The 135689-nt window shown below is 40.7% G+C and overlaps 1 protein-coding gene across 2 annotated transcripts; it reads left to right on the forward strand.

Moving 5' to 3' along the window:
- The first annotated feature begins 48418 nt into the window (after window positions 1-48418).
- Window positions 48419-119569, forward strand: LOC124286706 (netrin-1-like). Of its 2 annotated transcripts, XM_046723128.1 has the most exons (7): window positions 48419-50060; window positions 88251-88439; window positions 96784-96933; window positions 99083-99157; window positions 102095-102136; window positions 107172-107252; window positions 117193-119569. In XM_046723128.1, the coding sequence occupies exons 1-7, from the start codon at window positions 49028-49030 to the stop codon at window positions 117519-117521; spliced, it is 1899 nt and encodes a 632-aa protein (XP_046579084.1). In that variant the 5' UTR covers window positions 48419-49027; the 3' UTR covers window positions 117522-119569. The 2 variants fall into 2 exon arrangements, with proteins under 2 accessions (XP_046579084.1, XP_046579085.1); XM_046723129.1 differs by lacking the exon at window positions 99083-99157 and having other exon boundaries at window positions 48420-50060.
- The last annotated feature ends 16120 nt before the right edge of the window (window positions 119570-135689 follow it).

Below are 135689 nucleotides of genomic sequence, written 5' to 3' on the forward strand. Positions count from 1 at the left end.
ACCCTACCCCGGAGATTCCCATTGTCATTCCACCCTGAACACGGAGGGTAATGTGGTGATCAGCACAGAGCTCGTTTACTGCTGCTAGACACATGGGCTTTGGGAATTAATGAGCGGAAAACGACCAGAGAAATTCGACCCCTGGGCTTAATCGAATAAGGACTACATTAGTGACTAAGCAATGATTGTGACACCTATCTGAGAACACAGTGTATGTCCCGGAATCAGTGGCTGCTGTACCATCACATGTAATGGGTTGTGAGAGTGTCTGTAAATTAGACTGTGAAAAAGTTGGTATTAGTTTGAATGTTTTAAGATGGGGTTGTGGAACCAACATGTAGGATGTGCATGTGTGCTGAAATAAAGGAATAGTGTTAGTAGTAGCTACTACTGCTGCTGCAACTACCACCATTTGCTGCAACTTCTGCCACTACTACTACTACTGTTACTACAACTGCTGCAACTACAACCACTACTACTACTGCCACTACTACTACTACTACCACTACTGCTACTACTTTTACTACTACTGTTGCAACTACAACCACTACTACTACTGCCACTACTACTACTACTACCACTACTGCTACTACTGTTACTACTACTGCAGCAACTACAACCACTACTACTACTACTACTACTACTGCTGCAACTACTGCTGCTGCAACTACTGCCACCACTACTACTACTGCCACTACTACTACTACTACTGCTGCCACTACTGCTGCTGCAACTACAACCACTACTACTACTGCCACTACTACTACTGTTACTACTACTGCTGCTGCTGCAACTAAAACCAATACTACTACTGCCACTACTACTACTACTGCTGCTGCAACTACCACCATTTGCTGCAACTTCTGCCACTACTACTACTACTGTTACAACTACTACTGCTGCTGCAACTACAACCACTACTACTACTGCCACTACTACTACTGCCACTACTACTACTACTACTACTGCTGCTGCTGCAACTACTGCCACTTCTACTACTGCTGCTGTTGCACCTACTGCACTACTACTACTACTGCTACTGCAACTACTGCCACTACTGCTGCAACTACAACCACTACAACTACTGCTGCTGCTGCAACTACAACCACTACTACTACTACTGCTACTGCAACTACTGCCACTACTGCTGCAACTACAACCACTACTACTGCTGCTGCAACTGCTGCCACTACTACTACTGCTGCTGCTGCTGCAACTGCTGCCACTACTACTACTGCTGCTGCAACTACTGTCACTACTGCTACTGCTGCTGCTGCAACTACTGCCACTACTACTACTGCTGCTGCTGCAACTACTACTACCACTACTACTACTACTGCTGCAACTACTGCCACTACTACTACTACTGCTGCTGCTGCAACTACTGCCACTACTACTACTGCTGCTGCTGCAATTACTACTACCACTACTACTACTGCTGCTGCAACTACTGTCACTACTACTACTGCTGCTGCAACTACTACTACCACTACTACTACTACTACTGCTGCAACTACTGCCACTACTACTACTTCTGCTGCTGCAACTACTGCCACTACTGCAACCACTACTACTACTACTGCTGCTGCAACTACAGTACAACCAGACATTATTGAGAATTTAAAGATTGTAATTTTTTTTTTTTTTTTGCATTCATTACTCAGGTATTAAATGTGAATATTAGCAGAACATAACTCCAGATTCAAAGACAGGTGAACAGTTAGTATTTTGTCAAGTCACCATGGGCTTCAATGCAGGCTTCAATGCGGCGGGGCATACTACTGATCAAAGAAGTTAGAAAGTCGTGGTCCATGCTGTCCCAATATCGGACCACCTCTTCTTTCATTTCAGCAATATTTGTCAGATTTTTCTTATTGACACTTTCCTTCATAAGTCCCCAAACATTTTCTATTGGATTTAGGTCAGGGCTATAGTTTGGCCAATCTAATAATGTCATATTTTGGGTCCGAAATCAGGCCTGTGAATGCTTTGAACGATGTTTGGGTCGTTGTCCTGCTGGAAAATCCATCAATTTCCATAGAACACGTGAGCAGATGTCCCTCGAGAATATCTGTGTACCGCTCACTGTTCATATTCCCTTCAAATACACAGAGAGGCGTTGCCCCTAACACAGATATGCCACCCCACACGTTAATTTCTGATTGTACTTTGGGCGCTGATACAAAGGTTTTTCAGTTTGTTTGGTCCAGAATTTCAGTGTATTAGGAAACAGCCACACAGAACTTTCATCTGAGAAAATCACATTGTCCCAGTTCAAATTTCTATGCTGTAAGCACCAGTTCAACCTTCACTCCTTTTGTTAAGGTTTCATGATCGGTGATGGAATTCCTCGACTTTTCTGCCAACACATTGCATGCAGCTCAGTTCTAATTGTCTCCTTACAGACAGCCACAGTTCCTCTATCAATCACATCCAGCCTTAAGTTTTCTAAACTCCTTCGTTTGTTTTTAGAAACAAGAATACCAAGCCGCCTCCTGTCACCAACAGTCAATTTTCTGGGCCTACCTTCGCCTCCCTGGTGCTCAATGCCATATCCATTTGCAATATTTTTCAAAACACGATAAATAGTGGACAAAGGGATGCCTGTTCTACTTGAAATCACTTTAGCTAATCTGATGTCCTTGTTATAATACTCTAAAATCAACTTCCTCTTCTCTAAATCATCCATAGTGAGGATAACTTAAAATGTCGTCTGCTAGCAAGTAAAGAAAGGGGGATAACTCTGCACAAACTAATGAAAAAGGATTAACGGAGTCGTCTCTCTTGAATGAAACCAAGCACTAGATAGCTGGTCAAGGTTCTTTATACTAGAAATCCAATTAAACATATTCCTAAAATTCTCAATAATTTCTGGTCATACTATACTACTGCTGCTGCTGAAACTTCAACCACTACTACCACTGCTGCTGCAACTACAACCACTACTACTGCTGCTGCAACTACTGCCACTGCTACTACTACTGCTGCTGCAACTACAACCACTACTACTGCTGCTGCTACAACTACAACCACTACTACTACTACTGCTGCTGCAACTACTGCCACTACTACTACTACTACTGCTGCTGTTGCTGCAACTACTGCCACTACTGCTGCTGCTGCAACTACAACCACTACTACTACTGTTGCTGCTGCAACTACAACCACTACTACTGCTGCTGCAACTACAACCACTACTACTGCTGCTGCAACTGCTGCCACTACTACTACTGCTTCTGCAACTACTAACACTACTACTACTACTGCTACTACTACTACTACTACTGCTGCAACTACTGCCACTACCATGCTGCTGCTGCTGCAACTACAACCACTACTACTGACACCACTACTACTACAATTACTGCTGCTGCAACTACTACTACTACTGCTGCAACTACTGCCACTACTACTACAATTACTGCTGCTGCAACTACTACCACTACTACAGCTGCTGCAACTACTACCACCACTACTACTACTGCTGCTGCTACTACTACTTCTGCTGCAACAACTACTACTACTTTAACTACTATTGCTGCTGCAGCTGCCACTACTAAGACTACTGCCACTACTACTGCTGCTGCAACTACTGCCACTACTACTACTACTGCTGCTGCTGCTGCAACTACAACCACTACTACTACTACTGCTGCTGCTGCAACTACAACCACTACTACTGCTGCTGCTGCAACTACAACCACTACTACTACTACTGCTGCTGCAACTACTGCCACTACTACTACTACTACTGCTGCTGTTGCTGCAACTACTGCCACTACTGCTGCTGCTGCAACTACAACCACTACTACTACTGTTGCTGCTGCAACTACAACCACTACTACTGCTGGTGCAACTACAACCACTACTACTGCTGCTGCAACTGCTGCCACTACTACTACTGCTTCTGCAACTACTAACACTACTACTACTACTGCTACTGCAACTACTGCCACTACTACTACTGCTTCTGCAACTACTAACACTACAACTACTGCTGCTGCTGCAACTACTGCCACTACTACTACTACTGCTGCAACTACTGCCACTACCATGCTGCTGCTGCTGCAACTACAACCACTACTACTGACACCACTACTAATACTGCTGCTGCTGCTGCAACTACTACTACTACTGCTGCAACTACTGCCACTACTACTACAATTACTGCTGCTGCAACTACTACCACTACTACAGCTGCTGCAACTACTACCACCACTACTACTACTGCTGCTGCTACTACTACTTCTGCTGCAACAACTACTACTACTTTAACTACTATTGCTGCTGCAGCTGCCACTACTAAGACTACTGCCACTACTACTGCTGCTGCAACTACTGCCACTACTACTACTACTGCTGCTGCTGCTGCAACTACAACCACTACTACTACTGCTGCTGCTACTACCGCCACTTCTACTGCTGCTGCTGCTGCTGTTGCTGCAACTACTACTACAATTGCTGTTGCTGCTACTACAGTACAACCAGAAATTATTGAGAATTTAAAGATTGTAGTTTCTTACTTTTTTTCACTCATTACTCACGTATTAAATGTGAATATTAGCAGAACATAACTCCAGATTCAAAGACAGGTGAACAGTTAGTATTTTGTCAAGTCACCATGGGCAGCAATGCAGGCTTCAATGCGGCGGGGCATACTACTGATCAAAGAAAGTCGAGGTCCATGCTGTCCCAATATCGGACCACCTCTTCTTTCATTTCAGCAATATTTGTCAGATTTTTCTTATTGACACTTTCCTTCATAAGTCCCGAGACATTTTCTATTGGATTTAGGTCAGGGCTATAGCTTGGCCAATCTAATAATGTCATATTTTGGTTCCGAAACCAGGCCTGTGAATGCTTTGAACGATGTTTTGGGTCGTTGTCCTGCTGGAAAATCCAACAATTTCCATAAAACACGTGAGCAGATGTCCCTCGAGAATATCTGTGTACCGCTCACTGTTCATATTCCCTTCAAATACACAGAGGGGCGTTGACCCTTACACAGATATGCCACCCCACACGTTAAATTTCGGACTGTACTTTGGGCGCTGATACAAAGGTTTTTCAGTTTGTTTGGTCCAGAATTTCAGTGTATTAGGAAACAGCCACACAGAACTTTCATCTGAGAAAATCACATTGTCCCAGTTCAAATTTCTATGCTGTAAGCACCAGTTCAACCTTCACTCCTTTTGTTAAGGTTTCATGATCGGTGATGGAATTCCTCGACTTTTCTGCCAACACATTGCATGCAGCTCAGTTCTAATTGTCTCCTTACAGACAGCCACAGTTCCTCTATCAATCACATCCAGCCTTAAGTTTTCTAAACTCCTTCGTTTGTTTTTAGAAACAAGAATACCAAGCCGCCTCCTGTCACCGACAGTCAATTTTCTAGGCCTACCTGTGCCTCCCTGGTGCTCAATGCCATATCCATTTGCAATATTTTTCAAAACACGATAAATAGTGGACAAAGGGATGCCTGTTCTACTTGAAATTACTTTAGCTGATCTGATGTCCTTATTATATTACTCTGAAATCAACTTCCTCTTCTCTAAATCATCCACACTGAGGATCACTGAAAATGTCGTCTGCTAGCAAGTAAACAAAGGGGGATAACTCTGCACAAACTAATGAAAAAAGGATTAACGGAGTCGTCTCTCTTGAATGAAACCAAGCACTCTGGTGAAGGTTCTTTATACTAGAAATCCAATTAAACATATTCCTAAAATTCTCAATAATTTCTGGTCATACTATACTACCACTACTACTACTGCTGCTGCTACTACTACTGCTGCTGCAACAACTACCACTACTTCTACTACTATTGCTGCTGCAGCTGCTACTACTACTACTGCAACTATAACTACTACTTCAACTGCTGCTGTTACGACGACACTTATTAGAAAATATGAAGAGGGGGGACTCAGAATGGTTAATGTACAGGTATTCATAAACTCTTTAAAACTGTCAGTTTTACATAAATATCTTCAAAATAATAGCAGTTCTAGCCCTAGTATCTTTCCATTTAAAGATATATTTCTGCTTGGAGCCAATATTGAAAATTATGTCAGTATTATGAATCCCTATTTGAAAGATGTATTGGCTGCATGGGGAATATTCTATAAAACACATAAAACTGATTTTACAGATATTGATCAAATCTTATCCCAACCCCTTTGGTTCAATCACCAATTCCAAAATAGTAATTTCATTATAAGACATTGGCATCTCAAAGGTATTCACTCTATAAGAGACTTGTGTAATGATCAAGGTATTTTGCCATTTAGTGAACTTAAAAAACTTACAAAATTAAAGACACAATTCTTGACTATTATCAGGTTCTTTCAAATATACCCCAAAAATGGAAAGAAACTATAAGAAAGAATTTATTGATTGTTCATAATCATTATCTTAACACATCACTGATAGATTTACTTTCAGCACCAAAGAGATCCAGATATTTCTATGATAAACTTATAACTACTGAAAACCTACCTTCAACATGTGAAAAATGGCAAAATATCTTTGATATTGCAATTCCATGGCAAGATATTTTTAGAAAATATAGAAGATGTACAAAAGATACTAAATTGATTGACTTCCAGTTTAAATTTATCCACAATATTGTCTACACAAAGAAAGAATTATTGAGAATGAAATTAGTAGATGATGAACTTTGCTCATTTTGTAATTTAATGTCAGAAAATTTGATACATGTTTATTCGGAATGTGAGTGTGTGAAAACGTTCTGGCTGAAACTGAAAGAATATATTGAAGATAAACCATTAGAAAATTTTACCCTGACAAAATATACAGTCTTAATTGGCGGATATAATAACGACCTTATGAATCACATACTTCTTGCCAGTAAAAAATATATCCATATATCAAGTATTAAAAGTTATCACTGGATACATTTGTAAAAATATTGAGTGATATTTTCAAGACAGAAAATTTTATTGCCAGTAAGAATCAAAACATATTACAATTTGACAGAAAATGGTCATCTCTACTGCACACATTCCCATCCTAATGAAGATCCCAATATGTGTAATGCCAACCCATATGAATTTCTGTTCTACGGTGTACAAGTGTTGTTGCATCATGTACTTTGTATACATGTATCTACTGATTTTGAATGAATAAAACAAAAACAAAAAAACTGCTGCTGTTACTGCTATCATTATTACAAATTTGAACGCATCTCCACAGGTTTATGATCACAAGCCATGTTTCACTTTCATCTGTATTATCCATGAGCTGTTACGGATCTAACGAAACAACCTATGACATGGCTCAAATATGTCGATCAGTCGAGGTCGGTTTTTCTTTTATGGATGCATTGTGTGAAGTCGAGTCATCTTCGTCACCATTTAATAGCTTTAATTAGTGATAATTCTGGGAACTGTACAAAATAATTTTATACAATGTCCTGTCACTCCAAAATCTCATATTTTAACACACACAGTATGGCAGTATTCCCCTGTCAGGTCTGTTTTAAACACACACAGTAGTGGCAGTATCCCCTGTCAGGTCTGTTTTAAACACACACAGTAGTGGCAGTATCCCAGTTATGCCCAGTTATGTCAGGTCTGTTTTAAATACACACAGTAGTGGCAGTATCCCAGTTATGTCAGGTCTGTTTTAAACACACACAGTAGTGGCAGTATTCCCTGTCAGGTCTGTTTTAAATACACACAGTAGTGGCAGTATCCCCTGTCAGGTCTGTTTTAAATACACACAGTAGTGGCAGTATCCCCTGTCAGGTCTGTTTTAAATACACACAGTAGTGGCAGTATCCCAGTTATGCCCAGTTATGTCAGGTCTGTTTTAAATACACACAGTAGTGGCAGTATCCCAGTTATGTCAGGTCTGTTTTAAATACACACAGTAGTGGCAGTATCCCAGTTACGTCAGATCTGTTTTAAACACACACAGTAGTGGCAGTATCCCAGTTATGTCAGGTCTGTTTTAAGCACACACAGTAGTGGCAATATTCCCCCTGTCAGGTCTGTTTTAAACACACACAGTAGTGGCAGTATCCCAGTTATGTCAGGTCTGTTTTAAACACACATAGTAGTGGCAGTATTCCCCTGTCAGGTCTGTTTTCAACACACACACTAGTATCAGTTTCCCCCCTGTCAGGTCTGTTTTAAACACACACAGTATGGCAATATTCCCCCTGTCAGGTCTGTTTTAAATACACACAGTAGTGGTAGTATCCCCTGTCAGGTCTGTTTTAAATACACACAGTAGTGGCAGTATCCCAGTTATGTCAGGTCTGTTTTAAACACACACAATAGTGGCAGTATCCCAGTTACGTCAGGACTGTTTTAAACACACATAGTAGTATCAGTCTTTCCCCTGTCAGGTCTGTTTTAAACACACACAGTATGGCAGTATCTCCCTGTCAGGTCTGTTTTAAACACACAGAGTAGTATCAGCATTCCCCCCTGTCAGGTCTGTTTTAAACACACACAGTATGGCAGTATCTCCCTGTCAGGTTTGTTTTAAACACACAGAGTAGTATCAGCATTCCCCCCTGTCAGGTCTGTTTTAAACACACACAGTATGGCAGTATCTCCCTGTCAGGTCTGTTTTAAACACACACTATAGTGGCAGTATTCCTTTGTATTATGTTTGGTTCCAACATGTCAATGTCCTGTCAGGTCTGATTATAGGCAGGTATTAACTAGAACTAGTCCTCCTCACAATCACTCAAACTACGCTAGATCTTACCCACCACATCACCATCCTACTACCAAATATCAGATAATCGGTCTATATCAAATATATCGTACGCATGTCCGGGTTTGTCTTGACGGATAATGTGACGTCTGTGTAGAGAAAATATGTGATTATTTTGTGAGAAGCATAATTCCTTCAACACCCTGCACCGTCCACACTCCACCTATATCCATTACATGTCCCTCTCCACACTCTACTTTAAGGAAGCCTCCACACTCCACCTATATTCCATTACATTTCACTCTCCATACTCTACTTTAAGGAACCGTCCACATTCCACCTATATCCATTACATTTCACTCTCCATACTCTACTTTAAGGAACCGTCCACACTCCACCTATATTCCATTACATTTCACCCTCCATACTCTACTTTAAGGAACCGTCCACATTCCACCTATATCCATTACATTTCCCTCTCCATACTCGATATCCCTGTACCATCCACACTCCACCCAAATCCATTATATTTCACTCTCCATTCTCTACTCCCCACACCCTATATCCCACCCATACTATTGTTTTCTCCTCGGCTTCCGGCAATGTTAGGACCTCACAGAACATAGAAACAAGAACAGATTCATTGACATGTTGGAACCAAACATAATACAAAGATTCACAAAAGTCTGTTTTGTTCAAACATAAATGATGCAACAGCAGTATGTATTTCCACACGCCTGTGTGGCTTGCTTTGCTAGGAGTTACTTTGTTGGTTTTATGTACCGTTCCGTCCTCCGACACAACTGGGCCAGTCTACAAAGCAACAATAGCAACTCGGCCGAACACATCGTCACTATATAATACAACATTGTATACATCTAATTTTAGTCACCTTTGATGTGTAAAGCAATACAAATACCAATATATCCAACAATACCCCTCTTATCTGTCAGTTAATCTCGCACATTCTCGAACATCACGAGATTACACTATCTTCATTGTATGTTTAATCACCAGCTATGTAAAAATGATTATGTATTCGCCTAACCTCGTCAAACCTTACTGTTAGATGTACAGTGCTATTGAAATGTGGAAGTGAGTAGTTGTGAGATGTAGCTGTAGGGGTAGATTGACTCACCAGCTGATGGCCCTAGTCAACATAGCAGCTGTTATATGCACACGAGATGAAAAAGATAAATGTTTCAATTGTCATTCACCAAACTTAAATACGGAGGTACTTGTTAAAGGAAAGCCTTGTGTTGGTTAATAACTTAATTCTCATTACTCTTTTTGGTGTAAATATTTATGTTATATGCACAGGTGGCATGCAATAATTTCCTCATAACATGAGCAATATAACCGTAAAACAGCCTCTAGAGGCTGGCTGATTGGGGCGTCAATCTTGACTTTTACTTCGTCGTTTCTTTCAACAGAATTCTATTCATCAACATCCCTGATCTCCTCCATGGTAATACATCACCTGTTCTTGTCAAACATGTATCATCTTCACCTGAGAGGAAGAACGCTACAGGTAACCTGGGTGAAAGGGGAACTACACCACAACCTGTGTGGCCAGGGCTGGTAGCGGCATCTTCTTCGCGCTTGTTATCAGTTTGTAGCGGGGCGTTTTACATTGTGTCAACGTGAAAAACGGGAATCTTTGAGAGTTTGACAAAACATGGATTATAATGGCCACGTTATTGTGCCTGGTTAGCGATAGTCCGAGAAGAGGCAGGTAAAACCTACTCCTCACCCATACAAATCATATTCTAGAGGGGATTGCATTGAATACTACAGACCACACCTTACTGTCCTCAAGTCGCTGGGCGGGTGACGTCCCGTGTTAAAGGCCGCCTATTTTGAGTATTGTTTGCGAGAGCTTTCACCAGCTGAGGCTTTCAGTGATTTCTCTACCGAGTTCTATGCACCGTTCTGCCGATGTTAGGGTGAACAGGGAGGTATAGAAATGTATTTCCAGGTTGTTCAAAAGTAGCCTTTGGGAGGCAGTGGGGTGTGAAAGCATTGTTGGCCATAGGGTGACTCGCTCGTGTTTGTACGTGAACTCCTTGCTTGTTTCAGAGCAAAAAAACTTCAATTTGAACCCACGATCAAAGGCAGAAAAATCAGAGGTGCAAATTGCCTTTACAAAGCGTTTCGCTGACAGCTGAATCAGAGAACCAAAGAAGGGCTGTGCTTTGGGATGTTGAAAATATCCAGTCAAATGCAAGGGACTTTCAAAAGATATTCATTTTAAAAGGAGCAGAATGCCTATAGACATTTCACGCAAGTTAAACTTTCTCTGAATAAAACGATTGAAGGTTCAACGGAGCAATTAAACGTGGCTTCATTGAAGCCGAGCATACAGTCACGGCGCCACCCATGGCCTCCGTCCTATATGAAAGTATCATACCGGTAGATCTGGGCAACGCTATATAACAGAGCCCACACTTATTACACGTAACAATTTCACATTTGCATCGATTACTCCTCAAGTATCAAAGATATCTGTGAAGGCTGAATGCAAGGCCACATTGTGTAGAGGTGAGATTTATAATAATCAAGATAAAGCTATGAGCTACGGGATAGACCATATACATTCTCTCTCTCCCTGGCACACAGTGTTTAGTGGCTGTATCTCCTTTCTTCATCTCACTGGTTGAGAATAGGAAATACTTTCAAGACTTATACACCAATAAAATGTCTCCCAGGAACAATGTCGTTAGAGAGCAAGCTCTAGAGGAGGGACCTTTAGAGACCCAGCCTGCGAAACAATACCTTCTCGCACCTTATTATTCTTTTCATCTACACTTAGTTTTCGAGGTTGTCGACCACATACAGGTGAGTGCGGGTATCACACAAGGTTGGCGGGTAGTGGTGGTTTACTGCAGTTTCTTGTCATGGGGATATCTGAAGATGCTGCAGCAATATTGTGCTGCGAAGAAAGGAATTGATGAACGATCAAGAGGATACAAAGATCCAAATCCGCACCCTCATTTGTCTTTGAAAGTGAGATGCAATTTTCGATGTATGGTTTGAGACGTTGGTCTTCGTACCACTTTTCACTATAATTGAATTAAAAGAATGTGCGTCCGTTATGTACAGATGTGTCGAATTGACGCAGAAAAATACAATACACCGGTAGACACACAGAGTTATAGCCACTGAACCATATTCTTGACAAGAAGAATAACGTTCCTGCGATCAGAATTAGTCGTACTATACGTACACAACGCTACACTTCAGTTCAGTATCTTAGCGGAACCTCATATTTCCTGTCATGACCCTTGATGTTACCTAATAGGGTTCCCCTGGTTATGTAGATACAGGTGAACCCCCTTGTCAGTCAGGACGCCATATTCTGTATAATTATGTAGATACAAGCATGTTGTAGCACAGTACCAGCACAATTGTAAACACAGTTATGCGTATATTTTTCTCGGGTTACTTGATCCGCAATCAGTGCTAATCTCCAGCTCCGGTACTGACTTCCTTTCTAATGCCTTCAGGGAAACTGGCGCATAATTAGTTTGTAAGTAGGGACATTTTTAACAGTAAAACGTGTGGTGATAATAGCGTTTGAAAGTTTTCAGTGCAATTCATCCCAAAGATAAATGCCTTCCACATCTTCATCTTGTCACATTCCTGATATTCACCTTCGAACAACCGGCTCCTATATACAGGTAATGCTGTCTTGAATGTTGGACATATTACTGAATGACTGTATTACGCGCACTTAAAACATTACAGTCAGCATGTTCCTGTTTTTCAAACTATGATATATACAACATGTACATAACTATTGTCAGTTAGCGCACAGTGTGATGGTGTTAAATACAGATGAAGATGCCCATGTTATCAATCACTGGATTGTCTGGACTAGAGTATTTGCAGTTGGACGCGAGCTTAGTGAATCCGCGCTAAAGAACAAAGCAACGTTAATGTCCAGTTATAATTACTTTAATATCATCTAAGTACCTACCCCTGAGTGACATATTTGCCTATAGTTAACCGTAAAATGACTGACAAGGACGAAAATACATTACCAAAGTATCATATTTTTTATAAAAACTAGAAAAATCCTCAGTCCGCGAAGGAATCAAGTTGTAACTTCAAAAAGAAATTTCATCCTCTTTCTTTTGGATTTTAGGAGTTTAAACAAAGGATAAACATAGGGTGCTCTTTCATTACCACCTGGACTTACAAAGCGACTGTAGCATTAACACCGTCTTATATGTGTTCGAATTACAACATACGTATCCCTTCGAAAGCACAGCACTTGTGAAACGGTCCCCTGTAAAGACGTTTCTGGCCATGCTGTACACAGCACACACAGATGTTCGTTATACAATTAACTAAACAAACGTTCAAGCTCCGTGTTCAAATACTGAAACAGTGTCAAGCACCTCTGACATACCTGTCACATTACATAATTATAGTATTGAACAATAGCTCTCTAACATTGGGCCAAATACTCACCCCTTCTCCTTCTAAACTGTTTACAGAGAAAAGTATATTTTGCCAACTGACCCATTATTTCTAAAGGCCGCGCCTGAAACCGAGCTTCGTCATGGAACTCAGCCGTCATGTTGCCATCTTGTAGAGCGCATCGAGAGAGTATTGTTACCATATCATTAAGTGCCTTACTGGGCAAACAAAGAAGGTAAAGAACAGTCTTCAATTGTTACTGCGGGACACTGTACATATACTTATGGCTTGTTTTCACTTTCAAACAAACATGGTCCTTTTCGGAGCAAGATGTGAATTAGCGTTAAGTAAAGTTTCCTAATTGCTTCTAGAACCATCGAGTCACATCGGGTTCGCTAACGATGTACAAGGACCCAGTCCCTATTCATAAGTCACAAAGACGAGTCAACACGGGGGACATGTAAAATATGCAGGAGGGTTCATTATAGAAGAAGCTGGGGAAGGTTTCTCTATTGTTGAAATACCATCAACACAAGACAAGGTGTTTGAAGACAAAACCAATTTGTGAGGTAGTTGTTTCTACAGGCAATCAAATTCGACTAGAGTCAAATAGCGTTAATCTTTGTTCCAGGTAAACTCGTCCAAATTAAAAGAAAAATACAGACTGGCCACAGTGGTGTTGAGAACTGTAACTTTGTAAACAGAACGTATGCACTTGAAAATTGGTTTCGATTGGTTTTCCAAGGCTAAAAACGGTCTCTGACCCACAGCAGACATAACGTCTCAGACACATACTGTGATACTTGTATCAAATACCAAAATACAATAGCCACTGCTTCTTTGTGTCATGTTCGAGCGAATGTTCAACGTTCAAGAACTGATATGAACACACACTTTAGGATGAGCGTTGTGACGACATAGCGATTGTCCACAGAATACCTTCAATGCATGAACGTTGTTGTCCGTCTTGTAAAGATTATCCAGACATATAGGCCATACGAACTACATTTGTAATGCCGATTTGAATAATTATACATAATGGTGTGGTAATACAGATATCATTGTTGAATTGTATAATTGCTTTTAAAACGTCACACTCAACTACGTTCCAGCAACGTAAAGGTGGCCAGAACACAACCGGATGTGGACCAGACTGACCACTGCAACCATCCACACAGCCCGGACATGATGGCACGTACTCAGCCAAGATGGCCTTTCAAGACGCTTTTTATCTGCGGTCCAAGTTTGGCTCTTTGTTGAAGTAAAGCAGGCTGTGTTGTTTTAAGGCTTACTTATGACGTCATACTGACGCTTGCTGGATTACAACTAGTAAACTCGATTGGGAAATTGGACACTTGAACACATATGTAACCATGTGCGTTCCCAACATATTTGACAACCTGTTCATATAAGTATTACACACCAAGGTTCCACGAAACCGCAAATAACAATACAATACAAAAAGAAGGTAGCATGCTGTTTCTAATAACACTAAGCATGATTGATTATCCGGGAAATGTTCCTGTATACAAACTTTAACCCAGTGCCCAGTGTCTGTCCCAGACACATGCTGTTCCACAGTAAGCCGGTGAAGATATCAGATGTGTTTGTTATTTCAAGTTCATATTTTTAATTTCCACCCACTTTGTAGTTATGTTGGAGACGGAGGAACGTCTGTTCAGATCAGGAGGCTATCGTTAGTTCTACGTCCACCCCACTGAGTGACTTACCATTGAAAACGTCATATATTTCACTCTAGAATAAGTCATCAATTATATCAGGAACAATTCTTGCATGTTTTCACGTAAGCCAAATCTGTCCGTAATGCGTTGATACCCAATCTGTGCGGTATCTTGCAGAGAGAGATCACGAATGCTCAGTCAGACTTATGGTATCGGGGCAATATCTAGCTCAATAGGATAACCGCAGGGAGCTCGGAGTGACTTTTCACCTCCTATCAGTGTATCACTCCGCGGGGCTTCCCCGTGCCCCGTCCTGTCACAGCCAAGACATTATTGAGACAGTCAGTTGATTATGGATCAGACTGAGGTCTTCAATAAACACAGCCAGTGTCGAGATAAGGCTATCATGGACAGGTTATTTGCAGACTTTATTAAACATTGACAATCGGGTTCACCATTGTTGTACACATGTCAATCCTCATTCGTCACTGTTCGTCATTTTCCGTAAACATGCAAAACAATCGGCTGGTCTCGGAATCAATCGTGATAGTACACTGAAGCCTCGGTAGTTCGGAAACTCGCGAAAAATGTCAAGTAATACACAGTTCGAGCATCAATATCTTCAATATCATAAATTGAATTTGAGCTACCTGACCTGAACGTTGTTTGAATGGCACTCTGACAAGAGCGACAACCCAGGGTCGTTCTGCAGACGGACACTGCTGGCGTATTTAACTAAATCCAGGTGCCCCCTTTTTTAACTGCTTCACCAACATATTGTCACAAATCGTGACTAATGTATACGTTTCTAATTCGGGATCTACCTTAAGCGGTAATCATTGACTGAGAGGATTAAGGCTTATGTTTTCAATTCAATACCACCACCATACAGTGACGGACATATTTACTCGAAGTGGTTTTGCATGGTTCTAAATCGAGAATGGCATGTAAATGCTTAAAAAAACAACTCAATGTTTGCATGTTTTTCAGTTTATTTGTTGTTAGAACGTAACATTACCCAAAGCCCTCTTAACATGTGGGCTCGTTGAGTATGATATTGTACACTAAATAGTCTGGGTCTGACTCGATTGTTTACAGACCGCCGCCATATAGCTGGATTATTAGCGTGCGGCGTTAAACAACAAACAAACAAACAAACCTTATCATTTGGTTTCCGGTATCCTTTTCCCAACCAGTTTGATGACATGATTTTACTGTGGAATATATGAAGAGTGTGTTTTTCCATTGACAAGTCGAAGGATTACGTCCTTCTCCATATCTGAAAATATCTATACAAAAAAGCTATACCGCATAAAGTATTCTACATCTGTGAAATGCTGGATCGACAGATCCGTAAGCCACTTAATTTAAACAATAAAACAGAATGGAGCGTCGACGACTCTTATTTGAACTTGGTAGAACTTAAGACCTAAACTGCTAGTTGGCACGAGACTTCTGTGTTGTTAACAGCGACCGTTTACAACATCTGAATCAATCTAATTCTTCAAACACGTACATGTATCTTTTACTCAATATCAAGAAACCAGGTATCATTTTCTACCACGTAGTATTGTGATTTCAACCCTAAAGCTTTTGTGTCACCGATAATTACAAGCTGTTGATAGAATATCTGCTGACCTTGACCTCGTAATTCCAAACATGACCTTTGGCATCTAATGCGAATCCGTTTCGACTCTCGTTTCACAGCGCCACAGGGCGGTACCCGGATGAGCGGAAGTGGGTTATTAGAAAACAGTAATCGGTTATCATGCTGAAATTGGACGTAGGTCTGCGGTAATACAGTGCACAGTGGGTAGCCAAACCACTCCCGTTTATCAGAATGGCACCACCACGTATTGTGTTTGTTTTCAAACATAACATCGACAAACGAGATATTTAAGTTTTGCTTTGTTTCGAACAAAAGAAACAGATTCTAAATGAACTGGGGATGTAACAATAATGTGTCTTACACATATGTGAATCGCCTGTGTCAGAAACTATACTGAGTCAAAAAAGAAACTTCACAAAATGTAATTTGAAAAATAATGAATAATTTTTCTCTGATGATACATCTATGTATCCGAAATGGGATCCCTATCTTTCGACGCTAGAAAAACGTTAGCAAAACCCACTCAAACCCATCCATTCGTCGTGCGATGTTGACACGAAATTTCCTTCAAAACGCTGGAATCAACGTCATGGACTGGCCATCGAGGTTCCCTGACCTTAATCCAACAGAGCACGTTTGGGATGCACTTGGGAGAAGGCTTCGTGGTCTTAGGAACCAACCTCAGAATTTGCAGGAACTTGGCGCTGCCTCGCAAGAGCAATGGCGCAGAATCCCCAACCACGTGTTCACAAGCATCAGGCAGTCGATGAGGAGCCGGTGTTTGGCAGTGGTGAATGCGCGGGGCGGCCATACACGATATTGAACTGAGTAATTTCGCATTTTTATTCTTGTGACTTGACATTCTGTATACCCATGTTTTGGAACGGCGGTGTAGCCTAATGGAACTGATTATGGCACTGTATCGAGTACATCACACAGATCTCAGCAATGAAATAATAACAATTTAACCATCTTACCATCTCTTGTTCTTTTATAGTGCCCTGAAGAAAGAATGTGAAGTTTCTTTTTTGACTCAGTATATATCCTGTAAGTATGTATGTATGTGCGCGCGCGCGTGTGTGTGCTGATGATGTTTGGTGTGTATCGTACAGATAATATTGGATATGCTGTGGTCATACACCTCTGTGATGACACTGTGTTATGTACTGTAACAACACTATTCAATATTTTGAATATCAAGTAAAAGAAGGGGTCTGATGTCCACAAACAATTAAAGACCAGCGTTCTACAAACTTCAACAATAGTCCATCCTCATGCCATCGATTACATATTATGTTTTAGAAAACACGCACTTTCTGTATCTTACTCGGAATCTGTAAATGTGGACTGTTTCAAGAGTCCTGTTTTAGGAACCAAAGTAGTCAATTTGAGTAATTTGAGCGTTCTTTCGTCACGCCGAAAACCCGGGTTTTATTCCATACATGGCTACAATGTGCGGTGTCCATTTCTGATGTTGCTGGAATATTGCTAAAGGCGGCGTAAAACTATGTTCACTCACGCATATACTCACTGGATACCAATAATACATATTTATAAAACAAAATACCAATGAATTCACATTTCGTCCTTATGGTCGCCGATTCTGGGTTCCAAAATTCAAAGCAAATGTGGTTTTATTCCGACCAGCATGTCTTTTAAACAACCCATGTTAACATCTTCAGTATCATTTTAATTTATTGGTGTCTCTTCAAGATATCATACACTTCTGTCCATCAGTTGTTGTTTTGTTTTATTGGTTTCTTGCCTTGTTAACATATTTTACGTATTAATCTTTAAAGGCGTAAGGTTGGATCTCTGATAAATATGGCAGTCATTATAACGCAGTAATGCACATTTATTCATGTTTGTTTTCCGTCAGTTATACATCTATAATGTGCATTCCTGTTGTCGTTGTGAAGCCTGGTTATATTTCATGTTAACCTGTATTTGTGTTTGTTTAAAGATATATTTCACGTATCTGTTTGTATGTCGTAAAATAAACCCAGATCAGTTAATATACAGAGGTTATCACACAAGTGTGCTTTAGGGTGGAAAATATCCTGGGTTAAGGATAAACGCGAAAATACGAAATATAGTTGTCAACGAAATAGGAAAATCAGCAATTGACAAAGCATTGTTCCTATTTTACTATAGCGGCAATCCATCGGAAGCCCGCTAGAGTAAATGCCCTTTATCAAAGGGAAGCTACTCATTCGTAACTACTCGTGTCATTCCGGCAGGCCGGATGGTGTCTCGTACCCCTCTCGTGGTCATGTTTACGACTGGGCACTGTCTAACCGCAAACGGGCATGGAGAAGAAAATAGTCTAGTACCATTACAATGGAAAGATAACTCTGAATGTCCAAACATGGCTCATAGAATATCTTACATCCCGTGGGCAAAACAGTAATACAGTCATTCCCTTTGTAAATGTTTCAGTGTTTAAAGTTTCTGATCCTTTAACTCAAAGTTTAAGTTTAAATTGCGTTTTGCATAGTTTAGCCAAGTGTCAAAGTTCAACGGTGCCGCCATTTTCATGCTTTGAAATGCGATTTACTACGCGCGATTTGATTGGTTTGCCACGATTCTTGGCAATTATGGCGTACGATAGGGGTACGAGTCTTCTCGTAGTAGTTACGAATGCTCTAACCTTAGTATAGCAGACGTCTGCGCGGCCTATCATCAGCTGGTCCTAACCAGCTTCAGAGTCAGATGTAGACGCAGCGACAAAAGGTAAGTATACGGACATTACATATTCTGGCAATATATAAATGTTGTGACTTGTGGTAAGGACCCCGGCCGCAGGGTGTAGAAACACAGATATGGAAGCAGGTTCACAGTGATATAGCTCCAAAGTTGGCTAAACTTGTAAAAGTACAGCAGTAGCTCCATATTCCCGATGGTTAATTCTGTCAAGATTGCCCAATGAAATCACGACGCCATGTTTATTTAAGCACTGAAAGTAGTAACTACCTGACCTGCCATTGGTGCATATTCATTCCTACTGGCTGCCAAACAGTTATCGCCGCGTATCAGTTATCGCCAATACATCAGTATCACACGTGCGCAATTCCAGTCAATTACAAATTCGGTAGTTTTCCCACGATATTTAACAACAATATATGACAGCAAAAAAAATTCTTCATGGTAAGTAACATAGGAGAAAAGTTAAAGATAAATTTATTAAAGTTTTGAACCCTATAATTTGTTTAAACTTAGTCGGGGGGATGTCACACGATCTATATAACGGCAAGTTCAAGTTCACAAGTCATTAATTGTTTCATTCCCTATCAATCTACTGTAAATAAAACACTCAACACAATCAATTATTCGAGGTTAATTAATTATATAAATATATTATTATTTCACGCATGACATGAGAAATTCTGAAATGGCGAAAACTGTTACAGTTATAGTTGTGAGAAAACACCTGTTTGTACTGCCATGAAAACACGATCGGCGGCAGTGAACGGGCTGGACACATCGGTGAATAGCTAATTAAGTATCATAATTAATTCTGTTTCATTAACTCAACGAACGGCGGAGTAATTTCGGAAATACCGCTAAAATATGGCGATAACTGTTCGGCAGCCAGTATATGACCCCAGCAGATACCCGTTTTATCTGTTGACTTTTTCCTGCCGATATTAACCTAGTCATTTTATGATAAAGCTGTCTCATATGTTCATGTATCAACAAACACGTGCACTTTCTTCTTCGCCATACATACAGTTCGTGAAGTGCAATGTTGGTGTCGCTCACCGTGACAATACTGGATTATTGCATAAAGCGGCGTAAAGCTAGTATTATATATTCACGTTCTCTTTCAGTTTGAATAGGACCTGCCATCTATCAACTTTGGGCATTCTTTTCAACTTTTCAAGATATGATTGTACTGTTGTATTGCATAAAATATATAATCAAATATGTAATGCTCTAAGTCATTGGCTTTATGTACCGTGGAAACAAGAACTATCCCTATTAAAAGTTGAATGGTATGTTTTAGAGGGAAAAACACACATAAGATGAATCACAATGTGTTAAGAATTTATATTCGGAAGAATGTTTTTCGGAAGACGTGAAGCACGTTCTGTAAGTGTATATGTCAAATCTTTTTAATTGTATAAATGTAGCGTTTATTAAAAAATATATAGGACCAGGCATGTTCTGAAAGATGCATCTAGTGAAGATACAACCACTTTATACATAAGAAAACTGATTTATAACGAAAAGCGACATAATAATTGGACATGCGGTGAGAAGACTATTAACCCCATGTTTGAAGGTTTTTCTCTCATATGAGAAGCATACCTCTGATTTGGCTCATCATCCAAACATCAAAGAGCGCATCACGCCGAGGACTGAATGGGTGTTCTGCTGCTGTAACAGCACCCGACTCCACCACCCCCCTCACCGGACCACCAACACCGTTACGATCATCACCGACTGAACCGTGGTGGACCCTCTCGCGTGTGGATATTTGTTGACATTATTGTGCCATCATTGCTTCCATTATGCGTTTTATCGATAATTTAGGAGTGTTCTACAGCCAATCACTCCCAGCGTATTGTTACGGTAAATGGCAAATTACAGGGGACACCACCCCCGGGCTATATCCCCCAGTTGCCCAATTGCCCGGGCTTTCAAGGAATGTGGGGACTACCCCTATCGGCGTCAGATCAAGTTTCCGGATGGGGGTGGACAAAAGGATTTGGGGGTTGTTACGATTGTTGGTATCGCCTTCAGATCACCTCCACTGTTTAGGTACTTAAAGTGCCTACACCCCTAATTACAATCTCAACTGTCTGCAAAACACCCCAACCCTCTGTTCGCCAAGATGAACGACGTGGCACAATTTTATTTAACCATGATAAAACTTTTAAATCGATTAATGGCTTCAATATGTGAGGCGCTTTTACAACAGACTGAATGACGTTAGTCTGTCTGCGAGTCCGACCTGAGATAACCCTAATTCAGCATGATTTAAGTATCCTTCAACGTAGGCCCACTGTCGCTATATCCTTACTGTGTGCAACATGATAACAGGCTATTAGCACAACTGTATTTTATATCGTATTGACTTGATTAAAAGGGGGAATGGGAGTATGGAATTTTAGAAGAAAGGTTGTTGTAATTTATCTGTTAATTTCCGGATGTGAGACTGCATCACATGTTGCCTTTGCTGATGTTGAGCTAGCTTCTTGGACAATGCCCATATATCACAGCCTCCGCTGACTGGACGTGGTGAACCTGTACGGCTGTAACTCTTGTTCCTTCGTTTGTTTGTTAACGCAGCACTCACCAGTATTGCAGCATGTGTATAATCGAGTCAGTACCTGACAATCCTGTGATTGATATTTTGAACAACGGTACACGCCGTCGGGACACGTTGTCGACCAGGGGCTCCTTTCACGAAGCAACATTAACTAAGCTTAACCTTAACTCCCATTATTTAACATTGCACTAAGGTTACCTTAGTGACTTACGATCACCTTAGGTCTTTGTGAAAGGAGGCCCAGGACACCGGGCCCCTTGCAACCAGCATTGGATGCTGGCGGCCAATTCTAACCCGGCATACTCACTTGGAGATATGATGCCATACGAATGAGCTATATTGTCTATATTGTCACAGACAGCTATATTGTCTATATTGTCACAGACAGTTATATTGTCTATATTGTCACAGACAGCTATATTGTCTATATTGTCACAGACAGCTATATTGTCTATATTGTCACAGACAGCTATATTGTCTATATTGTCACAGACAGCTATATTGTCTATATTGTCACAGACAGCTATATTGTCTATATTGTCACAGACAGCTATATTTTCTATATTGTCACAGACAGCTATATTGTCCATATTGTCACAGACAGCTATATTGTTTATATTGTCACAGACAGCTATATTGCCCATATTGTCACAGACAGCTATATTGTCCATATTGTCACAGACAGCTATATTGTCAATATTGTCACAGACAGCTATATTGTCTATATTGTCACAGACAGCAGTATTTCAGATTTTGATAGCATGAACAAATATATGCAATTGAGGCATATACACTGTAAAACACATTGATACTTTCTGTATGCACTCTATATCTGTCCTCTCTATATCCACCCTATATCTGTCCTCTCTATATCCACCCTATATCTGTCCTCTCTATATCTACCCTATATCTGTCCTCTATATCCACCCTATATCTGTCCTCTCTGTACCCATACTATATCTGTCCTCTCTATATCCGTCCCATATCTTTCCTCTAGGTATCCACCCTATATCTGTCCTCTCTATATCCACCCTGTGTCTGCCCTCTCTATATCCACCCTATATCTGTCCTCTCTATATCCACCCTATATATATCCTCTCTATATCCACCCCATATCTTTCCTCTATGTATCCACCCTATATCCTGTCCTCTCTAGTCAAGTCAAGTCAATGTCAAAGGTGTTTTATTGTATCAAAGGCCATCAGCCCATATACAAGTTTACATAAATACACTGGTTGAGAATATACTGATTAGTAGATACAGTGGGGAAAAAATATAACATTCATTTAACAATTCGTGGTAAAATGTATTTCGTCTTCTATAGCAGAGTTACATAGTGGATAAATTCTTTGTATTCTTTCAAGTGATATATTCCGTCCATAATTAATCATTAATTTTGACAAGCCAAGTCGGTATTTAATATATATATTTCTTAGGTTACTATTTGTTAAAACTAATAAATATTTTTCTGGCTTTAATAAAGTTTTAAACGTTTTGTAAAGATCATAACGTGAACTGTTTTCTAAGTTGGATTGCCATCCTTGATAGAACATATTTATTGCTACTTTACGAAAATCATTTAGAAATAGATATAGATCGCCAACAGATTGATTAAACCATACAAACCCATATCCATGTGAGAATAATAGTGTCCTTATATGCGATACCCATGTAATCTTACCGATACTATCAAGATGAAAGAGCATGTTATAAGCTATTTTCGGAAGCTGATGTTCTGGCATATGGATGATATTAAATCAATATTTTAAACACTTTATTTGCGAATTAATGTAAAGAGGGTATCTTCCACATTCTCCATGTATCATATTATTTGGAGTTGCTAATCCAACACAAAGAAACTTTTTACATGACAGTAGGTGAATTCTTTCTAAACATTCAAATCTTTGGTAACCCCACACTTCGGATCCATACAATAGAATTGGTTGTATTTGGGTATCAAATAATTTGAAAAATACATTAGGTGTAATAACTCCAAGTTTATGCGAAACCGTCATCATATTAAGTAAAGCTCGTTTCCCTCGCAGTGATAGGTCAGAAACACATTTTTCCATATTTAGTGTTGAATTAAACATTATACCAAGATACTTATAACCATTAACTACATTAATTCCTGGTCCATTTAAGTACCATCTCTCCTTAAAATGTAAAGGGCCTTCATTTCTGAAAACTATAATTTCTGTCTTATCTAAGTTTACAGATAAATTCCATTCCTTAGTGTATTTATCTAATACATTCAACTGATTCTGTAGACCAATAACTGTGTCAGATAGTAAAATAACATCATCGGCAAAAAGGAGCATAAGGATTTCTAGGATGTCAGGATACATCTGTAAACCATGCTTACCGTTACTTGAAATTTCATAATACAATTCGCTAATGATAAACGAAAATAACAGAGGACTCAATATACATCCCTGACGTAAGCCGGACGGGCAATCGATAAAAATCAGTAATACCATAATTACTACGTATACATGACTTGATATTTGAATACATTGATTTTAGTATATTAAACATATTCCCTTGTAGCCCAGCTTTTCTCAAACAACACCATAATTTATAACGATCAACTGTATCAAATGCTTTTGTAAAAACAATAAAACCAACGTATAATTTGTGTTTACTACGTGATGAACTTTTCTGAACTACAGCATATAAAGTAAATATGTGATCTATGGTTGAATAATTTTTCTAAACCCAGCTTGAACTTCCGGCATCTTATCTTTCATATTGGCCCAGTTAGTAAGTCTATTATTTAAAACAGCAATAAGAACTTTCCCAAGGACATTCATTAATGATATCCCCCTATAATTGACAGGGTCTCTCGGATCGCCTTTTTATGTAAAGGGACTATTTCTGAACAAGACCAACTGCTGGGAATATTTGATTATCAAAGAGTTTGTTGAAACATGTATGGAGAAATGGCATTATATCAAATTGGGAACATTTAAGCATCTCTATCAGCACTTGATCAGGTCCGGCAGATTTTCCGTTTTTTAACTTGTTATTGATGATGTAAATTCATGTTCAGTTATATTAGAATTTAGAATGAATGCATCAATATCTATGAACTAAACGGAAAAGATTTCATTTTCATCATCCAAGTGAGGAGAAAAAACATTGTTATTTGCAAAAACATTTTTAAAATGGTAAAGCCATTCTGTTTTCGTTATAAGATTTTCTGTTTGGGTTTGTTTTGTAATGATCTGATCTGTTTCCAAAAGCTAGATTGACTATTTATGCTTCTATGTAATCTTTCTACTGATTTCTTAGATGAAATGGATTTAAATTTTCTGCAACAAAATTTATATCTATATCTGTCTTCTCTATACCCACCCTATATCTGTCCTCTCTATTTCCACCCTATATCTGTCCTCTCTATATCCACCCTATATCTGTCCTCTCTATATCCACCCTGTATCTGTCCTCTCTATATCCACCCTGTATCTGTCCTCTCTATATCCACCCTATATCTGTCCTCTCTATATCCACCCTGTATCTGCCCTTTTTGTATCTTTCTTTCTCTTTGTATCTTTCTTTCTCTTTGTATCCAACCCTCTGACTGTCCTCACTGTACCCCGTCCGTAACGTGATACATATGAACAGACATCAATCGTGTTTTTTATTGCATCCGAGAAAGATACATGTGAATAAATCTCAATATGTGTTTAATTAAAACAAACTCGAAAATCTGTTATCGCCCCAAACAATGGCCCCATCATGTTTTACGTTTCTTTAACCGTCCGAAATATCACGTGCTGTTACATAAACAAAGTTTACCTACATATACAAGCACTTGTTACCCTAGGACGCCCGACTGTGACAGTTCATTGTCACATTTGCGTGCCAGTATACGTTAGTTTCTCGCCAGGGGGCGCTATCGTCAACCTTTTACATAGGTCAGTGCAGGGGGATGGTATTCACTTTGTTTTTGTAATTGGGGTCACGGCCGTTCATGACACTGCTTCGCTCTGTATCTGTGTGTATGTAGCCTGCGGCAGTTACACACAGTCATTGCCCAACTTCAACGCGGTGCCTCTTTAGACCACCAGCCCGACAAGGTGGACTTTTACACCTTCCCAAATCCTCCCAGTCGCCATATCGGCTTCTTGGTACAAATTTACGGTCACAAAATAGCGAACAGTATCCTATAATTACTAGGTGTCTTTAAGGCGCGGGAAGTGCAGGTTTCAAGCCAAGGGATTGCTGACAAACGTGTAGATGAAGATGTCACCCCTACCCCGTTCTCCAAGTCCTCCACAATGCGGGATGTAATTTACCACGAATCTCCCACATACGATATGCCCTGATTTAATAAAAATGGGAAAAGACCGAAACATACAATGCTGTTTACTGGGGAGCGAAATGCGTTGTTACACGCACAGTAGATCACAACGAAACCCGCTAACCATGGCTGTCTTGGTTTACGGTTTATATCGGTCTCAACTAACGCCGAGGGATACCAAGCAGGCGACACTATCTCACCCGTCGACAATAAATAAAGTATTTAATTTACTCCAAGTCGATCAGAACTAAAATCCTCTGTTTGTAGAATAACGTAAAAACCGAGGGTCCAATTTGACATCAAGCTACGTGCAAAGAGAACCCTCTGAGACGCAGGTGTCTCACGTGCTGACCTCTGACCTTGACCTTGTCAACCTCCCAGCAGGGGAGACCACTCTGTCAAGACAAGGGTGCTCGTGTGTGTTGGGTAAAGGGTTCTTGTGTTTACAGATTGCCGCTCGCCTGTCTGACTGTTACGATGCGTTGGGTACAATGTAGCCGCGAAACTCAAGGGAGGTTGAGGAGGAAAGATGCTAGAGATTTCCTCAGGTTTTGTTGTACACTATTTACAAGCACACAATGGCCAGGGTAAAAGGGTTTCAAGTGTTTAATATCTTTCCAACTCAACAGAATGGAGTTATATGCGGTTCCCTTGCTTATGGTGCTTTGGGAGAAGTCGTGCTTGAAATTTAAAGATGTGCAGGTCGGAATCTAGAACATGGTCAAATATCAGTAGTGTGCCTCCATTAAGTTTTGATGCTGAAACTTTTCATCATGCATGAACAGGTCACCCATTACCGAATTGTTCCGAACTGGATTATCTCCCGCGGGTTTGATTTATGGTAATAACGTGTTTTAAAATGAGGGTTGAATCGCCCTCGGTTGATGTTGTCATATGTTTGATATTAGTTGAATTATCGTAAGTTAGCTAAATGAAAATCCCGAAAGTGAACCGTACGGGTGCTTTGTAAGCACTTAAAAATGCTTCATATTCACTTTTAGAAAATAATTCGATTCAAAACGTTTAAAATATCGCATAATACACAATTACTAATGGATATCTTATGATTATTATCTTTCAAAAATCAGTTATCATTTCGTTAAACATTTAAGATATTTCAAACATGGTCGGGGTCACGTGGTTAGAAATTGCTTTGGTATCCCAGTCATTATTGCATCAGCTCAGTTTTACAGAACAGGCCAGCCACAGATTAAGTTTTACAAACAGGTGCAAGAATGAGTGATGGTCGCGACAACGGACATTAGAAAAGACCACTCAGTACTGTGTCAAACATCGTTCTGTTGAAGGGACCTCTAACGTATGTGAAATATTTGGAAAGGCAGGAATTTCTATTTACACGTGCATTTTTAAACTAAGCGCGTGTCCGAAACAAATTAAGCTAATAAGCTTTTTAATTTATGCATTTTATCGACAGTAAGAACTTTGATACGTGATTATTTTCGTCAGCGCATGTCTGGTAGATATTAAAGCGCTGTGTGGCAAAAGAACGTCATCAAACATAATGCGTTGACATTTCAAGAGAGAACCAAGCCGAACTAATGGAAAGGAAGACGCAACAATTATTCTGTTCTTTCCACTTACAGTGTTAGCACTCTCTAGTCATAGGTCATAGTCAACTGTAAGATCATGACACACGAACAGATTTGGATGGTTCGTTGTTTTGTACAAATAGTTTGCTGTGAAATCAGTGTAGAAACAGTTGCTATAGGATTGACTAGCCTTAGTGTTCGTATAGCAGTGTAACAACGCCCCGAACTGGTGCTGTGTTGGAGAAACACTGAGCAACATAAGCTGATCAGAGATTCAGAGAAAACTACACAAATTCAAATACCATGTTCCAATATGTTTAATGCGAAAAATATTTCACGTACTCAGCATAGTATTACAACATGTTCCAAGTTGTGATGATTGCAGCTCCTGTTTCCAGCAGGATGTATATTATGTACTTTTGTACATATAGCCTTACACTGAATACGGCAACAGGTTAAGAGGAATTGGGACTATAATATGACAATACGATGTGCCGTTTGAGACTAACATCCAATTATCGAGGGAAAAACAAAGCGCCTTTGAGCAGCTGAGCAGGATATTGGTGCTATACAAATATTAGCATAATATAGTGATATCTCGTATATAGGGTTAAAGGACTGACCAATTAAAAACCCTATAAATCCCGTAGCGTTATAATACTAATTATTATAATTATCATTATTACTAGCATTGTTCACAGATTAAACAGTTGCTATGGTCCCTACATTAAGAAGAGTATCACTGTGACTATGCATGTGATGAGACTGATGCCGGGGTACGTCTGCCAGATAGCAAACCACCTTGCCCCCTGACCATCTGACGGCCGGCCAGGCCTGGGTGTAGGTAATGTATGCAGCACCATGCTGCTGTGTTTACTTTAAACCTCGGGCTCTAAGCTCACGATCTTGTCTCTGACATTCCCAAAGAAAAGAGACAAATTACTCGGTGATTGTGAAAAGCGACATGTGAATAGATGTGCCCAGATGTGGCACAAGAAGGTGAAAAGATCTCTGATTTACAAAACTGACATAGTTGTCAGTTGTCGCCTTTGAAAACTTCCAACGTCGGAAATTATGTAGGACAAACTGGCTGGGATAAGACTGGCGTTGATATAGTAAAGTATCAGCTTTGTCAGTAAGGACGAGATGTCGTGTGGTATGGATAAATCTACACCAAACTTTAATATAGGTACTACTTAAACAGACAGCTTGGCTTGTATACTTTCTAGGAAGTGAACACTGACCCATTGACCGGCATGACAATGCGTTGTGCCGATTTGGCATATTGAAGTGATATGCCCGTGCGTGTCATAATTTGAAATTTGGGTCTTTTTCTTTCTTTTCCATTTTATTATCTTTAGTGTACGTGTTAGATGATTTCACAAAGAAATCTCAGTTAACTGTAACATTGGTGTATTTGAAAGATGTCAAACTGTTGTCTGGTTTACAATTTAAGATACCAATCTACCCGACCAAATGACAAAAATACGGTTATTCTTATTTAGCTTTCTTTACATCCCAGACACTTTATAAAATAAAACAAACAAACAATTTGTAGGTTTATTTTCTTGGTAATTGGTAAGCAATGTTTCTGTTGGTCGGAGTACCTAAAATTCTACCCTTGCAAGTATGTTAGTCTTCGTGTCCGCCTTGTACAATTTAAGTTATACTTTTGGGGTACAATAGCACCTTAAAATGTCCACATATCCATGCGTTCCCAGAGTATGTAAGGATCCTGGTTCCATTCGCTATCTGGAAATATGAATGACCGGGCTGCCAGACTGCTTAAACCGCAACCATTCCTTGACGCACTAACGCAGCCGGTCCCCCGCTGACTCGGATTCAGAACCCTAAGTGTAGGTAACCTTACAATGTATAACAGTCACATCACATAATTTCGTGCTTTTCCCGTTCCCGTATCAAGGGACTGATGCGACTATTTCAACTTCGATTGCACGTAAACCTCGTTAATCCGTTAATCTCTCTCTCTCTCTCTCTCTCTCTCTCTCTCTCTCTCTCTCTCTCTCTCTCTCTCTCTCTCTCTCTCTCTCTCTCTCTCTCTCTCTCTCTCTCTCTCTCTCTCTCTCTCTCTCTCTCTCTCTCTCTCTCTCTCTCTGTGTGTGTATGTGTGTGTGTGTGTTGTTTGTGATGTAACAACTAAAGAGAAGAGTTGCTCTGCCATGGCTGGTGGGTATTACCGCACCCTGTTGTAGGGATCTCTCATTTGTTTTTAGTCGTGTATTTTCGCGTCCTGATTGCGCTACTACATGACATCGATTCTCAACCATATAATCAAGTGATTGACATCGTCAGCACGGATCGACGCAATCGGGATACGAAGGTATCAACCATGTCAGCGAGCCAGACCACCCTGTCACACCGACGAGGGGGGGATTGCTATCGACCATTTCTAAACGGTATCTTCACGGGACATTCGTTATGCAAAGCCCGGAATTGGGAGAACATTTATGTATAATACGGATTATCATAGATGTCTGCATTTACATAGTGGCATTGTGGTTATTAAAGCTGCTAATTGCTGCTGTAAAGTTAAACTCACTGTTCGTACTATTGGCTAAAATACCGTGTCAGCGATATTTATTAGTTTACCCATAGGTGGAATTCGTTAATGAAAGACACCAGCAACCCCAGATAAACACTGACAGAAACCATGGTCTCCATAACATATCATTACAGGCCCACTATCAGAGCTGGCGGTATTAGGAGGGTGGAAGTCGGATTCCTGTAAAATTATCCAGAACTGTTTAATTGTGTTAACTCGGGGAGACTAAATCCATATATAAGCCGGTACAGTTTGTAGGTGGCATATACCACAGCCAGAATTTATTGTCGTTTTTGGGCGGACAGCTGGTTCACCCCGACACCACGCCATTCCCACTATAGTTTCCAGGACCCTCTCCACGAAGCGATCATTGCGCTAAGACAATCGTTTCTTTCATATTCTATGATTTAGGAAAGTCATGGATTTTGTGGAATAGGCTTCATGCCAGCGAGTTCAGCTGTTTAACACACAGTGACGGAGATAATCAATTACAGCAATACGGGTTTTAGGGGGGTGTGTGAGTGTGTGTGTGTGTGTGTGTGTGTGTGTGTGTGTGTGTGTGTGTGTGTGTGTGTGTGTGTGTGTGTGTGTGTGTGTGTGTGTGTGTGTGTGTTTGTTTGTTTTTCGCGCGCGCGCGTATGTGTTTTTGACCGTTCCAAATTAATATATGAGCGCAACGATAGTCGTTTATCTTGTGCTTCTTGACGCATTTTCGGCATTCATTGCACAACTTTGATTGTTTTCTGGAAGAAAGGCCAGCTTATAGCAATCTAAACACTTTAGACACTACGTTTACACTATGTATGGTTGAGTGCAATTTTAACGCTACACGTTCTCTATGTACACAATGTGGCGTCCGGTTGAGGGCAATCTGTATGAGGCTGGTCATTCCGCTCCAAGCATCTGACCACAATGTCCTGGATTTGAATTAGTCTGGAGTTGTCTGTTGCTTCCAGTCACAGCTCTAGACGAGCAGCATCTCCACCTCCGGGGACACAATAAACTCATCTCTATTCAACAAGCTCCCCTCGAGGGAACACATAATAGGATGTTCTATATGAAACACTTACTTCACAATCAGAATTAGGTGTAATAAAGCAGAATTGCCAAGTCTTTTATTTCCAAAAATAAAGCATATCCTCTGGAGAGATTTGGGGGAGGAGCTGCTTTGATGTATGTTTTTGTCTGGGATTGTGTAATTATTCACAGAAGAATGAATCTCTATGATCTTACTTACATACTAATATTTCATCTGGATGTGTACAGACTACACACTATATAGGCTATGTTGACACATAGAATCCATGTTTCATGCAATGGTTTTCTTTAAATTTGTAATCAAACAGCTTTCTGTTATCAAATTTCAATCACCTTTGGTCTTCGTGGATACAAATATATTGTATTTGAATAAATACGTGTGTAAATAGAAGATGCGTAGAAATAGCTATAAGTATTCCTTACAATCATTTTGAAGTTATATACTACATTAGACATAGTTCCACGTTCACGATTAGGATATACATGATTATTGTATTTGTCATCAGTGGAGGATGGGGTGGATAATTGTGAGTCACCTTACAGCCTCCGATGTGGATTCGACACACAGTTCCCGGGCGTAACAGCAGAGTAGAGAAGAATGAGGACTATTTTTATAAATATACAAGTTCTTTATTCTGTATAGGCAACGTTTGGACATAGACTCTAATGTCGTTGTCAAGCAAACAGAGTAGAGACACAACCGTGGATAAACTGAACAAAATTGTTTTTATTGAAAAGATTGTAAAAAAAAATAGCAAAATTTAAGGCTATAGTAAAATAGGTCGGATTGGGTAGTCTAGAAGGGTCTGGACTAGACAATCCAGTGATCAACAGCATGAGCATCGATCTGCACAATTGGGAACCGATGACATGTGTCAACCAAGTCAGCGAGCCTGACCACCCGGTCCCGTTAGTTGCCTCTTACGACAAGCATGGGTTACTGAAGATCAATATTCTAACCCGGACCTTCACAAATAAACATATTAAACTAAGTGTGAATGTAAAATTCGAAATTGTGAACTTAAAGACAGTAATTATGTTATTTTCACCAAAAAATGAATTGTGAACTGAACTGAAAATGCGTGGTCAACTGAGAAACGTCATAACATCCCGAAACCGAAACGCATATATTATTATTGCAATAACTGCATATTTAGGTGGTTATTGTTCCACATTTCTCGATCAGCGTGCATGTAAATTATTGTACATTTATCCGTTACGATATTTACTTTTTGTTTTCATTCATCTAATGAGGCACTGAACAGACCCACAATAATTTGAATGTAAGATACAAGTTATGGCACTCCAGAGCAGTATACACTCACCCAATCCAATTAGAGTCTACTATCACGGAAAAATATGGCCATTTGGGAAAAGTCCCAAAACCTGGCTTCGTCAAATTCCAAACGATCTACCTTCTATGTCACGTTTAACGCCAAAAGTGCAGTTACATCCCCATGGATACTATCGCCTCTTTTGAAGACTCGGCTTAATGCCTTTGAAAACCTCAGTACAGCTTCTCCATTGTGTAAACAACAAAACCTATGTATTATGGCGCGACATTAGGTCAATTGTAACAACCGAGAAATTGTTGTGGTGTGTTAGGTTGTTTGCAGTTGTTACAGTAGAGTCCTCCGACACGTAGAACGTCATTATGCAATTGTCCCTTCATTCACAATCCCGGCACGAGAAGAAAGCACCTGTCAAGCGAAAACTAGACTCGTCCAGTTGTTGATTCAGACTTTTGTCGACCATATCTTTGACGATGATAATTAAAATCTTCAAGTCGGGGTTGTGTGTGTAATCTTTTAACAAATCTTAAGCGAGTGCGTTCGCACACGTAAAGGGATTAGAAAGGGTACAGTTAAGAATACCCGCTCTCTCTTCTATGCAGCATGTTTGTTACAGGAGTGTCAGCCACTTCTTGAAAGTGTGATAGTCTCACAACAAAGCGCCCTAGCTAACTAGGTATTACGAAGACTCGAGTTGGCAAGACAGGAACGACGTCATCACCGTCATGGTGATTATCTCCCTTTGTATATTGACAAGCGTTACGGGTGGCATGAAACAAGACGTCTGGATACGTTGGGTACCTCGAGTCGCCAATCTATCGCTTCAACAAAGGTCGACAAGAAATAGCAACGAAGCGATCCTACTGAGTAGGAGAAAGACTTGTGTTCCTACCAAGACTGGAGCGGACGAACCTTTTGTTTTGCAGAAAAACGCCCGCGGGACAAATCCTCTTGGGGCAATTGAGTCGCAGTTGAAAGGTTCCATTCCGGTTTGAGAGGCACTGGGATAGTTGTAAGAGGGAAGTCAATTGAAGGAAGGGATAGACCTTTGTTTTATTCTCTGGCTAATCCGTCACAACAGGATGCAGGTGGTCGTGACTCGCTGGACGACATCAAGGGTTGGCAATCTGTTCTGTTCTCTATCGTCGTTTAATACACATCAAGGGTTACTTGAGTGTGAGTGTCTGAGTTTCTTCATCAACACACGTACTTAAGCTTTAGCAAGCTTTAATGATTTATACATTCTATTCAGCTTTAGTCATACATGAAAACATCATTGAAATATTTATTTCTGCTCGTAGGAAGTTAACCCTGTGAGGATCTGGTTTTCAGCATGCTTGTCGAAAGCATGCCTGGGTGGTCAGGCTTGCTGACTTGCGTTATGAATGTGATCATATCCTAGTTGCATAGGCCGATACTCATGATGACAATCACTGGATCGTCTGCTCCGGATTCAATTATTCACAGACCGTCAAATAGAGATGTTTGGAGAGTGTGGTTACTGGTGAAAAAGAGAAGAGAAAGGATCACAGAATTGCACAGAACCCAAGGTGTGTATATAGAGGCTACAATTGGATGGGGTCGACGAACTGAATGACTATGTCTGCGACCGGACCTTGTCAGCTGAAAGTCTTTGCTCTTCATATCAACCACAGTTTTGTCTGGCTGAGACACCAATAGCTGCAGGCCGCCATGTAAAACCTGGAGACACTAATTGCGACGTACAGGAATATAACAACATTGATTTGTACTGAAATAATGACACTATGCAAATTCTTTTAATGCCACAGTCTGACATGCTTTGTGGTCAAGTTACAGTGTGACCATAAATGTAATCTTGTACCGTCGTGTCTGTGTGGTATCAGTACAGACGCATATGTATTCTACACATGAAGGAATGTGGGGTGGAGGGTGCCGTCACTACAGGCAATAATTACATGCTTGATTGGCATTTTAGAAGATGCTATTTGATGAACATAGAGATTTTTCTGGGTTACATCTTCTTTTTATTCTTGAGTACAACGTTTCAGGGCTTGTTCTGGAACTGTTCAGTTTTACCTGATGATGGGGCCAGAACAAGCCCTGAATAACTCAAGAATAAAAAGAAGATGTAACCCAGAGAAATCTCTATGTACAGGCAATAATGACGGCAATGACATACAGGTGATCATAGCCGGACAGTGTACTGGGCATGTACCAGCAGGAGGCGCTGCCACTTGCCGATGCTGCTTGTGATTCAAGCCTTGTAATGTTTGATGATGTTTACGATAATGTGGACTCCGGAATATAACGAAGAATCTAACACAAGTCAGTGGAATATTTGTTAAGCTATTTGTTCAGAAGAGCGACTGTTAGGTATAGTGTTTTCAAATATCCGCTCGCTAAAAGTAATCATTGTGGCTCGTGAAACGTATCAGGTTCAGCTGTGGCAAATAACCCATATCTGTTTTAGTAACTTGATTCTCAGTGTGTGCGTGTATGTGTGCGCGCGCGTGCGTTTGTAAGGTTGAGGGAGCTAGAGCTTGCATTATTTATTGAAGCGTTTTAAGACAGGGAGTGTACAGCACAGAATAGAACAGACTCGACTTGTAGTTATTCTTTCACTTACTGATGGTTGTACTATTGTGCATTTACACCGGGAAGTGTTTAACTATTAGGAATATGGAGGCGCATTAATGGTTGTTTTATGGTCTACACTGGACATAATGACAAAAACAATGTGGTATGTCTTTTTGAGGCATTCAACCTTGTGTATACCATTTAATGTCAGAGTACTACAATACTGTGGCTAAACGATGTCTACGACGGACAGACGTAAAATGACAATGGTTGATATTGTTGTTTGAGATTTTCAGATAAGTGCATACTACTTAATACCTGACAACTGTAATGCATATTTAAACGCATATGTGACAATCAATGCTCAGGCTGACACGAATAGCGAATGACAATGGGGGACATTGCTGCTTTATCACGACATTGTTGTTGTTCAACAATTAGAGACGATTTACAAGGATATTGAGACGCATCTATGGCTATCCAAGTGTTTAATTGATGGCCCTCCGGCATAGCTGTCACGAACAGTAATACTGCTACACCAGCTAATTGTCATTCCCTAGAGCAATGGTCGAAAACAATCACAGATGAATGATCAACCAAGAAAAAAACTGAAGTGTTTAATCCTTTAAGTTTCCTTGGTAACCAATGAGCTGTGTAATTCGCGTATCCCTATCAGATATCTACGGTGTGTGTGTGTGTGTGTGTGTGTGTGTGTGTGTGTGTGTGTGTGTGTGTGTGTGTAATTCACGAATTCCTATCACACATCGGTGTGTATGTGTATTATTCACGAATTCCTATCACACATCTGTGTGTATGTGTGTAATTCACGTATTCCTATCACACATCTATGTGTGTAATTCACGTTTCCTATCACACATCTGTGTGTATGTGTGCTATTCACGTATTCCTATCACACATCTGTGTGTATGTGTGTAATTCACGAATTCCTATCACACATCTGTGTGTATGTGTTTAATTCACGAATTCCTATCACACATCTCTGTGTGTGTGTGTGTGTAATTCACGTATTCCAATAATACAGCTGTGTGTGTATGTGTGTTCCTCTCTCTGCAATTTCACTTCAATAGAATTCATGGAGAATGACATGTCCTTAGATTATATCAAGCCCAATTGGTACATATATCCTGACGTTATAGCTCCTTTGATGGTGAACCTAAAACGTACCAGGTAAAGCTAGGTGCTGAAACCCACACGCCATACATCATTCCAGTCATTGACCAGAGTCAGATTCACCACCATCACAAAACACTGCCGTTTAGTTTGTCTCGTAACTTCTCTAACAGGAAATCTAAACAACGATCGAAAGGAATTATTTTCAGTTTACTAAAAGCCTCCAGCATTTCTATTAGCCCTGAAAAGGCGGGGTTGTCACCCAGCTGTCATCTAACCAGGTTTACTAGAAAGTGGCTAGGTTTATGGCCAAGTGGTTGGGAAAGTAGTCATCTTCGGGGAAGACCCCGTGAGTTAATTAGTAGCCCGAGACAGTTGCTGATTGAAAAAAGAGGCGCACAATGGGGAGAACGATTGATCGCTTCAAGACTGAAGCTACCCTGTTTAACGAGAATAATTACTTTCTGGGGTTAACGACCATATACACTTGGCGTTCTGTTAGATGGTTATGCTCTTCGGCGTAACTAGCAGATCAGAGAGTAATCTATCATTGAAAGTAGTGTTTAAAGGTTTAGCTGCTGAGTGTCTATCTACATTCACCCAAAGTCTTGACCAACAAGGTCCATTCTTGACCCCGATCGCAGCAGTGATCGTTTATCTCTTTCATATGTAAGTCGTTTGTAGGGCAGATGTGTATGAAAATTAAAGTTAAATTAAATCGTCAGTGGTGATTCAGTTCTAACGGTGCGTGTTTCAGTGTTTATCTAGGTTTGTCTGACGTGACACTATCACATGTATCAAAAGGTTCATTGGTCGGTGATTGGTTGGCTACGCACTTCCAGAACTAATCTTAATAGAATGCGTTCGTACGTTTGTTCTTTCGTTCGTTCGTGAAACTGCCTTTACAATACTTGTATTTTATTGCATAATATTTATAGTTATATAGTGTTATTTTGTATTAGCCATCGTGTATTACTATGTTTGCACAGAATAATTTTTAGATCATGAGTTAATGCCTTAAAATAAAATTATTTCAATTCCTACATATAAAATACTGATGGGTAAATGTGCGAAATAAATATTTAAACAATATCAACGAAACTGTAAAATTAGAAACCAGTATATTTTCGCATCCATTGCAGGCCCCAGTGTACATTTGCTAATGATGTGAGGTCAGATAATGTTGTTGGAACAAAAACACTTAAGTCGTTTATGAGAAATAAGACGTCATGGTTTGGAAATAATTCCTCGAACACAAAGCGAGGAATTGTCTCCTATTACTAACTGACAGGGATCGACCTCTGGAACAGAAAGACATGGTGTTCTTTGAAGTGTTTACTTTTTCCCATTGTCAGTGAAATCGCCAGCTTCCAATGAGGCGAGCAGGAGATTAATATTAGCTCTATTCTTGAATACACGAGCATTCATTCGCAGCCAGGAGATTAGCCTTAGGCGGAAACATCATCTTGTTCGCTGTGTCGTCTGCCTATGTTTCACATTGTCGTCTGCTCGGTCATTCTTTTCCCGATTTCCATGGATTTCGCGGCAAATCGACCACTGAACATCGCGATCACACAGATGGGGGACCTGCAGGCCAAATACTATGATAGACGCTCCAAAGAAGAAAATGTCTTGTGCCTTAATACTAGAACTCTCACAACATCGTTATGGCGATTTGCGATAATGGACAACTGTAGCAAAAATCAATTTAAGAAAGCGATGGTTGGGCTCAATTGGCAGGAGTAAAGAGCTCTTCCAGCTCCAGAAGCCGTCATCCACCTCAGACGCTGCCTTAGGCCACCTCCGATTTGCATTTCTCCAATATAATGTGGTAGAAATGTGTCTGGGGTGCTTGTTACTGCACCCTGAGTGCAAGGGCATCTACTGGAGTACAGGCTCCGGAGGCACGGGATCAAAGAACAGGTTTGTGGCTTGGGGTGCTTCTCTACCCCCGTCACCCTAGTCTCCGTAGCGGGTCCTTTGGCGCGACAGATCAATTGGGGCCGGGGTCACTGTCTCAAATGATGGGCCAAGGTGCTAATTATGGATCAAGTTTCATCAACGATATAGCAATTTCAAGAAATCTAATAGAAACTCCAACGGTATAATTGGGATTTGTAACCTCTTATCGTGTGTAGTTTGAAACAATCTATTAATATCTCTGTAAATAAATTATGGGCTTTTAAGGAAGGATTGCTGTAATTCACCAACCCAACTAATTACATAATATGAAGTCAAGCTAAAGCAAATAAAGTGTGTGATAATACAGCGGTCTACCCAGTTCACTGCCCCTGACCCGACGTCAGATAGCATGGTTGAAATGGATCTGGGGAATATTGTTCTCTTACGTTTTCAGATCGCTTCAGGAAATACTACTTTACATCAATAACCGGTGATACCCGAACAAAAGGAGAAACGGAAATTATTCAGATGCTAAACATCATTTACTTGTACAACGATAACGCCAGAAAATATCCTCGATTAATTTCATCAAATAGATTTCACTGAATGTAAAAGGGAAAATGGCTTTGAAAAGTCAGCGATGACAACAGGTTCTCGTGAAAAGACATTATGCTTGAACCCACAAACTGTAGTTTGTACATTTAGATATTAAATGTCTTGTGACAATTTGTATGTTGATCCTGTAAGGTGATGAAGCTAATTTGTACACCGTCAATGGGTTAAATAATCATCATTAGATGTAATTAATAAATTCGACATCCTTTGATGCATCTCTATTCACCCCTTTGAAGCGGTCGTCTTCAAATATTCTGCAACACATTCACTTTATCAGTTTTCATTAAGATTGCATGAACATCAAAATAATAACCATATCTCACTGCGCTGACTTCCTGTACCCGTCATCTTCCCACTCGTGCAGTTCCGACCAACCGTGTTGGCGAGGTACAAAGTTTATATACTCCTTAGTCAATTCAAACCTGAATTCCTCAGCCGAGGCTGAGTAAATTCATTCCAGGTTCTTGCACTTCGTTCATACTTATGTAGGCTACTGTGATTCTACCTACAGTTTCCATTAACGCCCGCCAGGTGGCAGTGAACGTAAATATTCTCAGGTAGAACATGCCCAATAGGCTTCTTTCCTTCTATCGCTCTCCCCGAACAGAAATGGTCGAGGTTTGATCTGTCAGTAGGAGGCTCAAAGCATCTCATACAGTTTCGGGTGTTAATTATTTTAATTTTCATATCGAGATACCAACAAGAAGATGTGTGCATACAGCAAGATTTAAAATTGTGTTTTAATTAAGATTCGTTTTGGACCAAGTGAACCTGAAAATCTTTTTTCAGAATCACTTCATTGTCAATGTCCTCACAGCAAAGGTCATGCAGTTGATGTTAAGAGGTTGGTCATCCTCCAATAAAGGGATAGATTTTTAAAGCAACAGGTGAAAGGTCGTGGTATATATTATTTTTCTTTGTGTTCTTTATTAGAGTTCTTTTTATATATCATTTGATCAGTTTTTCTCATTTGTTCTGTGTCTGTCGGAATCACACCCGTGCACACAATGGAGTAAGCATCGTTAAGCTATGCTATGGTGTAACTGTATGAATGCAACTGTATGTTCTGAGGAACCCAACATAGAGACTGGACGGTACGGTAGTTCCCGGGTACCACGCACTGAACGTTTGTGCACAATGTGTAATCTAATGGAAGTCGAAGACGAGTTCCACTTCACGCTCGTGTGCCCAAAATATGCTGAACTAAGAACTATCTATTTTAAGAATTATTACACCACTAGACCAACGTACTATAAATGCTTTTTATTAACGCAAACAAAAAATGTTTACGAAATGAAAATGTTAGCAAAATATTGTTTTCAAGCTCTTAAAGCCCGTCAATAATTCCTTTCTGTTTGTGAGTACATCCTCGCCAAGCCTCCTGTACTTAATTTCATAATGTATATGTAAATGGCCTGTGCTAATAAAAGTATCTGTCTGTCTGTATTGCCGTTCCAACTGGCGTTCACACAAACTCACTCACTCTTACCTTGGCCATACACTCTTTTATGTATTCGTTGTACCTTAGGGTACTAGTGATGGCGGAACGACAACATGAAGACAGGCATGCTCACTCTGAACCTAGTCTTTGGATCCCAATGTGCTGCTTCGGATTTTCGTCCGACATGTTAGTTTGAATTTCTCAGAAGACATTGAAATGAAACGAACCTTGTACACCAGAACACAATACATGTGCAGATCAATGAGAAGAAACTGGAATTTCTGGGTAGAACCATCCTATTGGTTACAGTCCTGTCTAGGTGCTGGGTCTCGGTGTGTTCAAGTAGAAGTAGGTTCACCCCACCATCAGTACCAATGATTTGTTATATGTATTTAAGAGATGAGATAGCCGCGTTTATGTGAACAAAACAAAGCATGTTTTACTGTGCCTCACTGACACCCGTATTAGATTATAGGTCCAGCACAGGATAACATCCCCGTTTACACTGGATGAGATAAACGGTTTGTTTGACACAGTAGACTGTATAATTCCCCAACAGCTCAGCTGCTATTAACGATTGTACACACTGCAGTTACATTTGACAGCAATGAACGTAATTTCTATTGTAATATACAAACATGTAACATGGTATGAGGCAGTGTAATTCATTGTAAAACAGTAATAAAGACTTTATTTCATCCTTTCAGGTAAAACACAGAAGAGGGCAGTGGTATGCTTAGACTAACGCTTCGTCTCTCAAAACATATACATTGGAGTTTAACAAATATACCCATTTAAATTGAAAAGGGGCCCGAATCAGATTGGAAAATCAGAACCTGAGAACATCTAGACTTGCCTCAATTTAGGGCATTAGCATTGCAGGGAGGCCTGGTCAGTGGGAAAATGAAAGCGGTTCAGGGACTGTGAGACAGACTGTAGTTTGTTTCTGCGTATTATCGGCAATGAACCACATCTCAAGTCAACCATATCCCTAGTCATTTCAAGATGATGGTTCTTTGAAGTAGGAGATTTTCTCCTTCTATTATTAACTATATTTATGTTTCGTTTCTATAGTTACACCGTTTCCGTATTTTTTCCCGTATTTGTTATGCATAAGAATCGGAATTGGCAGACATTGGCCGGATTGGCAGAGCAAGACAAGAGAGTTGGGCAGAGTTTTACTTAAGTTTTAGGTTTATCAAAGACTATGTGACATTGTTCACGAACAATCAACTAGCTCATTCTCTTCCACTGATTCGCCCACTGAACTGGGACTAACACTTCTGTGTCATACATGTATACAGATGCAGACTGACTTGAAATATCCACAACACTGTACGACCAGAGGGATCAACAGTAGACGTGTTTGTGACGGTGCCTCCGGTGATGCAGGATAAGTTCACTGTTTTACTTTTTACTTGATCTTTTTAATATTTCATGTTGGTTCATAAATTCATGCTGATCTTTGTTTTTTAACGCCATATTCTGAAATGTATCAGTTAAATGTCGGCGGTCTGTAAATAATCGAGTCTGGACCATACGATCTACGCATTTGGGAAACGATGACGTGCATCAATCAAGACTGCGAGCCTGAACACCCGATCCAGTTAGTCGCCTATTACGACAATCATGGGTTGTTGAAGATCATTTCTAACCCGGATCGTACGTTTATGAAAAGGTTTCTCTGGTGTAAATGTCTTCGGGAAATTGGTTCGTAGCTACCATGAACACTGCGTCAAAGATTTGTTTTCTTACTGAACATCCATTTCCTATTGTAAGGAACGAATTTGTATTGTAGACTTTCAACAAACATGTAATATTGTTCACCAGACATATCAAAGTAAAGCAGAGATCAGTATCAGTGTTGGTTTTGCCATAAGGTGGCCATAGTTTTCAAAAATAAATGAAGATCTGATGTAAATATTAATCTTTACCCCAAATGCTCAGTTCTGCCGACACAACTCCAGTCAATGGGGAAAGGCAGTTAGTAAACAGAAAACAGGTCCATTCACGTCTGTATGTGCCAGCATTAAAAGTGATCCTAACGTTCAAGCTACCTCGTCTTGTCCGTTAATACGTGTCAGGGGTTTAATTGTGTTGGAAGTAAGGTATGGCTTCCGAATATTGTTTGTCCAGGACAAAGCTAGCTAACTTCTATAACAGAACAGATACAGGTGTTATCGCTTGAAGATGATTTTATCAAACCACATTATATCAGGAAACGGATACAACCAAATACCGTTTTAGAAGAGGGGAAATGATAGCTGATGCAGGAGCACAGATACATGTACAAAGTTGCTGAACAAAGCACATTACATGTACCTGCTTTGTACAACAGTTACTGCATCAATTGCGATATAAGAGGACAAATATATATGTCATCTTTGAATCTTTTGCCAAAATTTACGACTATGACAACACAATTAAAGACTTTTATTTAAGACAAAACGCATTTATCTTATCTGCTTTAAATACGGTTAAACACGTTGAGTATTGTAAGCAGACCTATGTAGATACTTAAACCAACGTTTATGCGATTCCAAAACATAAGAAATCTGAAAACAAGGTCCGCTGTACGATTCTGACTATATCGTAAAATAGTGATGATCGAAGGTGTTCCACAAACACATGCAAAGGCAAGTCAGCTGTTCACCTGGATAAACATGGGAGCATAAGGTCCATGTATAGATATGGAATTGCATTGGGTATCATTGTTGTCACTGATGCAACAAATTTGGAAATGTCCTCCATGTCACTCACTGTGTTTAGCTTTACGCCGCACTCAGCACTATTCCAGCTATATGGCGGCGGTCTGTAAATAATCGAGTCTGGACTAGACAATCCAGTGATCAACAGCATGACCATCGATCTGCGCAACTGGAAACCGATGACGTGTCAACCAAGCCAGCGATCCTGACCGCACGATCCCGTTAGTCGCCTCTTGCGACAAGCATGGGTTGCTGAAGATCCATCCATGCTAACCCGGACCTTCGCAGGTCTCCTCCATGTGTCTGAGGTGAGGTGAGGTGAAATTGGGTTTAACGTCGAGCTTGAGAATATTTCGCTCATATGACAACGTGCATGCGTGTGTATGTGTATGTGAGGCTGCTTGTACTAGCCCAGACTGAAGCTGGTTTTATAGTGCTAGCCCACTGAGATACCATGCCGCAGTGAAGCATGAATACCCCACTCAGACACATTATACTGACTCCGAGCCGACCAGTCCTTGTTGTACCCATTAATGCCGAGCGCCAGACAGGGACCAACAAGTACCATATTTTAACGTCTTTTGGTATGACGCGGTCGGGGATCGAACCCGCGACCTTCCTCTCTCCGGGCGGACGCTCTAACCACTACACCGCGGAGGCGGTCCCATGTGTCTGAGGCGAAACAGCAGTATCTACTGCATGAGAACATATATAAATCATATAAATCTGGCTACTACAACGCTAGGCCTGCTGTTGCTGCCAAAGCAATGTTCAATGTCTTAAATTTATCTTCATACCCACTCATCTTGGTGAGTGCAGTGTCTGCAATGTGGTAAGGCAATTAAGCAGCATAAAACAACAAGTTAGAAAATACCACATCCAAGTTCCATATATAATGATTCATAACACGCTGCCTGGTGTCTCACATCTCCATCCTAATGAATGTCCGATGCCTATCTCAATAGGGAAGTAAACACAAAGAAACGCAAAAACCTACAGAACATCTATTATCGGCCGTTATATCAGCAATACAACTACATGGCAGTGTCATATAGGCTGGCTGTAAATAACATCCACAATGCACGATTGCATCATTCATAGATGTTTTTGTGTAACAACTCCACTCTGGTGTGTGTGCAAGCCAGCTAGAAAATGGAGATCACCCGGATGTAGACGAACGTGTTTTCAGTACATGTTTTGCTAATAATTCCCACATGTTTGAAGAACAGAATGCATACCGTGTAAGAGGGGCAGATGCTGGTAAATAAAGATTGCCCAAATGTGAGAATTGCTTCTTTCTTTCGTGTAATAGGATGCATGATTTGCAAACATCCATGAGCAGAGGAGCTTCAGAATTGGATCTGAAACACATAACGAGATCTTTAATTACTCTCATAAACAGGTGTAATTCCAAGCTCCGGACAACCCAACCCATAGTTCCTTTCATTGATGTTACCTGGAGAGAAACATGGACACTTGTTCAATATTTTTGACTTTCCAGGATGCGTAAAAGCTAACAACCAGCCTGCCTATTAATATGTAGAAATTCTTTCTGTGGTCTTGGTTTGATGTAAATCTCGAAATGTGTGCTTAGTTTTAATCACAGATATTATCGTTGCATGGTTCGAATTGGAATGATGAGACGAATTAACTTCAAAGCTTGTTTTTCACGTCAGAAACATTACATACCGCATAATGCACTTGCATGTTAATTGTAAACGCCAGTTCACCATTATATCTGAACACTTTAGAAAGTGTACTAAAAGTTCTCTTCTCATGATCATAGCTTTACTTTAAACTGGAAGGTCTTCAAGGTTTAATGTACTTATGAACAGTGAGTGAATGTCTTTGGGTTAGACCATCTACATTACCTTACTTTAATGCCATCAAGGACGGATACGTTGGTTACAAATCTTGGATTACAATCAGACTTCGTACTCACGAACCTGTGGCTAGAACAACTGCACTACGAAACGTGGCGCTTTAAAACATCGATGGTCATGATTTTTGTCACTGGATTGTCTGGTCCAGATTCAGTTTACAGACTGTGGTCATATAGTTGAAATATTGCTGAGTGCGGCGTAAAACAACAAATAAACAAAAGCTGTAAAACCACCAGGGACTTCCACTTGTCCAGGAAACGTCAGCGCACACACGATCCTACCTGCATTTCTCCGTCGTACTGATTAGACACTCTGCTTTGGTGGAGTCATTTAACGAAAACGTATCTTTTGACCATATTTCATTAAAATATATTTTTTATTAGATACGTTTATCTCCCAAGGATTTCTCGGGGTATCATTTACACCGACAGTTTTTATTATACATAAATCTTTGAAATTTTGCGAATATGATGTCTTAGGGTTCAACCCCACTTGTTGGCGACGAGGCTTGAGTTAACACTACAGATGTTGGCTACAGCTTATCTAAAACAGCCAATCCCTTGGTTTTGTTTAATTGAAAATATTGGATGGACTCGTATGTTCTTTTCACCCTAAACACTTAACAGATGGGAAAAACATTCTGTAAAATTATCTCCAAACAACTTAAAACACCACACGCATATCACTGAAATCTTTTTATACGTCCAGACTTGAGTTTACGAATAATCTGAAAGTCATATATCTAATGTGCGTGATTAATTTATCTTTTATGTCACCTAATTAATTCCTCTATGAGAAGTAATGAAGCAGCTCGCCTCAGGCGCGTGTATCATATCAATCTTAATTTGCAAACCTTGTTAAGATTGTAGTCTTAATTTGATAACAGTAATGTCTCGGCAAACGAACAGCAACCATATCCATTTCATCTCTCTATATATAACGTGAAGCACTTAACTATTGGAACATTCGTTCACACATATCCGCCGAATGGTTTATACTTAGTATAAGATTGATCACTTAAGCGTTTCGTCAGGCCACGAAGAGTTCAATTACTCATAAATCATAAATATTTTATACCACAAGATTTCATGTTTACAGCGAATCTTCTGAATGAGGATGCACAGCAGTGATGTTATAGAAATCAACATTATAACATATATAACCATATCGACATTATAACATATATAACCACATCGACATTATAACATATATAACCATGTCGACATTATAACATATATAACCATGCCGACATTATAACATATATAACCATTTCGACATTATAACTTATATACCCATATCAACATTATAACATATATACCCATATCGACATTATAACATATATAACCATATCGACAGTATAACATATATAACCATATCAACATTATAACATATATACCCATATCGACATTATAACATATATAACCATATCGACATTATAACATATATACCCATATCGACATTATAACATATATACCCATATCGACATTATAATATATATAACCATGTCGACATTATAACTTATATAACCATATCGACATTATAACATATATAACCATATCGACATGATAACATATATACCCATGTCGACATTATAACATATACCCATATCGACATTATAACATATATACCCATGTCGACATTATAACATATATAACCATATCGACATTATAACATATATAACCATGTCGACATTATAACATATATAACCATGTCGACATAACCATATCGACATTATTAACATATATAACCATATCGACATTATAACGTATATAACCATATCGACATTATAGCATATATAACCATATCGACATTATAACATATATAACCATGTCGACATTATTAGCATTATTATCATCCTCGATAGTCTCCAGAGTATGCGTTCCCATAAGTCTCCACTAGCAGAGATTTATCGGAACGTATACCCTGGAGATTATCGAGGATGCATTATTATCGGGTTTATACATTATTATTGTACACTCCAAGTGATATTGTTTATCACAAAAAGGCAGCTTTGATACTGATGTTGCTCATATCTAACTAATCTACCACGACACTACACACAGGTAAATCGCATTTATAATGTTCCATTTAACATATACCAGAAAGCACATTTAAATGCGTTTAACCACTTTTTTCAGCGATTTTGTAAATTCTACATAATATATTGGCATTACCAAAGCAAACCATAAATTATGAACCTTGACAGGTTTCAAACACTGCCCGGGTAGTTCACAAAGCACATATAAAAACACCGATACAAACTAGATCCGCATGTAAAACCATACACGGGGGTCCGAACCAGGTTTCAAGTCAGTAAAGCTATAGATCCACACGTCCCATCTGCTACAGATTTACAATACAAACTCTTTAGGCTAAAATCCACCCCTTATTTCAGTCCCCACAGAAGTCAATTCACTTCTACAGTATCGCTCAGCAGTGATAGCCATGCCCGTTCCCCCAACTCAAAGCTTGGAGTGATTTAAAGGCTTTGCTAAACCAGGTGGCAATCTACAAGTCTGTATTGCCGATACTCAATACCCGACCAACACTTCAAGTATTCCTACGCTTTGTCGTCTATTTCTTATCTCACACTCTTATCGGATTGTAAGATAAGTGTAAACATATTTTCACGCTTGTAGGGACCCTGGAGGCGCGATACGGACGCAAGGTGTGGAGTCGCTCTCTGCAGGTGGTAGCTGGACAAATACACCGGCGGGTCTGTCACTTTCAGTGTGTAAGAGTGTTGGAAACACGGCCCCAGCACTAGTATAAACACCTATAGAAATGGGATAGCTTCTTGCACCTGGTAGAGGTGAAATAATAGTGAATAAACGGCTATTAGTTAAACATCTAACAATATGTATGTAGATGCAGCTATCGGGTAGAGACCGGCGTTCTGGGTGATTGGATTTGTATGGGGCAACGGCTTTGCTTCTAGTCAGTCGGGGGAGAAATGTATTTCAGCGATATGCGACAGGAAGAGTGGAAATTGCGATAACATTGAAATTTTATATCCCCGGAGAGGAAAATGTATATGTATCACACGGAGACTTATCCTGTTTTAGAGGTTAGCGTATTTTGTAGAAGCTCCGTTCCGCTCGGCGAGATCTCTCTATAAATACCAGGAGCACGAATGGAAACAGTTTAAGTTTATTCAACCTCTGTTTGTTTTAGTTACGGTCAAAGATATCCCAGCTACTGTAGAGATCTGCGCGTTAAATTTCACAGGTAACCGACTAATTTTTCACCCAGTTGCAAGCTACCTGAAAGTGTAAACACACCTCGATATAGATCTGTAATCACTTTAAACTTGTAGTATTTCGTTGTAGGTGTGGTATAACGTGTGCAATGGGGAGGGGGTCGGGCTGTGTTGGGTCAAGGAAGCTCAAGACGGGGGACTGGGGTCTGGGGGATGGGCGTCGGTGGGGTGGGGGGATGTGTCAATCATGTAGCTATCAACCTTGAGCTGTCGGTTACATTGTAACCTGAGTCAGCATACCAGATACCCCGATCGACAACCGCTATCAAATCTCAATTCGGATTAAAACACACCGTGTGGACCCATCATATTTCTTTCGACATGTTAGTCAATGGCTGGTAAAAGAATGAGGGCCTAGCGGTGAATGGACACTGGTAATTAGACTTGAATGACACACAGCTTGAATAGTAAGGGGCGGAGCCAATGTGTGGCCTAGCTGTAGAGCCAACCCCCTTGTGTCGGCGTGCAGCTACCCAGGACCAAGGTATAGTCAGTGAGTCGTGCCAATCACTGCTCTCTTCCTCGTACATACAGCCACAAATTAATAGAGTATCGGTCCAGGCATTTGGCTACTACGCGCCGAAGCAGCGAACACCTATACGAGTATCTATCACCACGTTAGACCACGGGCGTGAAGGTCCAGCCTCTGAGAATTACGATCGAGAAGTACATAATTAGCAGCAACAGTGTCGCAGCATTTGAGGCCACAACATCGCACAGAGCGCGTGGGGATCACAGTTTAGCAGTCTCACGCGCGTGGTGTCAGATCCTCCGGCGTCTGTGTCGGTAGCATTATTTCACTCTCCCCCGTCGGTGTAGGAAGGGTTGACACGTGCCCCCTCAATGTAGAGCTGTGGGAGAGAATATCACAGAACGTGTTGGGATTGATACAAGTAACTCCCGCCCAATGTGAACCGGGGCATTGCCGTAACAGAGGCACCGCAGGAAGAGTGAACATCTCAGACGAGGATTATAGCAGCTCTGGGATTCCTAACCGGGCCAAAGAGGGGTACGGTGAATGCTCTACACTACTAACTCTCCCGATCGTGGAGCGAGAGTGGGATTTTATTTGTGAAATACAACCCTGGTGTACCAAACACCATGCGTGTGTATATTAGGACTTGTCGTAGCACTTGGCTACTCCGGGTACATTTAGTGTTGGTATTCTGCCTGGGGTACGTGTGTTCCGCTGGTTACATCAAAATGTTTGCGGGTCAACAAACTCCACCTGATCCTTGCTATGATGAAAATGAGAAACCCAAGAGGTGCGTTCCAGACTTTGAGAATGCTGCTTTTAGTAAAGAAGTGGTGGCATCGAGCACCTGTGGTTCTCCGCCGAGCAGGTATTGCAAGTCCACAACGGACAACGATGCGAAGGTTATCAGGAACTGTTTTATCTGTGACGCGAATCACCTCAAGCGCAGACACCCGCCGTCATATCTGACGGACCTCAATAACCCGAACAACCTCACCTGCTGGATGTCAGAGCCGTTTGTCCAGTACCCCCAGAATGTCACGTTAAACTTGTCCTTGCACAAAAAATACGAGCTCACATACATCAGTTTACAGTTCTGCTCTGCTCGGCCGGATTCTATGGCAATCTTTAAGAGTATGGACTATGGTAAAACATGGATACCTTTTCAGTACTACTCCAGCGACTGTAAGAAGATGTACAGCAAAGATGCCGTCGCTGTCGTCACTAAAGCCAACGAGCAGAAAGCTTTGTGCACTGAGGCCTACAGCAACATCGACCCCCTGGGTGGGGCCCGGGTGGGGTTCAGCACTCTGGAGGGACGTCCATCGGCTCTGGATTTCGACAACAGCCCCGTTCTTCAGGACTGGGTAACCGCCACGGATATTATGATTGTGTTTAATAAATTAAATACCTACGGTGATGAAACGAAGGATGACGAGGGGGCCAGGGAGAGTTACTACTACGCTCTGAGCGACTTCGCCGTCGGTGGCCGTTGTAAATGTAACGGTCACGCTTCTCAATGCATTCCAAATCGCGATGGGAGATTGGCCTGTGACTGCAGGCACAACACCGCAGGGTACGACTGTGAGAAGTGTAAGCCATTCCATTATGACCGCCCATGGGCACGGGCCACCCCCGGAGAAACTAATGAGTGTGTTGGTAAGTTCAATATTAATATTTTTGTTTCATTCTAACTTGTTGATATTTATTACAGGCGCAACAACCATTTACTAGAGTCTAAACATAGCTGAGTGGAAGTGTGAAATACGGAGCACATGTAACGTAATGTCCATATTTCTACGAAGGAATCACTTTAATATAACCTTACTAGTTGTTTACATATAGACATCAAAATAACTAAATATATTTATAAAATACAAGCATATATTAAACTAATGAGTAAAAAATACAAATAAAATATTTCTAATCATAGACTTATCTTCAGCCACAAAAGAAGGAAATACGACTATAAACCACAACTAAAGTTAAAGTTCAGTCATCTTATCAAGTGATAATATAAATATATAAATCGACTCTGTGGTTAGTACTTCCATGTCAATAGGCCGTACTTCTGGGAAGGCGGTTTACGATAAACCTCTCAAAAAATCTTCAGAAATGAAATATTTTCGTATTTTGTGATATGAAGCATCTTGCATTCTTCCGATGGTCCTTCATAGGCACCTATCTGTCATATTTTGACGGGAGTTTTTATATTACAGCCATAATGTATGAGAAAAGTGTATAAAATTTGTAATGCGAAAATGTAGAAAGGTTCTCAGATGTGTCTGTGCACAACTTTCCGATAACACCTGTTTTCGGCTTCTCGCGTTTCTCACAGATAAATCTTTCACGGGGCCTGTTTCACGGGAGCGAGTTGTGTCTTCAACATTTTCACCCGTACAACGTGTACATACGTACAGTGTAGAAAAACAGGAAAGCACAAACATGAATTACATAAACTGCGTCTACGTTTTCGAAATTAACCAGTTCTTATCTAGATTTGGATGTTATTGAGTTGTAGGAATACGTATACATTGGGAGCTGGAAGTGGCGTTGTGAAAATAATCTATGTCGACTGGCTCTTTGACAGGATGGCGAACGGCACCTCGTGGTATTGACATCGTTATAGGAGTGTTAATGGGGGTTTTGCAGCACGAAAGTCGTTTATTCAGTTTTGGTGTTGGGTTAGCACTATATCGCATTCTTTCACCATTTGCAGAAATAACTCGAAATGGAAATACCAGGTTGGTATTGTCGAAATCTCCTCCACAACAGCTTAGAAAGAGATTCACGTCATAAACCGTCTGAAACTAGAACATTTGAACTATAAACCTAGTTATAAGGTTTATATATTCCGTAGCATAGGTATTTACTGTCTTGAAAATTCACTAAAACACAAGGTTCCACAAACAATGGCGAATTTGATGGGCGCGATGCACGTGTTGTGTACAGCGAGCGGCAGGCTGCCATGCCCGCATCTGCTTCACCAATAACCGACACATCTGCTCTGGGAACCACATGCACACACAAAGTGTAAATTTTAACAAGCAAACATTTCATATTTTTTGTACCGGAAACAGCAAAGGCCCTTGGAGGCCAGAGGATGACTTGTATTGCGTTAAGGAAACGTGACCCCACCCTCATCCACTTCCCCCACCTTTCCCCCGTACCCACACGCCGTGTAGCCTTGCCCACCGCACCCAGGCTTTCTATAATCTCAGCATTTGATTCGCACAGTATCAAGTATATATTTATCATTACAAAATCTAAGCAATAATACTTGTTTAATTTGTTAGTCCTGTCGGGTGATGTGGAACCATCGAACTCTAAACAAATTAGTGGAAGTGACTGGGGAAGATATTATTTGGTGATTAATTGGAAATCTTAATAAGAAAATAATTTTATTACTGCAATAAACCATAGCGCGGGCATAAACCGAGTAAAGGCATTCCTCCAGAGATACTGATGCCAATATTTCAATACGCCAAACTAATTACACGGATTATGGCACCCATCTTTCTCACATTACCCCCACCCGCAGCTACTTCCCGCACCCCCAGCCCTGACCCCATGTGCAGATCTTACTACTGTGTCGAGGTAGAATCACACGTGCGTGATAAGCTCTCAAGGGACAGAATATCATGTGGTGACGTGAATGTCATTTATTGACCCCGATGCGTTGTGCCCGGGGGTCGGGGGAGTGGCACAGCTGGGGTGGGGATCAGTGCAGGAAGGGGTCGGGATTTTGTACCCAGGGGGTTAGGAAGTTGTGACTTTGGGCTCGATGATATGTAAATTAAAGACAGTTTAAGAATGCGATGTCACAGTGATGGGATTTTAATCTCTGAAACACATGTGAAATTAATTTGACTTCAGCTCAAGAAAACGACGTAAAAGTCGTTCATCATGTAATTATTTTTATAAAAGATTACATTTAATTTGTTTCAACAAATTTTAAATGCTAAATGATGCATTCTTATTTTTTACGTCTTTCCCTTACCCTATTCTTGCTTCAGATTTGACATTAAATTCAATTGACAGTTATGCTAAAAAACAGAATTAAATAAATTTCACAAAGCTTTTTCTGTCAAATACAAATTGGTGTATGTCGAATATTCAGATAATTTGATGCACATCCTATATATTTAAGTAAAAATTAGATGAATGTTTTTGTTGAAAGAAAGGTGCAGAAGTCTAGAGCGAACAATGATGAAAGTTCAAACATCTTCTTGGATGTCGGGGAATCTTGCTTACAGTTACAAAGGTGGTCAGAAACAATGGCGCAAATAAACATATTTAGCTGTCATGAAACGTAGCCCGAGGTTACACACAACGGGGCCAAAAAAGTTTGTAACTAACACCTCTACTTCCACAGTTTAAACACTGTGAACAATTTGTACGAATTTTATCGACATTAGAACATATCATGTCCCATCCACTCGAGAACGCACGAGGTTTATACCAGATTAACCGGATATCGGGCGTAATTTGAGTGTGGGATCATTATAATCCCGCATAAACGTTGTAACTCCGAGAGGCGAGAGTAGATGCCCCTGTCATACAGTGGCGTTATTTTATTAATGGCCATCTTGTATTTCCCCTCAACACTGCTAGGGTATGCACATGCTAGTTTGCTATGCTAGATTATCAGCGGAGGTGTTAAGTTCATGGCTCCAACCTTAGCAATTCGCCATCATTACTCCTATCTGGCGCGAATGTGACAAGGGGTCGTTGCTTGCCGAGTGAACGGACGATAAAACAGCACGGAGGTGAACGTAGCGACTGTGTCTCAAGCTAAAACAAACAGTGCTGTCTGATGGACTAATTTGTTAAACACGGGGCATTAAATAATCACCCGTGACAGCTGGCTAGTTTAGCAATCGCTGAAATGGCGACCTACGTTTCCTCGCGGCGGGATAATCGCCTTGTGGTTGATGCGGTCATTCGGAAGATTCTATCGACTTTCACGGATTTGTTCACTTTGAAAATTATGCGATTCTTCCGCCGGTTTCCCAGCTGTTAAATCACACATTCACAGAAAGCAATCACATTTTACAGATAGCAAAGTTTATTCAGAAACTAGCCATGTGCAGTAATTGATTTTGGAAAATTAAGTCTTTCAATAGACTGCGATTTGTTGATGTTAAGCCAAATGAGAAACGTCTGCATTGTCACAGTATTGAACGCTCTGGATGGACACTGGATTGAGTTGACAAGACGCCCAGATGGGGCGGACAAAACTCTTCACAGAAGATGACGGATGAAAATAAACAGATGATAGACAAAGTAATTGGAGTTCTGTTAAATCACCCTGTTTCCAGCCCCCAAACCCGGGATTATCTTTCATTTAGTTCTACAATTACGTAATAGCCATGCGTGTAATTACAGCGCTACTTGGCGATTACCATATTTGATAATGGGCTGCATTAGGTTCGTCTGATTAATTAATTCACTTCAGTGAAGCGGATTTCATAAAATGACGCAAGTTACTGAAAAATATTTAATATCACGATCAGTGTAAATTTACTTCCATATTGGATAAAAATACTTCTTAATAGAAATTCAAATATTCAAATAAATGCGGCTTATTTCATTTTGTAAAACATGAATGGATCAAGTGATCGCAACGACAAAATTTATATACCAGTAGATATATTTACTACAAACATTCGTATTTATTCACCAAGTAGCCATGATAAAGAAAAATAATACATGTTGTATGTATGTAGTATTAAATTCGATATGTATTGTGTATAAAATGATAAAGAGTAACAAATTATTAGCGAAGGCGCGTACAATTAATTATAAAATCTAATATGAGAGAAAGCACACACGTTTGATGTGGTTTGTTTGGGGAAAACATGAATTATCAGCTGTTCTTGTGAGTGGAAGCATGACAGTATTTATCGGTTATAACATCCTATAGGAAGTTCAGCCGGCATCATCCCATCCAAGACGATAGCACTTATACACTTGTTTATTACATGTCACAAGCGAGTTTTCCACCAATCTAATTTGTTGAAAAAGGTAGGTTTCTGTTACGTCTTGCCGAAGGAGTTTTCTGTTTTAAGCATTCCACGTGAAGCAAGCGTATCATCCGCCAGAGAAATCACTCTTGTTCGTTTAACTTGAGAAGGAAGGTTACAAAAAACAAGCGAGTCCATGTCGTAACAATGTAGGGAGGTAAACCGAGATCTCCGATAGTTGGTGGGTTTCCCCCCATTACCCCAGAACAAATGCGTTTCTGCAGACCTAGAGAGAACCTTGCCACCCCAGCAAGGGTAGGGATTCACCACGTGACCCTCATGCCCCATCCTTCCCGACCCTGCGTATTTGTCTTGTCTAATATCTGAATCATTTAGTCAAAGATGCTGGTCCAATTTAGCAAACACTGTAAGGAGTAAGACACATTCCCCCCGAGTTGCGGTGAAGGTCAATATTCTGGAAAAGAGATGCTGCCGAAATTGTATCAATTTTACCCCCGTCAAAACGACTGAAGTAAATGAAAAATGGATTTTTATAGTCTTTAACACGTCTAACATTTAAATAATTTCTTCGTGCTTCGGTCTGTTCAAAAGGAAGTATTTTCGCTAAGAATGTTTTAAGTATTTTATTCCTTCCAATGAAACGCTTCATAGAGACTGATTTTATCTTCAGGAAATACATATTTAGTGCTTGAATATAACACTAAAGAAAATACTGAGGAACATGTTACAAAATATGTCTCATTCTCCACTACGTCACAAGGATATGACAGGCCCCACCCCAACCCAAACCCAAACCCAAACCGAAACCCCAACCCACACCCCAACCCCAACCCCAACCCCAACCCACACCCCCATGCGACGCGAGGGTCGAGATGTCTCAGTCCATAAATTCCGTGTTTCCACCATCTACTACTTGTAATACCTTTGATGGCTATTTCGGGTATTTCATTTTGTAGGGCGTAGTATAAAATACTTAACTATTCAGTACTACCAGTTCACAGCGTTCGAGGAAGACCCGCCGCAGACTCAGAACACCACGTAGGCTCAAATGTGTCGCTATTCTAATTGTCGTATAATGAGTTCAAATGACTTTAGGAAGTCGGTTTCCTTCCTCAATACGCTGCAATACTCTTTTGATTTCTCGTTTCACACCCAACCTTTATTTCACGTAAAGCCTCGTGTTGTCGGTATTTGTTTAAACCGTAAGTACTCAGAATGTTACTTTGCAATATGGAAGATATAAAACCTACCTGTATAAGTTGCAGCGTTCCAGTTGGAAGTAAGGTTAGGTGTAAGTAAAGGTATGTTTTTATCGGTAAACATATCCACTAAACGACAGCGTACTCTTTAACCTGGGATTAACTATCTGTAAGGATATGTGTTTGCAAGTATATTATACACGAAGATAACATCTTTCCCCCGTATATAACGACAGTAGTTTGTGTCTCGTACTGTGTTGCATTAACATGTGGCTCCGTCACACAGTTTTTGTCACTTCTAAATTTATACATCATCGGGTAAATTCACAATTAAAGACATTTTAGTGGGTTCCCCATAGTTTTGTTTGTACAGAAGGGTTATAGGCGAGCGTGATCCGTGCAAGACAGAATCCAAATACAGTTTTTTAGCTTAGCTCTATCTAAACACCGATGGCTTAGGTAGTACCAGGCTTATGAGCAAAGTTCAGGAAAGATTTTTGTAGTATGGAAGTCAAAGCGGAAACATGAGCGTTCCTTGTTTGTCCGTCCTGTTCGGCCATCACGATACCTTCTCACACAACCACGACAATCCCCGATAATTTGCACCTAGATGTCGGAAACTGCCGAAAATTCTTACGGAAATATCCGATGTGAGCGGATTGGAACCCGAACTCCCGCGACAAATGTCCATACTTGCCGTGTAATTCAATTAATTCCCGTTGCTGAAAAGAACGCTTTAGTCGTTACTGGGACTGGGAAAATGCTTAGATGTTTAAAAGGGTTTTTTAGACACATTCTTTGAATACACTGAGAATTGATTGCACACGTGGTAAAATAGTTTGAATGGTCTCAGAGTAAACCTAATATTTATGTCCTGTTTGTACCTGAAAGGAAGACACTTAGTTCCTCACATACTTAACATTTTCGAAAAGAATTAACTCAAAATAAATACAATGTATATAAATGAAATATATAGACATAAAACGCCACGGCGAAACAAATTCCATGTGCTGGACGTAATATGCAAAATAGCAAATACAAGTATATCAGGCAGGTACAGGAATACACATCAGTGAGGACACCGGGTGTTGGATGCTAGGACAAGACAGTCAAGATGTACCGGTCACAGTAGCCTTGCATTAAAGCAGTGCTGAATGCTGAGCCCATGGATGTATAGTAATTCTATCCTTCAAAGAGGCAAGTCTAGATAAGCGGACAGTACAGTCCAAGGACCCCAGTCTCTTATTTATTATTTTTAAGAAATTATGATTCAAACTATTATTTTTTACCTTAGAGACTTGTGCGATTCTACGTTATCAGTCCCCACATTTCTTTCCCCTCTAAACAACTATTACCTATGAATATCATGCAAAACAGGCTGTCTAATGTCATTCAAAGGAGTTAAGGTGATTCTACTAACTGTTTATTTGTTGATATCTCTTAGAATTATGGCAAATGTTCAGTGATTAATGACATTTCGTGTTCTATGAAACATAAATGTGAATGTGATATTGGTAAGATATGCGTATATCTCTGTTATACGTTTTATTTCGGGCACGACTAGCGCAAGTTTTAAAAGTGCGAGCGAATCCGCTATTTGTGGTAATGCCCACATTGTGTTTGTTTGCGTGTGTTTGGTTTGCAAGTAGGTCGCATTGAACAACTGTACATGAAGGACGTCAACATTTATTCTTCTCTGACTACTACAGAATAAACCTTTGAATCCAACACCCGTACGGGCCTCCATTACTTGCATTATAAAGACTAGGTTCTGTCTATTGGCACTTTATAGCCAACCCTCAAGGGGTGTTGCTGCAGGGAGTCTTTGAGTTTCATCGGGATAATGAGGAAATTAATACTGATATAACATAAGCTCAGGAACACTGCCTGCTACGAATAGGTTCTGACTGGTTTTGTTATTTCACTGCGATGCGGGAATACCGAAAGTAGAATGTACATCTACTCACGTCACAAGTTTAGAATATTTGTATAACTTTTACTAAATCTAATATCTTATTTATTTTAGCTGTTCAGAAATGTCTTTCACTCAAGACCAATGCCTATTACGACGCGTATAATTCAAGATTAGAGATTTATGACGAAAACCCTTGACCCCATAAACAGAAAACAGTATGGAGTAGGACAGCATTGCTTTCAGGTGTTAAAGCAGACAGAATACGCCCCTTGAAAACTATCTTAATAAATCTTGCTCTCTTGATACGTCTGTACCTACAGACATGGGAATGGCTTTAACCCCGTCCTCCACTACACACAGGCTACAGGTTTACACGGAACCAGGCACGGTACAGCTTTGAACTTCACTCGGTAGCTTTAGATTTGGCTGGAACATTCGTTGGGGTAGTGTTTACTCTGGGCACAACCCCGACTCAATCTTAGCTTGTTGTGATAGGGAAGAGTTATATGGCTTTCAGTTCTGTCAAATCAGTATACTGTCGAGGGGGGATCTGGCCGAGTGTTGGCCACATAGCCGTGCTTTATCGCCCTCGTCGTATCGCCTGGATAAATAACCTGTTGACAACAGAGGACGTATCGACATGGCGTTACGAACTGCATGTGCTGGGGGAGGAGAACAACAGGCAAATAGTTGTCTTTCACGGCGACAAAGATAGCGGTACATGTATAACCGTGAAGACTGGACCACGTCATTTAGCTATGTCAGTGATATAACGATAGATAAGCCAAGGCTGACCGTCACACGTTGTATTATCAATATGATCCGAACCCAGATCGTTGGTTCGACGAGCGAACGCTTTAACCACTCAGCTCCGCGACTGACCAGGATGTGGAAGAGCTACGAATATGAGCGTCAAACTACAACTTACCTTTACCAAGGTTGCAAATGTTTTCCCTTTCTCAATATTAATCTATCATCTAATTTCATGAAAATATATCTATTTATATATTTACCCCCATTCTTAGGCAACCTTTTAATGACGGGTGCTACCAGTCGGGTAGGACATGCTTACCCTTTACGCGAACACCTGGTGTCATCACTGATCTTCAGTGATACATTCATATATTACACCAAAGGGAATGCGTCAGTTTTTTTATATATTTATTCATTTATATTTATTTATTTTATATTTATTTATTTATGTGCGTAATTGTTGGTTATCGTGTCATGATTCCAAGGAAAATGTGTACCTAGGTATACCTCTTTGTTAAAATTGAAACGATGGTTGGCAACAAGTCATATTCCGCTTCCAACTGAACACTCTACCGCGAAAATCTGACCCATATGACATGATATCGCTATACTTAGTCGGGGCGCAAAGATGCTCGGTCACAGCCCGGATAATGCATGGATTAACTTTTAGCTTTAAGCGTGTGCTAATCACTGTTGCACCCTGCGGGGGATGTGTTCCACCGCTATATACCTGGCCATTATATCCACAGTACCAATTGATATTCGATTAAGGGTTCAAATGTTGAAATAAAAGGTCACATAAACGTAAAGGATACGAAATTCGGAGATGAATACCCCATAACAAAGGACGAGCGCCATTTGCAATTTTATGTCATCGTATTTAGGTTCGGCCGGGAAGATGCCCCTTTGATGCTTCGCTACGTAAGTGTATCACCGAGATCCGATTCAAGCGATCTCTTCACCGGCCTGGCTGTTCTCCGGGGCTTATAATTAACTGTGGAATCAAGTCTGTTTACTATAAAGAGAAATTATCAACTATGCCATCTAGTTGTACACGGAGCTAAATCAGTAAAGCGTGGAGTTTCGCACCTTGACGCAGGCCGCAGATTGAACGGCTTGTGAGGCTGGGCGATAACATCTCGATCCGCCTTTAAAACTAGTATCACTTTTACATCTCGCTCGCTCGTGAAGATAGCTCTCCAAATATACTGTTACCATTAGCACTAGTTACATATCGACCGTCAGTCGTGTCGGCGGTACACGAAGACTGATTCATCCATGCTTTTTAGGCGAGATAAGAATATACATTATTAACAGAATTGGCACCACATGCCACTAAATGGTCAATTCTAGTGATAAATGTAGAAATGACCAGATTTACGGTAAATTCTCTGCTGTAGGTGCGAGAAGCCGCAGGAGGATGAGAGGGTACGTTTGCTCCGCGTCAGAACATAAATCTGTTAGGCGCTCTTATCGCGGGCTATATCTGTGAGTAACCAGTGGTGCAGAAAAGAGCAGATTACCATAAAATGCTAGGGTTTGTTCATTGACTGGCAAAACAGACTTGCTATGACTCCTGCAAGAAATCAGTTGAGCTCTGTGTGTTGTGGCCTATAATAACATAACCGTCTCGGAGGTGGTAACAGATTCAATTGGTCCAGTGATGTTATCTTCTCACGATTTAAGTGTATCCCCCATAAGTGCCACACATCTTGATATGTCTGAGGCAACACTTCACTTTATGGGTTATTCTGTTATGAATCTTGTTTGTAACTGAAGTATTTCAGCATTCTTTGTGTCTGTGGGTACAGCTTTCTCTCAAAAATTCATTTCTACCTTGCGATGTTAAATGTTAAGTCCCGTTGATACCAACGTGAAAAGGACAACACTCTTTACCCATTACACGTGTACAACACTCAAATGTAGTGTGTCTAGGTTTAGGTAATGACCGGAATGCTGCCGTTAGACTTGTCAGATGTATTACTGACCCCAGCGCTACGTTGATGCACATCATTATGCAACCCTCTTATCACAAGAGAATATTCCATTAGGTTTTGTGTGGAACATGCAGATGGTGATAGCCTCTTGTCACAGCATCCTCCATTCACTCGGCGGTACATGCTGCATCGGCACCGAGAGTGCAACCATCGTCATCATCAACAGCAATAAATATGTTGATATCAATGTTCAGGAACATACATCCGCCGTGCCTGTGTTCCGTGCATGTTCCCGGGTGTTTTATCTTGACAAGACACGTTTCCTCCAAGACTCCCCGTGACACGTGATAGTTCCATATGTTACGTTTACACACTTCTCATGTTTGTTTCCGCGCATTCTTCTGTGATAAAGTGCAGTATGTTCTCCTATACCAACTGATCTCCATAGTGATGACATGCCATGTACATTGGAAGTGTTGATGTTATGAGTTGAGAATGTACTTTATTCTCGGGTCTGGTTTTTTCTGTTGGCGCTTTCCCCTTCTGTTTTGAACGAGTATAAACAATGGAACCTTTCCATTACAGTATCTCGTCGTACTGACAATGGAGGTTCGTGCCACAGAAACATAGAGTGCTGTAGTTTGGTCCTCTGTCTGAGCCACTGCTGGAGCCTTTGCTCGCCGGAATGTGCGACGTACGGAGTTCAGCATTCAGAACAAACATGCCTCAGATTATTCTGTCCGTTTCCCTGCTGCTTTCCTTGCCGTTTCCCCTCGTGTGAGGGTAATCCAGTAGTGTAAACGCTCGCTCGTCACGCTAACATTCCAGGTTCGAATCCGAGCTTGAGTACATTTTGAGAAGCCAAATTCTTCATGTCATAAGAATTAAGCCTGGGTTATAATCTTTGGTTTGCCAGTACAATCATCTGGTGGACCTTCACAATCAAAGATAATGCTCATCAATGATGCTATAAACCAGCAGCAACACATTTTGAATGGTTTGGTATCGTGCCCCATGTCTTGGACGGGTGTTTATTTTCCGACTGATTTTCAAGATTTCGATGTTGTCATCCATCGCTTCCTCTGCCTCTTCCTTCAGATTTATAGCTCATTCCGTTCTACTTTATTTCATTTTGTGCTGATCAATAACATTTCCCAACTTTTTATCACCTGGTTATGTCATATTTTGCCACACATACAAGCCACATATAACTCCAAAAGATTATTGCTTCAGTGTATCAGGAAACACTTTCAGGCGTTTTTCTCTTGTTTCTGCAGCGATATTGCCGTATAGATGTAGATGTTGTCTACTTTATGTGCGTATCTCATCTACTTGCTACTTTAACGATGACAAGTTAGAACACCGTGATGATACGCAGAAAGGAGAGCTTTAAACCCGGAAATGTTCTTTCTCAAGCTTCCAGCCATTGCTAAAGCTGGTGGTGGGTCACAGGGGACAACATTAGAACGCGGAACGCACGTGCGGTGATGGTATCTCTGCGGCGCCCCCGCAACATATACATAACATTGACGCACATCCTGAAGTACAGATAATAAGCAACACAAATATCAGTATTATGCTTATAACGAAGGGCCAGAATCCCCGGGAGGGTGGAGCGGGATTTGGCCCACCTTGTATTTCGGCGATAGATTGGAAGTGTAGGAACCATCAAAGGCAATCCCTGTCTCCAGGTTGAATCAGCCACGAACGTTATCTGGACTGGCACGGCGTCAAACAGGGTAACGTCATTTGTAAAGTTGAATATTGGGAGACAGCCAGCGTTTAATTCAATTGGCGCAATTTTCTTCTGCCGTTTTATATTGTGTTTATTGTATCTGTCTTGTATCTGTCTTGTATGGAGGTCTTGGTGATAAACCTATCTTCTTCCGTGCGTAGTTTTGAGGACAGTGAGTGAGTGAACCATGTTTAGGCTGCAGCCGGCTACGTCCTGGACGTCTGTAGATGACCGGGACTGACCGGTGATTGATAACATAAGTATCTGTCCAAGACAATGATGAGACGCACCCAGCCACTCGTCTCATCCACGTCATCCTGTGTCGGCAAATATTGGGAAATGTGGGTCTATTAAATGGATTCTGAAACACTGCTTTGTAATCGCTGGCCGAATACCTGTTCGACTCCCAACACGAGTACAAAGTGGCGATTGGTCCTGGCAATACCGAGGGTCTTGAATAATGCAAGAATCGCCGTAAAACTGTAGATTACTCTCTGAACTGGAACTCATTTCATGGAGTGGTAACATTGTTTTTGAATAGTACGAGCAGGGTTTAAACTGAATTGCCATGTTTTAGCTGTACGGACAAGAGAAAAACTTTGACCGGGACTCTCAGTTTTGGCAAACAGTGCCAGTTAATGGTCTTTGTGGAGTTCAGCGTAATGCATATGTCTTTGAGATGCCATGCATTTATCACAATTACTGCAGAACACTACTGCAACCATGCCCTACTTACAGCATGTGAATCCCTGTCTTCACAACCTGTTCATGTGTGGTGACATTTTAGTTTAGTCTGTTACAAATGTCTTCAAAAGGGCAAAGGCGTTGTTTGTGCAAAACTGGACAGTTGTAGTTGGGACGATTAACAATCGAATTCAAACCTTCAATGCTGAAGAATAATGATCCTCCGACTATCTGCTGAAACATTCCATAAACGAAAAGGCAAATTAGTAACGAATTTTAACTGAGTCACTGAAAGGTAGTGACGACATCAGGTGTTTGCAAAAAGCAAGACATGTCCTGCAGGAAGTGACGTCATGTTCATTACAAAAAGGCAAGACGTCCTGCAGGAAGTGACGTCATGTTAATTACAGTTCATTCTGCTTGGCTTCATGTTTCATTCATACTTAGGAAAGTTGGTTCATTCATCTTCTGCAAGGGGGTTTCGGTATTTTTTCACTATCACTCAGAACGACCTGGAAAGATAACTTTTATATTTTGCAAACATCACACATCTCTAATTTGACCCTTTAGTCTTCTGTGGCGGAGTTATCTCGATTGGAGTGATATGTTGGGTCACGTGATTCATCGCATTACTGTCTCCATGGGGATCGGAACTATTGCTGCTGCTGAAAAAGGTGCATGTGTTTGTATTTCTAACGCAATGAAAACAAAGGGCAGATAATCAGTGTTTGGTGTGAAATATCTCTCGTTTTCATCTGGATGCAATACATATGTTCCAGAAAAATCTATTTATTTTCGTTCGTTTTTCAAACAAAGATATCTTAAACTAACATTTCGAAAATATATGTTTTCAGAAGCTTATTATTTTGAGTTCACATGAAACGACTGCAAAGTGAAATTATGATAATCTTTAAAGAAATTAACTATATATCTTCCTTTCTCAACTTCATAAGGCATTCGCTCTATGTATAAACGATATTTCACAACTCACAGGGTAATAAATTATAGGTCAGTTAAGAAAATACATGTGTACATATCTATAATGAAATAGATGAGATGGTCGAGACGAAAAGGTTTGTGTAATCACTTCTGCTGGTTGTATATACAAGTGGCATCATAAAGTGTGTGGAGCCACCTAACGGTGTCCGTGTCACCAATGTTCTATAGACTTATAGGACAATGTCCAACTAGTCTTCTGTCGTCCTTCTCATGGCTACTCAGTGGTTACTCAGGGCAGTTCAGTATGTATGCATCCGGTAAATCTTTGTGATACTGTTACAAATGAGGAGGCTACCCATGAAGGTCCGGGTTAGAATTGATCTCCAGCAACCCATGCTTGTCGTAAGAGGCGACTAACGGGATCGGGTGGTCAGGCTCGCTGACTTGGTTGACACATGTCATTGCTTCCCAATTGCGCAAATCGATGTTCATGCTGTTGATCACTGCATTGTCTAGTCCAGACTCGACTATTTACAGACTACCGCCATATAACTGGAATATTGCTGAGTGCGGCGTAAAACTAAACTCACTCATTCACAAATGAGGAGGTAATATGGACGATCAACACCTGAAAATACAATCGGTGCAGTAACAAAGTTAATCATAAATACGTTTTTGTCAAAAGCTGCATTCTCTATTCTTAAATGTTACTCAAAGATGAGAAAAACACTCACAAACATAACATAATTCTCCCTATACATAACAATAACTATACCATGTGAAAACGGTTACTTTAAAGATGAGGTACCCGAAGGTTTCTAAGAAATGATGCTTGTTGACGCATGACACTTGTATCGCACGCATCTTCTCACATTTGTAACATCTTATCGCTACTGGTTAACCCATTGACTGGTTCTCACACATTCTACAAACGCCCGACATGTTGTCAGTTCCGGCAGTAGACCTCATTAAAATCCCCTCCCTTACTTCTTCCATCTCCGAGTGTGTATGGAGGGTCGGGAACACGCCGCCAGGGACATGTTGGCAAGCCGAGCCACCACAACAAGCGCCCAGTGGAATGGCGTGTGCCAACGTTGACATGTATAACGCCGTTATCTGCCTTCCCTGTTTTCCTTTACCTAATATTTCTATTATTCTACCCACACGTTGTTTTCAGACTGTCAAGCACTGTTGTTTTGTGATGTCAAGATGGGTGAGGTCATCGCACCTTCATGTGTGTTGTGTACTGGGTGACATCACCATTATTCACTTCGAGACCTAGGTAATAACACGTTTAAAAAGCTACCCAATTAGCATTGAGGTTTGTGTATGGTTTTGTATTCACATTGAATGAATGCATGGTTTTGTAAAGTACTTTATGCTGCCTTTCCTGTATGTTATAGTGCTGTCTGTCGATGCTTATATGTAAAGGTTATACAGATTATGCTAGTGACAACATGTCTCTAAAGAGGGGAAGAAGAAGACATTTTATGTTAACATTAAGGAACGCTATTTGATTTTATGCAGAGGATTCGGTTTAGCTGAGTATTGTTAAAGGGCGGTTTGGTGCATAATACGACTGTTGATGTCTTCAGCGTCATATGTGACGTCGAGACAGTGTGTTATGTTGGAGTAACAGAAAGGTATTTTTAGGAGGAACAGAAAGGTATTTTACGAGTAACACAAAGGTACTTTTACGAGTAACACAAACGTATTTGTAGGAGTAGGGGGAAAGTTATTTGTTGGAGTAACAGAAAGATATAAGTAGGAGTAACAGAAATATATTTGACACAATATCGTATTTACTATTTCTGATAAAGCAGTTTCTCCTGCCCCCACGCAAAAAGCACGCTGGTGCTGAAGAGGAGGGTTTTACTTTATTCAAGGGAGGAGATGCACGGTTAATGGAAAGTGGTATGAAACGATGTAGTCTTCTGATTTATAGCAGTCAAAACGTGTCCCGAGACACAGAATCATATCCATGGTTGAGCATTTCATTGGTCAATTTATTTCAGTCATTAAATACCTAAAGCAGCTGATCTTGTAGGGCCTGGGGACTGGGGATTATACCATGGATTCAGAGAGTGTTTGTCAAGAAACGAATGTGTCCTGCCAGGCATGTCAACCTCGGCATTTGATCATACACGATTGTGTTGGATCGGAATTCCAACTGCAGTCAGAATCTGATACGGGTTGGCCCAAACCTGCAAGCACATTCATTAATCAGCTACAGCAACGCCAGTTTTTTAATAAAATTCCCATTCTGATTTATGGAACATATTTCGCGAGCAAACACATTCTGTTTGTAAAAAGAGCAAGGCTCGTGTATAAATGACACAGGGCAGAGGTGGTGTTATCCGAGAGGAAGTGAAAAGCCCGGAATTAAGACGGCTCATGTTGCGTTATATTTGTACACGAGATTGGAGAAGGACCAGCGCTTGGTATGAATGCAGGCTGTTCAGTTTAAATTCATCGGAAATGAGGTATTAATCAAAGATCAAGCCTGAAATAGGAGATAGGCTTCCCTGAAGACTTGTTCTCAGTAATCTGTCCCACCCTACACGCTACCTAGACATGGGTCTGACCGCAGGACGTACCTTGGGTCGCACTGGACAAATACTCCAAGTGTGTCGTTTGACACCATGATTGCTTCTTAGGCTTCATTCTGGTTGGATGAAGACGCGACAGACACGTGAACGAGAGAGAGTTATTTATAACAATGTTTATTCAAGAGTCCGATACACGGCCCCAAAAGCTCTCTTTCATTGAAAGGTAAGCTGAGACCAGGATTGACGTCTGATGAACTTGTCCCTGTGTCCCCGACCGAGAGAGCATCTCTGGCGGAGGCTAGCTCCCCATACGAACACTCTACCCTGCGGTGACAGCTGAAATACACGATAGCCCCCAAACATGCTGCGCCAAAAACTGACAACAAACACAAATGATTAAATTCCGGCAATAAACCTGTATCAAATGTTTGCTAGGGACCGTCGGGCACCAATAGAAGCTGTCACGGTCCTGCTGGCAACCCACTGTGTTGCTACACAGTGTTTGAAGAGACCTCAACAAGGCCGACAAGAGGCAGTCTCAAGTTTTACTTATATCTTGACAAATGGATGGTCCATCATTTTATTTATGAAGAGGGATATACAGCGATGTTTCAAGGTGAAGGGGGTCAATTCCCCCGTCTCCACTGTGAGATATTGTCCCGAGTAGATCTGGAGGAGCCTTCTGGGTTCCTTCAGATTCTGGAAGAGAATGTGTCTTTGTCCAAGTGACCGTGTCGCTGCCAGTGTCGCAATAATAGGAGCTGCCAGTTGTACCTTTCAAGGCAAACCAACTGAGAAGTTTCATAAGCGTCGAAAGTCAGCCCTATTGTTTGAAGTCTGGGCATCTACACTGAGATATGAGTATAACATTGTTACAAATTGGTGGCAAAACGGTTATAGAAAGTTATTCACCAGCGGGGAGCGTTGAGAATTTCGCACCTGAATCTCATGCCGAGTCTAGGAGTTGGCCAATTATCCGGGTGGTGACATAGATGAATAGCCAATTCCTCCGAGTATGTCTTCAATTCAGCAAATACAATAGTCATCATGGAGAAGTAAACGCTTAAAGGAGAGTTGTTTATAGGAGCTCAACTAGATTTCTGAGCCTTGCCTTCGTTTGGGTTTGAGGACAAAGAGAAAGATGCCATGCGTATCGTTTATGGAAGGCAGTTCTTGATGACTGCTTTATGACAAACCTTTGAAGACTTTGTGTCTGTATCTGATGTTACTTTGCTGTGTATCAAGCATGTTTACGTATGTCAGTATTTCGCCATGGTGTTTAAACGATTGACAGCGATCTGCCTGCTCTGTAATGTTTCAGAAATCTGCCAGTCATAATGTGCCTCACCAGGTTGAAGCGCGACCCCGAAGCTCTTACCACATGGGCAATTAATTACATTGTTGTCTGACTATCTGTTTCTTGTCAAGCGTTTACGTTTTCTGTTTGTATGTACATTTAGCATATGCCGACCTCTGTTGATGCTGACGCCTTCATGGTATTGATACGCGACATGAGGTGTATCGTCTAGATCACCGTAGTGGGAATAAGGGAAAGGCTTCTTCACAAATCAAAGTAAATGAAAGCAATTACCAATGTACAGTTGATTCTGAACAGATCTTGTCATGGGTGGATGATTGATGATCAACGGCTCTTGCTGAAAATATAGTTTAATCAATAGAATAGGTTCCCGTGTTTGTTAAGGTGAAGAAACGACTGGTCTTTGCCGTTGTTTGTGACGGGTACCGGTGGAATGCCAAGTCATAGTTGTTGCGAACGTGAGTGGTCTTTCAACTAACGTGAACATTGCTTGGCTATAACACACAAAACATTATTTGGCTATAAGCACAAAACATTATTTGGCTATAAGCACAAAACATTATTTGGCTATAAAGCACACAAAACATTATTTGGATATAAGCACACAACATTATTTGGCTATAAGCACAAAACATTATTTGGCTATAAGCACAAAACATTATTTGGCTATAAGCACAAAACATTATTTGGATATAAGCACAAAACATTATTTGGCTATAATACACAACATTATTTGAATATAACACACAAAACATTATTTGGCTATAAGCACAAAACATTATTTGGATATAAGCACAAAACATTATTTGGCTATAATACACAAAACATTATTTGAATATAACACACAAAACATTATTTGGCTATAAGCACAAAACATTATTTGGATATAGCACACAAAACATTATTTGGCTATAATACACAACATTATTTGAATATAACACACAAAACATTATTTGGCTATAAGCACAAAACATTATTTGGATATAGCACACAAAACATTATTTGGCTATAATACACAACATTATTTGAATATAACACACAAAACATTATTTGGCTATAAGCACAAAACATTATTTGGATATAGCACACAAAATATTATTTGGCTATAATACACAACATTATTTGAATATAACACAAAACATTATTTGGCTATAAGCACAAAACATTATTTGGATATAGCACACAAAACATTATTTGGCTATAAACACAACATTATTTGAATATAACACACAAAACATTATTTGGATATAACACACACACAACATTTGGATATAACACAAAACATGTTTTGGATTTAACACAAAACATTACTTGGATATATCACACCAAGCATTTGGACATAAAACATTTTAGATATACCATTCAAAACTTTTGGATAGAACATACAAAACATTTGGATATAACACACAAAACATTATTTGGCTATAAACACAAAACATTATTTGGCTATAATACACAACTTTATTTGAATATAACACACACAGCATTTCGGATATAATAACAAAAAGAACATTATTTGGATATAACACACAAAACATTTGGATATAACACAAAATATTTTTTGGATTTAACACAAAACATTACTTGGATATATCACACCAAGCATTTGGACATAACAAAACATTTTAGATATACCATTCAAAACTTTTGGATAGAACATACAAAACATTTGGATAGAACACAAAATATTGTTTGGATATAACACACAAAACATTACATGGATATAACACACAAAACATTATTTGGCTATAAGCACAAAACATTATTTGGATATAGCACACAAAACATTACATGGATATAACAAAACATAACGTGGCTATAACAACATTATTTGGATAAATGCATGTTAACCAAAAAAGGCATATAATCTAGCAAGCGAAGTGTATTCATTATTTGAGAGTGACATATACTTAAAGGACAAGAGTATATATGCATGTTCATATCTAGGAATGTCATTCCAAATTGGTATGACCCAGATCAGTGGATTATGCAGCCCCACTACACGCAGATATGTACATGCATAGCTCGACACGCAGCATGGGGACGTCGCTGAAGTTAAGAAGTGTGTTTCACAACGGCACACATGTAACCTTAGTGTGAACATATTACCAACATTGATTCAGATTTATTCACTTACATTTCTCGGGCACCCGATACTGGTATCTTTCTTGTCACGGAGAGCGAGACAGAAAACGGCCATGTTTTTCCATGTGCTGCGCGTGCCGGCTGGCACGCGGACTGCATGTAAACTCGTATTGTTCCTGTCGCTGCTAACGATACTCACCAGCAACGATGTTGCCCCAAACCCTGGTCCTCCCAAAATTCAACGGTGCCGAACTGCTCCAGGAAATGAGAGAAATGAGACTTGAGATGAACGAAAAGTTTGACAAACTGACAGAAAGTATGGGGTCAATCCAGCGTGAAATCATAACTATCACTGAGGAGAACACGTCACTGAGGAATGCAGTGCATACACTAACCAACAAAATTGACTCCCTGGAAAACTCTATGAAGAAAAACAATGTTATTTGCTACCACGTCAACGAATCTGCAGGTGAGAAAGCGGAAGAAACTCTCGAAATTGTGAACTCTCTGCTATGTGAAACAATGGACCTACCGGGGGAACTTCCGATAGATAACGCGAAACGCATATACAGTAAATCGTCTGGACCAAGGCCTATCTTAGTCACTTTCAAAGACTTCCAATCCAAAGTTTCAGTGCTAAAAGCATCTGGGAAACTGAAGAGCAGTAAAGTTTCTGTTTCGCAGGATTACACGCAAAGGATACGGGAGATACGCCGGAAACTGAAAGTGTTCATGGATAAAGCCCGTGAGAAAGGACGCTACTCTGCACTCAGGTATGATAAACTTATAGTTGATAATAAATTGTACAAACTGAATGAAACGGAATCTGAACTTGAGCTCGTTAGATCGTTCCCACAGCGGGAGAAAGTACGCAAACTATACCCCGTGTTCGAGAGCCGCAATAGCGGTAGTGGGTTTGCTGAAACTGATATTGATGTTGAATCCACAGGTGCGTTATAACGGGGTGGCCAAGGCACCGATTACGTTGACAATCTGAAGTTGAATTGTGTACTCTGGAATGTCGAAGGACTCAAGAAACATTTAAACAATAGTGATTTTCTAGCTTTCATAAATAAATACGACTGTATATCCTTTGTCGAAACTTGGTGTTTCGATAACAGCCCCAGTTTCCATGGCTATACCCAATACAGTAACACGCGAGAAAAGCCCGCAAATGCCATTCGAAATTCAGGAGGTATCCTTGTGCTAATCAAACATTCCATTGCCAAGCATATATCACACTTACCCGCTGAATCACGCAATGTGCTGTGGTTGAAAGTGAACATTCCCAATAATGATCCATTGCTGTATGGTGTCGTGTACTACTCACCTGAAGGATCTAGCTATCATGCCGATGAGAACTTGTTTGATCTCCTTACCCAAGATATAGATAGATATAGGTCTGAACACCCGAACTGTGATATCATCATTCAAGGAGACTTCAATGCTAGAACAGGGGATGGAAATCACTGTGATTATATTCAACACGACGACATTCGTTACCTTCCTATTGATGAAGATATCAACTATAAAGAAGATACTTACCTTCCACGAACATCCCAGGATCAAATCATCAATAAACGAGGACACGCCCTCCTTGACTTTTGCAAACTATCTGGACTTCGTATATGTAATGGTAGAGTTGGTAATGATATGAACTGTGGACGCTTTACATGCTTTGCAAATAATGGTAGTAGTGTTGTAGATTATGTGTTATGCTTAGAAAAAACATTTTTGTTGTTTGATAATTTTGATGTTATTTACAACGAGGTAGAAAGCACCCATATGCCCTTGGCCTATTCATTGAGACTGTCAAAGCCTCTTGGAGATGTAAACATTGCTCGGGGAGAACTGCAACCACGCTCAAGATATTCATGGAACCATAAGCAACAGGGATTATACTTAGACAATTGGAAACACCAAAGTACAACGCTTCTTCTGGATACCTTCAAACATCATATAAACTGTAATAACACTCATAACGCTTCTTTATGTTTCCAGGAAGTGATTCAACATTGTGCGTACCCGTTTAAGAGGCCGGGTAATGGTATTTCTACCCAGCCTGCTGTCAGTAGGGACAATAACAACAGCTGGTATGACAACGAGTGCCGTGCTGCACGTGCAGCAGCGAGACGATCACTTCGTGAACTACGTAACTCTAACACTGAAATGAACAGACATAAATACCGTGAATCATTTAAGTTATATAAGGAAACGTGTAAGCAGAAGTCAGCGAATGTGTTTAGACACTTTGTACAAACTTTGAATGATGCCTTAACCTCCAAAGACAGTAAACTGTTCTGGTCACATTTTAAGTCCTATAATTTTAAGCGTAATAGTATTTCACCCTCAGGCTGGACTGAACATTTTTATTCTTTATTTCAAGGAACGAACATGGCAGATTGTGAAAAAGAATTTTATGCTTCTGTGTTTGAATTTATCGATTCTATTGATGATGAACTCATGGACAATACAGTTGATAATGACTATCTGGATAAGGACATTGCGTTTGAAGAAATCGTTACAGCTATAAATGATATGCAGCTAGGGAAATCCCCAGGGTTTAGTGGAATACCCCTGGAGTTTTACAAATATGCTCCACCTGAGTGCTATGAAATGCTAAGATTGTTGTTTAATTCAATTTTCCAGACAGGTGTTTACCCTACGGAGTGGACGTTGGGAGTTATACTTCCTATATATAAGAAGGGTGATCCCAATGAGCCGGGTAATTATAGACCAATTACACTCCTTGAGGTGTCAGGAAAGATATTTTCTAAAATTATCTGCAATAGGTTAACACTTTGGGCCACTCAAGAAAATATTTTAGCTCCGGAGCAGGCTGGATTCAGAAAAGGTTTTCAAACTACAGATAATATTTTCATTTTAAACACTGTAATAAACAAATACTTGTCATTGTATAAGGGCAGACTATACTGTGCTTTTATAGATTTAAAATCTGCGTTTGACTCGGTTACACATACTGGTCTTTTTGTACAAATTATGGATTGGTAATATTAAGGGTCGTATTTTCAAATTTATAAGAAATATGTATGCTAATATAAAATCTTGTGTCCTTGTTGGGAATGGTTGTACTGAGTTCTTTGACTGCAACTTTGGAGTCCGGCAAGGTTGTCAGTTGTCCCCCTTTTTGTTTTCGTTTTTTATAAATGACATAGCCGAGTTTTTAGGACAGGACAATCAATGGTCTATTAGTATCGGTATGCTGCAAGTGTTTATGCTTCTGTTCGCAGATGATATAGTGATGATGGATAGTACAGTTATAGGTCTTCAAAAGAGACTAGATAAGTTGTCAAAGAAATTATTGTGACAAGTGGCAGCTATTGGTTAATATAGACAAAAGTAAAGTCATTGTGTTCAGAAAAAGGAAGACTTAAGCTTTATGAAAAATTTTCTTTCAGTGGTCGAACCCTAGACATTGTCCCTACTTATAAATACCTCGGAGTGCATTTCGCAAGTTCTGGGTCGTGGTACGTTGCTCAGAAAACATTAGCTCTCCAAGCCACCAAGGTTATTCAGTGTTTGAAGTCTAAAGTAAATAACTACCGTAACTTACCAATTCATATGCTATGCCACATATTTGATGCCAAAATCATGCCAGTTCTTATCTATGGTTGCGAGGTGTGGGGTTTTCACTCAATACCCGATGTGGAAAGAGTTCATGATCGTTTCTGTAAGGACATGCTATTTTTACATAGATCAGTACCAAATATTGTGGCACGTGGTGAACTAGGACGGCATTCAATTAAAGTCAATTGTTACATAAGGATTGTAAAGTTTTGGGTAAGACTGTTGTATCAAGAAGATAATGTTATTCTAAAGAAAGTATATTCTTACCAGTTGTCTCTAGCAAACAAGGGCTTGAGTTGTTGGGCATTAGAAGTCAAATCATTATTGTTTCACTATGGATTCGGGGAAGTGTGGATAAATCAGGATGTAGGCATTATAAACCATTTTATTTCGTGTTTCAAACAAAGATGTATAGATATCGATAAACAACGTTGGTTCGAAGCCCTCCGTAAGTATAATAAACTAACTCTGTACCGTTCTATAAAACATGACGCAAATTTTGAACTTTACCTCTCGTGTTTACCAGTGAAAGTTTACTGTATTGCCCTTTCATCACTCCGCTGCTCCAGTCATATATTATTAATTGAACAAGGTAGGAAACTAGGTTTAGCTAGGGAAGAAAGGTTATGTCCTTTGTGTGTGGTTAGAAATATTGAATCAGAATATCATTTTTGTTTAGTATGCCCATTTTATGATGGACTGAGACGAGCTATTATTCCTGCCTATTATCATACATTCCCTTCGGAAAACAAATTTAAACAGTTGATAGCAAGTAAAAATGTCCATGTGTTATCATTGCTTGCAAAGTATGTATTCTTAGCGTTCAAACTACGAGCACGTTTCCTGTCATTGCATGAATGATATATATATATGTGTATGTATGTATGTATGTATTTGTATGTATATACATATATGTATGTGTGTGTATGTGTGTATATGTATATGTCGCAGGCGCTTGGTGGTGTAATACACTGTATCTTCTGTATGTATAATGGGCCAGTGGCCCCCCCATACTGTCAATAAACTCTCTCTCGGGCAGGTGTGGTGACATGGAATTTAAAGTATGTATTTTTATTTAGAATCTGACCTAGATTGCAATAAATGGATTTTTAAACATGTTTAATACTTACGGAATATGTGATAACGACAGTGAAATGATAGGTTGGAAGTCTTTTGTACAAATACATAGGTGAATTTGTTATGGTTTGTTAAGAAAGTTGGACTTGTGTCGCGTAGCAAAGCATGTGGTTATCGTTATGGTTCTAGTCGGAACAGAGACATGATTAGTGTTTAAAGGTAACTCTAATGTAATTTGACAGGGACGTACACAGGCATATTTACAGATGTAGGTTACATTTAGTTAGCATCAGAGTGTTGTTGACTTGGAAAGCATTAACCCTTAATAAAAACTGAAAGGTAAGCCCATCTAAACTTAGACCAGAGCTGTATCTTTAGCATCTTTGCGCACTTATAGTTAGAAAGAGGCATTAACTTGATGCTTCAACACAAGGTTAGAATTATGGAATATCTTCTCAGTGAAACATTGTTCCAGGGCAGTCTTTCCACATTATCGTCATGTGTTTAAAACGTTCTACAAAATCTGTATTTCATGTTGTTTAAACAAAACATTGACCTTACGTGAAGGTAAATGCTTAAATTGACAATGACATTTTAATATCAGTGAATAAGTGAATGGGCTGAGTCTTACTTTGGGACACCAGTAATTATGTGCTAATGTGAGGATCCTGGGACTTCCGCGCGACGAGTTCGACTCCCGTTATGGATGCAGTGTGTGGAAACCAGTTGTGGTTCCCCTAAAATTGCAATTGTTTTCAAAGTCCCAAAGACCTTTTTGGTAAGCATCTTATTTGTGTGTTGTCATCCATCAAGATGTCATCGCTGTCTTCTAGGGCACAATATGACGTATAGCGGAACGCGTCACAGTCATGCGTAACAAATACACTTGTTTTCATTCAGAGGAGCCACACCGTTGTGTTTGAATCTGGTCCTGTGTCAGATGAGTTGTTTATGGGATTTGCTTCGTGCTTTGGTTATGTGAAGATTAATACCCCCTTCTGTGCCTACAATTGTAATGACGACCCTGTATGGTGAATGGCGGTTTTCGAAAGAAGTAAAATATGGATTCTGCACGATTTCGATGAGTCCTATTAAGCAACCACATATATGGTTCCAGAATACGAATATAACTATATATTTAACAATGTGACTTATGGCTTGAACTGAACTGGAAATCCATGGAGATTGTTTTGTATGTTTGAGCTGTGTGTTAAGGGAACTTTTACTATTTGAGGCATCTTTACACAGGAGTCACATATTTGTCTGACACTGAAAAAACCATCAGTAGCATTTGAGAGCTTTGTCTCCGAAGAAGAATTCTCATTGTTGTTTGATAACATTCCTAACGACGCGTGGAATATGAGAATGTAACACGCAATATGTACACAAAGGTGTGTTACAGGAACAGATGCCTGTGATATTCCCTCTTGACTTGCATCAGATAAACGCTTGCTTAGCTTAGCGTCGAATGAAACCTCGGAAGCTCTTCAACGAACTGCATTTTTTTATGGAGGTCAATGCCAACATTTCTCTAACAGGTTGAAGACTTTTTCTTTCTTATCTTCAAAAGTAAAAGCATCGGCTAGAAACTGAAAAGAGCTATGCGCTAAATTGATAGGGGAAGACAGTCTGAGAGAGTTTAACAGAAATCAAGGATATCATTTCAGGCAAGTGCGTTTTCCGTTGTTTAGAAAAGATACTCCTTCCATATACATGGTGCTTACCAGTGCAGCCAGGGGGGGGTTGTTTTGACACGTTTCACCCGTGCAGACTGCAAGGTTTATTAACCATTAACACATATGTACAGCTACCAAAGTCAACAAGCAGGTGGAATTTGATTGCTCTTGCAATTTGTTCTTGAAAGGAAACCGTGTTGACGTTGGCGGACGTATACTTAAGTTTCTTTTTCTCACACAAAAACAATAATCTTACTGTAATGATAGTTATTCTGGTTGTGGATGGAAGGAAATCTAGAACAATCAACACTTTGGAATAACCTGGGATCAGTGACAGTTACCGAGGCTGTCGTGTTACTTTCAGATGTATCCTCACCATCTTGTCAGCTCCCCCCAGCTGGCTGTGAGAGCTTCCAGGATATGTAAGCTTACCCGCCTTGCTGTTGTGGCTTGGTTTATATGTCTTCTGACAGCGTTCATCTGACACTGGGGCTGCGTGGGGATTAGTTTTGAACGTGATAATCTGCCTTTCATAGTCTGCTGTGTTTTGAAGAGGTTGAAATATGATGAAGTGATGCATGTTGAATGCCTGGTTTATGAATGTATTATTGATCACTGTATCGTAGCCAGTAACATTCTGATGTATTCAAGGGTGGATGGTGGCTCATAATGTTTGTATACTATGATCATGGTAGTTGTAAAATAAATACAAATACAGTTGATGAAATACAAATACAGTTGGATCTAGGCGAATAGGAACATTTGCGTGAGAAGATTAAAACTCCGACGAAGGAATGAGCCTAATGCAGTGAACTGCACAAAGTGACTGGAGGATATGGTCGTGATATAGCGGGAATTGGCTTAATTATTCGAGAACCTGAAAGTTGTGCCTGGATCAGATAAACCGGTACAAAACAAGACAGGAGCCATTGTAACCATGTGATTTCCGTTGGGCGACTTCCGGCGGAAAGGATGGCCACAACACTGTCGCCCAAAAGAAAGTATACCCATGGAAATGGCAGCAGCAAAAATACCAAATGTTACTATGCTGAATAGAGTGCCCGAAACATAAACGAATCATATACATGGCCATCGAACAGCATTTTGGTCACAATCACACATGGTTGTATACTTTCTTTTGTCCGGCACTTTACCAATCGAATATGTAAAAATTGCTGCTTTAGGTGATATGTTGGACACAGTATATCGAAATCCAGGGTTTTTTTTCCTCGAACAACGGTAATTGCCTTCTTCGTGTAACTTAACATTCTGAAATAGGCAACGTGGAGTTCTCCAGGGTTATTATGATAGAATGAAATGTTAGCTACGATTGTGCGGTCATTGACAACTACCAAAGAGACATGTAAGTCATCACGTTCTCTGCCGGTCCAAGTAAGCATTGTGTACAGCGCCCCGGTTGTTTAAGCGTTGTTGCAGAAGCTGGTGCGATCTATGTGTGATGTATATATCAGACATAGCAAAGCCAACCTGTCTGCTGTCAGAGCCCAGCCAAGTCATCAGGTAGTTGAACGATACTCTCAGTTTGGCAGTGGTTACCACTGTCTGTCGAGTCTCTAGCCAACTCTTATTATCTTTCAAACGTGCCCCGCGTTGCGAAAACAAGCATGTCGTAAACATCTCCGTGTTATTTTATCATTAACGCAACATCGCTAAGGTCCAGTGTAATATGTTAGGTGGTAGAACCATGTATCGACGTCTTGAATATAACCTGCTGGACCACACACCTGAGTAAAGCTGAAGCACTCAGCCACTATACAACCTGCACGTTCCTTCCTACAGACCTGCTTCCGCTACCCTGTGTTTGTGTTTCTCTCTGTAAACATGGGCACCTATCTTGTTACATAGGTAATATTTAGTACCCTAATAAAATGCTTCCAGTCTAAATATATGTTTCTTGAATAAACACATATGCAACAGTTCATTGAAAAGTGGGTTCTTTACGAATGTCGTTTTGAAAATGCAACGTGTTGGTGGAACGACTGGCGTCGCTTTGAAGGGAGTTCTAGTCTAGAATAGCGAGGACTTCAGTCATTAATTCGCGAATATCAACAGGGATGGGAAACACGTTTCTGGTGAATAAATGATAATTGATAGTTTCATAGCTTTTGTACAGGAAACCCAGAGGTCCGATGATCGACGCTCGTAAAGTTTTTGCATGTTTTGATTATGCCAGAGTGTATCATGCAGTACCGTGGGGTGAAACTGTGCGCCTCTCAGTCTTTGATTGCATTGCCACTCTCGGGGCAAGGCCACAAATTACGTACTCAGGGGAGAATATATATCATTTGAATGGTAATCCACGGGGTTCCAGTCCCGCTGAGATCTATTCACTCATTGAAAAGATAGGTTTAATATGACGCCTTGCCGTGACAGACTTTTGAGCTGTGGATGGCGAAAAATGAAACAATAAGTGTACGAGAGTTAACACCGATGTCTCTTTTTATTTGTCCGTCGATGTTACGAGAGGTGATGAAATTAGCCTTTCTAGAGGCATGTAGTGTTCTTTTATCTCTGAAGACAATCGTTTTAGTTCTCTCTAGCTGAAACTGTTAATGTGTTAATACACGTTCAATCCCATTGCCTCTATAAAGGGTCTAGCGTCTTCCACGGACCATGCCATCAATTAGACATCGCTTAGGGTCAGCGCGTGCTTTGAGATGGTAATTAGGAAGAAATACTTGAATTTTACGAGCATTGCTAAAATCTACACGTGTGAGATTTTGTGGTTGTGGTGAGTTAGTCAGCCAAGTTAGAAATGCTGTAAATGCAGTGTCACAACCCGATCGCCCAGACGAGGCCATGAATAGCCATTACAGACAGGGCTGTAACTGAACGTGAAATCAAGGCAATAGCGGAATACTACACGCGGGGTGATGCCGTGAAGCTAGGCTGGTGGCAACATTACAAACAGGATATCTTAGAAGCCTTTGTGAAACGTATTTTTGCCAGTTAGGTTTAACGCCGCCTTGAACATGACTTCAGTTGCATCAAGTCATGTCACATAACTATGTAAGGAAAGCCCGAATTAATCCAGGTCTTTTAGGGCCTTTACTGAAAACAAGTAGCAATGATGGTGGGGACAAACCAAGAGATTATAATGAGGGTTAATCATGGATTCGAACCCACCTTTATCCTGGTCCGCTGTGATACACAGTGTCCATATTACAATATACTGTAGACCTAGACGTCCAGGTTCCCCACATATTACAATATACTGTAGACCTAGACGTCCAGGTTCCCTACATATTACAATATACTGTAGACCTAGACGTTCAGGTTCCCTACATATTACAATATACTGTAGACCTAGAAACTAACACACAACACGTCACAGGTTCCCTCCATATTACAATATACTGTAGACCTAGACGTTCAGGTTCCCCTACCCCAGAAACTAACACACAACACAAGTGATACACAGTGTCCAAATTACAATATACTGTAGACCTAGACGTCCAGGTTCCCTACATATTACAATATACTGTAGACCTAGACATTCAGGTTCCCTCCCTACCCCAGAAACTAACACACAACACAGTGATACACACACTGTGTCCAACTTACAATATACTGTAGACCTAGACGTCCAGGTTCCCTCCTACCCAAGAAACTATCACACAACACTTACACACAGTGTCCATATTACAATATACTGTAGACCTAGACATTCAGGTTCCCTCCTACCCCAGAAACTAACACACAACACTGTGATACACAGTGTCCAAATTACAATATACTGTAGACCTAGACGTCCAGGTTCCCTCCTACCCCAGAAACTAACACACAACACTGTGACACACAGTGTCCATATTACAATATACTGTAGACCTAGACGTTCAGGTTCCCTCCTACCCAGAAACTAACACACAACACAGTGATACACAGTGTCCAAATTACAATATACTGTAGACCTAGACGTCCTGGTTCCCTCCTACCCCAGAAACTAACACACAACACTGTGACACACAGTGTCCATATTACAATATACTGTAGACCTAGACGTTCAGGTTCCCTCCTACCCCAGAAACTAACACACTACACTGTGACACACAGTGTCCATATTACAATATACTGTAGACCTAGACATTCAGGTTCCCTCCTACCCCAGAAACTAACACACAACACTGTGACACACAGTGTCCAAATTACAATATACTGTAGACCTAGACGTTCAGGTGTTGCCTACATAATACAATATACTGTATATACTGACCTAGACGTCCAGGTAACACACAACCCTACATATTACAATATACTGTAGACCTAGACGTTCAGGTTCCCCTACTAACACACAACAAACACAGTAATACACAATATACAATGTACTGTAGACCTAGACGTCCAGGTTCCCTACATATTACAATATACTGTAGACCTAGACATTCAGGTTCCCTCCTACCCAGAAACTAACACACAACACAGTGATACACAGTGTCCAAATTACAATATACTGTAGACCTAGACGTCCAGGTTCCCTCCTACCCCAGAAACTAACACACAACACTGTGACACACAGTGTCCATATTACAATATACTGTAGACCTAGACGTTCAGGTTCCCTCCTACCCCAGAAACTAACACACAACACTGTGATACACAGTGTCCAAATTACAATATACTGTAGACCTAGACGTCCAGGTTCCCTCCTACCCCAGAAACTAACACACAACACTGTGACACACAGTGTCCATATTACAATATACTGTAGACCTAGACGTTCAGGTTCCCTCCTACCCCAGAAACTAACACACAACACTGTGACACACAGTGTCCATATTACAATATACTGTAGACCTAGACGTTCAGGTTCCCTACATATTACAATATACTGTAGACCTAGACGTCCAGGTTCCCTCCTACCCCAGAAACTAACACACAACACTGTGACACACAGTGTCCATATTACAATATACTGTAGACCTAGACGTTCAGGTTCCCTCCTACCCCAGAAACTAACACACAACACTGTGTCCATATTACACACACTGTGTCCATATTACAATATACTGTACAATACTAGACCTAGACGTCCTCAGGTTCCTAGACTAACACACAACACATATTACAATATACTGTAGACCTAGACGTCCAGGTTCCCTCCTACCCCAGAAACTAACACACAACACTGTGACACACAGTGTCCATATTACAATATACTGTAGACCTAGACGTTCAGGTTCCCTCCTACCCCAGAAACTAACACACAACACTGTGACACACAGTGTCCATATTACAATATACTGTAGACCTAGACGTTCAGGTTCCCTCCTACCCCAGAAACTAACACACAACACTGTGGCACACAGTGTCCATATTACAATATACTGTAGACCTAGACGTTCAGGTTCCCTACATATTACAATATACTGTAGACCTAGACGTCCAGGTTCCCTACATATTACAATATACTGTAGACCTAGACATTCAGGTTCCCTCCTACCCCAGAAACTAACACACAACAAAGTGATACACAGTGTCCAAATTACAATATACTGTAGACCTAGACGTCCAGGTTCCCTACATATTACAATATACTGTAGGCCTAGACATTCAGGTTCCCTCCTACCCCAGAAACTAACACACAACACAGTGATACACAGTGTCCAACTTACAATATACTGTAGACCTAGACGTCCAGGTTCCCTCCTACCCAAGAAACTAACACACAACACTGTGACACACAGTGTCCATATTACAATATACTGTAGACCTAGACATTCAGGTTCCCTCCTACCCCAGAAACTAACACACAACACTGTGATACACAGTGTCCAAATTACAATATACTGTAGACCTAGACGTCCAGGTTCCCTCCTACCCCAGAAACTAACACACAACACTGTGACACACAGTGTCCATATTACAATATACTGTAGACCTAGACGTTCAGGTTCCCTCCTACCCAGAAACTAACACACAACACTGTGACACACAGTGTCCATATTACAATATACTGTAGACCTAGACATTCAGGTTCCCTCCTACCCCAGAAACTAACACACAACACAGTGATACACAGTGTCCAAATTACAATATACTGTAGACCTAGACGTTCAGGTTGCCTACATAATACAATATACTGTAGACCTAGACGTCCAGGTTCCCTACATATTACAATATACTGTAGACCTAGACGTTCAGGTTGCCTACATAATACAATATACTGTAGACCTAGACGTCCAGGTTCCCTACATATTACAATATACTGTAGACCTAGACATTCAGGTTCCCTCCTACCCCAGAAACTAACACACAACACAGTGATACACAGTGTCCAAATTACAATATACTGTAGACCTAGACGTCCAGGTTCCCTCCTACCCCAGAAACTAACACACAACACTGTGACACACAGTGTCCATATTACAATATACTGTAGACCTAGACGTTCAGGTTCCCTCCTACCCCAGAAACTAACACACAACACAGTGATACACAGTGTCCAAATTACAATATACTGTAGACCTAGACGTCCAGGTTCCCTCCTACCCCAGAAACTAACACACAACACTGTGACACACAGTGTCCATATTACAATATACTGTAGACCTAGACGTTCAGGTTCCCTCCCTACCCCAGAAACTAACATACTGTAGACCCACTCAGGGCTACATATTACACTGTGTCCATCCAGGTTAATATACTGTAGACCTAGACGTTCAGGTTCCCTACATATTACAATATACTGTAGACCTAGACGTCCAGGTTCCCTACATATTACAATATACTGTAGACCTAGACATTCAGGTTCCCTCCTACCCCAGAAACTAACACACAACACAGTGATACACAGTGTCCAAATTACAATATACTGTAGACCTAGACGTCCAGGTTCCCTACATATTACACAATACTGTGACACACAGTGTCCTAGACATATACACCTAGGTTCCTCCTCCTACCCAGAAACTAACACACAACACTGTGATACACAGTGTCCAAATTACAATATACACTAGACGTCCTACCCAGAAGAACTAACACACAACACTGTGACACACAGTGTCCATAGACCTGTAGACCTAGACATTCCAGGTTCCCTCCTACCCCAGAAACTAACACACAACACTGTGATACACAGTGTCCAAATTACAATATACTGTAGACCTAGACGTCAGGTTCCTCCTACCCCAGAAACTAACACACAACACTGTGACACAGTGTCCAAATTACAATATACTGTAGACCTAGACGTTCAGGTTCCCTCCTGACCCAGAAACTAACACACAACACTGTGACACACAGTGTCCATATTACAAATATACTGTAGACCTAGACGTTCAGGTTCCCTCCTACCCCAGAAACTAACACACATACACCTAGACGTTCAGGTTCCCTCCTACCCCAGAACTAACACACTACACTGTGACACACAGTGTCCATATTACAATATACTGTAGACCTAGACATTCAGGATCCCTACATATTACAATATACTGTAGACCTAGACGTCCAGGTTCCCTACATATTACAATATACTGTAGACCTAGACGTCCAGGTTCCCTACATATTACAATATACTGTAGACCTAGACGTTCAGGTTCCCTCCTACCCCAGAAACTAACACACAACGCAGTGATACACAGTGTCCATATTACAATATACTGGGTGAAGGCAACGGCTGGAATAATCTTATGACAGAGATGTGGAATTTCAAAGTCTGTTAGATATATATTTTCATTTCATTGCTCATTTATGCGAGTGGGACTACACACAATCACGGTAAATGTCGGACTTGGACACACAGCTACTGCTCCCCATTGCTCGATGTTAGATGCTATCATAGCTTTGGAAATCGTGTTAGTCAAATTGTTTTAGTAACGGTCATGCTTACTCTTACTTAATTCTAAATTTCAGTGATCCGTTCATATGATTATTAACGGCATTTGCCTACTAGACCAACTGGAAACTATCTTGGCAGATAATCGAGACACTGCCTCTGAGTGTGTTTATAACTTGAATTGTGATGTTATTAAAGTCTCAGCTAGGGTTGTGGTGACCGAAACTGATGTTCAGTGTCTCAGCATTGAATAAGTAACATAACAACCCATAAAATATCAAAGTTACTGGAAGTATTGTAATGACTTCTAATTTGATTTATGTCCATATGCCCATTTTCCTGTGTGTAGACATGTTAAATTATCAAATACAGAGGAAAGTCTGTAACATTGTAGCATACAATCGTACCGTGACCTTTGTTGGTTAACATATTGAAAACGTCTAAATATAGCCCCGATTTCTTTCCCATCAAATCAGAAGAGATCAATGTAAAGCCTTTGCACCATACCGCTATAAGAAAGTTCAAAGATACACATATCTGTTTCATAAATATCATACATAAGTAAATTGTAAGTAAATGTAGATAGAGACATATGTCATATATATCCGTCACACCCGTGTGTTAAAGGCGGTGTTAAACGCCGTGTACGTCAATATTCAATGTCGTATTGGTGGGCAACAATAGCTTTATGTATGTTTCTGTAAAGGGGTATACCTTTCAAAACACGCCGATGTACATGCCCATATATAAGACAGTGTTCAGTAGACATTATGTAACTTTTTATGAACACTGTAATAAAGTTAAACTGTCGTGTTCAGCTGGCCCTCAGGTCAATGCTAATGCATAAACGCCGGAATGTGACAATGCACGTGCGTAACTCGGATAGAGGAATTCTGGCATCGTCTGCCAAGCATTCCAAAATAATTCAATATGTTTGTATGAATCGTGGTCCCGCCAATGCTTTATAGGTGCTTATTCATATTGGATATGTGTCGGAGTGGCAACTGAATGGTAGTATTACACTCCACCGGTTGACATTTTAAACTCCAAACGTCTGCTTTTCACAGAACGAGAATAAACGGTTGAATATATTTGACACCGTTTGTTAATTCGTCTACCGCAATTCTGGTTCACAAAAGCCGTTTTTGTCCGTTTTCAGACAGAATTATTGCTGCTTATTGCGTGGAAATTATTCGCTCGAATATCGGGAGCCATTTCTCACAAAATGACAATTAAACAATTTGTTAACTGTCTCCTTGATTCAAACCAGTTCTCGTTTCATTGAGCAGTGTTCATAAAGCATTGGGTCCCTTGGTGGCAGTTTACGAGAGAGATTGATGAGAGTTGGGCCGTATGCTTGCTGCAGGTATAGTTGTTATATACACTTCGGTGGCCATTATATTGACACAACAGTTATTTCACTCAGGGAAAATATATAACATTTTCACCCTTCATCCTCTCATTCCAGCTGTCAGTTTTATGGTGTTGCATACTTTATGGAGCTAAATAGAAAAGAAGAAAAGGTAAATCCATATTTTGAATAAAACGTTTGCTATAAACGTATTTACTGATTACGCAGTGCTTGCTTTCTGGGGGCTTTGATTGATATGTTCAATTCATCAAATTTCATCAAAGGCTTGTTAATGCGAGACCAAATTAGCGAACACACTGTATGCGAAGGTAAATTATTAGGCACATTATGATACCATCGACTACATAGGACGTCATCACATGGCCACTAATAGCCTCGAGTCTATGTACTAAACTCAAGTGTTTCAGTGTTACCTGCGTCATTAATAGCTTCAACATAGATCAAATTTAAAGTAACAGCGTTAGATCAGGTGTATATAGTGATACGTTAGTATGGAACTGGGTCTGGTGAATGGAAGGATACAGTAGTGTGTTAGAAGCGTGATATCTCAGTATGGAACTGGGTCTGGTGAATTGAGAACGGCAGGAAGGATACAGCCCTGTTTCAGGAATGATCTGTTAGTTGAAGCGACATGGAATAATTGCTTGTTGTGATGCAGGTTACCAAATTAATATTTGTTAATAAATAACAGCGAAAACATTCACTTCAGTATTCACTGTAATAGGAGCGACGACACCCTTTCCAAATTCATTAGCAAACTAAATGCAGACAAACACACGAAAGGGCAAGTCAATTACTGGCCTAAATAAACCAGGGCACATGATACACGTCAACACAGGGATTTTATCAGTCAACCTTCTCGTCGCTGATGCGTCAGATTTAGACATGCCTAAAAGCCACAGAGTCGATTGTAATATGTAATTCCTTGTATTGTGAAATGTTCAGTTTTTTCAATTCAGTGACAAATATTCAACTAGTTGTGAATCAAATGTTAAGTGATGGCATAATGAGCGCTATGAATAGACAAGATGAATAAAAGCTTGTGGGTAAAATTGCTAATCATCTGATATATATACATGATTGTTCAACCTTAATCGATGTAAATAGTACCTGACAAAAACATGTATTTACCTGGTTAGCCTCATTATTTTCTATCTAAACCTTTGCCAACACGTAAATAACACAATCAAATTATAGATCGTACATACTGTTGAGAAAGTATGCGTGGAATGAATTGCTAAGCATTCACAGTTTTAATTATCATTGCTGATATGCGTAATCCACTTTCAAAACGTAATTTTTAAAATAATTTCTTTACTTCATGATGGATTGCGTTTCTGTACTGAATGGTCCTTTTGTTTATTAATGTAGTGTTTTGTAAAATAACCACAAACTATCACTGTTTACATGTTCTATAAGCTCCACGTGTATTTATCTTCAATCTCCGTTTTTAATATTAACAACATAAAAAGAAATAAATATTACATAATCTTATAAACCATCTCTTTTGAGGATTGCTTTCAAAGTTCAGTCGGTACAGTTGGAAGACACAAAGAGTCAGCGACGTATCTCTGTGAATGTTCCAACTCTGTGATGCCATCAGTTCTAACACTACTTGCCTCCCTTGTTTCAAGTCTAGGCACTATTTGTCATGTATTGATATGATTGTGTATATGTGTATGTTTTTCATGTCTTGTATAGTTCTCACTTTCTGTTCCTTCCATCTTGCTCATTTTCTCTTTCATCCTTCTTGTTCATTTGCTTTTTCAGCTTTCAATAAACTATCCCTGTGCTACTCAAATTAAGTTAGGGACCACCCGTATATGATTGATTATATCATATTGCTAAAATCAACCTATGTATGCCATGACAAAATCTGAAAGAAATGGGTGGTCCTCAACTTTTTTGAATTGTAGACACCATTTGCACAGGAATAGAACATAGCCTACAGCCGAGATACTCGAGCACAACTAGCCTTAACTGTAGTGACAATTCACATATATCTTTCAGGAATACTTTATACTATAATAAAACATTTTGACATGTAACTGATAATGAATAATATTATATATATTTATATATATATATGTATGTGTGTGTGTCTGTCTGTCTCTTGTGTGTGTGTGTGTGTGTGTGTGTGTGTGTGTGTGTGTGTGTGTGTGACCTAGGTTTATGTTGCTTGATATCCCTCTGTGGGTTCCGGTGTTGCAGCAGTCATATTATCCCACAAGGCGGCTAAATGGGTCGGTCGATCCGGGGCACTAACCTGGCTTATTGCGGACGATGCTCATGCCATCAGTCACGGGTTTGTCTGTTCCCGACTCCTGTATGTACGTACCTGTTATAGCTGTAACATTGCTGTATATGGTGCTGAACAAGCAAAATGATACCTTGTGATACAGTGTCAAAGAGGTTTTTCATCTTTGTCTGTGCACTGTGTCACGTCAGTGAACATCTATCACTCACGTAGTAGCGTATGTCACAAATGATAGTATATCTGTGTTCTCAAATGTCCGTTTTTCATTCACAAAATGGATTGTTGTGTAAGCGCGATGGAGCCATTTGCGTAATCACAAGACCGTGTATACCCAGCGGGGTGGAACTATTTTCTTGCAGTATACCTTTTGATGTCACTACATTAAGTTTAACCCTTTTCCTTCGAAGAACATTAACTTGATATTCATCCTCACCCAGATCACGATTCTATGTATCCAAGTAAAAGGCTGTTGCTATCATTTCGATTAAGAGCCTTCATAATACAGCACATCTACATTCATTTCGAAAGTAATTCAAAAACGTCTTGTTTCTTTGCACTATTCTCAAAATAGCATCCTACCCCAAATGACATTGACCTCGTCTGTAGCAGCATGCTAAAAGTATAAAAACATCCCATATGTTAACAGGACGTTTAGATAGGGCATCCTTAGAAATATGTACTTCAGAAATTCGGATATCCTTGAAGATGAAAGTGCAGGTCCGTATAATCTGTAAGAGTTGCAACCTGCGTCTGGCATAAACAGTTAACATGTTCGCCATACATATTTCATTTACAACGTAATAACGTGATGTTCCGAGGGTGGGTAATAATATCTAAAGCGATGTTTTGACAAGCTATTGGTTTAAGGCTCGCGTCCGGACTTAGAGTCAGAAGCATTTGAGAACACAGATCCCATCTCTGTAGATGTCACATCATATTTCTTCATCCCACTCTACATCTCTTTCCGTCTATTTCAGCCTGTAATTGTAACCTCCACGCTAGACAATGTCGCTTCAATATGGAATTATACCAATTATCTGGCTACAAAAGTGGGGGAGTCTGTCTTCGCTGCAGACACAACACTGCTGGTCGAAATTGCAATTACTGCAAAGAGGGTTACTATCGCGATAGAACCAAACCGATGACCCATAGGAAGGCTTGTAAAGGTAGGAGGTGCTTCCTTTTCCCTTCAGTTTTCAGTTGAGTTTATTTTTGGTTTATTTTGTTTTCCAGCCTGCAATTGTAATTTGCATGCACGACGATGTCGCTTCAATAGAGAGCTGTATATGCTGTCTGGGCTTTTGAGTGGTGGGGTATGCCTGGGCTGTAAGCACCACACTGCCGGACGACACTGTCACTATTGTAAACAAGGCTACTACAGGGATAGTTCCCGACACATCACAGACCGTAGGGCCTGCAAAGGTAGGGCTGGCCAGTCTACGACATGGGTGGGTGCATGGGCCAAGGAGTGCACGTTGTTACCGTAGTTGACGTAGATTAGGTAGTTGAAATATTATATGACATTTTGGCCACAGAAGGTCAAGGTCGTGAAGAAATGTAACCATGCACGTATTTCTAGTTAGCACTTTTTATTTCATTGTGTCAGTGGCATGTTTATCGCTGTACAAGTAGTGTATCGTAGCACTTTAAACTCACCAGTTGTAGAAACAAGAGATGTGCATGGAGGTGGAGTGGTTTTATACCATTTTCGTTTTATTTGAATAGAACAACTGTCTTATAACTAGATACGTGACACCAGCAGTAACATAGCCGTATGGATCTCCACGAGGCAAATGTACACGCTGTGTCAACCACATCGTGCAATCCAAGGATGACACTGACGGTGTCACCGCTAGAATCTTACCTCTACATCTACACACATGCACCAAGGGGCACGACACAATGCTTTAGTGTGTAGTTCATGCACAATGCAGTCGTACTTTACGAGTATATCACATAACATAGCCATGACTCCATAAAATAGTTTCAGGAGCACTCACAGATATCCCATAATCCCTCACCCATAATGACGGTCACATACATCACGAACGGAGGTATATATACATAGATACTGCACTATGGTATATAGATATATGCTTACATGGATATAAATCGGGTTTCAGCTTTCTTAATGTCGGTAATGCAAATATAAATCTCAGGAATGTGTTCTCATTGTTAAAGATATGTGGGCTTTAGATAGAGGCAAGCAAGTAGACGTAGCTGTAGTCATTTGCACATACTTATTTTGGGAACCATCTTTACAAAATATTTTTCTCGTGGCTGTTTATCTTAGTATAATGTTTTGTTAAGCACAAAAACTCTCTACGTTTGTGTATCAGTATAGTTGAGATATTTCAATGTGTTCATATGTATACATTAAGTATAAATGGAACGCTGAATCTCATACGATGATATGGTAGAACACCTTAATATTAGAAATGTGTTCCAATTCTTAAGCTATAAAACTTTATGTTATGTTAATGTAAATGTCGAAAAGCTGATGTTTCGAATTATATATGTCATTTAGGATACGGTCGATTATTGTTGCCTTTCATGGCTTGAAATTGCAACGTACACTATTGGAGATGTCTTTACATGAGTGAAAATACACTATGAAACTTCGCTGCACATGAATGGAAGCGCTTGTACATAAGAGCACATTTTAACAAAAGGATGTTAAGTACCTGTACAGTGGAACGTATCATGACATGAACAAACATCAACAGTGTCTGAAAACGGCACTTATTTTCTTGCACATCAAGGGTTATCAAGAACACATGACCCGCTATCGAAAAGCATGCGATACACGTGCACATTGGGAACCTGAAATTTAATACTGAGAGCATAAAAATCAAGGATTAACGGTAAAAGGTGTGCAGGACAACCCCAAGCACAGAGGAATATAAAACTGGGAATCTTTGAAAGGTGTCTCCCGCATAGTGATGGGTAGAGCGTGTATCTCATGGAAAGATCTCTTTCAAGGAAGATGTTATTAAACATGCAAGATCGGATAAATAAGACGGAGCGGTTTTACATGCTCAGGCTAGCGAGCGGTGATAAGGCGGTGTAACCGAACAGAGGCAAGGATCAAGGCTTGTCACGGGTGACAGAACGAGGGTAACCAAACCTTCGTGGATTAAAGCCACTGAATGAACCGTCTAACCCGACGAGGCTGTGTTTGGTCGCAGTGTATACATGCATAAGCATTTATGAAGGAGAAAAATATTTCAGGATTCCGAGTAATTGATCTGAATTATCAACGAATGGGTTCAGAGTTTGTACTATGTTGAACCATTTTCATTCTGAAAATGGTATTTGGGTTGACAGAGAAAGACGTTGAATGTCTGACAAGCACTGAAGTAAGGCACACGTTTATGTGTATGCCTGCTTCGTAAATAGCATTTCCATACGGGATTTTTCCAATTTGTCCCGCACAAAATGTCTGGTTTCTTTTTCATTTAAATCCTGGAATATGAATAGATGTAAGTTTTACGTTTCATGTATTTGAAATGGAAAACGACAAAAACTGGTTTGTTTGTGGGGTGTAATTAAACGTTACATTAATAATAGCATTGTGCCCTAAGTGTACATTGTTATCTGATGTGATGTCATGTGTTTTGAGTATCTAGTAGACTACCCACGGAAAACAATGGATTCCAGAACGAGGTCACACGGATCATGTGACTTTAATTCCCCGTGTTACCTGACCTATAACACAAGGGGCGCTTTGCCGCTGTCATGGCGAACCTATCTCCCAATCAAGTGCTTACAACTTCGAGGGGCAATATCAAATATGAAATACAATAATATTTTCACACATAATGAAAAAAAGGCCAATTCACATAGTAGAAGCCATTTTCAAGACAACACAGTTCTACAAAATCCCCGCTTCACCTGAACATGAATGAATAAGAAAGACAAGAGCTCAAAAATGATCAAAATAGTTTTGAGACCGGCATTCATGCCATCCATGACAGTTTTACCCAACAGCTGTGTGGCTTGTTTCAGTTTACTGCTGTAGTACAGATACGCCACACATATTCTTAAACGACACTTCAGAAGAAACAATAAGACTGGACGTATTAGGTGACCAGCGTAATTCTCCCGACCAAGGGAATTTAGTGGGCTCAGGTCACTCTGCCTTCTACCACACGTGAGAAAGGATTGTCACCCGTATCACTTACCCTCAGTTTATCCACGCCGTTGATCGCCTTTCAATTATGTGGAAGCCTCATCCTGTAAGTTATTCCCCTCGGTTAATTCGAATATAAACAAGACTTATCATGTGATCAGGGGCAATATACAACCGAAGCATTGTGCTATCTAGATCAAACGTGTCTAAAACCAATTAATGTGAGACGTATAGCGGATTTAAGTTGTACGAAATTGGGAATACGTAAAACTGTGACGATTTTAGCTATTCCTTTTTATTAAGGTATTCACGTCTCATGCGTGCAATGTATTTAGGTTCGCAACCTCCATGTAAGAAGCCATAAATAAGAAGGAAGGTGTTTCATCTCCTTGCAGTACACCGTGCTGGAATATAGGTACTCTAACTGAAGCTGAGGGCCTTCCTCTCATCTGCATCTCTTACCTATCATTTACTTGTTTTCCGCATTGTGCCACTGACAAAATGAAAACGTTTACGTTGATACAGAGGTCCGCTAAGGACGCTCCCTATCTAGAGAGTATTTGTCCCAGGTGTCGAGGCATGCACATGTGCAGTTGCAGCTTGGATGCTTGCAAGACATGTGCAGTTTGTGATGTATCACATCAGATTGTTGAGACATCGCCGGGAGACACTAGGTCCCTGCAGACTACTCTGTTTCTGTCGGTTCTCGTACTTTCCAGGTAGTCATAGCCTCCAGCTCTACAGTACTTCTATCCAACGTATCAGATGATACGTCTCTCAAAGCCACCGCCGCTCCGTACTTGACCCCAGCAATTTTGGGGTCTGTGATCTTGTGGTTTAGTTTGTAGTAAGGTGCAAAGTGTTTGTAAATGGCGCCCAAGGTGCTACTCCCTGGGGATTACTGCCTGTCAGACGAACACATATTACATCATTTATTCATGATCACAGTAATATGATGGAAATCCTAGGTTCAAATTTCAGGTAGGCATTCAGTGTGAAAATCAACGTTGTGCAGGCTTTGTTATGGAGTTGTGGCTTATTGCAGCTGATCTAGACATTAACATTTATAGATTAGATCATGTTACTGGAATGGTTCTCGGGAGTGTTCAGTGTTCGAGTGGTGGTGCTACCAGTAGAGCAGGATATGATGACACTTTTCAAGAACACCTGGTGTCACCATTTCATTTAATTTCTGTCACCATTAACATTTTCACTACTTTTCTGCCTTCGAGACTTAATAGAAACTGTTATGGAACATAACCTAGACTTTGAGGTCTTGCCTTTCCTTACTCATTCATGTCCAGGTGAAGCGGACATTTAGTAGATTTGTGTTGTCTTGGAAAATGACTACCACTATCTGTCTCGACTATTGTAATAAAGACCCCACTCAGGTTAGGATACTGGTCTAAGGAATCTGATCGTTCATTAACTGACTGGGCCGTCCTAGTAGTGGGTTCGAGTCCTAGAGTCACCTTGACCTTGGGTTTCATACCAATGGTGTTGGGTTCTAAGAGGTGAAGCTTTTGCTTTATTACTCGTCTGGTTGTTGTAGCTTACATGCCTTTGAAAACAGTACAAACCCAAACTCACATACCTATACTCACACACACACACATACGTACAATCATACTCCCATACAGACGTGCATACAATTAACCATGTTCTTCTACATCCGTACCCCCGTACCCCATACGCTCGTACGCCCGTACCCCCGTACACCCATACATCCGTACCCCGTACACCCATACGCTCGTACACACATACATCCGTACCCCCGTACACCCATACGCTCTTACATAGATTCGTACCCCCGTACACCCATACGCTCCTACACACATACATCCGTATCCCGTACACCCATACGCTCCTACACACATATATCCGTACCCCTGTACACCCATACGCTCGTACACACATACATCCGTACCCCCGTACACCCATACGCTCGTACACACATAGATCCGTACCCCCGTACACCCATACGCTCCTACACACATACATCCGTATCCCGTACACCCATACGCTCCTACACACATACATCCGTACACCCATACGCTCGTACACATACATCCGTACCCCCCGTACACCCATACGCTCCTACACACATACATCCGTACCCCCGTACACCCATACGCTCGTACGCACACATCCATCCCGTTACACACATACATCCGTACCCATACGCTCGTAAACGCATACATCCGTACGTACACCCATACGCTCCTACACACATACATCCGTACCCCATACGCCCGTACACCCATACGCTCGTACACACATACATCCGTACCCCTGTACACCCATACGCTCGTACACACATACATCTGTACCCCCGTACACCCATACGCTCGTACACACATACATCCGTACCCCTGTACACCCATACGCTCCTACATACATACATCCGTACCCCCATACACCCATATGCCCGTACAGACATACATCCGTACACCCATACGACCGTACACACATTCATCCGTAAACCCATACACTCATACACCCGTGCACCCATGCTCTCATACACGAAGTTCAGCAAACATGTTTTTAATATATTTCAATTATTTTTTCTACCGTTTTCCGACAGTGAGTCAGTTTATTTTTTGAACAATACATCAACATTCTTTAAATATTTGATTTGGCTATATTACAGTTCAGGGTAATTGGATTCAGTGTAGAATTTAAAAAAACCAGGGTTCTACAAATATTTTGACACCACGGTAGAACTCTTGTTCCAGATCCAATATCGTGGAATGAAGACAGGAACAGTATATTTTAGACACATGACACATGCTTTTACAGTATGACAAATCGTTAAGTTCAAACCTATTCTTGACTGGACGTTTAACGCTTATCACCTGCCAATGAAGTAAGAGATTTTATAGTATGCTCGTCTCGCACTTGCGACATACATACATCACTTATAAACAAGATACGTTACTGTAAAACACGACACTGAAAAGATGCCAAGTACACGGGACTTTAATAGTTGTCCCATAACCCACTGACTGTACTTGAAAAGAAGGGTCACCCACAACAGAATTTGGCAGCGGTTTTTGGTAAGGAGCAAATAGTCCATTTCATTGACGCTGATACCCCTCAGGTGGTGCTCCTCCAGAGATTCTGTTAACAATAACAGCGACAAAGGGAGCAAATGGCTTGACGGATAGGAAGCAATTTGGGACAAGTAGCGACGTTTTATTACTTCAAGCATTCTCTTCAAATGATCGTCTTTCGACCTCAATGTCACACATCCGTAAATTGAACAGCATTCCCCGAAACGATAACTGTGAAATCAACCAACTAAATCTTCAGACGCAGGACAGGGACCTCTCAAAATGGCAGACTATACTCAGCCTCGTTTTGACATCGATCAACCTAAGTGACCAATCCCGACCCAGCTTCGTCGGGGGTCATGACCCTGATCTACGACATGGACGTGCAATCACGGAATCCATCCATCAAGAGATCCGCTGTCCAGACCACACCGGACCGAAGAAGCATCCCACTATTTCATTACTGAGGTTACATCATTTCGCAGTGTGTCCGCCACTTAAAGAAGCAATCTGCAACATCTCAATTCCACAGAGTAAAGAGTGTACGTACAGTTCAAGGACCAAATGGCTCAGTTCCAAGTTTGAAAAGCTTCTAATGAACATGAGCAATTCAGCACCTCCCTGCACAGTGTCGTAATAGCCGACATGAAGTGGTTCGCGTGGAACCAGAACAACCCAGCACATAGCTACACACCAACATGAACAATTTCCTAAGCAATCAAAACTATCAAACGTTTTTCAAGTAAAACGATAAAGTTTATATTCCCCGCATTGAGAGGGTGTTTCCAGGGTGAGAAGTACGTCAATGAGTGAGATAGGGACTGAGGGTAACCCCTAAGCGTTTCCTCAACACGTAATATTGTAGAATGATGTTGTATCGCCCTTGCTCCCTGGACGCCTAAAGTGAACTGGCAACAGAAGCATTTAAATACACTACACGAGAAACTGTGTAATGATGCCGAAGGAAACTGTTTAAATCCCCGCTACAAGTAGTGATTACTGACATCATTATCGATTCTGAGAAACACACAAAAAGTCGTTTAAAAAGTCATTAAAAATACCATCTTGTATCTCCATTTGTTAAACCTCTCCTTATTGAAATAGACGAAAGATACTTTCATTCTGGTAACCATTTCAGTTTTAGTCATATATGAATGATATTAATATTCTTATCTCTTAATTTTTGCTAATTTAAAAAAAAATTTGTTATATTTGTTTCAATAATGATACTTTCACGATGCATTTGGATTCTTCAACAGTATGAGCAAGTGCATTGTCTATATAAATTCCTTCATATACTCAGGGGGATTAGGTAATGTCCTTCAGGTGAAGGCGAACCAGTGACGTCATCGAGATGTCCTGGGATATATAGCATTAGTCAGGCCAGCTACTATAGTACCCAACAGTGAGGAATATTACACGTGCAGCCGCAACGATGAGGACATTAATTGGCAGATCTGTCCTCATTTATTCGTCTCCTCATTAGTTGCAGAGTGTTCTTGTATACCAGGCGATAAAGCTATACTCCAAACCAATAAACACAAATGGCGGACAGGGGGTTCCTTAGAATAGCCTCTGCTTATCTGCGTCAGGCTAGAGTGTTGACAGACAGCACCATATCTTATACCGAAACAAAATGGTTGGCACCGGGACCGTTGGAGTCTGCGAGTTATGAGAGTCTCGGACCCGCCAGGATGCAACAGGTGTTGCTGGAATAAGGGTGAACGCTGATTGTACAGGTGGATGCCACTTGCGATGGATCTGAATATGAGTCGTGTATGTGCCGCTGAGTCTGTAAATAAACATTGCCCATTGAACAACTATTTTGGATACATCTATCTCTGCTCTGCGGCAACGTTTGTTGTACATTAAGAGAAGAACATGCATGTTGCCAGATGTAATCTTTATCACACACCGTCTACCTGTCCTAACTGGATAACCTTTAGTAAACAAGAACTGCTACGAATGTAAAACATCAAACTTCTGTAAACCGTGATCCATATGATATATCATACTTTTAGACAGGACATGCTTACCCTTTTCACGAACACCGGGTGTCACTGTTGATTATCAGTGCTTCATTCATATAATTTTCACAGCTGTTTCGTCCTTTTCAACAAATGCCGTCTGTTTCTGAGGATAGACAAGATTAGGTATTCTTTTGCACTGACGATAAATACTTGAGAAATAACAGTTAATTAAGGTGTTTAGAACATAGAGAAGCCTTCAGGATATCCACATGCATAATTATGCTCAGTTAACTGATTTATCAGTTTTGATCATATATTTCTGTGTCGAATGAGAAACATTGTTTTTTACTTTCAGCATGCGACTGTCACCCTGTGGGCGCCCTGGGGAAGACGTGTAACCAGACCACAGGTCAATGCCCCTGCAAAGATGGCGTCATTGGGCTTACCTGCAACAGGTGCGCGAAGGGGTACCAGCAGAGCAAGTCTCATATCGCTCCTTGCATCAGTAAGTAGAATTTTCTGTTTCTGCAGGTTTCTTAGTCAACAGAACACACAATATACACATACAAATATCTCTAAATAGTTATAAATTTAGAACAAGTACACATATTATTCTTGTACTAGTCGTCATGTTTGGGGTGGGTGGGTGGTGTTCTTTCAAAAAGCTTTTTTTTTTCCTTTTTTTTTTACTGTGTTGGGAATAGTGTATTTTCGTGTTGAGAAACGAATTTTCAACATAGATGTATATATGTTTATGGTTTCATCTCCCAGTTCTCTGTAAATATTTGATAATGACATATCGATCGTGCACGTGAACATGTTGTGGCTCCACCGTATTGAAACTTGATAGACCGTCGTTTGCAACACTCCATTGAAACGGACAACCATGTACGTGCTGGGCCCTCTCCCGGAGTTATCACAGGTTGACTTCGGCAGTGCAGCGTAGGGGCCTGGAGCCAGAGGTCATGTTGCATTACAATGCGTGGGGGGTAGTCTCTTGTAACCGGGAAACATGAGGAATATTGCTATTTTCATGTGTCAATATATTCAGTGCTGCCACGTTGAGGGGCTTCCCGTACCCATCTTGTCATGATAGATTACTCGTAATAGGAGTTCCTTCCCATATAGGTTTCATTTATGATTTCGAAGACTCGTTGTTTGCCTCCACACAAGTGCCAGAGGACACAAGACAGCCCTGTCCTTTGCTGTGATGGGAGCTGCATGTCGCGGGTTCGAATCCAAGATTTGCCTAAATTATGATCCTGGTTGTTCCGCTTAATACATATGGGATTCCCTTGAGTGGTGAACGTCTACTGCCTTCATTTAACCAACGTGACGCTAACACGCTGTGATATGATTCTGTTGTATGATTATAATTTCATTTGTTAGAAGTACTGTTTCGTTTGTAATGACTATTGGTTGAAGCGTCGTTAAACCCAACTCACTCACTATTACAAGTACCACGTGCTATGTACAAGGACCTAGCCTTACAGGACCACGTGGAAGTCGTCCTGGAGTAGTTGACCATCAAACGTAGACCCCTTTGTAGTTATTTGTCCAATACGTTATGCAGGCAGATTAATGCTGTTTAAACCACGCTACAACCTATGTGAGCGTCCTTTAGAGAGCCACTGTATGTAGATTATAATTCGTGTTGCATTTCCAGGAATAACTCTTAATTACTCATAGTTAATATCTGTAAGCCCCCAAATTGGACTGATTCAACGACTTCTACCTAATAATATATAATCCAACCTAGAGTTCAAACCGTTGTAAAGACCAGAGCCCCGTTCCACAAAGCGATTCTGGATGCACGACTATCGTAAGCCCCTGCTAGTATAGGAGTTAGATCTAAGATCGCTTTGAGGAACGGCCGGTGGTGGTGCCGAGTCTGTTCATGTAACCAGTGTTTACTGTCACATTAGAAAACGTCCTGCTGCAACTGTCAACAACTTATTTTACCGTGTAGTTCAATCATTAACTGGTATGTTGTTCCCTGCGTAGTTCAGTCTCCCCGGTGTGTGTTTTGTAGAGTCCTCCTTCAGTATCTCCACCATGTAAGACGAATGTTCCAGTCACCCCCCCCCCCATTATCATTGGACTATAGATCGGACGAGCTAGATTGCCACTAGATGTACCTACCCATGAATACATTGTTCATATAACAATTACAGAGGGTAACTATTCATTATTGACTGTCTTCATCCACAAGAAACAATATCACATAGATATGTCGGATAGTGATCTGGTTCAACACCGGAGATTGAGAGCGAATAGAGATTTGATTGTTCTTATAACGTCACTGGCCCTTGACGTTCAAACAGGAGTTCAAGTAATCAGTTCGTGTCTGGGATAGTTAGGTTTGGGATTGCTATTGAATTTGTTATCCAAACTCCGTATCAGATCTTCTCCAACTGAAAGAACCCGTGAAAGAGTGCATTAATCAGACTGAAGACCCTGGGACGCTATTGACTGAAGTGATGGCGTTTCATAATTAACAGAGTAGTATAGAATCCCTGAACAGTAACAGAGAATTTGGTTGGAACTTCGCAATGCAACTGATATTTGGAGTCAACAAGTCATATTATTGCAACGTTTGGGACTAGGAGGAGATAATCCAAGTAGATTGTGTTGACCATGGATGTTTGTTTCAGGAATGAAGAGAGTGCCCAATTCTACAATTAGAGAAGACGTTTTCTTTCGCAGTCGAGGCTCGAAAGACAAAGAAAGTAATGCCGCATGTATATCAAGGCATGATCTGAGGAAGAATTAGAAATACATCATTAGTGTTTTAGGTCAATGACTTTGTTATGCAAATTAACCAACTTAAACGGCATGCATGAGAACCCCCCCAACCTCCCCGAGGGGTATTACCGAAGGTGTTCATGTTCTCCCTCTCCGATATGTCGGCAATTCTATTTGGCTTCATTCTCTTCTAAATGCATGGTATTTTAACAAAGGCAAAATGATGGAATACCTATATTTTCCCTTAAGAGATTGACAGAAATAGTTCTATGATCTGTGATGGAAGATGTCAACAGTGGAGATAATATTCACCCAAAGCGTCTGAATCAGTCTAAATATTTGCAAAGCTGATAACGGCTTAAATTCCACCAGTATCATTAGCCCATCATGTCTGTCTCAACACTTACAGTTAATCAGTGGTTTGGCTTTGCGCATTTCGAAAGGCATATTCTTTCTCCATAGTTCTGAAAGTTTGATTTTGTACAGCGATACATACACGTCCCTGACAAAATGGTTCATAGAACAAGCGTAGAGCATCTTGAATTATCCCCCTTGTCTGCCTTGGCCTTACGATATATGTGTTGGCAATGCAAACATATTAGAACAAATGAGACAAACGTTCTTAAAAATGGCAATGCAATATTTATTGAACATTTTACATTTTCTTTGTGTTATGCATTTAATGTGAAATCAAAGGCAAACTATGCGTGATTTGGGGCAACTATTTCGTATATGCCACTCTTTTCCTCACTTTGTAAGCTATCAATGCGGTTTCAGTAAGTCACTAAATATATTTTTCGAAGTCTCTTCCTTTGTACTCAATACCTTTCCACTCTGATTGCTGTCGCCCAGTGGACGTTTCTTGCTGTAATCGGACATGAAAACAGGGCAGATGCCCCTGATACGCGAGGATGACCCAACAATAATGGATTGGTTCTCTACGGTTTCTAAAGTGTGTGTTCATGCCCTTTCACAGCTAACTATAACTATATTTCTGTGCATGGTTTGAGAACGTACGGACATTCTTTTCAATAATTTTAGATTGCATGTTACAAAACAAAAAAGACTGATTTCTTACCTCTGTGCATGTTTAACTGTCTCTAAGAGGGAGGTTAAAGTATCATGTGCCATCACTAACGGATATGACAAAGTGCATGTGAAAACAGAACCTTGGCTTCAAACAAAATACTGATCTCTACTGGTTAGGACAAAACTGTTGCATGTAACATAGATCTAATCATATACAATAAATGTCAACAATAAAATGTCAATTTGACTTCAATGTAAAATTATGCCCACTAATTACATACAAGACACCTGTCAGCCCCACCGCTTGCGAGTTTAGCGAACAATGACAGAAGGCCGCATAAATGCCATGCTAGGAAAGAATTAATTGAAAGTAAAGTCGCGAACACGTTAGGAAAATGGAGGAGTATTTTCTTACACACTGCTATTTCATGAGGTGACAATTGTATTGATACATATTTCTAGCAATAACAAATCTTTGGGATTTAAGCCAACACACGAGGATTGTCCGGGACAATGCATGCCCCTAGGGCAGAAAAGAGACGAAATCTAACGGAGCACTGTTCAAACATTGGCCGACGCTCTACCAGTGGGACTGTTTGGTTATGCCTTCATTATTGTGTACCTGTAGGAAATTGAAAAGCGTTAAGTGAAGCGGGAGGGTGGCAATGGTGTAGGACGTTGATGTGAGTGTTAGATATTGGAAACACTTGGTCCCATCTATACGTTCCTTAGTTACCATATACCTTGGAGGTTTTCGAAGAGAATAATAACACACTCTAGAAGGAATACTCATAAGACCTCATAACCTTACTTTAACCGGCTCATCCGTCATAAAACGTCATAACCTAGGATGTAATAACTGGTTTAACGTCATTGAAGTGCATAGTTTTATTATGCTGTCATTGACACATCGTAATCTCTTGCCTCTGTGTCTTGCCCCATCGTATCCTGGACCTAAGGATGCGCTGTTGATGGTCTGTGGGGTTCTTTCATAGGCGCTACCGATTGAATTAAATCCATCTTTCATCCACTCTGTTACTACTGATATCATTGCTTTACTGTCATATTCCTCAACCCAGCGTTTTGAAGTAGAGATTCGTGGGGTCCGTAAACATTGCCATCAAATAAGATGAAATGACAATGTGGTCTCTTGATGCCCATTCCGTTTGTGGAATGAGGAGATACAATCCCACTTTTCATCTGTGTTTGGCCTGAGATCCAGTTAACTGAGACATAATATGCTCAAGAGGGTGTGATAGGGTTGTAAATAGGACGAAGATGTTAGGAACATTAATGGTTCCCGTAAACATCATGTGTTGTCATTCAGGAGTGGAGCCAGCTTTACAGGCAACGAACCCTTAATAGGTATTTTGAATGTTCTGTGACATAACTTGTATGGATTTCTGGAAACGTTATAATCTCACTTTAGTTTTTTCCTTCTATTATTAATCTATTTGTTTGAAAATATAATTGTTCATTTGATTTTTCTATTTTCATTTAGTTCTTCATTTGTTTATTTAAATAGTGTATTTTTGCGTTGGCGTCTATGGTGTATTCTTGTAACACGTTGGGATACACCTACAACAGCTACATAGTTGACAGCAACGTCGGCGTATACATCTGAACTGAGTAACAATTGATTTATTAATCACATGACTTGTTAACATTTTGCATTGTTTAACAGGACCACGGAAGCCAAGGACAAAATGTCTTTTTTCTTCTGTATAGGGTTAAGATTAAATCAAAGCATCTTCTCCAGATGACTGTTGTAAAACCACTTCTGATTCCTGTACAGCTCAGTATAGCCCTACATAGTACATCACGTATGTGGTGAACGACCTGCCTCAAACATCACCTCCCAAACAACAACAGTTTGTTCTTCTCTGTTTCAGAAATACCCAAGCCGACAACAACATCAAAGCCGAAAAAGACGGGTAGGTTTTCATTCCAGATTTATTTTTAAAGCTCAAGTATCCGTTGGATGAAGTAGAAACTCATACATCAATCTTTTTTGCGTTTGGTTTTTGACTGAATGCTTTTTCTTTTAAGTTTTAACGCTTCTGCGACTAAACTTAGGACGCACCCCGTCGCTTGATCGTTTTTGTGAATATACACCTTCTCCACTTTCTGGCAGGCTAACGATAAAATGTCAGAAATGTTCATCCCAGACAGACAAGAGGAGGTGGATTTGCTGCCATAACACGTAACTAGGATGGTCTTTGAATCGTCGAAATGTTTAAGAGAGACTCGTGCCCTTGATAAAAGTTTGAAAATCTTATAACCACAAGTTAATCTCTAATCAAACCTCTCTAAAATGAACTCGATACACGTGAACAGGAAAGGGTAGGGAGTATCAGAATGAAGCTGAAGCGATGAGTGCCCATAGATTGACAAACAGGTCTTTTGAGGGCCGGGAGCGTTGGATACCCCGTCAAGGAGGCTTGAATGGTGGTGTCCGGCTGGACAAACATTTCCTGCCGGTCACTGTTTCCTTGAACAAAGATAAGGGACAAAGGATTTGTCACGAATGGCGAGAGGTGTCATTACCATCAAGCAACGTCTTCCACATGAGACGCGCTTCCTCGTAAATTCTTCCCAGGTAGCTATTGAACGACCCACAAAGACTGACAAGTACCCGTTACAAGATTGTGAAAACCTTCCCTCTGCTACTCAAAACGCGTTCCTGAATTAGGGTCTCGTTCTTGCCACACTGGAAAATCATTGATTAACACCCGAGCCATTTTGAATTGACAAAATATTGGAGTAATAATGATAAGGATAGGTTTCACAACAAAAATCAATAGTCAGTATCAAACAAGAGCCTTGGGCCTGGCCCTAAACCCAGCTCACCCCACTCTCTTTGGCACAAACCAGATTTGCATCTTTGGTTCGTACTCTACATGAGTTTACCTTATCCAAAGTAATGATCTGAGTGAGTGGGTATGGTTTTACGCCGCTTTTAGCAATATTCCAGCAATATAGCGGCGGGGAACACCGGAAATCGGCTTCGCACATTGCACCCATGTGGATAATCGAACCAGGGTCTTCAGCGTGACCTGCGGACGCTATAACCACTAGGCTACCCCACCGCCCCACTAATGATCTGAAGATGTTATCTCAGACAATTGTACATTATACTTCCTGAAAGAATCCTTATCGTCTCCGTGATACGTTTAGACTTTTTACCTTTCTCGAACCACTAGCACGTTGTGTCTAGCAGAGAACATCTTGCTCTCTTATTCAGTCAGGCTGGACAAAAATTGAAGCCTAAATCGTTCTCTGATATTTATTATATCATGCGATAATATAAATATCGCATGATATAATATAATAAATATATTTATTTGCAAATAGCCCATGTTTAGATTGTTGTAAAGCTATGTGAAATGAGTGAAACCCCGATGACGACCGGTGGTTTATGAACATAACGGTATTGAAGACCTGCACACCTCCGCGTACAGCCGGGCGGGGTTCCAGGGCCAGCAGATGTTGCGTCAATCTCTCCACACTGTCAGACATTCTTTGTTCAATGGGAGTAATTGTCGCTCCTAGGATCTCATTCATGTCCTTTTTCCAGAAGAAATTTCAGCCGAAACTATTTTTTCCCATAGCCATCAGATCCCTGATCTCGCCTTCTTTCAACAGAACTAGGAGAATTACACTTTCTTTGGCTTTACATTCTTTGGCAGTTTTTATCAAATGTCAACTTTTGACTGGCATACAGACCTGTTACGAGGGTTCACGAACCGCGTTTGGATACCCAACCAACAGGATCGCTGATTAGAAGAGTTCCCTTTAGAACTAACAATCTTATATATTATTCAACCTCGTCGAAATGAATCCAATGTTCAATATTTGGTTCCCGTAAAAAGTTATAAGAACATGTTTGTTTTCAAATTAATCGCTTTTTTCAAAAGAACTGAAGTGTCAATATCTTACAACGTCACAGAAGAGGAACAACAGATCCTGGTTTATAATACTATGCAGTTCATCAGAGAACCATCAATGTCAGGTTGGCAATACGTGGTTATTAGATGTAATACTCCTTGTTCTGTAAACAATGCTGCTGGCGACTGGAAACAACACCACCAAACCGCGGTTGTTTATGTCAACCTAGTCAATCCTAGGGTTCGTACTCCGCCGCAAACCGCGGTTGTTTATGTCAACCTAGTCAATCCTAGGGTTCGTACTCCGCCGCAAACCGCGGTTGTTTATGTCAACCTAGTCAATCCTATGGTTCGTACTCCGCCGCAAACCCGCTGTTTTGACTCGATCATCAGAACCTACACACGCATCACATCGTTGAGCTATATTCAGGTGGCCGGCCATTCTGCTTTTCCACTTACTACTTTATAAGTTGTATTGGGGTAAGAATGTCCTTCTGCCGTGTCGCCCACTGATAGGCCCCACCTTCAAGGCTCTACTAAATGTCATGCTCCGATTTCACACATAATAAAACAAGAGATTGACCATATAAGCAATGTACGAGGCGTCGGGGTGTGTGCCAAGTTTATAGTCACTGTACATGTCAAATGGATGACATCGCCCCACATCAATTTTACAGATTGAAATCGTTCATGGCGTTTTGGGGGTGGCTGCACGCGTGAAATGTGATGGTATCGCGATGCTGGGGACTTCTTGTAGGTTCCCAAACCCACCACACTAAATCCGATCGGTACTTTGACGATGCCGGTGGTTTTGAAAGGAAATCCATTTCCGGCGATAGGCGTTAAGGAGATTCCATGCATCGGTTGTCAGACTGGGATGTTCCAGTACTTCAGTCTCCCCACACTGACAGAACACATTTAACTCTGTTCTGATTAATGTAAAGGAGACAACTTGGATTATTTGCCCGTGGTTGAACCCACCCGGCGGGATCTACCGTTGGCAACGTGGAGACGGCGACTATGTTGGCGGGATGTGGTCGTACAGGCCATTTATCAGAGAAGGTGAAGCGGGTTTCTGTACTAGGTGCGAGAAGGCATAGATCGTAGATAACATACGTGCGTGGGTTGCTACAGAGGACGAACATGCATGTGTAGTGGGTATCCCCCTGCATCTGTTACCTGTTCAATAGAATGTTATTCGAAGTTCGGCTTAAGCGAATGAGGCTTGTGTATGTAAATTACCCAGACGTATTAGATAAGTAGGCTATTGAACAATCTTGGAAGGGCATAGAAATTACGTTCCTCGTAAATTCCATACTTAACAGTTCCACCCCTAAATCTGACTTTAACGCTTATGGTAAGTTTAACGTAGAATTACTGAAGACCTAGTGTTAAGAACATCATTAAATTATCTGAACTATACCGTTATTACTAAACACAAACGTTCGACTCTACGAACGGTATGTTCGACTCGCACGCACGCAGCTGGGTAATATCCTTCTACTGGTACGGAACACACGTTAGTTTACAGACAAGTGACGGCCTGACCGCTGAACGTGGGGAGGCATGTCAGGGTACGTCTCACACTCAAACAGTACACACGTCGTCCAAATAACACCATGTGTTAATGCTAAAGATACATTGCCTTACCAGTAATTCAATCACAAATACGATTTCAAATATTTTGAAATTTCAACTTGTGGGTTGTCCCAGTGCGACCACCTCCACCAATGGGATCATGGGGAAAGAACTGTTTCTACACTGTACATGAGCGTAACCCTTGGCTAGTTACAGAAAGGCTAATCCGAGGTGGATTGGGGGTCCGCACGAACGCTGGTTATATCACGTGCGGAGGAGATCAAAAGATCACTCTGGTAGCACCTGGTTCAGACACAGCGCGAGAAATACAATTAACAGGCATGCGCAGTGTACACGGTCGCTGAACAAAAGCCCGTGTACCAGCAAACTATGCGTGTTATGCGCAAAGTTTTTAACGCTCAAGTTCACAGTAGGCAGTGATTTGAAAGTTTTGAAGTTGAATTAACACTTGAGGAATATTTCGCTTTGTCTGTGATCGTATCATGCTCAGAGTGCGATTGCAGCACCGTGAGGGAAGCTACAGTCTTTGTTTAAAACATCCGACAACGTCAATACACAGCCCGTTTGGGTTGACTTAGGTAATGCCTCTGCCTGTAGTCACCCGGGGGCGCACTTGATTCCGTCTTGACGTTACGGCTTCTGTAAACCATTTTCTTTGAATTTTAAATTAGAAGACCGATTTAGGGATAATTATGACGCATTCTAGTTGTTTGCAACCCAAGAGACGTAAACCATATGGTTTGTCTTGCACTCTATGGTACGGAAGCAGATTTAATTCAGTTTGACGTCTTCAGTGTGAGTAGGTTGTAGGGTTTCGTCCGTTGTCCACCCGTTCTACTGTTAGAACCCAAACTTAATCATTAATACTTCATGTTTGATATATCCCTAGCTGCAACGAAATAAACATTTACCTGATACCTTACCTACCCGAAAAAAACATTTACATACATTAACATTAACATATCTTATGAAAATGTATGGTCACCACAGTCACCACAAATGGTAGTCATCAAAGAAAGTCATTATATATTACATAATTCATAAGGAGAAAAGTCAGTTGTATGAATACATCACGAAGAACAACTTCGTCATGCCAATGCTACAATATATATCTCATGTAAATGCTGTAATAATTGAAATGGTAATTAAATCTTGTCTGAATGCTAAGATGAAGCTGTGGTGCCTGTAACATGAACAGAACACACTTTGGTTTCCCTTTTAAACCTCGAAATAACATTGATGCACTTCCCAAATAATATTGTGCGCTTTCGCATTACTATTGTGAATACAATGATCCACAGTGTTAAAATAGCCAAACTCAGGGTGCTAGATAATGTTGTGTCTTTCATATGAAATTACTAATCCTTAATTCTCAATCAGTACCGACCTAAACAACATGGCTTTCATATTTTGTTTGGACTAAGTGTTCCTGAATAAGTATTTTGTATAGGTTTTTAAAGTTTTGTCTTTTATTACATTTCAGTAAAACAGTCGTCCGAATGCCGGAAATGCAAGAAAAGAAGTCGAAGACTCAACATGAAAAAATTCTGCCGTCGGGACTTTGGTGAGTTCGTTTACCTCCCACAGAAGTATAACCCCCTATTGGCGCTGATCACTTTGAAGTGTGTAGGACAATACGCAACCATTTTTGTCACGTGATATGGGAGATAACTCTAACTTGAATTAAATCCTAATTTAAACTGGGAAATCCCCAAATGTGCGGACTTATCTCTGGCTTTTTGTGTATGTGTGTTCAGCTACGACGGGAAATCTGTTTTGACGGAAATCATCCATTCTCACATCCCTGGAATATGATATGTCAAGTGTGATATATCGATAGTTGGATATTTATGTTGCGATTATATCTACGTCCCATATTTGTCCCGTCATCTGGAGCGAACCAGGATCCTTGGTCGCTCATCCCGAACACACAGTTATGGTGTTTGCTCTGGAAATACTGGGGTGGAGTGGAATTTTGTTGGATGGGTTGATTAGGGAGTCTGTGTGGGGTTCTGTTGGGTGGTCGGTAGGGTTGGGGAGTCTTTGGTGGAGATGGTGGGGTTCTGTTGGGTGGTCGGAAGGGTTGGGGAGTCTTTGGTGGAGGTGGTGGGGTTCTGTTGGGTGGTCGGAAGGGTTGGGGAGTCTTGGTGGAGATAGTGGGGTTCTGTTGGGTGGTCGGGGGAGTCTTGGTGGAGATAGTGGGGTTCTGTTGGGTGGTCGGTAGGGTCGGGGAGTCTTGGTGGAGATAGTGGGGTTCTGTTGGGTGGTCGGTAGGGTCGGGGAGTCTTGGTGGAGATAGTGGGGTTCTGTTGGGTGGTCGGTAGGGTTGGGGAGTCTTGGTGGAGATAGTGGGGTTCTGTTGGGTGGTCGGTAGGGTTGGGGAGTCTTGGTGGAGATAGTGGGGTTCTGTTGGGTGGTCGGTAGGGTTGGGGAGTCTTGGTGGAGATAGTGGGGTTCTGTTGGGTGGTCGGTAGGGTCGGGGAGTCTTGGTGGAGATAGTGGGGTTCTGTTAGGTGGTCGGTAGGGTCGGGGAGTCTTGGTGGAGATAGTGGGGTTCTGTTGGGTGGTCGGTAGGGTCGGGGAGTCTTGGTGGAGATAGTGGGGTTCTGTTGGGTGGTCGGTAGGGTCGGGGAGTCTTGGTGGAGGTGGTGGGGTTTTGTTGGGTGGTCGGTAGGGTCGGGGAGTCTTGGTGGAGGTAGTGGGGTTCTGTTGGGTGGTCGGTAGGGTGGAGAGTCTTGGTGGAGGTAGTTGGGTTCTGTTGGGTGGTCGGTAGGGTCGGGGAGTCTTGGTGGAGGTAGTGGGGTTCTGTTGGGTGGTCGGTAGGGTCAGGGAGTCTTGGTGGAGGTAGTGGGGTTCTGTTGGGTGGTCGGGGAGTCTTGGTGGAGGTGGTGGGGTTTTGTTGGGTGGTCGGTAGGGTCGGGGAGTCTTGGTGGAGGTAGTGGGGTTCTGATGGGTGGTCGGTAGGGTTGGTCATCGTGTTGGAGACAGTCGGCTGGATCATAATGGTGGTAGTTATTTGAGGTGTGATAGTGACTGGGCAATGGCAACTACAGTAGTTTTTGTTTAACGCCGCGCTTGGCAACATGACGGCGGTTATAGATAAACGAGTATTGACCAGATAGTCCAGTGATTGACATCATGAGAACGTGTTGACCAAGTCAGCAAGCCTGACCACCCGATCCTGTTAGTTGCTACAAGCGTTTTTTGCTGAGGATCAATTGTAACCCGGATCTACCGACTCTGGAGTAGTAAATAAAACGTTTTATGGTAGACAAATGGAACACATTTGACAGATCAGTAACCAAAATTATGCCCAATGCAATCCTCTACTTTGACTTGTACCACGTGTTTCTGTGTTTATTCACCTGAACACGTGACTTGCATGTGCATGTGTTTGTGACGGGTCCCACCGGTTGGGCAGGATGTGTTAACCCAGCCGGAACACCTGGTGATAACTATGTGATAGAGATTCCGAAACACATGATACAGTCAGAATTGTACGGTGGACTTAGCAGATATTTCCTGTGATAATCGAAAGGGTTTTGCCGTCTATATTTATATACATAGCAAACATCCTCTCATGTTAATCATCCCATTTCATCATCGCCACGGTAGATACTACACAACTGAAGGCGTATTTCAGCATTGCCGGAGTAGTTATGGGCGTGCAGGAGGTAGGTGTTAGCAGACGACATAAAAAATGGGCGGGAAAAACTGTTTAATCTCCACAAGATCTGTGTGCTCTGCCTGGTATCTGTATTCAGCAAACACCCCTTCAAGATGTCGTCGCCAATTGAATCTGTCAAGGTTTGAAACACATAGACAGAGGAATAATCCTTTGCCGCTTACATCAATCTCTGATATCACTATTAGTCAAAACAGTTGTTGATATCTCGTATGGCGGCCTAATCTCACCTGACAACGTCTGTGCGTCTGCCTCCGGTTTGTGTGTTTTCACGCCTTTCGTATCACCTAAAGCGGGCAAAGACGGGATAAATAGCTGGCTGTTCCAACGAGGATTAGGCTTGTCATAACAAGGTTTCTTCTCGCCTACCGCTTGTGGGGAAGCGATGTTGAAGTTGTTAATTGTTCAACAAAATTGTCAGGCTGTACTTCAATGGTCACTGTCAGATCGTATTAGCTGCCTCGCTGGGTTATCACCCAGTGCATACAGGAGTGTGCCTCGACCGGCTCTCCGTCCAACTGGCGGTATCGCAGTGTGCTGACTATCTACCTGTAGGTATCAGAGTGTGCTGACTATCTACCTGTAGGTATCGGAGTGTGCTGACTATCTACCTGTAGGTATCGGAGTGTGCTGACTATCTACCTGTAGGTATCAGAGTGTGTTGACTATCTACCGGTAGGTATCGGAGTGTGCTGACTATCTACCTGTAGGTATCAGACTGTGTTGGCTATCTACCTGTAGGTATCAGAGTGTGTTGACTATCTACCTGTAGGTATCAGAGTGTTCTGACTATCTACCTGTAGGTATCGGAGTGTGCTGACTATCTACCTGTAGGTATCGGAGTGTGCTGACTATCTACCGGTAGGTATCAGAGTGTGTTGACTATCTACCGGTAGGTATCGGAGTGTGCTGACTATCTACCTGTAGGTATCGGAGTGTGCTGACTATCTAGCTGTAGGTATCAGACTGTGTTGGCTATCTAGCTGTAGGTATCGGAGTGTGTTGACTATCTACCTGTAGGTATCAGAGTATGTTGGATATCTACCTGTAGGTATCGGAGTGTGTTGACTATCTACCTGTAGGTATCGGAGTGTGTTGACTATCTAGCTGTAGGTATCAGACTGTGTTGGCTATCTAGCTGTAGGTATCGGAGTGTGTTGACTATCTACCTGTAGGTATCAGAGTATGTTGGATATCTACCTGTAGGTATCGGAGTGTGTTGACTATCTACCTGTAGGTATCGGAGTGTGTTGACTATCTACCTGAAGGTATCGGAGTGTGTTGTATATCTACCTGTAGGTATCAGAGTGTGTTGACTATCTACCGGTAGGTATCGGAGTGTGCTGACTATCTACCTGTAGGTATCGGAGTGTGCTGACTATCTAGCTGTAGGTATCAGACTGTGTTGGCTATCTAGCTGTAGGTATCGGAGTGTGTTGACTATCTACCTGTAGGTATCAGAGTATGTTGGATATCTACCTGTAGGTATCGGAGTGTGTTGACTATCTACCTGTAGGTATCGGAGTGTGTTGACTATCTAGCTGTAGGTATCAGACTGTGTTGGCTATCTAGCTGTAGGTATCGGAGTGTGTTGACTATCTACCTGTAGGTATCAGAGTATGTTGGATATCTACCTGTAGGTATCGGAGTGTGTTGACTATCTACCTGTAGGTATCGGAGTGTGTTCACTATCTACCTGAAGGTATCGGAGTGTGTTGTATATCTACCTGTAGGTATCAGAGTGTGTTGGCTCTCTACCTGAAGGTATCAGACTGTGCTGACTATCTACCTGTAGGTATCAGAGTATGTTGGCTATCTACCTGTAGGTATCGGAGTGTGCTGACTATCTACCTGTAGGTATCAGAGTGTGTTGACTATCTACCGGTAGGTATCTGAGTGTGCTGACTATCTACCTGTAGGTATCGGAGTGTGCTGACTATCTAGCTGTAGGTATCAGACTGTGTTGGCTATCTAGCTGTAGGTATCGGAGTGTGTTGACTATCTACCTGTAGGTATCGGAGTGTGTTGACTATCTATCTACCTGTAGGTATCGGAGTGTGTTGACTATCTACCTGTAGGTATCGGAGTGTGTTGTATATCTACCTGTAGGTATCAGAGTGTGTTGGCTCTCTACCTGAAGGTATCAGACTGTGCTGACTGTCTACCTGTAGGTATCAGAGTGTGTTGACTACCTACCTGTAGGTATCAGAGTGTGCTGACTATCTACCTGTAGGTATCGGAGTGTGTTGACTATCTACCTGTAGGTATCAGAGTATGTTGGCTATCTACCTGTAGGTATCGGAGTGTGCTGACTATCTACCTGTAGGTATCGGAGTGTGCTGACTATCTACCTGTAGGTATCAGAGTGTGTTGACTATCTACCGGTAGGTATCTGAGTGTGCTGACTATCTACCTGTAGGTATCGGAGTGTGCTGACTATCTAGCTGTAGGTATCAGACTGTGTTGGCTATCTAGCTGTAGGTATCGGAGTGTGTTGACTATCTACCTGTAGGTATCGGAGTGTGTTGACTATCTACCTGTAGGTATCGGAGTGTGTTGACTATCTACCTGTAGGTATCGGAGTGTGTTGTATATCTACCTGTAGGTATCGGAGTGTGCTGACTATCTACCTGTAGGTATCGGAGTGTGCTGACTATCTAGCTGTAGGTATCAGACTGTGTTGGCTATCTAGCTGTAGGTATCGGAGTGTGTTGACTATCTACCTGTAGGTATCAGAGTATGTTGGATATCTACCTGTAGGTATCGGAGTGTGTTGACTATCTACCTGTAGGTATCGGAGTGTGTTGACTATCTAGCTGTAGGTATCAGACTGTGTTGGCTATCTAGCTGTAGGTATCGGAGTGTGTTGACTATCTACCTGTAGGTATCAGAGTATGTTGGATATCTACCTGTAGGTATCGGAGTGTGTTGACTATCTACCTGTAGGTATCGGAGTGTGTTGACTATCTACCTGTAGGTATCGGAGTGTGTTGTATATCTACCTGTAGGTATCAGAGTGTGTTGGCTCTCTACCTGAAGGTATCAGACTGTGCTGACTATCTACCTGTAGGTATCAGAGTATGTTGGCTATCTACCTGTAGGGATCGGAGTGTGCTGACTATCTACCTGTAGGTATCGGAGTGTGCTGACTATCTACCTGTAGGTATCAGAGTGTGTTGACTATCTACCGGTAGGTATCTGAGTGTGCTGACTATCTACCTGTAGGTATCGGAGTGTGCTGACTATCTAGCTGTAGGTATCAGACTGTGTTGGCTATCTAGCTGTAGGTATCGGAGTGTGTTGACTATCTACCTGTAGGTATCGGAGTGTGTTGACTATCTATCTACCTGTAGGTATCGGAGTGTGTTGACTATCTACCTGTAGGTATCGGAGTGTGTTGTATATCTACCTGTAGGTATCAGAGTGTGTTGGCTCTCTACCTGAAGGTATCAGACAGTGCTGACTGTCTACCTGTAGGTATCAGAGTGTGTTGACTATCTACCTGTAGGTATCAGAGTGTGCTGACTATCTACCTGTAGGTATCGGAGTGTGTTGACTATCTACCTGTAGGTATCAGAGTATGTTGGCTATCTACCTGTAGGTATCGGAGTGTGCTGACTATCTACCTGTAGGTATCGGAGTGTGCTGACTATCTACCTGTAGGTATCAGAGTGTGTTGACTATCTACCGGTAGGTATCTGAGTGTGCTGACTATCTACCTGTAGGTATCGGAGTGTGCTGACTATCTAGCTGTAGGTATCAGACTGTGTTGGCTATCTAGCTGTAGGTATCGGAGTGTGTTGACTATCTACCTGTAGGTATCGGAGTGTGTTGACTATCTACCTGTAGGTATCGGAGTGTGTTGACTATCTACCTGTAGGTATCGGAGTGTGTTGTATATCTACCTGTAGGTATCAGAGTGTGTTGGCTCTCTACCTGAAGGTATCAGACTGTGCTGACTGTCTACCTGTAGGTATCAGAGTGTGTTGACTACCTACCTGTAGGTATCAGAGTGTGCTGACTATCTACCTGTAGGTATCGGAGTGTGTTGACTATCTACCTGTAGGTATCAGAATGTGTTGACTATCTACCTGTAGGTATCGCAGTGTGTTGACTATCTACCTGTAGGTATCAGAGTATGTTGACTATCTACCTGTAGGTATCAGAGTGTGTTGGCTATCTAGCTGTAGGTATCGGAGTGTGTTGACTATCTACCTGTAGGTATCGGAGTGTGTTGTATATCTACCTGTAGGTATCAGAGTGTGTTGGCTCTCTACCTGAAGGTATCAGACTGTGCTGACTGTCTACCTGTAGGTATCAGAGTGTGTTGACTACCTACCTGTAGGTATCAGAGTGTGCTGACTATCTACCTGTAGGTATCGGAGTGTGTTGACTATCTACCTGTAGGTATCAGAATGTGTTGACTATCTACCTGTAGGTATCGCAGTGTGTTGACTATCTACCGGTAGGTATCAGAGTATGTTGACTATCTACCTGTAGGTATCAGAGTGTGTTGACTATCTACCGGTAGGTATCAGACTGTGTTGACTATCTACCTGTAGGTATCGCAGTGTGTTGCCTATCTAGCTGTAGGTATCGCAGTGTGTTGACTATCTAGCTGTAGGTATCAGACTGTGTTGACTACCTACCTGTAGGTATCGCAGTGTGTTGGCTCTCTACCTGAAGGTATCAGACTGTGCTGACTGTCTACCTGTAGGTATCAGAGTGTGTTGACTACCTACCTGTAGGTATCAGAGTGTGCTGACTATCTACCTGTAGGTATCGCAGTGTGTTGACTATCTACCGGTAGGTATCAGAGTATGTTGACTATCTACCTGTAGGTATCAGAGTGTGTTGACTATCTACCGGTAGGTATCAGACTGTGTTGACTATCTACCTGTAGGTATCGCAGTGTGTTGCCTATCTAGCTGTAGGTATCGCAGTGTGTTGACTATCTAGCTGTAGGTATCAGACTGTGTTGACTACCTACCTGTAGGTATCGCAGTGTGTTGGCTATCTACCTGTAGATATCAGAGTGTTTTGGATATGTAGCTGTAGGTATCGGAGTGTGTTGGATATCTACCTGTAGGTATCAGAGCGTGTTGACTATCTACCTGTAGGTATCAGAGTGTGTTGGCTATCTACCTGTAGGTATCAGATTGTGTTTACTATCAACCTGTAGGTATCAGAGTGTGTTGGATATCTACCTGTAGGTATCAGAGTGTGTTGACTATCTACCTGTAGGTATCAGACTGAGTTGACTATCTACCTGTAGGTATCAGAGTGTGTTGGCTATCTACCTGTAGGTATCAGATTGTATTGACTATCTACCTGTAGGTATCAAACTGTGTTGACTATCAACCTGTAAGTATCAGACTGTGTTGACTATCTACTTGTAGGTATCGGAGTGTGTTGGCTTTCTACCTGTAGGTATCGGAGTGTGCTGACTATCTACCTGTAGGTATCAGACTGAGTTGACTATCTACCTGTAGGTATCAGAGTGTGTTGGCTTTCTACCTGTAGGTATCGGAGTGTGTTGGCTATCTACCTGTAGGTATCAGACTGAGTTGACTATCTACCTGTAGGTATCAGAGTGTGTTGGCTATCTACCTGTAGGTATCGGAGTGTGTTGGCTATCTACCTGTAGGTATCGGAGTGTGCTGACTATCTACCTGTAGGTATCAGACTGAGTTGACTATCTACCTGTAGGTATCAGAGTGTGTTGGCTTTCTACCTGTAGGTATCGGAGTGTGTTGGCTATCTACCTGTAGGTATCGGAGTGTGCTGACTATCTGGACTGCAAATTGGTAATTACAGAGTAACATATAGCTCCACCTATGCCGAACTTGTTAAGAAAGGTATGGCTTTATGGTTCACTGAGCCGTCGATGATGTAGCAAAACCAAAGAATGTATCCTTGATGTAAACTGAATACTATAGGTCAACAAGGTACAGATTACATACGATGTGACACAGTCGAGAGACACACTAAGCGATGATGCCTTGAACGTGCTCATGTGTCATGCTCTGTGCAACATCGCCGTTGATGGCAGTACCAGTTGTATTATGTTGTAGCGACCTGGAGTCCGGGGTGCTTGACTTCTCCAGCAGCACCAGCATACCTTGATTATTGTCCAATGACTCACTGCAAGTTCATGATCTTCTGTTATTTTGATACAACGCACGAACGTCACAACAATAGCGTGTATCTGCCCTGCCTGCTATGTAACAATTCAGCTCCAGTTGTTGACTTGCTACAACCGAATTCATGTGACCCAGTGCCAGCCGTGTCCTACAAGACACGATTAGTCGATTCTTCGGCATTCTGATACATGGATCCATGCTTGTAATGCTGGATCTGTATATGCGGGAGAACTGTGCCAGGCATTCACAACATTGTTTTCAGACCTTTCTGATATGGTGCTCTTTGGCTCTGAGAGGAAGTTGCGCCCAATACTGCTGCTGTTACGCTGACGTGATCCTGTTCCTTCTGTCTGGCTTAGATGGGGATTTCAGTGCATAATTACCTCAGATCAAATCTGGACTATATTCTTCAGTCCTTCATCGGTAACACTTTATCGATCAACACCTTTACCCCTACCATGACGGTTCCTAAACGCAACTCAAACCCCTTGCTGTCACACTGGTTCAAGAGCACTATATTCTGCACCGTGTTCCAAAATGTTTTGACATCCTGTGACTTGCGTCCACTGACTTCCCCCAACCCTCCCCATGTAAACCATTAAACCCACCCACCAACCCATCCCCCACGTTCGCACCCAGGCCCTCGTTCGTACCCAGCACACTCTACACTCACTTTACACGTCCCTTGATGCATTCATCTACAAGTAAAGGCTAAAGACGAGCATCCAGCATAACATCCAAGGACACTCGCTCACGGAACAACTGAGTCGAACCTCCTTCACCTCCTTCGTGTCCTCCTCACCACCACCCACACCCACAGCTAGACCTCTCCCCCACACTTCCACCCCTCCCCCAAACACCTAATCCCGGCAGCCTTTCACCCTTCATTACGCGCTGCAGTTATTCATACCAGACACAATCCTGCCACAGCTCTCAGAACCTGCATCCAATGAAGTGGTTCTAAATCTTGAGAGTGGTAATAAGTGTACCTTATGAAAGCGAAACAGAAGAGGCAAAATAATTCCGGGTCTTAACCACGTGCACATGAGAATTCCGCGTGGGGGAGACACAAATACTGTTGAGGTTTCCCTACCAGAAGGTTAGGCCTGTTTCCACCGCCCTTTTAGACATTCAGGGAGGAAGCAAGATGGAAACATGTTTGTAACCAGACCAGGATTCCCAAACATTGTTATCATGTTGTACAAGATTGATTGTTTATTGACAATAGGTTACAAGAATTATAACATAAAACAGACATACTGGGCGTTTGCGGGACACATGTGTACTCAGCTACGACTAATTATAGGGGATATAAGATAATAGGGAATGGAATGCTGTTTTGTCATGCAGAATGGGTATTGGGCTTCAAGATAACCTCAGCAACCATTTTATTTGAGTGTCACCGTGTAGCAATTTTGCCCAATGCCTTGTGTGTAGCGGTACTCACAGTTTGGTTGGAATAGTTACATGGACATCTGAATAGACTTGAAGTTTCTCCTACAAATCACAATGTGTAATTGAGTCTCTTGTTTCTTGCTGATCAAGGGGGACGCGTGGCCCAGTCGTCCATTGCGCTACATCTAGAACCTTAAAATGATTTTGGTTTCGTAGCAAACAATACATATTGAATGACCGTGCAGAGCCAATTTACTTATACATGGGTTTTTATGTTTTAGCAATCCAGGCACAGGTTCTGTCACGTGAAAAGGTCGATGATTGGGTCAAATTTACCATCAACGTCGTCAGCTTCTACAAGCGAAGCCAAGGGGAGAGAACTCGCCGTGGAGAAACCTACTTGTGGGTCCCAAAGGACGATCTCAAATGCAAATGTCCAAAGATCCGCTTGAGTCGTCGTTACTTGATTGTGGGGAAGTTGAGGAGGGACGACAACCGCACCGGCTACGTTGTAGATCGCAAAAGCATCGTGATCCGCTGGAAGGACAAATGGCAGAAGAGGTTGAGAAGATTTGCTAAACACGAGCGTCGCGGAAAGTGCCGGAAGTGAAGTCGGAAATAGTGCCGAATTGAATATACCTCGTATTAAACAAACACCCGAATAAAGATCAAGAGATTACAATACAACGATGAATAGGATGTGATATTTGTTTATCTCAATCGACTGAAATACACAGGGAATATGATATTATGTTTCAAAACGGAAATGACGTCATTTCTGTGTAGGTAGATATGATGAGAATCGGATCTGACCGCAACAATGCTGCATTGTGGGTATAGCTGAGACAGTAGTGGAGATGGACTCGTGTAGATAGCTTGTTGGTTTCCTCATCACAAGATTCATTCAAACAGATCAACGATTCAATAGCTGATCCGTGTCACTGAGGACATCGATTGACAGGAACTGATCACACTTTGAACTGACTCAACACGGGAAACCAAGTCTGAACCATGCTATGGTGTTTCTACATATCTGTGGTCTGTAGCAGTGACGTCATTGTCACATACAACATGACGTGGACATGTATTATGACGTCAGCGATAAGGTATTCTGGAAGCACACAAAGGCTATCAAGGTAACCGGACATTTGAGAGTTACCACCCTTGTTCTAGATTGTCTATACAATGTATTGAGAGACAATATACCAGGTGACTTGAGCGAAAAGCGTAGTAACTGAAGACATGGTTTCTCAACCACTTTACCTCTAAACGCGGAGGAGGATCATGAGCACTTTTGATGGTGTTGTGAAATTAAATTTATGAATTAGCGAGCCAATAGTCACGTGATTGTATATTTCTGTTGATTTGACTGGACCGTGGAGCTCGCTGCGAGGCATTCGATTGCGCTGAATCGCTTGCCTACATTTCTATCGCCTATGTACATTGCGTATTTGAGGACTATATTTTGTGGATATGTTTAAATATTAATAATATATATATATATCTTTATATATATCATGTTGACCTATAGATCTGGTAGATGTGATTGCATAATTTGTCATTGTTCTTTTAGACTTGTTCATGTTCTAGATCATGAAACTGCCACATTAAATTCATTGTCCATTGCTGTCATGTTTTGACATTTGACGTGTTGAAATGTCATACATTGCCAGCTGATAATTTATTCACGCGTCAAGAGATGAAATGTTATTTTATCATGCAAGTAAAATGAAAATTGGAGGTCAACCTGAACTATTTATGTCAGTATAAATATGACTCATACGAATTATCTCCCCTGTGTAGATAGCCCATGGAATACCGCCGGAAACGCATCACATTTTCTCACAAAGTCAATGACCCATTTATATAAATGAGTATCTGCCTGCACATTCCCCTGTGGAAATGTCAATATGAATATAAACCCCTTTATCAGGAATTGTAATAATGAACGTTCATTGATGATGTTAAGATACTTTCATTTACAACATGTAAGACTGTTTCATTTCAAGGTGTTCAATCATCACAAACCTCATCGGAAACTGTTTACGATATGATATTATCCTTTAGATGGCACCTGCCCCCCTCGTGTCAGAAGGCGTCATCTTCATGTTAGTTCGGTATGTTAAAGTGCTGTACCTTAATTGCATATATAGTTATATACCAAAATTATTGATTTTCGGCCATTTCCGTTAAGTTAACGGAAACGATCGAAGTGTTCCAAATGAAGAATGGCGAAGTCTTCCGACAATGTACATGTTCCCAGTAAGGTGTAGCATCTGTCATATTAGTCTCAACAACGGCTCGACATAAGTAAGTTTCATCATGTAGAATATTAGACTTCCAGACAATATATTCTGCCTTTTTCCCTTTTCTGTAAAGATTTACGATATCGAAAGAATTTTGTGTAAATCTACCAGAGATCGTTTGCATAGTGTCTGTAAATGTTGGTAAGAGCTGAATTATTGAATATTTTACAGTGTACATTCATATTTTTGTAGATTAGGCCGTAGGCCTGTGAAAGTGTATATTTTAATTTAACTAACCTATTGTCATTTCTCACCCACTCTGTGAATTAGCGTTGACTCAAGTAGACCGTCAGTCTGTTGAATCAAGTAGACCTCAGCCTGTATTCCCCGAGAATAAAGTCAGTATCTCCTATGGTGGGTCAACTAGTCTTCAATTATCTTGCACTAATACATCTGACGGTGTCGCTAAGTGACACAGGTTGCAACCGACAGACTGCAGCACACGCGCTTTCCCCACAGATTTAATCACGGACTATGCTCAACGTTTGTCTGCTGCTTGAAACAGATAAGTTTAAAACGCCTCCATTTTACTTAAAAAGATAATTACTCTGCCGTGGGCAACATTCGGTAAAAGATAACACTGCATGCGTTCTGGAACTAGAATACGGGTATTTAAAGAATACAGTATTTTCCCATTTAACATGGAAACATCGTATTTATGATGCTCATCAAATCCTATTGGATATTTTCAATTAAACTTTGATTTTAACATTAGAGACGTTTATTTTTTAAGGGTTTGGGTGTGTGCGTGAGTGTGTGTTTTTTGTGTGAGTTTTTTCAAGAGCGCTCACCCTTTCGCAAAAACACGTACATCTCCGAGAAAAACCATCTGACACTGAGTAAGTACATACGTTTAGGTGAGAAAGGTTATTGCTTTCAACAAAATTCACTAGTATTGATTCATTGGACGACACGTTTCCAAACAAGCCTGACGACCCTCTCTGTGCAGTCTATAGGAACAGTATGTCGGTGTACCTCAACAGAGGTGGACGATAGAAACTAACAGGAGAGTAGCATCCACTGAAAAGTGTTGAGAGGCCAACATGGGATTCAACGAAACCTCATCGTCCGGCTCCACAAAGTGTCCCGTTTATATAACAAATTTTCACAAATATATATTTATTCAGAATGTGTGTGTGTGTGTGTGTGTGTGTGTGTGTGTGTGTGTGTCTGTGTGTGTCTCTCTCTCTCTCTCTCTCTCTCTCTGGTTTCTCCCTCCCTCTCTCGTCTCTGTGATTATATTGTCTCTCTGTCTCTCCATGTCTCTCTCCCCCTCTCTCATCCCTCTCTCTCTCGCTCTCTCAGATTGATGAGATGATAACAGGATAGGACAAGGTCCCAGCTACTTATTACACCCTTTCCCTGTCTTCTTTCCAATACATACTTGAAATAGCGACACGGGCATCCAGCTCGCGTATGACACCGTTTAATTGAAGCTGGTCTACAAGACAGACTTGTTCGGTCGACACAGGCAGGAAAACGTAGAGAGGTTCAAGTTTTTCGAGTGCCAATGTTAATGATGCAATTAAAAGTATATTTTTCAAACACGGTGTCTGTTTATCGTTATCGCTGCGGCATAAAAAAGACATCGCGGTATATGCGTTTTAACGTTAGAGGGGCTTGCACAAGTATAGCCTATTCCCCCTGCCCCGACGGTTACGTCTTTGCGAAGTACGAAGAGACTGTCGCGGTGACGTGCAATGTTGAAAACAAACGGAGAAATGTTCACATTCATTTCATAAAACTATCTCAAAAGCTCAACAGAAAGTTACCAAATAAGACCAAAGTCGTGAGTAGGTTTGGACTTCTGTCTGTTTAAACAATGTATGTGCGGGGGGGTTAAACTATTAATGGGTGCTACATCTTATACCATTTGTTATTTGAGTGCGCGAATGTTGTTTTAAGTCTACAGTCTGTGGTATTCCAGTTTCACCACGGTCATCTCTAAACAATAGCGTGTTGGAACTGATACTGACACTAAACAATAAATATATTCAGTCCTAATTCAGATTCCAAGATTAAATGGCTGAAGTTAATTACATTCATTTCCGGACTCATACCGAGAGTTCTTGTGGAAAGTTCCTCCCCCGTAAATGTTGCAATCTCACCGGTGCACTAACTTGCCACTTTGGTGCAGTTATCTTCCTCGCGTCATCACTTCCTGTGATTATATATCTCTACATACCTATGATGCAATCAATGTAACTTTGTCTCCAAAATTATTTTTAAATCCTATTTCTCTCTTGACCGGCTGATTTGGATGATTACAAATAAACAAAAATACTTGTCGTTACCGTACACATGCAATACAGAGGGTGATAACACTGTGCGTATGTTTTTACCACGTGCTTGAATTGTAGGCTTGAGGAATCTTGAATAAGAAGTGACAGAGTGATGTGATAGATGTATTGCATGTCGTCATGTATCACATGGTTATCTCAGCTTCATCCCGCTGCTGCCCTGCTTTATTCACCGATTACACAACTATAACGACTCATCACTCGTGGTGGTAATGTCACTTATAACATGCACCGTTAGGAAAGCAATTTAACAAACCTCAGCCTTGGTGCAGACAGAAAGGAAAGGACGCTCAGAAAAGACAAGTGATAATGGTTAAAACTATGCTGCGTATCTTTAAACGTTGTTTACTTCCCGGCGATATCGCACAGGCATTTTAAGTGTGAGATTTCATTTTGAACGTTGGTATAGATTCATGTTCGCTGAAGAGATCACTCATCCGCATGGAGCCGCTAGCACCGAGTGCATGTCACTGATATGCTGTACATCTGTCTCACTGACATGCTGTAAGAACATATCACTGGTCAACATGCTGTAAGTACATTTCATTGACATACTGTAAGTACATTTCACTGACATGCTGTAAGAACATTTCACTGACATGCTGTAAGTACATTTCACTGACATGCTGTAAGAAGATTTCATTGACATACTGTAAGTACATGTCACTGACATGCTGTAAGTACATTTCACTGACATGCTGTAAGAACATTTCACTGACATGCTGTAAGTACATTTCACTGACATGCTGTAAGAACATTTCACAGACATACTGTAAAAACATTTCACTGACGTACTGTAAGTACATTTCATTGACATGCTGTAAGTACATTTCACTGAGATGCTGTAAGTACATTTCATTGACATGCTGTAAGACCATCTCACTGACATACTGTAAGTACATGTCACTGTCATGTTGTAAGTACATTTCACTGACATGCTGTAAGTACATTTTACCTACATCCTGTAAGTACATTTCATTGACATCCTGTAAGAACATTTCACCGACATGCTGTAAGTACATGTTACTGACATACTGTAAGTACATGTCACTGACATACTGTAAGTACATTTCACTGACATTCTGTAAGAACATTTCACTGACATGCTGTAAGTACATTTCTTTGACATGCTGTAAGTACATTTCATAAAATGCTGTAAGTACATTTCACTGACATGTTGTAAGAACATTTCACTGACATGCTGTAAGTACATGTCACTGACATACTGTAAGTACATTTCACTGACATTCTGTAAGAACATTTCACTGACATGCTGTAAGTACATTTCACTGACATGCTGTAAGTACATTTCACTGACATGCTGTAAGTACATTTCACTGACATGTTGTAAGTACATTTCACTGACATGCTGTAAGTACATTTCATTGACATGCTGTAAGTACATTTCATAAAATTCAGTAAGTACATTTCACTGACATGTTGTAAGAACTTTTCACTGACATGTTGTAAGAACATTTCACTGACATGCTGTAAGTACATTTCATTGACATACTGTAAGTACATTTCACTGACATGCTGTAAGAACATTTCACTGACATGCTGTAAGTACATTTCACTGACATGTTGTAAGTACATATCACTGACATGCTGTAAGTACATTTCACTGACATGCTGTAAGAACATCTCACTGACATGCTGTAAGTACATTTCACTGACATGCTGTAAGTACATTTCACTGACATACTGTAAAAACATTTCACTGACATGCTGTAAGTACATTTCACTGACATGCTCTAAGTACATCTCACTGACATACTGTAAAAACATTTCACTGACATGCTGTAAGTACATTTCACTGACATGCTGTAAGTACATTTCACTGACATGCTGTAAGAACATTTCACTGACATCCTGTAAGTACATTTCACTGACATGCTGTAAGTACATTTCACTTACATCCTGTAAGTACATTTCACTGACATGCTGTAAGTACATCTCACCGACATGCTGTAAGTACATTTCACTGACATGCTGTAAGTACATTTCACTGACATGCTGTAAGTACATTTCACTGACATGCTGTAAGTACATTTCACTGACATGATGTAAGTACATCTCACCGACATGCTGTAAGTACATTTCACTGACATGCTGTAAGTACATTTCACGGACATTCTGTAAGAACATTTCACTGACATACTGTAAGAACATTTCACTGACATACTGTAAGTACATTTCACTGACATGCTGTAAGTACATTTCACTGACATGCTGTCAGTACATTTCACCGACATGCTGTAAGTACATTTCACTGACATGCTGTAAGTACATGTCACTGGCATACTGTAAGAACGTTTCACTGACATGCTGTAAGTACATGTCACTGACATGCTGTAAGTACATGTCACCGACATGCTGTAAGTACATTTCACTGACATGCTGTAAGTACATTTCATTGGCACGCTGTAAGAACATCTCACTAACATACTGTAAGTACATGTCACTGTCATGTTGTAAGTACATTTCACTGACATACTGTAAGAACATTTCACTCACATGCTGTAAGAACATTTCCCAGACATACTGTAAAAACATTTCACTGACGTACTGTAAGTACATTTCACTGACATGCTGTAAGTACATTTCACTGACATGCTGTAAGTACATTTCATTGACATGCTGTAAGAACATCTCATTGACATACTGTAAGTACATGTCACTGTCATGTTGTAAGTACATTTCACTGACATTCTGTAAGTACATTTCACTGACATGCTGTAAGTACATTTCACTGACATGTTGTAAGTACATTTCACTGACATGCTGTAAGTACATATCACTGACATGCTGTAAGAACACTTCACTGACATGCTGTAAGTACATTTCATTGACATCCTGTAAGAACATTTCACCGACATGCTGTAAGTACATGTTACTGACATACTGTAAGTACATGTCACTGACATACTGTAAGTACATTTCATTGACATGCTGTAAGACCATCTCACTGACATACTGTAAGTACATGTCACTGTCATGTTGTAAGTACATTTCACTGACATGCTGTAAGTACATTTTACCTACATCCTGTAAGTACATTTCATTGACATGCTGTAAGTACATTTCACTGACACCCTGTAAGTACATTTCATTGACATCCTGTAAGAACATTTCACCGACATGCTGTAAGTACATGTTACTGACATACTGTAAGTACATGTCACTGACATACTGTAAGTACATTTCACTGACATTCTGTAAGAACATTTCACTGACATTCAGTAAGTACATTTCACTGACATGCTGTAAGTACATTTCTTTGACATGCTGTAAGTACATTTCACTGACATGCTGTAAGTACATTTCACTGACATGTTGTAAGAACATTTCACTGACATGCTGTAAGTACATTTCACTGACATGCTGTAAGTACATGTCACTGACATACTGTAAGTACATTTCACTGACATTCTGTAAGAACATTTCACTGACATGCTGTAAGTACATTTCACTGACATGCTGTAAGTACATTTCACTGACATGCTGTTAGTACATTTCACTGACATGTTGTAAGTACATTTCACTGACATGCTGTAAGTACATTTCACTGACGTGCTGTAAGTACATTTCACTAACATGCTGTAAGTACATTTCACTGACATGCTCTAAGTACATCTCACTGACATGCTGTAAGTACATTTCACTGACATGCTGTAAGAACATCTCACTGACATGCTGTAAGAACATTTCATTGACATGCTGTAAGTACATGTCACTGACATGCTGTAAGTACATTTCACTGACATGCTGTAAGTACATTTCACTGACAAGCTCTAAGTATATCTCACTGACATACTGTAAAAACATTTCACTGACATACTGTAAGTACATTTCACTGACATGTTGTAAGTACATTTCATTGACATATTGTAAGAACATTTCACTGACATACTGTAAGTACATTTCATTGACATACTGTAAGTACATTTCACTGACATGCTGTAAGAACATTTCACTGACATACTGTAAGTACATTTCACTGACATGTTGTAAGAACATCTCACTGACATGCTGTAAGAACATTCCACTGACATGCTGTAAGTACATCTCACTGACATGCTGTAAGTGCATTTCATTGACATGCTGTAAGAACATTTCACTGACATGCTGTAAGTACATTTCACTGACATGCTGTAAATACATTTCACCGACATGCTGTAAGTACATCTCACTGACATGCTGTAAGTACATCTCACTGGACATGGTCTAAGAACATCTCACTGACATGCTGTAAGAACATTTCACTGACATGCTGTAAGAACATCTCACTGACATGCTGTAAGAACTATATATTCTTTTAATAGCAATAAAAAATTTCTTTTTTCCAACCCTGAAATGCTAAAATGAGAAAAAATCTGTGGTTAAAACAATTAAGATCAAACTTCAATTGACAGTCTCCAAGGAAGAAATGAAACAATATTTTCCACGTAATTACACTTGAAATGGCTATTTGTTCATTAAAGCCACAACATCTTATTCAACCTTTTCAGATTAGCATGTGACTTTGATTAGAATTAATAATGTGAAATCACAATTGTTACATAAGAGAACGATAACTGGTGAACGCTAATTGGTTTGACAAACAGGCATTGTTTGTTCCATGTGTGATATTAGACAGTCGACTACACTATATTTCACTGACATGCTCTAAGTACATCTCACTGACATACTGTAAAAACATTTCACTGACGTACTGTAAGTACATTTCACTGACATGCTGTAAGTACACTTCATTGGCATATTGTAAGAACATTTCACTGACATACTGTAAAAACATTTCACTGACGTACTGTAAGTACATTTCACTGACATGCTGTAAGTACATTTCATTGGCATATTGTAAGAACATTTCACTGACATACTGTAAAAACATTTCACTGACGTACTGTAAGTACATTTCACTGACATGCTGTAAGTACATGTCACTGACATACTGTAAGAACATTTCACTGACATGCTGTAAGTACATTTCATTGACATGCTGTAAGAACATTTCACTGACATGTTGTAAGTACATTTCACTGACATGCTGTAAGTACATTTCACTGACATGCTGTAAGAACATTTCACTGACAAGCTGTAAGTACATTTCACTGACATGCTGTAAGTACATTTCACTGACATGCTGTAAGTACATTTCACTGACATGCTGTAAGAACATTTCACTGACATGCTGTAAGAACATTTCACTGACATGCTGTAAGTACATTTCACTGACATGCTGTAAGTACATTTCACTGACATGCTGTAAGTACATGTCACTGACATGCTGTAAGAACATTTCACTGACATGCTGTAAGTACATGTCACTGACATGCTGTAAGTACATTTCACTGACATGCTGTAAGTACATTTCACTGACATGCTGTAAGTACATTTCACTGACATGCTGTAAGTACATGTCACTGACATACTGTAAGTACATGTCACTGTCATGTTGTAAGAACATCTCACTGTCTTGCTGTAAGAACATTCCACTGACATGCTGTAAGTACATCTCACTGACATGCTGTAAGTACATTTCACTGACATGCTGTAAGAACATTTCACTGACTTGCTGTAAGTACATTTCACTGACATGCTGTAAGTACATTTCACTGACATGCTGTAAGTACATCTCACTGACATGCTGTAAGTACATTTCACTGACATGCTGTAAAAACATCTCACTGACATGCTGTAAGATCATTTCACCGACATGCTGTAAGTACATCTCACTGACATGCTGTAAGTACATTTCACTGACATGCTGTAAGTACATTTCACTGACATGCTGTAAGTACATTTCACTGACATGCTGTAAGTACATTTCACTGACATGCTGTATGTACATTTCACTGACATGCTGTAAGTACATTTCACTGATATGCTGTAAGAACATTTCACTGACATGCTGTAAGAACATTTCACGGACATGCTGTAAGTACATGTCACCGACATGCTGTAAGTACATGTCACTGACATACTGTAAGTACATTTCACTGACATACTGTAAGTACATTTCACTGACATGCTGTAAGTACATGTCACTGACATACTGTAAGTACATTTCACTGACATGCTGTAAGTACATTTCACTGACATGCTGTAAGTACATGTCACTGACATACTGTAAGTACATTTCACCGACATGCTGTAAGAACATTTCACTGAGATGCTGTAAGTACATTTCACCGACATGCTGTAAGTACATTTCACTGACATGCTGTAAGTACATGTCACTGACATACTGTAAGAACATTTCACTGACATGCTGTAAGTACATGTCACTGACATGCTGTAAGTACATTTCACTGACATGCTGTAAGAACATTTCACTGACATACTGTAAGTACATTTCACTGACATGCTGTAAGTACATATTAGCAGAACATAACTCCAGATTCAAAGACAGGTGAACAGTTAGTATTTTGTCAAGTCACCATGGGCAGCAATGCAGGCTTCAATGCGGCGGGGCATGCTACTGATCAAAGAAGTTAGAAAGTCGTGGTCCATGCTGCCCCAATATCGGACCACCTCTTCTTTCATTTCAGCAATATTTGTCTGATTTTTCTAATTGACACTTTCCTTCATAAGTCCCCAAACATTTTCTATTGGATTTAGGTCAGGGCTATGGCTTGGCCAATCTAATAATGTCATATTTTGGTTCCGAAACCAGGCCTGTGAATGCGTTGAACGATGTTTTGGGTCGTTGTCCTGCTGGAAAATCAAAACATTTCCATAGAACACGTGAGCAGATGGAAGTAAATGTCCCTCGAGAATATCTTTGTATCGCTCATTGTTCATATTCCCTTCAAATACACAAAGGGGCGTTGACCCTAACACAGATATGCCACCCCACACGTTAAATTTCGGACTGTACTTTGGGAGCTAATACAAAGGTTTTTCAGTTTGTTTGGTCCAGAATTTCAGTGTATTAGGAAACCGCCACACAGAACTTTCATCTGAGAAAATCACATTGTCCCAGTTCAAATTTCTATGCTGTAATCACCAGTTCAACCTTCGCTCCTTTTGTTCAGGTTTCATGATCGGTGATGGCATTCCTCGACTTTTCTGCCAACCCATTGCATGCAGCTCAGTTCTAATTGTCTCCTTACACACAGCCACAGTTCCTCTATCAATCATATCCAACCTTAAGTTTTCTAAACTCCTTCGTTTGTTTTTAGAATACGAAGAATACCAAGCTGCCTCCTGTCACCGACAGTCAATTTTCTGGGCCTACCTGCGCCTCACTGGTGCTCAATGCCATATCCATTTGCAATATTTTTCAAAACACGATAAATAGTGGACAAAGGGATGCCTGCTCTACTTGAAATCACTTTAGCTGATCTGATGTCCTTGTTATAATACTCTAAAATCAACTTCCTCTTCTCTAAATCATCCATACTGAGGATCACAGAAAATGTCGTCTGCTAGCAAGTAAACAAAGGGGAATAACTCTTCACAAACTAATGAAAAGGATTAACGGAGTTGTCTCTCGTGAATGAAACCAAGCACTTGATAGCTGGTCAAGGTTGTTTATACTAGAAATTCAATTAAACATATTCCTAAAATTCTCAATAATTTTTGGTCATACTATACATTTCCTTGACATGCCGTCCGTAGAACGCACTCCAAGTTGTACACGTAAATGATGAACAGCAGTCCGCAGTATTCAAGAAATATCACCAAGACCTGTCTGTGAACGTGTATGGACCAGGAAAATTGGTGACTGCTGCATCAAGACACGATACGATCCCAGACTCTGGGTGCCGTTGTACCAGGGATACTCTACAACAGGGATAGGTCACTCGCTTGCTTTCTTTACCATTTGTACTAATTAACGTGTGCCTCGTCATGCTCCAACGCACACAGTGACTTGGTTCGGTCCCAGCGCAACTTCGGCTGCGTTTAACAGTACTTCAGCCAGTGTATTGTATAGGTCGGAATTTTACAATGAATGAATGAATTAATTAAGAGCAAGAATTTTATGTGAATGAATGAAAGAAATTAAGAAAAAGAACAAAAGAAAAAGAACATATGTGAATGAATGAAAGAATAAATGATACACCACGGCCATCCCTCCCCAAACATGTTAAAGAACGCAAAACTATCGGTAGAAACATGTTAACATCAGCTGTCCTTTTTATAAAAAATCTACTTTGAGACATTTTTTTACATTAGTAACTAATTCAGATATCTTATTGCATGTGTGGAATGACATGGGCATTGACAGAATGTTAACTGACACTGTCACAGACCCCTCAAGAACAGAAAGTTTAGAACTATCACAAAGCGTAACACTTAATGATACAGAACAGAAACTCGGACAATATGCGGACGATACACAGTTATTTCTAGATGGATCCGAAACAAGTCTCAGTGTTGCAATTGAAACACTGAATAAATTCTGTCAAATGTCTGGACTCAAAATGAACATAAACAAGACAATAGCTATCTGGATAGGCTCAATGACAGGTAGTAATATAACTTTAGCCAATGACTCCTATCTTGACTGGCACAGTGGAGACTTTGAAATCTTAGGAATAACACTTAATGCTTCTCTCAAAGACCTTTGGGTAATTAACACCAGAAAACGCCTAGAACATATTAATAGATTACTTGCTAGTTGGCGAAGAAGAAACCTGACTCTAATCGGGAAAATCACTGTTATCAAAACTCTAGCAATTTCTACTCTAGTACATATTTTCTCAGCACTTCCTAACCCGCCAAAAACATTCATCGATGAACTCAATAAAATAATCTATAGATTCATATGGAATAATGAAAATGATAAGATTAAAAGGTCTAATATCAGTAGAACTTACGAAGATGGAGGCCTCAGAATGATTGACATTGAATGTTTCATTAACGCTTCGAAATTATCGTCACTGAAATGTCACTTAAAGAAAACTTCAAATTTTAATAGCATTTTTCCCTTAAGTCAACTGTACTTTCTAGGTTCTAATGCTGTTGATTGCTTATCTGGCAAAGATAATCCCTATTGGAGAGATGTTTTATCTGCATGGAGAATATTTTATAAAAACACACCTTTGACAGCGATGACTTAGACCAAATCTTAGCTCAGCCACTCTGGTTAAACCATTTCTTTAAATCTTCATACATGATAAGAAATTGGTTTAAGTGCGGTATACATTATGTCAGCGATATTTGTAATGAAAATGGATTTCTCAGTTTTGAAGATGTAAAACAGAGGTACAAAATAAGCGGGACCTTCCTAGACTATCATCATTTGTTAAATAACATTCCAATGAACTGGAGACAACTTGTAGGAAACAGAACTCTCTGCTTAAATCAATTAAACATTAATAGAGTTTACCTAGATATGATCTCAAATATTAAAGGTTCAAGGATATTCTATGATAAATTGATTAAGAACAACAATACCCTAAAGTACTAGAGTATTGGAAAACTGTCTTTCAGCAGGATATAATGTGGAGTAATGTATTCAGATATTACAGGAAATGCACAAATGATTGTAAGCTGTTAGATTTTCAGTACAGATTTATTTACAGAATAATCTATACAAAGAAAGAACTATTGAAGATGAAGCTAGTTGATAATGATACTTGTACTTTTTGTAAAAATACCTCAGAAGACATATTGCATGTGTTTTTTTACTGTGATTTAGTTAAAACTTTTGGCGAAAAGTAGAACAATTTCTAAATGCCCACCTCCAGTGTGATGTCACATTTACAAAATTCACTGTCATGTTTGGAATGTTCTCAAACAATAAAATACTAAACCATATTATACTTCTTGCCAAAAGATTCATTTATGTTTCAAGTATAAAACAACAAACACTTTCCCTTGAGGGATTTCTTAAGTTATTAAAAGATATATATACAACTGAAAAATATATAGCTAGGAAAAACAATAGCTTAGATCCCTTTATAAGGAAATGGAAACATTTAGATACCGTACTATGTGCTAAACATTAAATTCTACTTATAATATCAGCTGAGACCTCCAGACCCTACTCACTACAACCATACTATTCAACCTTACCCCTCCAATTTCATATTCCCTCCACAGAAACTTTAATGACACCTTATGTATCTATATAATTGTTGCAATCTCATGATGTTATATTTATATATATGTATACATGCGTGTATATATGTGCATATGTATGTATATGTATATATGTATGTGTGCGCGTGTGTGTATATGTTTGCAATACTGTCTTATATGTCATATAGAACCTTGCAAAACATCACTGAAGCTATGTACATATATATTTGGTTGTTGTCCTCTTTGCCATATGTATTTTATGTGAGACTTGAAATGGAATAAAAAAAATTAAAAAAATTAAAAAAAAAAACTATCACAAAGCGTTGTAAACACCTTTCCAATTTTGTCAAATACTAAGATCAACAAGAAAGAAAGAAGTTTTAGAACTATAACACTCAAGCATCACAAGCACCAATGGCGTATCAGAACAGATCGGCGATATGTCATATTTTTCACACACCTCAAATACACACTAACAAAAAAAAAAAAAAAAAACTATCACTATTACTTGCAAAAAACTTTCACCTGATGGTATATTCCCCTCATAAAAATTAAAGGTGTATGTGAAAGATGTTTTAGAACAATAACTAGAAACACTCAAACAACGCCCTGTGGTATTTCAATGGCAGATCGGCGATATGTCATATTTTCACACACCTCAAATACACACTAACATTTTTTTAAATTATAAAACTATTACTATTACTTGCAAACACCTTTCACCTGATGGTATATTCCCCTCATAAAATTGAAGGTGTATGTGAAAGATGTTTTTGAACACTAACTAGAAACACTCAAACAACGCCCTGTGGTATTTCAATGGCAGATCGGCGATATGTCATATTTTTCACACACCTCAAATACACACTAACAAAAAATTTTAGTTATAAAAATATCACTATTACTTGCAAACACCTTTTAACAAAAGGTATATTTCCCTTCTAAAAATTAAACGAATATGTGAAAGAAGTTTTTAGCGATATAAGTTAGTCTTTCTTCGCTGTGTACTGAGAATTGAAGCCAGTGAGCTACAACATGCCCACTTGAAACTTTACTACAAAGCTACTGTACTTATACTGACACTAATAACAAGTATTTGACTTAAAATGAAGTGACAGAATGGGTAACTTATCTTCTACATGTAGGTTTTCAGTTGTCACAACACTCAGCGTATGTAATCAGCTGTTGAAAATAAACCGGGCTCAATCTTAAAAACTACGCTTCCGCCATATTGGCTGCACTGGTCACGTGACGAGCCGAGGCATAGCTTAGGAGCTTTCCGAGGAGTGACCACTCCCCCTTATAGAGTCTCCCTGGTTGTACAAAGCGATCTTAGCGCTAAGGTGACCGTAGCTCCCACACCTTAACATCGACTTACGACAGTGGTATGGCTAAGATGGCTTTGTACAACGGCACGCTAGTCCATTTAGTCTACTCTTAGGACAACCCATCGTCGATAATCTCCAGGGTATGCGTTCCGATAAATCTCCACTACACCCTGGATGCGTCTGCGGCTATTACCTCCCTTGGTTGGCTTTTTATCCAATCAGGTGTCTACGCTGGGAAGTTGAGCGTACCAATCACAAATCACTTTCGCTTTTTAAATTATATAACCGACTAAACTTGGCAAAGTGCAATAATATATTGTTGCAGAGGTACTCTGAAAGAGGTAGAGGGAGTTCTTGCATATATTTTTTTAAGTTTTCAGACCTGTCAATTTGTCTGTATGTTTTCCCCCCAATTCTGAGTCGCACTGTGAACAAACTTTCGCGGCAGCGACCGCTATCTTTGTTGACACTGGCAAGCTCGGTTGTAAGGGCGGCTTATCTGATTGGCTACTGTGAGAATGCGCAGCCAGCAAAGGGAGGTAATAAAATCATGGAGATTTATCGGAACGTTGACCCTGGAGATTATCGAGGATGAGGACAACCATGAGGCTACAGAATCTCGAGCCGACTGTATGATGCGACCTTGACAGTCATTGAAGACTGATATTGCCGTTGCCATTCACTGGTGCTACCGGTAGTACGGGGACATTCACTGGTGCTACCGGTAGTACGGGGACATTCACTGGTGCTACCGGTAGTGCGGGGACATTTACTGAAGACTGATGTTGCCCTTGCCATTCACTGGTGCTACCGGTAGTACGGGGACATTTACTGAAGACTGATGTTGCCCTTGCCATTCACTGGTTCTACCGGTAGTGCGGGGATATTTACTGAAGACTGATGTTGCCCTTGCCATTCACTGGTGCTACCGGTAGTGCGGGGATATTTACTGAAGACTGATGTTGCCCTTGCCATTCACTAGTGCTACCGGTAGTACGGGGACATTCACTGGTGCTACCGGTAGTACGGGGACATTCACTGGTGCTACCGGTAGTACGGGGACATTCTCTAGTGCTACCGGTAGTGCGGGGACATTTACTGAAGACTGATGTTGCCCTTGCCATTCACTGGTGCTACCGGTAGTACGGGGACATTCACTGGTGCTACCGGTAGTGCGGGGACATTCACTGGTGCTACCGGTAGTACGGGGACATTCACTGGTGCTACCGGTAGTACGGGGACATAAACTGGTGCTACCGGTAGTACGGGGACATTCACTAGTGCTACCGGTAGTACGGGGACATTCACTTGTGCTACCGGTAGTACGGGGACATTTACTGAAGACTGATGTAGCCCTTGTCATTCACTGGTGCTACCGGTAGTACGGGGACATTCACTGGTGCTACCGGTAGTACGGGGACATTCACTGGTGCTACCGGTAGTACGGGGACATTTACTAGTGCTAGCGGTAGTACGGGGACATTCTCTGGTGCTACCGGTAGTACGGGGACATTTACTGAAGACTGATGTAGCCCTTGCCATTCACTTGTGCTACCGGTAGTACGGGGACATCCACTAGTGCTACCGGTAGTACGGGGACATTCACTAGTGCTACCGGTAGTACGGGGACATTTACTGAAGACTGATGTAGCCCTTGCCATTCACTGGTGCTACCGGTAGTGCGGGGACATTCACTGGTGCTACCGGTAGTACGGGGACATTCACTGGTGCTACCGGTAGTACGGGGACATTCACTGGTGCTACCGGTAGTACGGGACATTTACTAGTGCTACCGGTAGTACGGGGACATTCTACTGGTGCATTACCGGTACCGGTAGTACGGGGACATTTACTGAAGACTGATGTAGCCCTTGCCATTCACTTGTGCTACCGGTAGTACGGGGACATCCACTAGTGCTACCGGTAGTACGGGGACATTCACTAGTGCTACCGGTAGTACGGGGACACTTACTGAAGACTGATGTAGCAGCGGGACATTTACTGAAGACTGATGTAGCCCTTGCCATTCACTGGTGCTACCGGTAGTGCGGGGACATTCACTGGTGCTACCGGTAGTGCGGAGACATTGACAGGTGCTACCGGTAGTGCGGGGTTTTTGGCGAACACCTGGTGTCTAAGATTGGAGGTTTTTATGAACTGTCCCTTCAGTCACGAGATATTCATGACCTCCATAATTAGCCAACCGGTACCCTGTGTTTGTGTTTGTATCACGCACTCAGCAATGGTCCGGTTATGTGACTGGAACTGATCGAGTCAGGAACAGACAATGCAGTGACTGACCAGTACCAGTACCTGTGGACAAACACTCATCACACTCGCCTCACAACAAAACGATGGCATAATCGCACGAGTATGTAGATCCTATTTTGTGAGTGAGGGTACTGGGTTCTACTGTCACAAGCGTGACTTCCGAGCTGGAGCAGGTAAACCATATGGTCACTATTGATGAAGCCTGAATAGAAAAGTAGCAACGATTTATGATGTTTAAAGGGTTTTGTAGCTGTCTACATGCTACGTCATCCAGGGATTCCAACTCTCGAGATTAGGATGTTTGAAATGTTTTGTTGGTTTCATGTACACGCATCGGACAATACTAACGACTCACTGTACATGTTGAGTTGTCTCAAATCATATTTGTTTCCGGTTACCAGAATCATAATACATTTGGGACCTAATGAGTCTTTCCACTGAGGCTTGGCCAACTACCTTATCGCAGGTGGAAGGCCAGATATTGCTACCTGTAAATATATATCATGGGATGTATGTTAAAAATTAATTGAAGCAAATC

This window comes from Haliotis rubra, unplaced genomic scaffold (genome assembly GCF_003918875.1).
Source record: "Haliotis rubra isolate DU_JTF1 unplaced genomic scaffold, ASM391887v1 Scf39, whole genome shotgun sequence".
In the NCBI taxonomy this organism is placed as follows: Eukaryota; Metazoa; Mollusca; class Gastropoda; order Lepetellida; family Haliotidae; genus Haliotis; species Haliotis rubra.

Excerpts from the sequence above, each read along its gene's own strand:
- LOC124286706 (XM_046723128.1), top strand. The coding sequence starts at position 49,028 with ATGCGTGTGTATATTAGGACTTGTCGTAGCACTTGGCTACTCCGGGTA. Across the intron at positions 88,440-96,783 it reads CCATAGGAAGGCTTGTAAAG|CATGCGACTGTCACCCTGTG; the intron begins GTAGGAGGTGCT and ends TTTTACTTTCAG. Across the intron at positions 99,158-102,094 it reads AGGCTCGAAAGACAAAGAAA|AAATACCCAAGCCGACAACA; the intron begins GTAATGCCGCAT and ends TCTCTGTTTCAG.